The sequence below is a fragment of the Sus scrofa genome, chromosome 4 (genome assembly GCF_000003025.6).
Source record: "Sus scrofa isolate TJ Tabasco breed Duroc chromosome 4, Sscrofa11.1, whole genome shotgun sequence".
NCBI lineage: Eukaryota > Metazoa > Chordata > Mammalia > Artiodactyla > Suidae > Sus > Sus scrofa.
Genome location: NC_010446.5, coordinates 103746541 through 103890719, shown reverse-complemented (window position 1 = coordinate 103890719; position 144179 = coordinate 103746541). Strand labels below are relative to the sequence as shown.

At 46.0% G+C, this 144179-nt stretch overlaps 1 protein-coding gene and 1 long non-coding RNA gene across 2 annotated transcripts; one reads left to right on the top strand and one right to left on the bottom strand.

The window, feature by feature from the left end:
• Positions 26578-28368, bottom strand: LOC110260470. Its single transcript, XR_002343779.1, has 3 exons — positions 28268-28368; positions 27974-28112; positions 26578-26849 (listed from the first exon to the last, which is right to left on the bottom strand). It is a non-coding gene; the product is annotated as an uncharacterized LOC110260470 (long non-coding RNA).
• Positions 55528-143713, top strand: PTGFRN (prostaglandin F2 receptor inhibitor). The gene is made up of 9 exons (XM_013997237.2): positions 55528-55837; positions 97721-98089; positions 101129-101542; positions 108023-108403; positions 121873-122298; positions 125502-125921; positions 135229-135336; positions 140156-140461; positions 142006-143713. Exons 1-9 carry the CDS (start codon positions 55789-55791, stop codon positions 142170-142172), a joined length of 2640 nt encoding a protein of 879 aa, XP_013852691.2. The 5' UTR covers positions 55528-55788; the 3' UTR covers positions 142173-143713.

The window sequence follows — 144179 nt, the reverse complement described above, 5'->3', positions numbered from 1 at the left end:
AACAGCACTACAAACAATGACGCTGCCTTCAAAATGGAAAATTTCAGTCCTGGGATTCCAACAGGGACTTCTGAAGTTTGTGAAAGGCACCTCCCTCCTCGGGAGCTGAATTAAAGGGTAACCTTTCAGAATTGCAGTAAAAAGTGAGTCTCAAATGTCCTGAAAATAGCATATACGTAACTACTAAGAATTGCGTGGGTGTAGAGTGTTGGACCTCTAATGCCTTGTTTGGGTTTAATGAATCACACAGGACATCAGTTAGGAGAACAGTGCAGTATTTATGCCAAATACAGAGTAGAGGATTACTATAATAGCAGCAGTTCACAATGAACTGACTAATGGTTCCCTTAAAATTTAGTTAAATGAGAGTATAGGTGTATATCTTAACTCTGGACAAAGGTTTAAATACTTTTAAATACTCCTAAAGTCATAAACATCCGTTGAGTACTATGAGGTGCCAAGAAAACAGCAAACACTCCTTTTCCTCTAATGCATGAGTTATGTAATTCCAGGCAAGCGTCACATTCAAAACTTTGCAGGCATTGTCTTTTCACCTGTACATCTCTGCAAAAGTCACTGTGTAGATATCTGAAGATATCCAAGTATCAAATCAAAATCAGGGAAAAACTTGAGACTCGATTCAGCTGGTTAGGAGTTGTTATTAGCCCCCAACTATATTGTTGGAGTGGTGATTTTTAATCGTTTTTCAAGTAAAAATGCCAGTGAATTAGGAGGACATAAACTCAGGAGTAAAATCCATTTCCACTCATCCCCAGTCTCACTTCCCAGAGGTCACCCTGATAACAGATTTTTGCATACACTTCCACGGAATCTGTACCCATACCCAAGTATTGTATACAACCCAAATGCTGGCTGTCTACCTCATGGGTATGGCTTGATTCTCTTTTGGTCCCATGTCATGCTTGTCACAAAATTCAGCCCCTGGCCAAGGGACAGTTATAAGAAACCCAATCATACCAAATACATTCTGATGCGTAAAGTATTATTAAAGACTGATGGGGTTGGGGAGGCAGGTCACAATGCCTGGGATCAGCACCTCTCTCTTAAAGAAAACAAAACCATGTTCAACTTATCTCTCCTCCCTAGCCTTGCCTGCCAACACACACACACACACACACACACACACACACACAGAGTCTCAGTAACTCTGGCCATACCTATTCCAGGGCTTCTGCCTACCCATCCCACTTCTGAGCTTCTCCCAACCACCTAGTTGAGTTTGAAGGATGCACTATATTTTTTATTTAGCCAGTGCCTTTTTTTTGGGGGGGGAGTCTTTTTAGGGAGACACCTATGGCATAGGGATGTTTCCAGGCTAGGGGTTGAATCAGAGCTGTAGCCACTGGCCTATACAACAGCCACAGCAACACCAGATCTGAGCCATGTCTGCAACCTACACCACAGCTCATAGCAACAGGGGATTTTTCACCCACCAAGTGAGGCCAGGGATGGAACCCGTGTCCTCATAGATACTAGTCAGATTCTTCTCTGCTGAACCACAACAGGAACTCCTAGCCAGTGCCTTTTTGATGAACATTTAGGTTGCTTCTAGTTTTCTCCTACTGTGTTAAACAATGTGATAATTAATATCACTGAAGATAAATCTTTGGATACCTGTGAGTTTGTTGTAAACTCTCAGAAGTGCAAGGCCTAGGTCAAGAGCATGTGCCTGCACAATTTAGATATGTTTTGACAAACTGCTCTTTAAAATATGACATGCAGAAATTGATAGATTATAAATCAACTATAATAAAAAACTTTTAAAAATGTTTAAAAAATTAAAAAAATAAATTGGCAAAAAAAACTGTGACATAAATGTACGTTCCCATTTTGCCTGGGAGCATCTGTTTCCCATACATTGGCCAACACTGGGTATTACTTAAGCTTCACCATCTTTCCCAATCTAATGGCAGAAAGTAAAATCTTGTTATCATTTTAATTTGTACTTCTGTAGCGGGATTAAGAATCTCTTCATATATTTATTTGCCATTACATTTTTTTTTTTTTTTCATTTTTGTCTGCCCCACATGGAGTTTCCCGGGCTAGGGATCAGATCTGAGCTGCGAGTCACAACCTAGGCTGCAACCGCAGCAATGCCAGATCCTTAACCCACTGTGCAGGGCCGGGGATTGAACCTGTGACCCAGCATTCTCAAGATGCTGCTGATCCCAATCCCATTTTGCCACAGCAGGACCTCCGCTATTGTATTTTTTTTTCCTGTGGATGTCATCTAGGTATTGATACCGGCAAATCTATCTTTTTGTTTTTGTTTTTGGCCGTACCCCCAGTATATGGAAGTTCCCTGGCCAGGGATTGAACCTGTGCCACTGTTGTGACTTGTGCCTCAGCTGTGGCTATGCTGGATCCTTAACCTGCTATGTCACAGGGGAACTTCCATCCATCTCCTTTTTGAAAGGATCTTTTTCCTTTGCTTCCAGGATCCTTCCGTCTTTCGATTCCTTGGCACCTCCTTCTTGTCCCTTTGCTGGCTTCTACTTCTTTACCTATCTCTGGAGTGTTGCTGTCCTCCAGGGTTCCAGCCTCATCCTGCTTCCTTTTCATTGTACACACTCTCCCTCTGTGATTTTATTTACTCATCCAAGAGTTGTTACCTTTTATTGACCACTTATTATGTTCCAGACAAGCTACTAGGGACTCTAAATGCTTGTTAACGCTGTGAGGTCAGCATGAGCATCCCCAAGTTTACACATGAGAAAACGGAGGTCACAGATTAACTTACGGTCATGCCACCCATAAATAATGAAGGCGTGATTTAATGCTGGGCTATTCCTCTCTAGTGCACAAGCTCTCTCTCTCCCTCTTTTTTTTTTTTTTTAATCCTTCCATAAAATGATTCTATTTTTATTTTTTTAAATTATGGTATAGTTGATTTACAATGTTGTGCCAATTTCTGCTATACAGCAAAGTGACCCAGTCATGCATATATGTATGTATATATATATACACACACATTCTTTTTCTCAAGTTATCTTCCATCATGTTCTATCCTAAGAGACTGGCTATAGTTCCCTGTCAAAAGCTATTTTTATTGCTCACCCTACCATGTCCTCATTTACCATCTAATGGAGAGAGCATCCCCAAACTATATTCCCATTCTAGGCCTCTTGGTCTCCAGATATTTTTTTAAAAATGATTTTTCAAATCATTTTAAATATCTGAATTTTATTTAAATGGTTTAAAAATATTTAAATAAACAATCATTCTAGCTGGTTTACAGTGTCCTGTCAATTTTCTACTGTGCAGCAAGGTGACCCAGTCACACATACACATTCCTTTTTCTCACATTCTCATGCTCCATCATAAGTGACTAGACATAGTTCCCAGTGCTATACAGTAGGATCTCATTGCTTCTCCATGCCAAAGGCAATAATTTGCATCTATTAACCCCAGATTCCCTGGTCTCCAGCTCTATCTATATACCCAATTCCTCAACCCAACTCTCTATCCGGACATCTGCAGGAACCTCAGGTGCAATGGTTCCCTGTGAACCTGCCTTTCCAGTGACCCCTTCCATGGGTTAATGGAGACTTCCCATCTCCCAGTCTCAGCTAATCAGTCACCAAGTCCCACAGAAATGGCTCAGACATCTGAAATTTTCTCTCCTTCCCTCTGCTGCCCCTTAGCTTGGAGCTTACCATTCTTTTTTTTTTTTTTTTTTTTTTGTCTTTTTAGCTATTTCTTGGGCCGCTCCCACGGCATATGGAGGTTCCCAGGCTAGGGGTCCAATCGGAGCTGTAGCCGCCGGCCTATGCCAGAGCCACAGAAACACAGGATCCGAGCCATGTCTGCAATCTACACCACAGCTCACGGCAATGCCGGATCATTAACCCACTGAGCAAGGGGCAGGGACTGAACCCGCAACCTCATGGTTCCTAGTCGGATTCGGTAACCACTGCGCCACGACGGGAACTCCAGGGGCTCACCATTCTTTACCCAGACTCTCACACACTCCCTAAACTATTCTCCCTGCCATCAGGCTCTGTGCATTCTAGTTTATCCCCCACTCTGCTGCCAGCAGTAGCTTTTCCAATAAGCACAATAATCCATAAACAATGATAATGCTCTTTATCTTATAAGGCTCTTACAAGGAATAAGTGAAGTAATCTACATAAAATATGTAGCTCATGCTAATTCCTCAATAAATCTTAGGACCCCCTACCTTCTCCCCACAAAAGTAAATTCTGGTTAATTAGGTCCATTTGGTCTGCATAATAAGATCTAAAGGCCCAGTGGGTTCCAAGGGCTTGACCTACCATCCCCCACTTCTGACCCCAATTGCTCACTTTTCATGACTCTGTGCCTTTGCATAGACTGTTCTCTCTGCTTGGAATTATTTTCTTTGCATTTACTCCACTGGTGAGCCCTTTTGATTCTTTAAGTTTTAGCTCAAATGGCACTTTCCCCAGCCCTGAATTCCTCCAATCAGTTTCCTGGGCCCCTTTGTGTACTTGCAATATTACATTGCCAATGCTATCTTACCTGCCTATGTCCATGATGAAGCTGAGAACAAGGGCTGTTTCTTATTCATCTTCATGTGTTCAGTGTGTGGGACACAGGAGGTACTTGAAAAATGTGTATGGAATTAACGTTTTCTGTGTGTTAAGTACTAGTCACACCGACAAGGGATTAATCTCCAGATTTATAAACACCTCCTGCAGCTCAATACCAAAAAAACGAACAACCCCATCAAAAAATGGGCAGAAGACCTAAACAGACAATTCTCCAAAGGAGACATACAGATGGCCAAAAAATACATGAAAATATATTCAGTATCACTAATTGTCAGAGAAATGCAAATCAAAACCACTGTGAGGCACCACTTTACACTGGCCAGAATGGCCATCATTAAAAAGTCTACAAACAATAAGTGCTGGAGAGGGTGTGGAGAAAAAGGAACCTAGTACACTGTTGGTGGGATTGCAAATTGGTGCAACCACTGTGGAAAACAGTATGGAGACTCCGCAGAAAACTAAAAATAGAATTACCATTTGATCCAGCAATCCCACTCCTGGGTATCTATCCAGAGAAAACCATGACTCAAAAAGACACATGTACTCTGATGCTCATTGCAGCACTATTTGCAATAGCCAAGACATGGAAACAACCTAAATGTCCATCAACAGAGGAGTGGATCAAGAAGATGTGGTACATATACGCAATGGAATATTACTCAGCCATTCAAAGGAAAAAAATAGCATTTGCAGCAACATGGATGGACCTAGAAATGATCATGTTAGTGAAGTCAGTTAGACAGTGAGACATCAACATCAAATGCAGGAGTTCCCGTCGAGGCGCAGTGGTTAACGAATCCGACTAGGAACCATGAGGTTGCGGGTGCCGTCCCTGCCCTTGCTCGGTGGGTTAACGATCCGGCGTTGCCGTGAGCTGTGGTATAGGCTGCAGATGCGGCGCGGATCCCGTGTAGCTGTGGCTCTGGTGTAGGCCGGTGGCTACAGCTCTGATTCCACCCCTAGCCTGGGAACATCCATATGCCGCAGGAGCGGCCCAAAGAAATAGCAAAAAGACAAAAAAATAAAATAAAATAATAATAAAAAAAAAACAAACATCAAATGCTATCACTTACATATGGAATCTAAAAAAATGACACAGGGAGTTCCCGTCGTGGCGCAATGGTTAACGAATCCGACTAGGAACCATGAGGTTGCGGGTTCGGTCCCTGCCGTTGCTCAGTGGGTTAACGATCCGGCGTTGCCGTGAGCTGTGGTGTAGGTTGCAGAGGCGGCTCGGATCCCGCGTTGCTGTGGCTCTGGCGTAGGCCGGTGGCTACAGCTCCGATTAGACCCCTAGCCTGGGAACTTCCATATGCCGCGGGAGCGGCCCAAGAAATAGCAACAACAACAACAACAAAAAAAAAGACAAAAAAAGACAAAAATAAATAAATAAATAAATAAATAAATGACACAATGAACTTCTTTGCAGAAACTTATGGTTTCCAAATGAGACAGGTTGGGGGGCTGGGGGGGATGCACTGAGGGTTTGGGATGGAAATTCTATAAAATTGGGTTGTGAAGCTCATGGTGCAACTATAAATGTAATAAAATCCACCGAGTAACTACAAAAAAAAAAAAAAAGTAGTACCAGTCGGCCTCCAGTCTTCCAGAGCTAGTACGCTGCAGGCAAAGCCCAGGCCCAGCCTCCAAGTCCCCACCCAGGGTGTGAAGCTAGATGAGTCACTTAAACCCTCTGAAACCTCCTGTATGGCCAGCCTCAGCAGTCTCCCCAACAATTAAAGTCAAAGGTCGTACATGAGAAAAGCCAGAATGCAGTCAAGATAGGAGATGTTAGAACTTCCAGCTGAAGCCTGTGGGGAATGATTGTTTTGGGAAATGGAATGATACCTGGAAAGAATGCAGGCATTGGAGGCAGATAAATTAACTCACTGTGTTATTCTGTACTCACCTATCGACCCTGAAATATCATCTGCTTAACCCGCCAAAGGTTCAGTCTCAGGCACAGTGCTCGTCCGCCACGGGGAGGGGCTCCCGCTCTGCTCAGTCCGCATCCTGATGGCATGTGGCAGTTTGGGGTGTCCACAAAGCAGACTTGGAAAGGAAATTAACACGCGGGGGGTTGTTAGGCAGTGCCCTTGGGGTCAACGCCCGTAAAAAAGAGCAGAAGGAAGCGGGATGGTGCAGAGGGAGAAGCTGAGTCACGGTGCAACACCCTAGCTTAACGCACCAGGTCTCTGCAGCTTGAGTAGCTCTGAGGAGATGTCCCGGGTTGGACCACGGGCAAGGTGGCTCTCTGCAGCTGAGGGCCTGATGGCAGAAGGCAAGTCTTTTCTGGAAGGGGACGTGAACACTGCACGACGGAGGGCTACGTAGAGGATGCACAGCGCAGAGCAGCTGCATGCTCGGAACACACACCCAGGTACTCCGCCTGGCTCCTCTTGCAGAGGTCGATTCTCAGCCCGGGCTGTGAGCGCAAGTAGCTTATTTAGGTGTAAGAAAGCGAGACCGGGAAGGAAAGGAAATGATTGTAGGGGGCTTTAAGGAACAGGATGCCGCCGGAGGAGCCTGTGAGACGGAATAGAACGTGCCCAGGGTTGTCCCACTCCGGGGCTAAAGAAGGGTGGAATTTATCCACCAAATCCTATTGTGTCATTATTATGCAAAGCCACTCCTGGAGGCTAGTCACTCCCTGGCAGTTCCAACTTGCCAGGCCCACTAGAGCTCAGAGTTGCGGGTGAGGGAGGGAAGAAGCACTGGTGTGAATGGGGGACAGTGAGCACCAGGGGGATATGGGTAGAGAGCTGACAGAACCTGCCACACTGGGAGGAGAGGGCCTGGACCATCTCTCAGGAATATTGTGTTGCCTCAGCCTGGAAGGGACACATTCACGTGCCTAAAGGCAGAGTGAGTGGCCTGGTGCACCTGTGGTGGGGCTGGGAGAAGGAGGCTGCCTTGCCCCCAGAGAGGGAGGGAGAAGCGGATATTGCTGAACCCTGACAACAGCACTCCTACCTACCTGCTCTGTGTGACTGAGAAGGTGCTGTATCTTTCTGAGCCTCAGTTTACTGATCTGTAAAGTGGGGCAAATAACCTCTATGTCCTAAGAGTGCAGTAGATGGAAATAATTCACATAATCCATCACAATGTAGCAGTTCTGGTGATGTTCTGCTGCCCATCCTGAGTCTTGTGATAGGTTCATTTTATTGTTACGTGTAATAACACACATTTCAGTACCTATACTCTTTTTATGTATCAAATATAACATTAAAATAATGAACATTCGCATGACATTATGTTTGTTGAAATTTTAAGATGAATTTCATATATGCAATTATTTGAATATATAAATATTTTCTCTTCTTTTCTTTTGCTTTGTAGGGCCGCACCCTCAGCATATGGAGGTTCCCAGGCTAGGGGGTCTAATCAGAGCCACAGCAAGTTGCGTCTGCGACCTATACCATAGCTCATGGCAACACTGGAACTTTAACCCACTGAGTAGGCCAGGGATGGAACCTGCAACCTCATGGTTACTAGTCAGATTCATTTCCACTGCGTCACAATGGGAACTCCTATTTTCTTTCTTTTTACAGCACCTGCAGCATATGGAAGTTCCCAGGCAAGGGGTCAAATGGAAGCTGCAGATGCCAGCCTACACCACTGCCACAGCAATGCCAAATCTGAGCTGTTGTTATCTACACTGCAACTTGTGGCAATGCCAGATCCTTAACCCACGGAGTGAGTCCAGGGATTGAGCCCACATCCTCATGGAGACTATATCAGGTTCTTAACCCATTGAGCCACAATGGGATCTCCTATAAATATTTAAATATTCATTTACGTGTTTCTAAAGTCTATCACAGTTTCTAGTACATAGCAAGCTCTCAGTTCACAGCAACAATTATTACTTGGGCAGGCCTGACAATCTTATTAATCACAGGCCAACAGTCTGGATCTGGAATGTGAGTTAACCAGATAAATAATCAGCTCAAGGGTCTGCATGCAGAGGAGAGCTGACCTGGCCTGTTGACTCACCGTGTAAACACAAGTCATGGTAATTTACTAACAGCAAGACCTATTTCCTGCTGAGCGCTTCCAGCCCAGGCTCCAGAACTAGACACAGGGGAAGAGGTCAAAAATACTTGCATGGAACCTGTTTCCCTTTCCACTAACTTCTGAATGATGAGACGCTTGCTTGTTGCAAAGTCATCAGAATGAGACATGGAAATTTCTCACCTGGCATAAACTAGACGGAGCTTTTGAGATGCAAACCATATCCATTCTCAGAGGGGAGCAGTGAAATGGAAGAGAGAAGTCACTTTCAAAGAACCATCCCCCTGCTTTCCCCCTCTATACACATGCTAAGCACACAGGGCTTTTGCAATCTGCTACGAAAACAGAATTTTAAAATAAACCCTTGTCTGAGCTCTCAAATCAGAATTTAGAGGAAAATGGATTTTTGTAGGGTGAATTTGTCCTCCCAAATTAGTTTCATTCACACATACGCTTGTGCACACACACACACACACACACACACACACACACACAATGAGGCATTCATTAATAGACCAAATAATGGAACAAGCAAATTCACCCTCAACAAGAAAGACATTTGGTAATTGTGAGGACAGGCTTGAAGCTGCATAAAAATAAAACTCACAGAAGCCAGCAGATGGCACTTAATCATAATTTTTCCTATGATTTCTATTAATTGTTAAATATTCTTCATTCTGTCTTCCCGGTATGATGAATGATATGCTAATATGGCATCGTAAGTAATGTTTTCCCTTTGAGATACGAAATAGGCTTGTTACATAAAATTCCCCCACCTACGTAACTAGCCCAAGACCCATTTTTCTCATGCATATATTTATCATATCCCAGTATGCATATGCATGCCCGTATATCTGTGTGCTTCCAAGCATGGAGCGCGTCTGATAAATGTCTGAGGTAAAAGCTAACACCTTCATTTATCTCCAGAAGCAAATCCAAATCAAGGAACTCTTGTTCCTGAAACAGGCACATAAAACCATCTCAGCCACACTGGCTGCCAGAAATAGGAATGGAGAAATACCTCAGGAAGGCCACTCGGCAATTTCCTTCAAGGCTCCTATTACCGCATTAACAAGGTGAATGACCCCTTCCAGGCTGCTCCACCTCACCTGCCAATTCTTTCACTTTCTCTCCCGCCCACCCCCCATTTTCCTCTCCTCCATGAGGCTCCTCTCTCTCCTTGGCCTCGTGCTCCTATAGGGCCCCAGCCTTTCCTACTGCCCCACTCTCGTTCTTTCTTCTGATTCTCCTGGTTTGGGGGTTTGGGTTTTGTTTTTTTTTTTACATCTCTCCTTTCTCTCTTATTAGTGCTGGTGGCAGTTTCCTCCATCTTGGGGGGCGGGGGGTGGGAGGGGCTGGGGAACAGATGCTCTACCAGTCAGGGTTCTTGGTTTCTGACACCAGAAATTGACTCTGTTAAGTAGGAAAAAAATGTATTGGAAAGCCCTCAAGCAGTTAACAGAATCGACAGGAAGCCTGGAGAATCTGGCCCGGCCCACAGGCAAGAACCCAAGGAGACTGGCACCGGAGAAGACTGCCAAGGTCACACCCCTGAAAAATCACTCAGTTGGGACAGTGCCATTGGCACCGCAGCCACTCTGCTGCTAACGGCCACTGCTGCCCCTTGACTCTACCGTAAAAGCACGCGCTCGTGCCAAGGGCTGGTTTCATTCCCTCCAGATTCCTGGTCCAGGCAGGAGGACCCAATGCCAAGGCTGGGAGGACAGGCTTCATGAGCTGCTCTCCACCAGCAGAGCTGCAGTTCTGGCGCCCACTAGAGTGAGGTGGGGGTGCAGAGTCGAGGTGCTGGTAGCCTGTCAAGGAAGCAGGAGAAAGCAGATCTCAAGAAGCACTTGAGCTGAGGAGCTACCAGGTGCCACAGACACCGCTCATTTAAAAGCCTCCCTACTCCTGGTGCACAGACGGGAAGGTCTGTACTCCCAAGCTGAGTGGGAATACGTTGGGGAGAAGGAAAGCCATCGGGGAGTTTACAAAGCAATTATGCCAGTTCTGGAAGGACACACTCTAGAGTGAAACTCAGCTGATGCTGTAACCCTGCACAGTCAACTCGGTTCTTTCATACATGCTGTGTCCTGGAAAAACTGAGCGGCTGCCAGAGCGAATGCAAGCACCCTTTGCGTTCAGGCTCTATTTAACGGGCTTCAGTTCCAGCTCCCAAGTACTATTCCTTTGACCTCCCACGTCTTAACCCTTCATGGAACCAGACGAGCTCCTTTCTAGGGATGAAATTTGTAACGTGATTCCTGGCTGGGTGCAGGGGCCTCTTCTCTCCTCTGCCAGCTGGTCCCAATTATGAGCTGGTTTGGGTAATTTGAGAGTTTGGAGGGTGTCTGTGCTGGAGAAGGAGGGTTTTCTAAGCACTTAGCTTCCCTGTGGATCCCAAGGCCAACTCAAACTAATGGATCCCTTAATATTCTGAATTATGAGGTGATTTTCACTGGTTTTCCTAAAAAAAAGAGGAAATAAAATATATACATAAAGTCACTTGGTGGTGTGCCTGATAACCACTGCCAACGCAGAGTGAAAAATGAAGGCAGCTGTCTATATCATTTCAGTAGAGCTCCAGCGTCGCCCACAGAATTTGGGTAATTGCCTCAATTTTCCTGTGTTTTAACAGAGCGGGCCTGTGTTGTCTCAAGTTTCCTTTGGGATAGGTGACACCCAGGCCAGTCTTTGGGGGATCTCCAGCCCAGTTTTAAAGGGCCACATATATATATCTGAGTTCAAGTTTACATTTTTAAAACATTTTTTCAATGTAATGTGGTATTGAGCATCTATTATACGAAGGTGCTGTAAAGTCTCGGAAATCAAAGATAAATCTGACTGTGGAGTGAGAGGAATCTCATCCAGTGGCATTCCAAAGTGGTGGAGGGTGGAGGAGCCAGCCCTTGGCTAAGAGGAACATTTTGTCAATGACCTTATTTAGACTCGCCATGGTGCATGGCGATAATACAGACCAGATGGCTTTTCGTTGGTTTTATTATTTTTAAACTCTCTGCAGACTGATACACTCCTTAGTGCCTGCACCTGGACTGACGTCTCCCGCTGGCCCCCTCACTGGACTCTTATACTTCCAACCACTCCCCCAGTTTGGGTCCCCATAGTCACTTTAAGTAGGGGTAGGAGAAACAACGTACATAAAAAGATGCAAATGTCACTGGAAATCAAGTTCACATAGCTGAGTGGGCATGAGTTCCATTGGCAAGTCAATGCCAATCGTAGTTGCTTAAACTTGACCTTTGCGGGCCTGCCTGAGGCCTGTCCTTCATTCCCACTCCTTGGGTCACATTATTAATCTTCAGAAGCCAGCTCCTTTTGCTGATGGAGTTATTATTTCATGTCTTTGGGACCAAGTGTCCTCATGGTATAGCACATGCATGAGAAGGGTCCTCCCTGGAAGGGTTGGTATAAGGATTACATGAGAGAACACGTGTGAAGTAAATGTTAGCTCTTATTTATCATTGCTCTCTTAAAACCTTTCCGTAAAATTTACTTCAAGCTTGTATGAATATAGAAAGATCAAGAGAAATAAGGAACGAGACAGAGCCCAGGACACAGAGAGAGGTATGCACCCAGGTCAGCCATGCAGATACAATTCTGCCACCCACACTGATCCAGGAATGCCCAGGAGATGGGGGCAAAGCTTGGGCCCTTTCCTCACCTCACCTGTTACCCATATTCACCACCACCCCTTGATGTTTGTTTTCGAAATTATTACACTGATGATTGCCAAATGGTGCCTTTCTGATACCATTATTTCTTCTGCTTTTTTTTTTTTTTTTGGTTGACTTTCTACTGTAAGAAATAATTTCTTCACATATATTTATTCATTTATATGACTATATCAATAGGAACTCATAGGCATCTTTTTTTTTTTTTTTTGCTTTTAAGGACCACACCTGCAGCATATGGAAGTTCCTGGGCTACAGGTTGAATCAGAGCTGCAGCTGCCAGCCTGTGCTACAGCCACAGCAACAAGGGATCTGAGCTGCATCTGTGACCTACACCACAGCTCACGGCAAAGCTGGATCCCCTACTCACTGAGTGAGGCCAGGGATTGAACTGCATCCTCATGAATACTAGTCAGTTTCTTAACCCGCTTAACCACAACGGGAACTCCGAGTTGAGTTACCTTTTGCTTTGCAGGATTTTTTTTTGTTTTTTTTTGTCTTTTGAGGGCTGCACCCATGGCATATGGAGGTTCCCAGGTTAGGGGTCTAATCAGAGCTGCGGGCATACACCAGAGCCACAGCAACGCCGGATCTGAGCTGTGTCTGCAACCTACACCACAGCTCACGGCGGCAATACTGGATCCCCTACCCACTGAGCAAGGCCAGGGATTGAACCCGCAACCTTATGGTTCCTAGTCGGATTCATTTCCGCTGTGCCATGATGGGAACTCCTGATTTGCAGTTTTAAAAGAGGAGTTCTCTTGTGGCATAGTGGTTTAAGGAATCCAGCATTGTCAGTGCAATGACTTGGGTCACTGCTGTGGCACGGGTTTGATCCCTGCTCTGGGAATTTTGCATGCTGTGGGCATGGCCAAAAAAGAAAAAGAGGGAGCTCGGGAGACTGGAGGCTTCCCCAGAGGGATATACTAGGTATTAAACCTGTGGTTTTCTTTTCTGCAGGGGGATTTATTTCTCTCTACAGGCAAGGATGGAAAATCGCATTGACGTGTGTCTTCCTTGTTCTGCGAAGAACTTCTTAAGTGGCTTCCTGCAGCCACCTACCTAAATGGGGCGTGTTAGACCCCTGTCTTGTAGAAGAATCAGCCTGAAGCAGATACTCCTTGCTCAGTGGCACATTGCTCATAATCTCTTTTAGTTGTGTTAAGTGCAGGCCTTTGTCCTGGAAGAAATTGTAGCAAGGTGGGTTTTTTTGGTTTTGGTTTTGTTTTATCTTTCTCTCGCTCCTCCTTCCAAGTTAAAACCTTCCCCATTCTTTCATATGCAGATTTGGACTTTCTGCAAGTGGAAGACCTGTTTGCCCAAGAGTTCAGAGCCTGCCGGGAGGGAAAGGATTAAAGTTCAATTCCTGACTCCTGAGGTTCAAAAGTCTGGAGTGTATGCAATTGCTAACAATCAGGGGCTGGGCAATAAAATTCCCATGAGGCAAGAGAGCAGCTGGCCTCTTAACCCTTGGTACAGAGCTTTACCAGAGCCTCATCAAGTCTGATGGGTCCACCAGGTGACAAATGCTGGCACCAGTCCTGAATTCACTGTATTTGGGGAGAAGTGGTTCTGTGTGTGTGTGTGTGTGTGTGTGTGTGTGTGTGTGTACAAAAGAGTTGGCTGGCAAGAGCTGTAAACCAGTGGTGTTCTGGAGCTGACTCATAATGGCTTGCAAGAATTGATTGCTAATTTTTCAGAAATTTTTGCCAGCCAGTTAAATATAGCCATTATTAAATATTAAATTATGTAAATTCGATTAAATACTTACATGAAAACAAACATTAGTAAATACTCAAAACTCATCACTTACTAATTATTTTCTCCCATTTCACTATTATCTATGCGCCTGTGGTTGTTTACAGCTCTTGTAGCTGGATGGTGGAGATTTTGTACACAACGGTGGGCTATTGTGCATTCCCAACTCCACATTCAGTGAGGTCACATTGGTAGCTTAAAATCAGTCACGGCAAATGTATTTATACCATGGGAATTGGCAAATCTATGAAGCAATGCTTCCCTCCACCCCCACCCCCTGGGGGATCCGGATGTTTAACAGTTAGCAGCCCACCCTGACTATAACCCTTGAGACAGATTCATTCATATTCTGTTTTACTGGCTGAAACGAGCTAGGGTGTGAGGTCCTCTTGACTGCACCTACTCAGAGAGCACATACTGGAGGACCTGGAGCAGAGGGCTCAGGTACTATCACTATTGTCCAGGCTCCAATGATTCTGGAATTGCTTCAACTTCTTGAAATTTTTACCTTCCACCAGAGAGACTCAACCACTGATCCAACTTCTCTTCTACCAAGTTTCTAAGTCACCTTGTGGCAATATCGCTCCTTAGTCTAATTCTCTGCTTTCGTGTGTCCACAAGAGGCCTTGGGGAAGCAGCAGAACGAAGTGTCATAGTCTGTGCACGGGGTCAGAAGAATTTCCGTGCTCATATCGGGGTGAAAAGACAGAAGAGTTTATTGCGCATGGAGAGTAAAAGTAGAGTTGATTGAGATAAAAGACACTGCAAGCCACTGGGACCTCTTCCTGACAATCAGGGAAAACCAGACAATGAGCGCGTGCTCATGTCTGTTTTTATAACCCAGGGAGAACAGAGGTCTCGCGATACACATGCTGACCTGCTGATTGGTTGAGGAAAGAAGGGGTCTTACAATACACTTGCTGGTTGGTTGGGGGCATGTAAGGTCCCTATAGGGGCTGGGTGAGGAATGGGCCACATACCTTTCCTAGTAGGGGGCAGGAAGGAGTAGGCCAGGTTGCTCTAGACAGGGGAAGGGGCGATGAAAAGGGTCTGGTAATTCTTGTCTTGGCCGGAGGCTTTGAGTTCTGTCTCCTTAAAGGGGACTTGAAGTCTAACATGAGGGACCCCAGGATCCTTCTTCTGAGCAGTCTTGGCAGTTTGGTTGAAAGTATCCATCACTGAGCATGGCTCTGGGGAGTGGGCTAACCCTCAGAAAGGTGCTTTGCAAGACACAGGAGGTCACCCAAGAACCAGTGGGTGATATAAGAGGACTGGACTTTGCACAGCTTCCTGGCTTGAATATGACATCTGTTGGCTAAGCGCTACTCAGCAGTGAGCATCTCTATGCCCAGAGAGCATACTAAGAGAGGCCCAAACTGGACTGGACACTTGTTTACATTCTGGGATCCCTAGACATAAAAAGTAGCCACAGATTTAGAGGGAGAAAGACTGGGTTGTCCCTTTGGACTGCCTGCTATTACCAGTATCTGAAGTGAGGTGCTCTGGGACTGAATGGGCATATTAATTGCATCTTAATCTAGAAACATCCCACTTCAATGGGAAGGAATACGGAAAGAGGGAAGGAAGGGCATACATTAGGAAATTAATAAAGAGCACCAAGAGTTCTCCCTCAGACGGCAGCTTCCACACTACCCTCCATCGCAGCGAATAGTATCTTCATTTTCCAGGGGCTCAGACCTTGGTGTCACACTTGATTCCTCTCTTTCTCTCCCAAGACAAATCCAGTCCATCATCACCTACACTTTCAAAATAACCCAGAATTGGGAGTTCCCGTGGTGGCGCAGTGGTTAACGAATCCGACTAGGAACCATGAGGTTGCGGGTTCAGTCCCTGCCCTTGCTCAGTGGGTTAACGATCCGGCGTTGCCGTGAGCTGTGGTGTAGGTTGCAGACATGGCTCGGATCCCGCGTTGCTGTGGCTCTGGTGTAGGCTGGTGGCTACAGCTCCGATTCAACCCCTAGCCTGGGAACCTCCATATGCCGCAGGAGCGGCCCAAAGAAATAGCAAAAAAGACAAACAAAACAAAACAAAAAAACCCAGAATTCAACCTCTTCCTCATCACTTGGCAGGGCCACCATCTGGATTCAAGCAGCCATCAGGTCTCCCCTGCAGTGCTGTGCCCCTCACCCTCTCTGACTTCATCGCCCGCCACTCTGCTCTGCTTCACTCTGCCCAGCTATCCTTGCCTCTGTGGTTCTTGACGCTCTCAGATGCGTTCCCACTTCAGGGCCTTTGCAGTGACTGTTGGTGCCCTAGGATACTCTTACCTGGGTAGCCAGCCCATGGCTACTCCCTGCTGCTCTTAGTCCATGACTCAGAGGTCATCTCAGTGAGCCTTCCCTGGCAACCCTAATTAGGCCTTCCCTATTCCCCTTTCTCCTCTATTTTCTCTTTTTGGCTTTTATTATTATTTGTTTATTCATCATTTTCACTGCCCATCTCTCCCACTAGTTTTTTCATTGCCTATCTCCCCCACTAGTATGATGTGTCCTCCTCCAGATTCTAGAACAGTAACTGACTCATAATTAAATACTCATTTCAATTATCTATTGATGTGTCATAAACCATCCTTAAACATAGTGATTTAGAACAATGCTTTGTTAGAAGCACCATCCCATGGGTTGACTGGGCTCAGCTGGGTGGTTCTTCAGTGGGAATCTTTCACGTTTGTAGTCAATTGTGGTGGAGACATCTGAACAGCATGACTGACACATGACACTGGCTGCTGGCTTTGAGCTCAGCAGGGTCCCTGGTCTGGAGTGCCTGCACGTGACCTCTCTGTTTGTTGCAGAAACATCTTTGAAGATGAGCTGCCACAGAATTCAAAAAGTATTTGTGGGTGGAAGGAAGGCAGGAAGGAAGGGGACATGGTGGGAAGGAAGAAATTAGAAACTTTAGAACCAAGGAAATGAAGAAAGGAAGGAGAGGAGAAGCAAAGGAGGGAGAGCGGAAAAAAAATGGAACTTAGCTTCCATTTCTGATGTTATGGTAGCATGATACCCCAGGAGTACAACCCGTCTTTCTCCTGCCTGACTCTCCCTTCCTACTGCTCTCAAGCTGCACAATGACCTGGCTCAGAAGCAGAAATTCATCTAACACTGCGTATCAGAACTGGAGTTCTCTTGGCAGAATCTTTCACAACGTACACCCCAAGTTCAAATTTGAGCCCGGGCATATTTCCAAGGGAAGAACACACAGCACTTTATCTTGATGTAGCTCTTTCCCCTTGGTAATTTCAAAGTAGTTTTATAAACAAGCCCTATCATTGTACAAGAGAGGAAATGAAAGGGAACTAGTAATATTTAGGTAACCAATAGCAAAATCATTGAATCAGTGTTATACCGAAGTGATTAAATAATGATGTGGCATCGGAGGCAGGCTGTAACTGCATCATATTAATAAAATATAATTTGCGAGAAATCGAATATTAAATTTTCCACATAAAAACTGAAGTCAATGGGGATATTAGGAGTTAAGAAGTAAAAATAGATTTATACCAAACTATATGGAACAAAATTTAAATGGTTGTTGGGATATTAAGAATGGATTTACTTTTAAAACAGTTTGGAATGGTTGAGTCATTTTCCAGAGCCCAGATATTCTGTGCCTGTTGGGCAATTTTTCTGAAACCAACCTGGAAGACAGTTGCCTAATAAGGGGACTTTGCAGATGAGCTCCCTGGCTAAAGCCCAGAAAAGTAAATGAATTTGGGGTTCTGAAGCTCCAGTGTCTCAATGAAGAGGGATAGGTACAGATTTCTCTCACTATCCAAAAGTAGGGAGTTCCTAAAGACTTTTCCTAAGCCAAATGGTGTAAAGCAAAAATCAATTACTTTATGATACATCTTGTTAACGGATGCACAGAATAGAGATAAGGCACAGATGCTCACAGCACAGTTCACAGCTATGGCAGCTTGATGCTGAATTGCTGAGTGTGGTTCCGGGGAAGGAACTTGGCAGTGCCACTCTCACTGCTCAGGTGTGTGCTGCCTCTAAAACAGCTCACTGCAAAATAATTTTTCGGAGTTCTTACTGTTGTGCAGTGGGTTAAGGATCCGGCATTGCCATAGATGTGGCTTGGATTCAGTCTCTGGCCCGTGAACTTCCATATGCTGTGGGTGCAGCTGAAAAAGACAAATGGTAATAACAATTTTTCATAAAAACCAAAATCTTCATTGGATTTCCTTTGTTTAATGAAAACAGGTACTGGTGTAGGTCTTTCTTAAAAGCAAAATGTCGTAAAGCAAATTTTTGAGCATGAGGAATACCTGTATTAGTGTCACCTAGAGATACTGATGATGATAGAAGTTGTTTATAATAAATAAGATGTGAACCCCCTGAGCATGGGACTCTCCTTTGACTTATGTATCATAGGACAAAGTGACATCAGGTTTGCTTCAATTCATGGCCCCTCTGAACCACTTTTGGTCTTTAGCCTCCAAAATATGCTCATTTTAGGGAAATTAGGATAACTTAAGGAAGTAATTTCTCATGTATTAAAAGCAGGAGGTTGAACTATGCTTATCCTTCTCCCCTGCCACCCCCCCTCAAATGAAAACCAAGAACAAAACAATGGTTTAAACAACATAGTTTACTTCCCTTTCATATAAACCTGGATAAGTTGTTCACAGATAATAGTGTTCCACAGTACCAGGGTCTCAGATTCATTTTCTTTACTTTTCTGTCTTGCATGATCTCCAGTTCCAAAAGCACCTTGTGGTCCAAAATGGCAGCTTTAGCTCCAGCCCTTACATCCTCACTTTGGCCAGGAGAAAGAAAGAGGAAAAAGACAAAGAGAAGAGAACATCTCTTCCCTTTATGAATACTTGCTAAAAGTTGCTCATCCTGCTAGTTACATTCAATTGACCAGATTGACCAGATAAGATCACATAATCTTATCTGACCAGAAACTGAATCAGGAAGAGTGAGAAATGGAATCTTTCCAGCAACATATGCCTGGCTAAACATTAAGGATTCTAGGAGTTCCTGTCATGGCTCAGTGGTTAACAAATCCGCCTAGGAACCATGACATTGCAGGTTTGATCCCTGGCCTCGCTCAGTGGGTTAAGGATCCGGCATTGCAGTGAGCTGTGGTGTAGGTCGCAGAGGCAGCTCAGATCTGCCTTTGCTGTGGCTCTGGTGTAGGCCGGCAGCTACAGCTCCAATTAGACCCCTAGCCTGGGAACCTCTGTATGCCGCGGGTGCAGCCCCAAAAGGACAAAAAGATTAAAAAAAAAAATTAATGATTCCAATAATATAGAATTGAAGAAAACTAACATTTTAGGGGAGTTCCTGGAGTGGCTCAGTGATTAACGAACCCAACTAGTATCCATGAGGACCAGGGTTCGATCCCTGGCCTTGCTCAGTGGGTTAAGGATCCAGCATTGCTGTGAGCCTATGGTATAGGTCACAGATGAGGCTTGGATCCTGAGTTGCTATGGCTGTGGTATAGGCTGACAGCTACAGCTCTGATTGGACCCCTGGCCTGGGAACTTCCATATGCTGCAGGTGCAGCCCTAAAAAGGCAAAAAAAAAAAAAAAAAAAAAAAAAAAAAGAAAGAAAGAAACTACTGTTTTAGGATAATTAAGCAATCTCTGACATTTACCTTTGTCCTCCTAAAATATATGTACATCCTTCTTTTTCCCCACAGGGCACACTATCTCCCCAAAAGAAAAAATACCTAAATCATATCAAGGGACTGCCTGCAGCTCAAAGTCAAGATTTTAAGGGATACATAGTATCCCTGTATGAGTCCGCATGTGGTTATAGGATATTGCAAACCATAAACTAAAAGCCTAGTTATCTGCCCCCTACTGCACTACATGTATGGTAATGAAGTAGGAACAGGAAAATCATCATTAAAACTGCCATTCAGAAGATGGGAAATTCCCAGAAGTCACAGTTTAAAATAATGATCAAATCCTGCTGTGCAAGAATTGAGGAGATGGTCCTCAGAAAAAGAGCGGTTAACCAACTGTGCTCTGGGGGGTCCTTCTGGGTCCATTACCCTCCTTGGCCATAGCTGGGGCCGAAAGCCTTGAGTGTGCCTTTGGAGAGCTGCACGGCTCTTAGAGCCTATTTCTTATGGATGCAGAGTTGGAAGCACAAGCGTTGCTTGGAATGGTCACAGGCTTCTGCAGGCCAGGCTTATGGTGTCTTTGGCAATACAATTCCCTCAGAAACTCAGTAGGCATCGCTCCCACATGCCTTCTACTGGTTCCATGCACAAGTAACAACAGCTGAAAGATTTGGGTCTCTGGATGGTAGACCTTTGTCCTCTGTCCGCCCTTTCCCCCAGTGTAACAACAGTTAGTTGAGGCTACTCTGAAGTAGTGGCTTTTGGAAGGAAAGTAACATTTTTATTATTTTTTTTTTTTTTTTTTTTTTTTTTTTTTTTTTTTTTTTTTTTTTTTTTTTTTTAATTGGATATTCACAGCTAAGCCATCACCCATTGTCTGGCACAGAGCTTTTAATGGCACTTACCTGCGTGAAACTTCAGCTTTAGAGTCACTGCCTATAAATGGATCTTTGCGAGGCATCAGGCCATTTGCCTTTTTCACTTTTAAGTTCCCAAACCACCAGACTGCTAATCAATTTAGACAGCAGGTCCAAGGCAGAAAGCCCATTCCTTACCACTTTCCTTACATCTTTAAAGTTGGATAGATTTAGTTCATTTCCTACTCTTCTTGCTACCTAAAGATTTTAGGATTTTGTAATGACTTTATAACCCTACCCTCCCCAACCCCCCACACACCCAAAGCCAAATCCTGGTACCAATTTTTTTTTTAGCCGAGATAGGCAAAATTGCTACCAAAGATTAACCTAACAATGTAGTCATGCCAATACAAAAGAAACAAACTTTCTTTGCATGCAACTGTCCAGGATAGGTGCCCCAGAGGTCCAGAGCCCCCAGACCACCTGAATCTGTCTTCACAGACAAGGCAGCCATTGGAGTGAATAGGCTGGGGCTACTGTCTTAGACCTTATCCTGTGAACAGGGGTTGATGGAGTCTACCTACAATCTACACAGCAGGAAAATTAATTTTGCTAGGTTGTTGAAACTCAGAGTTTTCCACAAATATAGTTTTGTGTGTGTGACAATAGAGCATCTGCATTAGACAATGTCCATTCCCTAATGGAGATACTGGCTTCCCTCAATCCCCCAGTATGACCCCACAGCCCCAGGGAGCTACTATGAGCTTTGCACAAACCTGGGTTCAGATATCCCTTGCTTCCATTATTTACTAACTCTGTGACTTTGGGAAAATCATTTCACCTTTCTGAATTTCAGTTTTCTGAACTAGAGAATACAGGTTAAAAAACCAAAACTACCTACAGCTCAGATTCGACCCCTAGCCTGGGAACCTCCATATGCTGCGGGAGCGGCCCAAGAAATGGCAAAAAGACAGAAAAAAAAAAAAAAAAAAAGAAATAGCTTTATATGGAGTTCCCATCGTGGCGCAGTGGTTAACAAATCCGACTAGGAACCATGAGGTTGCAGGTTCGGTCCCTGCCCTTGCTCAGTGGGTTAAGGATCCGGCGTTGCCGTGAGCTGCTTAGAGGAGTCCCATTAAAATTTATTGTGAAGCAGGGTGGTGTCCCTGAACTCTTTCAGCTTTTGCTTGTTTGTAAAATTCTTTATCTTGACTTCAAATCTGAAGAGCACTTTGACTGTAGGTTTTCTTTTCTTTCAGCACTTTGAGTATATCATTCCGCTCCTGTCTAGGCTGCAAAGATTCTGCAGAAAAGTTAGTTGGTCACGTTATAGGAGTTCCTTTGTATGGAACTAGCTGCTTTTCCCTTGGTGCTTTGAAGATTCTCTGTCTTCCCTTTTTGCCATTTTAATTCCAGGGTGCCTTGCTGTGGACCTCTTTGTGGTCATCTTATTTGGGACTTTTCTCCATTCCTTGTACTTGGATATGTTTCCTTTCACAAATGAGGGAAGGTTTCAGCTACTATTTCTTCAAATAATTTCTCTCTCTCTCCTCTTCTCTCTCTCTCCTCCTTCTAGGACCCTTATAATGTGAATGTTAGTTGTCCTAGAGGTCTCTTAAATCATCCTCATTTTTATTATTATTATTATTATTTTTTGGCCATATCCACAGCATGTGGACATTCCTGGGCCAGGGATTGAATCTGCACCACAGCTGCAACCACACTGGATCCTTAACCTGCTGTACCACATGGAAACCTCCCATCCTTATTTTTTAAAATTCCTTTTTCTGTTTAGTTTGAGTGATTTCCACTACTCTGTCTTCCAGTTTGCTGATTCTTTCCTGTGTTTCATCTAATCTACGGTTGATTCCTCCTATCATATTTTCAATTTCACTTACTGCATTCTTCAGCTTTATTTAGTTCTTCTTTCTATTTTCTAACTCTTTGTTAAACTTCTCACTCTGTTCATCCATTCTTCTCCCCAGAGCGTCTTTATGATCATTACCTGAAACTCTCTATCAGACAGACTGTTAAATCCACTTCACTTAGTTCTTCTGGGGTTTTATCTTGTTCATTTGCAACATATCCCTTTTTCACCTCATTTTGCCTAATACTCTGAGTATTAGGAGAAGTGGTCTAATGTAGATATTCCATGGGGGCCAGCAGCACTCTCCCCTCTGGTCACAGGAGCTATGTGCTCTGGGGTCCTCCCATGTGGGCTGTGTGTGCCTTTCCATTGTGTCAGGGCTGACTCCTGTGGGTGCACTGGTAGGTAGGGCTGGCCCCTGACCCTTTTGCCAGCCGGGTCCCACCTGTTGCAACAGCTGCTGGCCCACTAGTGGGCAGGACTGGGCCCTGGCATAGCTGGCTATGCAACCTGGGGGTGATGGGGCTGGTGCCTGCCTGTGTTTATCATTTTTGTTTTATTTTTTTTATTGCTTTCTGATTAACAAGGCAATGATGCCCAACTAAGTTTAGGAGACACAAAAAGTTAGGAAGGAGAAAATTAAAATCAACTGAACTCCCACTAGTTGGAATGGTACAGTCAGTGTTCGATCACAATGACTTCCTTGCAATGTTTCTTTTTCTGTCAGGCTATTATTTTCTAAGGCTGTGGACCACGGGGTACCTTTTGATTCTACACACAGGCAGTTCCCCACTCTATGCGATGAAAAGGAAGCCTGTGAAAAAGGGCTCCCCCATTAGAAACAAAGGGGCTCATTTAATACATACTGAGTTTGGAGGGAAGAGAGGGTAATCCTTCCTAAATTAGCCTAGATTGGTTGTCGTGGTATAAAGAACCCAACCTAGGAAATAGGAGACACTGGGATGATCCAGGGGAATGGATGGTTGTAGGGCTACTGGAAATTCTGAGCCAATTCACAGCCTTGCCTCAGGCTAGTTCTGCTGGGGAATGTCTGTGCTTATTCCAGTCAATAGGGTATTCTAGTCGCAGAGGGGTTGTGGGATTTGGCAAAGAGCACAAAGCAAGAAATGCAGACCGAAACACTTAAAAATTACAACTTCCATGGGGCAGAAATAAAACCCCAAACTCTGTATTCTGACAAACCCAGTCAAACCGGAACAAAGATTTGATTTAAATTGGACAGCTACCAGTCAGGACTTATTTCTTCCCCAATGGGCTGCATAGAATTGGCACTCAAAGACTATTTTTTTAAATAATAATCAGTGATAATCTGATAACAGAATAACAGACCAGTTTGTCATTTTTAATTTCTATTCCTCCTCTTACCATTATCACTGCCTCGACATTTTGCATTAGTCTTTAAAATGTAAATTTACTTACAGCTATTCATTTTGCCTATTCTAATGCCTGTCAAACAGAGATGAAAGAAAACTGTACCAAGGCAAAGTCTGAGATCTTCGTCTCAATCAGTAAAATCTTCCGTGGAACCTTGCACTACTCAAGCGAGACAGATCTGAGCTCTTGATATGGTTAGAAAATGTGACCTACTTTGAAACCCAGCAGTATGTGTGTGATGAAACGAAAGTGAATTGTTTTGCTGAAATCTGACACTAAAAATAGGGCACCGGATCCTTCCCCTGCTGGAAAAAAAAAAAAAAAGGCATTAAAATGAGTGTGTGTCTGTATGTCTGGGAATATGTCTCCATAGCAACCATTGTCCCACCTCCCCTATCAACAGCATTACCCCTCTCTACAGAAAGAGGTCATATGAATGCCTTTCCCAGCACCCCTCCCAATCCCTTATTCATGAAATCTAATTAAAGAGCGAAATGAATTTTAGTGATGGTTCTAGAGGCTGGGAGAAGTCCAAGGTGGGGGGGGGGGCAATGAGGGAGGATCGCTGAGGGGAGAACAGGAAGACCTGCCCTTCCACACTGGAGCCGCCGCTCGCAACTCTGTTCTCATTTTTAAAGAGAGCCGCGGCTCCCACGCTGAGGAGCTGCAAGGGAGTGATAAACCTGCCATGCAACGATGTTATTACTTTAATGGATACAGAACTGGTTGTGCACTTTATTTCCACCAGGGCTTTTTACATTGTCTCTTCTTCCCTTTTCACAACATCCAGCTTTCCTCAGACATCCTCCCTCCCCTTTATTAGGGAAACGTGTCCCCATTTCTAATCCCACGCTGGTGAAGGGGAAAGAAAGCATGCCTTGAGATAATAGGTCGATCTCTAGAACGAGGGATGTGAGACAATGACACTTGTGAAAAGCCCCCCCCCCCGACTCTTTTTTGGTAAAGATTAGAAGCTAGAAAAGAATAGCGGGTGCGAGTGGTAAGGGTTGAGGAAGGTACTCTGGGGAGTTTGAAACTGATGTGTGCAAATGAGCCTGAGGTTTTTTTAGCATCTGCTGGGGACCTCCTGTCTTCCTTCTCAGCAGCTGCCCTCCTCCTCCCTCCTCTCCTCACCTTCAGTGTCCAGTAAGCAGCAGCCTCGGGCACCCCCCTCCACGCTGGCTGTCCCTTCCCTCGGCTGTCTGGGCATCTGCTTCTCGTTCCTGCATCCAAATGTTTTCTCCAGGTTGGATGTCAGTCTGGCTTTGTGTTGCGTGGGGTCCCAGATGGAACAGAATTTTCCTCCCGTGAGGATACAGTCAGGGCTGGGGTGGGCTGGCTGGTCAGTGGGAGGCGGGTGACAAGAAGACAGGTGGGGCCTTCTGAGAAAGTGGGGGACAGGTGTGTGGGGGGGAGTCTGTTGCCCACTGTCTTCAGCCCGTGCACTGACTCAGAGATGGAAGGAGAGGCAGCGTGAAGAGCAGCATGGTGGTGTCACTCAGACATGTCCCTGTCCCAGTGGACTGTGAGTGGGCTGCATATACATGAAAAGTGAAAGCCATGCTCTTCCCAGGACAGGGTGGCAGGGCCCAGAGGAGACTAACAGGGGGCAGCCGGCATGAGACTCTGGGCATCCATAGGAGACGCCACCAGCTGTGGCATCTGCAGTAGCTGCCACCTCGACTGCCAGTCCTACAGCTTCAGCAGCAGGTACCTCTCTGCCTTAGAGGGAACAAGCAACGTCTCCACGGTGGGCAGTGGGCCTCCAGCTAGCACCATGGGTGGGCAGGGGGCTTCCCTTTTGCCAGCCAGCTGAGGCAGCGAGGACCCCTCATTTGCCAAATACCTTTGAAACATCCTAGAAAAAATCAGAGAAGACCCAGGAGCAGGAGTCACGATCAAGCCAGAGAAATTCCTATGACGTGAGCATTTTGTCCAGGCTGGTGTGGCTTATGGCAGATGGCAGAGCCACGATTCATCACAAGAGCTAATATTTACTGAGTGCTCACTCCAGGCCAGGAATTTTTCTAAGCACTATACATACTCCAACTCATGGAGACTTACAGTTGCCTATGTAATAGACGCCATTCTTATCTCCATGTGACAGGTGAGGTCAGAACATGCTCAAGGTCATATAGCTAGAAAGTGGCAAAATCAAGTCCCAACCCAGACAGTTAGAAGCCAGAGCCCACCCTCTAGCCTGTCAGAGTGGGATCTGCACATTCACTGAATGACACACATCTCCAGTCTTCATCAGATCATCCTGATTTTTTTCAGAGTGCTTAGGAATTTTTCGAATGCCAACATCATTTTATAAATAACATGTTTTTTATTAAAAAAAAAAGCATGTTTAAATGAGAAAAAAAGAAGTCAGGATAAACTCACCACCCCAATGCAAACAATTTTATGCATGCATGTTTCTTCTGTCCATGCCCTTACATATTTTGCATAGTAAACATGTAATTCTGTTTTGTTTTTTATTTTGGGGGGGTTTTGTTTGTTTGTTTTTCAGGGTTGCACCTGTGGCATGTGGAAGTTCCAAGGTTAGAGGGCAAATCAGGGCTGCAGCTGCCAGTCGAATCCGGGCTGCAGCCACAGCAATGCAGGATCCGAGCTGTGTCTCCGACCTACACCACAGCTCACAGTAGTGCCAGATCCTTAACCCACTGAGTGAGGCCAGCGATTGAACCCACATCCTCATGGTTACTTACTGGGTTCCTTGCCGCTGAGCCATGATGGGAATGCCTATATTCTGTTTTTTTTTTAAATGTAATATTATATTATAAAGATATTTTCGTAGTTATATTCTTATTTTAATTTTAATTGCTGTATAGCGTTCCTTCAAGTTGCCTTACCATAATTGACTCTGCCAGTTTTATTTTGGACAATTAGATCGTTTTCAGCTTGTCACCATTTCAGAAGAAAGAAACAAAACAATCTTTCTTCCACTTTTTCCTTTTATTGAATGCTTTGACTGTGTCCAGACAGAGGAGAGCTGCTGAATCTGTGCATTTGGAGCCATTTTGATACCCTTTGGCCTACACTCAAGGTTTACTCAAAAGTTAGAAGGGTGTGAACTGGAAGCATTTCTTTAGGTGCTATTCTTTACTGAAGGACCTGGAAGGAATGAACAAGTGAATGGAATTACACTCAAACGATTGCTGCCAATGTGCTAGAAGCCAAGCCGGCAGAGCAGCCAACATGCAGAAGTGACATTTTTAACTTGGTAACAGATGGCCACTGGTCAGAGCTCAAAAGGGCAGGGCTCCTGAAACCAATGGGACGCAGGCCTATGATTCTAATGCTCCCCACGCGCAGAGGCAGTGCCACCGTCCACTTACCAAGGGCCCCATGACAGTGTGCATGTGCCAGAAATGTGAATGATTTCTCCTTTCCTGAGCTCTGCGATTGCATTTTCCTAGCCTCTGATAGAGACTTTGAAAGCTCTGAATCACCACAGGCTACATGCCCAACCCCATCCCGGCTCAGCCCCTCTGGACTAATGGGAAAACCTCAGACTCTGATATATGCCTAGACCAGATGGGATTCAGCTTAAACCCAAAAGTTAGTCCTGGGCACTAAGTCAGTCAAGAGAGGAGATGGGTCCCTACAACAAGGCAGTTTGAGGAGGCACCCGTCTCAGGCGCTAGCCTTGCGTGTAGGTGATGCTGAGACTGACTCCTCCTTAAGCTTTGTGCTCTGGTACCCCCCTGGCCTCATCTAGTCTGGCCCTAGAATCCCAGCAAGGCTCTGGCTTGATCACTGCTGCCCAGCTCAAGCCCGCCTCTCCCCTGGACTCTGAAAAACTAGGTTCAACCTGAATTTCCAACATTGGCCAGTATTTAAATGAGTGAAAGGCCACACCCACCGAAAGGGAGCAGTCATGGAAAGGGATAGGCTGACAAGCTTTCTATGACCGAGTGGGAAGGGTAGGTCGGCCCGTGGATTCCAATCGACTGCCAGCCCAGGGTTATTGACAAACAAGAGGACGAGGTGACCGGTGGATACTTGTGATGTAAAGCCCGCCGAGAGAATTAACATTCGACAGCTGTGCACATTCACACTGCTGAACACATATTACACAATATTATCAGACATCCTCCTACACTGAGCCGTCGCGTTGGTCCCCATGAGGTGATTCACCAGGTTCCAACGCGAGCCGCCAGAGAAAGGGAGCTATCAAGACTGCGGTGATGAGAGAAAGTGTAGCACTTGGTGACAGAGGAAGACAGACTGGATACCTTTTCAGGCTGGATCAAGGAAAAGCTTTGACAGAATGAGACGTGATTTTCCTTTACTTGAAATGTTGCAGGTCTACAGATCCCTGTGCAATTTGTTCAGTGGATGGAACAGTGCGACGAATATTCCAACCCTGAAGAGCTGGGAAAGAAGAGAGGTGGGAAAAGTGAGGAGGGAGCCAGGTGAGTTCACTCTTGAATAAGAGATGCTCTTGGTAACTAAACCAACAAGAGGACTAGGGTCCGCTCGGGTCTAGCGATGACAAGCACCTCCTGCTTGAGATGCCACCAGCTTACCTTTCCTGGTGTGCCACCTTGACTGTGCCTCTGCCAGGAGCAAGGCCCTTCAAAGCTCTCCCGTTGTCTGAGCCAGTGGCCTCCAACACGAGATGAATATATTGATCCGTTGGGATAAAAAAAAAAAAATCAGAATTATCTTTAGTGATTATCTGACCTCTGCCTTAAATCTACTCATGATCAATGAACCTCATCTATCAGTATAGCTGTGATGAGTATTCATTTCAACAAGGAGGGCTCAAAAATTCGTACAAATGGACTGTATGATCAAAAAATGGGAGCGACTTGTCTAAGATGAAACCCTTAGCCTGATGTTCAAGGTCCCCTGCAATTTACCTTCTGAGCTCCTGTCCCACTATTTAATTTCTGACCACCCACTGCAATAAAACATATCCAGTCATCTAGAGAGTCCAAGGAGTTTTGTTTTGTTTTTTTAATACACTTTCTTGCTTCTGTGTCTTGGTGGCTAAACGGCAGCAAACGATGTCCTATTTACCTGGATACACTGAGCTTCCAACCCACTTTACTAACAGAAATTCCAATCCTTTCCAGGATACTCCTTCCTAAATAGGGTCTCCAAATGTAGCTACTATGTTTGTAATTCTCAGTGAAACACAGCCTGCTGGGGAGAGGTAGTGACCTCGGTGTAATCAACTCTCATGGACAAATACTACAACGACTGCCCCCGCCACCTCCCAGCTGCCCCTGCTTGCAGCTTCCCCATGGGTTGCTACACTGGAGACCATCACATCATTGGAATTATTACCATCTGTGCACCCAGCCACGCCTTGGGAATAAGACCATGGCAATGCAAGGTAAATATATTTTTTAAAAATGATACATCTAAAACTTGGGTATTATTGTTTTTTTTTTTTTTTTTTGTCTTTTTGCTATTTCTTGGGCCGCTCCCACAGCATATGGAGGTTCCCAGGCTAGGGGTCGAATCGGAGCTGTAGCCACCGGCCTACACCAGAGCCACAGCTACACAGGATCCGAGCTGCATCTGCAGCCTACACCACAGCTCACGGCAACGCCGGATCGTTAACCTATTGAGCAAGGGCAGGGATCGAACCCGCAACCTCATGTTTCCTAGTCAGATTCATTAACCACTGTGCCATGACGGGAACTCCCCTGTATCAAATATTAAATTTTTAAAAGAAAGCCCTTAAATAAAAAATCTCTTTAATAAAAAAAAATTATTCCAGGTGGTTCAGCATGGAGAGCCAGAAAATACTCCCTCGCTTTGTAATTTACTCAGTCCAGGGGCTCCCAAAGCAAAACTGATGTACACTGATGGTCGCATGTGTCTCTGCAGTTTGTGCACTGGGTGATGGGCCCAGCCACACAGTGGGTCAAGCCTTCAATCTATTAACCTTTCCCCAAGGTATGCCAGGCAGATTGCATTTTCCAAACATGGCAGCCACAATCTCTTCCATCGCTCATGCTCTCCTGACAATGTGACATTGACTCTTTTCCCATCCACTGGTGAGGTCAAGGTCTCCTCTTCTTACTTTGGAGGATCTTTGGGGCTCCTTTGACCAATAGAGTAGGGCAGAAAAGATGGGGGAGGTCATTAAAAAATGCCATGCCCTTTTACAAAAATCTCCCCAGATATTTCTTAATTATCTGTGGCACCTGCCATGATATGGGCCAAACAAGCTGTGTGGCTGTAGGCAAACTGCCTAAGTTCTTGGAACCTCAATTTTCTCATCCAGAGAATGGGGGTAATATTGATGCCTATATCATGAGAATTATACAAGGCAATCCTCGCAAGCGCTTCGTGTCATGCCTGGCATGTAGTAAGCACTCGTGGTTAGCAATTAATATTATCAGCATCTGGCATTTGGTAGGTGGCCAATTAACACTTGTCTGCTGATTAATCAGAATGTGCTGTGCCTAGGTTGAAAAGAAGATGAAGATGCAATTTATATCCAAAGGCACTGAAAAGGCTCTCTGTGTCTTGGTTCTGTTCATATCTCCAGACTCAAGCCTTCCTCGTACCAGCTGCCCTGGACACACCATCACACCGTCAACCCCTCCCCACCCACCCATCCCTTCACCCCTGCCATGACCCACCCACCAGTCTTCTCTGCATTTTCCCTTAAACCCCTTAGCGCATCTTGGCGTTTGCTTTTACAATGATCTCTCCTTAAAGGATGTCCTTCAACTCTTCATTCCTGCTTCAACTCATTTTTCCTGGCTGTTCAGTTCTCACCTGCAAGAGCATCCCTTTGGAAGGCTCAAGATCAGTTAAAGTCCTCCTCTTCCCTTGCCTTATCATGGTAGTATCACCATACAACTTAGTACTAATTTCTCTGTCACCCCCATCACCTGGAAGCTTTTGGAGGACAGGGTTTATGTACATTCACCATTGTATTCTCAGGGGCTTGGAGAGTCTAACAAATACTAGCTATGTACAAAACCCTTGTTGAACAAGTGGTTGCAAACGAATGGTAACTTAAAGGCTATAGCAATGCTCAGTACCATCACTCTAATAGAGAACTGTATAATACATCTTGAAAAAATTTCCATCAAAACAGATTCAAATAAATCCTTGGCACTTAATGGAGTAAGTAAGTTTCAGTTATCTGGAAAAATAATTTGCTCGCAATGCTTTAACAGGCGATGTTAAATAAATGAGAATATTTTCTCCTTTTATTCATCGGTTCCTCAAATAGAAAAGCTCTTGGGAGGATGGGGGATGGGAAGAAGACTTTCACAGTGCCAGGGATAGAGCCTTGAATACTTAGCTGCACAATGAATATTTCATAGCAAACTCATAGAAATTTAGAGTTGAAGGGGACCTTGATGATTGGCTGAAGGTTATTTGATTGACAGCTGAACAATTTAGACCCTGGGGAGTGGACCACAAAGCAGCTGCCAGTGGCCAGGAGAAAAAGGGAATACCTCTTTTGCTCCAAGGATCTGGTCCCAGGTGTCTGGCCTGAATGGCTTTCCAGGAACCCCAGCAGTCCCTGCCAAGATTGCTTTTTCTGGTTTAACTGCTGGGGCTTTCGGTATGGAACACGGAAATATCTGCAATACTTTTTGTCCAAATGTGATTAGCACAGCATTCTGTAGTATTCCTTCCCAAGGAAAGCATACCCTGCCTAACCTGGAAAAACACCCAAATTTTCCATCGTGATGAGATCCACCACAATGGAACGGCTAAGAGTGATTTCTAACATAACCAAAGCCATTTCAATTTCTCACAGAAGGGTTTCTGCCATTCAAGCCACCACCTTGGTGTGAGTGGCCAGAACCTGTTGGAGCACTGCATGCCGTAACCTGTGCTTCTCCGTATGTTGCCTATCATCAAAAAGCCCAAGACCATGACATAATGGCAATCTCTGCAGAATGTGGAGTGAGTCTCCTCCCTGCCTGGGAAAGTCCTCTTCCAGACAGGATATGACATGCTGGTCTGGGAGGTCTCAGGTTAAATTTTATTCTGCCATCACCCAAGATAATGAGACAGGAATGTCCACTTGGAGACTATGCCCAAGGTTTCTAACTCTCCCTTAGTTTCTTTCCCCCTAAAATGTACCCCCACTGACAGTCATGTACAGGTGATTCAAACACACAATCAAGTTTTAGTACAACGTGAAGAGACATAGGAGCCCAGAGAACCACAGCTCTGTGTCAAACAGCTTCAAGGAGCACTGTTGATACTCAGTATTTCAGCCACCAACCTGGAATTGGCTATCTCCTATCCTTTCTCTGTTCCCTTGGCAGAGAAATCTCTAACTCTGAGTTCCTAGGCACCACTCTCATCTTAGTCTACAGCCCCATCTCTTAGGCAGTGACTTTGGCGTTAACTTTCTTCTGGTTAATAATACCACCTTGCTTTTAGTGATAGTTAGCAGTTTCAAGACGTAATATCACATGAAACTCAATACTCTTGGGAAAGGGGTAGGCAGGGACTACTGTCCTTTTACAAAGGAGGAAACTGAGGATCAGAGAGGTCACTGAATTGCCAATGATCACCCACAGAGGGAAAAGCGAAAGTCTCGACTCCTAGTTGATTGTTTATTCCATCAGAACAGATGAGTATAGGATATAATTAGTTTTACCCTAACAGTGCTCTTTTTTTTTTTTTTTTTTTTTTTTCTATTTCTTGGGCTGCTTCCGCGGCATATGGAGATTCCCAGGCTAGGGGTCTAATAGGAGCCGTAGCCACCAGTCTACGCCAGAGCCACAGCAACGCGGGATCCGAGCCGCGTCTGCAACCTACACCACAGCTCACGGCAACGCCGGATCCTTAACCCACTGAGCAAGGGCAGCGACCGAACCCGCAACCTCATGGTTCCTAGTTGGATTCATTAACCACTGCGCCACGACGGGAACTCCACCCTAACAGTGCTCTTGTTGGCTCTCCGGGGTTACTTTGGGGATTCCAGGAGGACTCACCTGTGCTCATGAACGAGCCCTTCCAACTACCACATGACATCCTCCATCCTCCTCCTCTCCTTCTCTGGACCCCTGATGCTCTGCTGCTCGTGCCTGTAGTGAAGGACACTGAGCTTGCGCCCCCTCAGGGCCGGAGCTGCATTCTGGATCAGGCCCATTCACCCTTAAACAGTGGGAAGAGGAAGGTGGAGAAGGCAGGAAACATTCCAAATGCCCCTGCTGTTGTCGTGGGGCAAATACAGGTGTCACTAGAGAATGGAAGGTGTTGAGACAAGTTTGTGGATCTGATTCTTTAGGATGACTCATTTTCCAATAGTCCTTTCTTCCGCAACGCTCTTTGGACCTTCGTGCAAATAGTGTCCTGGCAGCCTGGCCCCTGAATCCTCTAGATATGCCTAGATGCATCTAAATTTCAGGCAGAGCTGGATTAATAAGAACCAGCCTAAGCGACAGCCCCGGCTAACATTTAAGTGGGGAGGATTGTGACTATTAATCTCTCTCTCCCCAAAACACACTGCACCCTTGAGTGGTCAATTTCAAAACCCTCTGCCAACCTGACCTATCTCTGTGGATTGTACATAGAAGTGTGACATACAGGTGCTTGATGCAGCCGTACCTGAAGTTAGAAGTCACAATGAATAATCTTATTAGTACGCAAGTAATTAATTCTTTTTATTTAAATTGTAAACCCTTTCATATTCCCATCACAAATTGTCTTGTTTAGAAAATTGGAAAAGAAAACAGAAGTGAGAATAAGAACATCTGAAAAGAGGGGAATATTTCCCCAACTTTTTTTTGGTACCCAGACTTTGGTACCCAAGGTTTTTTTAGCCAGTAGGTATAAATTAATAGGAGGATCTGTTTCTACATGCAATTTTTATTAATAGAAGATCAGTTGATCCCTGGAGTCCCATGTAAGTGTTGAACAAATATTTCAAAAATAACAATTTGAAGGAACACCAACTCATTAACTGCCAGGTGCTCCTAGTTTCCATCTAGCCCTGATCCTAGGGGCCAAATTAGCTCAAGCTCCTCCAGCCTCACTGGGCCTTTGGTTTGTGTTCCTGTGAAATGAAGGAATTAAAGTAGATGTCACAAATATGTGTTAACTAAGTATCTTTAAAAATCACATGAATCTTTGAAATTCTTCGTTGAGAGAAGTAGACAGTCAGCTGGAAAGCAGAAATCTTTACTATGCAAGGGATTTGGCCATGTCAGGTTTGCTGTGGTAATAAGATTGGATCTAAGGAAATCATAACTGTTTCATTGTGCTGAATGGAGCCCCAACTGGGCAGGCTGGAATCCTCCCTATTACAGTTCATTATCTTCTACGTCTTACTTAAGTCCAGTTCAGCCACTGTTTTGGAAGAAAGTTGTGGGTGAGATCAGATGCAGATCAAGCCATCAGAGGGAATGCTTCCAGAGGCTACCAATGAGGCTCGCCTTAGTGGGTGGTCAGACCCCATAAAAAGTGTGCGTGAACACACCCAAATGCATGCTCATCATCCACCTACATTAACCTCTAAACCCAGGCGTCTCAGATGGGAATGTGCACCCAGATCATCTGGGGATCCTACGGAAATGCAGATTCTGATGAAATAGATCTGGGGTGGGGTCTGAGGGGCTGCATGGCTAATAAGCATCCAGGTGATGCTGATGCAGCTGGTCCTCAAACCACATTTTGAGTAGCAAGGCTCTTCTTCCATTGTCTCCATCAGACACAAGAATACAGCATTTCTGGTGCTAGGATCTAGGGATAGGGGTGAATCAAAGAAAATAGCATCTAGAAGAAGAGATAGATACATAGGCCAGTAACTTCATTGTGATGCTAAAAGTGTTAATAAAGATACATACAGGTGTGTCTAAGTGCAGGAGAGAAAGAGACTGAGTAGAGGGGACCAATACTTGAAAAGAAAGAATAAAAGACAAAATCTGGCAGAAATAGATGGATTTCTATCTATGAATTCCCTTGCCAGGGTCTCAGAAAGAAATGAGGCTGGTTTGGCAAGACTGTATTTGGCATCTTGGAGGGTGACCTCCCTGGAGGCAGTAGTATTTTTTACTCTCTTTTGTATTCTGTCTAGTACAACTTTAGTATATAAGTTCATCATACCTGCTCATTGACTAAATGAATTACTTATTAATGCATTGAGTTTAATTTTTGTTGCAGTAAAAGATGCGTAAGTTTACCATCACAACCATTTTAGGGGAACGATTCAGTGACATTAAGCATACTCAGATTGTTGTGCAATGAGCACCAAGATCCATCTCCAGCACATCTTCATCATCACAGCTGACCCCGTACTTATTAGCTCTCCAGGCCCCACTTCCCCTGGCTACCACCATTCTTCCTTCTCTACCAACTTGACTCCTCTAGTATAAGTAGGACTTCATATAGGTAGGACCATAAGATATTTGTCCTTTTGCTATTGGCTTATTTTACAGAGCATAATATCTTCGAGGTCCTGCCATGTCATTCCCATATGTCAGAAGTTCTGTCCTTTTCAAGGCTGAATAATATTCCTTTGTCTGCAAGCACCATTTTCATTTCTCTATCCAGCTGTCAATGGACACCTGGGTTGTTTCTACTTTTTGCTGTTGTGAAGAATGCTGCTGTGAATGCAGGTGTACAAATATCTGTAAAAGTCCCTGCTTTTCAATTCTTTGGGGGTACGTAGCCAGAATGGAACTGCTGGGTGGTATGGTAATTTTTTATTTTATTTTTTGGCAGAAGCTCCATACCATTTCATTTAATTGAAAACATTTTTTTTTCCTTTTTTTAGGGCCACACCCATGGCATATGGAGCTTCCCAGGCCAGGGGTCTAATTGGAGCTACAGCTGCCAGCCTATGCCACAGCCACAGCAATGCCAGAACCGAGCCACTTCTGCGATCTACACCACAGCTCATGGTAGTGCCAGATCGTTAACCCACTGAGCGAGGCCAGGAATCGAACCCGCAACCTCATGGTTCCTAGTTGGATTCATTTCCGTTGTACCACGACAGGCGTTCCTAATCTAAGATTTTAAAAATTAAATTAAGTAATACAGGAGATAAGCAATTTGAGCATCTAGGTTCTCTTTCTGGGGAGAAAGGAAGGGAGGGAACTTCAAATCTGGTGATTTATAAAATGGTCAGCTTCCTGAGCACAGCCTTACAAGATGTCCTGAAGGCGGAGCTAGACAGGGGCTACATATCACATCGCCTTACCCAGGCTGGATGGCCACTTGGCAAGGGGACTGTCTCAGGCCTTCATCCTCCTTGACTGACCAGCCCAGGGCTTCCTGCAAGTCCTCCTGCCCCCTGCAGCTGCAGAGACTCCATCTCCCCCTCCCCCCATCAGTGCCCAGGGGCTCTCCCCTGCAGGAGGGCCTGGAAGGTGAAACCAGCAGGGGTCTGCACGCCAAAAGCTGGTTGCTTTCAGCATCTGATGACACCAGCAGTAACATTTTCCAGAGAGCCAGTCTCACTCTGAGACAGCCAAACCTCGGAAGCACACACTGCCCAAAAGCAGAGCACTCTGAGGGTGTGGCCAAGGCTAAGGCCTGGGAAGGGCTGGTCCGGCAGCTGGAGGCCATTAAAATGTGGCAAAGGCTCCCTTCTTTGTTCTCAGGATCAATTTAAAGTGCTACCAGCCCCTTGGGCAGGGAGTTGAATTCCAGGACAGGGACTGACTATCCAGACCAAATCCTGACTCTCACAAAGAGGATGTCATTTTTAAAAAGCTATTTATTGAAATAACAGACTTAAAAAAAAATCATCATACCATCCCACTCTCTCTCACCAGCAAATCCACTGTTTTCATTTTTCCATGTTCTCCTCCCTAGCTAATGCAATTTTTATTGCTCTTTTTATTCGGTCCGCCATGCCCACGTCTCCCATCTCCTCCCCACTTCTGAAGGCAGGTCCATCCAAATTGCTGTCAATTTCAGGTTTGGGGGCTTGGTGGGGAGAAGGGTGAATCTTCTTTCTTCTCTCCATCTCTTGGCTCACTCCTCCCAACACACACACACACACACACACACACACACACACGCTCCCTCCATCCCTCCAGGTGCCCTCCTTGCTGTTGGTGACGTCTTTTCACTGACTCACTGACTCACTCCAGTTTATTGCCCAACTTCTTTGGGAAAGGCACTAGTTAGGAAGAGGAATGTGCTTTTTTAGCCTCATGTCTGTTCTCCTCTTGATCCTGCCTAGAGTTGATGAGTTGATCATTTCAGAAGGATATGCAGTTGACCTACTGGAGCACAGCTCTGGGCTTACTGCCTTGCTTCAGTGCTGTGCAGCTTCCTGCCCTGCTCCAGAGTCTGTCTGTCTGTCTCTCTCTTCCTCTCTCTGCTGATAACAGGGCTCAGAAACTTCACTTACACTAAGTGACTCAGGGCAGAGTTTCCTAAAGGCTTTACTGTGTTTGTGTACCACCAGAATGCAATTCATTTTTTAAGTCTCTCAACATTTTAGAACTATGACTTGGGCATTCCTGGCACAGACAGGGTAAGATTGAAGGGTTGTGGCTCTTCCAGCCCCTCGAAACTAGCACCATGCTGGTTCCTCCTCAGTGCAGGATCATGACGTGGAACTTGGGGCTTTTCCCAGCTTCTGTTTCCCACCTCCTGTGTCTGTGACTCTGACCTGAAAACCATCCCACGGCTCAGGTGGTCCAGAGGATACTCCTGGTTGTTTCTTTCAACCCTGCTGCACATCTGGGTCTTCTGCTGGGACCCTAACTCTAATTCCCAGGTGTGCCCTTACTTCAGGGGTTCTTTCTTTACTCTGATCGGGCCAGCTGCCCTGACTTAGCAGAAAGCACTCAAACCTTTATCTTCAGAAATGAGCAGGCAAGGGAAGTAAGGCTGCAGGACTGGATTAGAACTTTCTTCCCTGACTGGGCTAACTTTGGGGTGTCCTGGATCCCTGTCTTGAAAGGTACTTTCTTTTATTAATTAATTTTCTCATTTCTTAATGAAAAAAAGCTATGATCTAGATTAAGTTCAGGGAACTGAAAACCAACATTAGGAAGGCTAAATAACATTGTGACATCGAAGTCAGAGACGCCTGTGATTGGATCCTGGCAGTGCCATGGATTAAATCTGTAAGCTTGAAAAACATGCTGTTCACTCAGCCTCATGTCTGCATCTGTAAAATGGGGTTCATACTCAATACTTGCTAGGTTGGTTATGACAGCGAGACTATATAGAAAACCCTCAGTACAAGACCTAGATAGTATATAGTGCTCTACAACTGTATTTTTAAAATTACAATTATTGAACATTTACTCTTTTATTACTATGCTAATTAGTATTAATTAGGATACTTTTAACATCAAATAACAAAAGCCCTAAACCCACACGCTTAAAAATTCTTTTTTTTTTTTTTGTCTTTTTGCTATTTCTTGGGCCGCTCCTGTGTCATATGGAGGTTCCCAGGCTAGGGGTCGAATTGGAGCTGTAGCCACCGGCCTACACCAGAGCCACAGCAACTCGGGATCCGAGCCGCGTCTGCAACCTACACCACAGCTCACGGCAACACCGGATCATTAACCCACTGAGCAAGGGCAGGGACCGAACCCGCAACCTCATGGTTCCTAGTCGGATTCGTTAACCACTGTGCCACGACGGGAACTCCAAAAATTCTTAACTTTAGGAACATTAAAGAAAAATTTAGGAAAAATTTTTTTTTCACATAGCAATAAGTTTTTAAGGCAGGTGGCTCCCAGGTTGATCCATTCAGTGGTTCAACAATATCACCAAAGACTCAGGTAATTTCTGTCTTTTTTTTTTTTTTTCTTTTTCAGCTGCACTCACAACATATGGAAGTTCCTGGGCCAGGGATCAAACCCAAGCTGGAACTGCACCCGTGCCACAGCAATGCAGTATATCCTTAACCAACTGCGCTGGGCCAGGGATTGAACCCGCATCTCCACAGAGATAAGCTGGATCATTAGCCCACTCTGCCACAGCAGGAACTGAAGTTCCCTACCATTATTATCATACTGGCTTTGTCTGCAAGCCAGTTTCTCTCATGTCTGTAACTTGGCTTACACAACCAACATTACAACAAAGCACAGTGGCATCCGAGAAAGAAGATACCATGTGTGTATGTGTGTGTGTGTGTTTTAAATAAGAAAAAAGATACTTTTCCATTTCTGGCCATGTAGCTGATATTGGAATTGCCTTCTGCCGTAAACAACTATAAAAATGGATAAAATACATGAAAAAAACCTGTTTTCCATCATTATACACAAGCAGAGCAGGGTGATTCCCAAGAGAAGGGAAAAAATTAGATGAACCCCACAATTACTTTGGTTTTCTTCCTGCAGACACTTCTGTATCACAGAGCAGGAAGGGGACCCAAGCAGAGCATGCAGGCCTCCAAGTTTGGGAGACATGATCAATATCATTATGATATTGTTTACATATTTTTTAACTGAAAGTTACCCTTAAAGGCTAAAGACATTGACAGAAAATCTACAAATCTTAACAAGTATTATTTCTGGATACTTATAGTCTGTGTTATTTTATTTTTTATATGTTGTGGACTTCCAACTTTTGGATAATAAGCATACAGTACTTCTAAGAATAGGAAAAAATTAGTTAAAAAAAATCAAGCTTATTGGCAGGCATATAACTGCCTGCCCATATAAAGACTCCTTGAAGGAAGGTGACAAAATCCAGATACTCAACAATATACAATGCTCACAATGCCTACCGTCCAATTGCTACTGAACATACAAAGGAGCAGAGGAATGTTCTGGTCTCTGAACCAGAAGATAAATCAGTCAATAAAAACAGATTAAAAATGACATCATGGTGGAATTTTCTAAAAAGGAATTTAAACGGCTATGATAATATGGCCAAGTATTCAAGGTAAAACATGAAGATAATGAAAACATAAATGGAATGATGGAAATAAACTTCTGAAGCTGAAAATACAATATCCGACATGAACAATTTGCTAGATTATACCAGCACAATCAGTACTGCAAAAGAAAAGAGCAATGAATTTGAAGACATAGCAAAAAAAAAAAAAAAAAAAAAAAAAAAAAAAAAAAAAGAAGCTATTCAAATTGGAGCACAGACAGAAACGTGTTTTTCAAACAATGGGCAGAGCCACAATGACCTATGGGATAATATCAAAGGCTAACATACACATAATTGGGGTTTGGAGAGACAAAAAGGGTCGCAGGGGCAAAAAATATGTTTGAAAAAATAGTGGCCAAACTTTTTTCAAAATTTGATGAAAACTCTAAGCCATAGAACTTAAAATTTTTGTAAACCCAAGAGAGGATCGATACAAAGAAAATCATAGCAAAACACATCATAATAAAATTGTTGAAAACCAATGGTAAAGAAGAAATCTTAAAAGCAGCCACAGAAAAAGATATTTTGTGTACAGGAAAACAAAGATAAGGCTAACAAGGCTGACTTCTTGTCAAAAACACTGCAAGCCAGAAGACAATGAATGACATCTTCAGAGTGCTGGAAAAAAAAAAATGAAAACTTACAATCTAGGATTCTATATCCTGGGAAATAGCATCTTTCAAAAAATGAAGACAAATAAAGACATCTTCAGGCAAACAAAAGCTGGAGAATTTATCACCTGCAGAAGTAGGCTTACAGGAAACGTTAAGGAAGTTTTTCAAGTGGGAGGAAAGCAATACCAGATAGAAACTGGGAACCACACAAGGAAAGGAAGAGCGTTGGAAACGTAAGCATGTGGATCAACATGAGACATTTTCCCTTATTTTTAAATGATTTTAAAAGGTGACGGACTGCCTAATGCAAAAATAGCAATAATGTAGTCTAGGATTATAGCAAACGTAGAGGAAAATTAATGAAAACAATAGCACAAGGGACGAGAAGGGGAAATGGAAGTAGGGTTGGCAGGCTCTTATATTTGCATGAGGTAGACTGTGACAAGTTAACAATGTCGTCTGCAAACATGGAAAAGCTGATCCTGCGTGTGGCTGTGGCTGTGGTGTAGGCCAGAAGCTACAGCTCCGATTCGACCCCTAGCCTGGGAATTTCTATATGCCGCAGGTGCTGCCCTAAAGAGAGAGGAAAAAAAAAAAAAAAGATAGAAAGAAAGAGGAGTTCCCATCGTGGCACAGTGGAAATGAACCTGACTCGGAACCATGAGGTTGTGGGTTTGATCCCTGGCCTTGCTCTGTGGGTTAAGGATCTGGCATTGCGGTGAGCTGTGGTGTAGGTCACAGACAAGGCTGGGATCTGGCATTGTGGCTGGGCTGTAGGCTGGCAGCTGCAGCTCTGATTCAACCCCTAGCCTGGGCACTTCCATATGTCATGGGTGCAGCCCTAAAAAGAAAAAAAGGAAAAAGGAAAGAAAGGAAGAAACCACTTTTTAAAAAATAGCAGAGGCATACCTAAAAGCCAAAAGAGAGAAAATGCAATACTGAAAAACAAAACTCAGTCCACATAAAGGCAGAAAAAGAAACTCCAGATGAGATGAATAGAAAATAAACAGCAGGATCATAGAATTAAACTCACCATTTGAAGCCGCATTAAATGTAAATCTTTCAAACAATTCAATTACAAGGCAGAGATCGTCAAAACAGATAAGAAAGCAAAACCTAACTAGAGACTATCTATCAAAATTGTACATTAAGTAAATAAAGTCACAGATGGATAAAGGTAAAAGGATAAAAATATATACCATGCAAACAAGAAGCTGGAAAAAATATCTGCAAAATATGCATCTGATAAAGGACTTGCTTTCAAAATATATAATGGACTTCTATAAGTTATCCATAAGAAGAGAAACAACCCAATTAAAAATGGGCAAACCATTTGAACTGAGACTTCAGCAAAGAAAGATATTCAGATGGTAAAATAAACAAGTGAAAAGATATTCCACATGATTAGTCACTAGAGACATGCAAATTAAAACCATATTGAAATTCTACTAAGGACCCTCAAGCATAGCTTAAATTAAAATGTCTGACAATACCAAGTGTCAACAAGGGTGTAGAGGAACTAAAATTCTTTTATGTTTTAGGTAAAAATGCTAAATAATATATTCCAAAATGTTATTTGGAAAACGGTTGGGCAGTGTCTTATAAATTTAAACATAAACTTAACATATGATCCAATAATATCACCCCCAGGCATTTTCCCAAGAGAAAAAAACAAAGGTATGTCCACACAAATACTTGTGCAAATGTTCATAGTATTTATACTCATAAAAGAACACGTGTGCATCAACTGATGATTAGATAACAAATTATATCTGTATAATAGAATGTTGCTCAGCAATAAAAGAGAATGAACTGGTGATACTGTGATAACAAGGATGACTCGAAAAAGCATCACTCTATGTGCAAGAATCTAGACATACAAAACGATGTCTGTACGATTCCATTTATATGGCATTTTAGAATAAACAAAACGGTAGGGATAGAAAGCATATCATGGTTGCCAGGGACAGGGTGTGGAGGACTGGCCTTCAAGGAGCATGGGGAACTTTGAGGGGAGATAGAAATATTATTTATTAAGGTTGTAGTGGTTGTGGCCACATTACTGCCTAGATTTGTAAAAACTCATCAAAATGTATATTAAATTGGTGAATTTTATAATATATGTGATACCTTAATAGAGCTTAAAAATAATCAAAAGAAAACAAAAACAAGGGGGAAAAGGCCCAGTAACATGAGAAAGCTAGAGGAGTTACGTGAATATAAGAAAATGAACATTTTAAGAACTTCTCTCAGAAGACCTGTGCTCACATCTCATTGGCCGGAATTTGCTCACGTGTTCATGCTTAAACCAATCACTGAAAGCGAATGGATTTTGTGCGTCCTAGTGGTTAAAGCTTTAAAGAGTTCCTGGTGCAGAGCAATCAGAATTCACCCTGGGCTTGGGATGGGGGGTAGCGGCGCGGGGGTGGGATGGTGGTGGAGGCCGTACTTCCTTAAGGTAGATGACTCAGCAAAAGTGGGTGGGCTACTCCGCAATGGCGAGGTTCTGGTAGAAAAGAGGAAGGCAGGTGTATTGCTTGGGGTAACTGTAGCAGCTGTAACAGGTAAGGCCCCACATTTCAGTGACTCACTACCTTCAAAGTTTCCCTCTCTCTAGTGGGACAGGACAGTGCAGGTGTTCCTGGTTGCAGGTGGCTTTCCTCCATGTAGAGATTCGGGGACTCTGCTTCTTCCCCATGTTGTGGCTCTGTCACTTTGGGCCTCTGCTTCCAGCTAGCAGATGCGAGAAAATATGAAGCCGCAGAACTACTTCTTAACCTACTCTTTTCGAAGTTACACGTGGAATTTCTGCTCGTTCTCGCTCAGCTCATCTAGTTGGAAAGGGAGCTAGAAATGCAGTCCCAGGCGGGAGAGCTGATTCCCAGCGACAACGCCACACTGTGGAATGGGACACACATCGAGGTAGGCAGCTGGCTCTCTGCCATGGCAGAGGTAGAAGTGGGGATACTCACTGTTGAGGGACAAACCAACAGGTTCTTCCATAGAAATGGGTTACTTACCTTTTATCAATTATCCCCCGAACAATGTTATTTTTGTCCTCACTATACAGACGTAGGAAAAGACCCAGAGAGGTTAACTAACTTGTGTCAGGTCAGAGAGCTTTTGGAAGTGGCAGAGCCTGAATGTTTAGCTACAAAGGTGTAACTGAAGTTTAGTTCTCTTAACATTTGTCCTACATCATCTGAAGAAAAACATCTTTCTTTCTTTCTTCATCATTTGACTTTTGGAGCTTCTGGCTTAGATGAATGTCAGAAGGAAAAAAAAATTTTTTTGTCTTTTATAGGGACGCACCTGTGGCACATGGAGGTTCCCAGGCTAGGGGTCAAATCAGAGCTGTAGCTGTGGGCCTAGGCCACAGCCACAACAATGCCAGATCCCAGCCTTGTCTGTGACCTACACCGCAGCTCATGGCAACGCTGGTTCCTTAACCCAGTGAGTGAGACTTGGGATCAAACCCAAGTCCTCATGGATACTAGTCATGCTGGTTACCGCTGAGCCACAATGAGAATGCCAAGAAAAAACTTTTTTTTTTTTTTTTGGTCTTTTTGCCATTTCTTGGGCCGTTCCCACAGCATGTGGAGGTTCCCAGGCTAGGGGTCGAATCGGAACTGTAGCTGCTGGCCTATACCAGAGCCACAACAACGCAGGATCCGAGCCATGTCTGTGACCTACACCACAGCTCACAGCAACACCGGATCCTTAATCCACCGAGCAAGGCCAGGGATCAAACCTGCAACCTCATGGTTCCTAGTCGGATTCGTCAGCCACTGATTCACAATGGGAACTCCCCAAGAAAACTTTTAAGAATAGGTGAGGAGTAAGTGTTTGCCTCGTACTCACTAAGTTTTCTTTCTTGTCACAGTGTCATGGATCATGAAAACATAAGCCCTTCTTTTCTAGAGTAATGTTGACCCATGTCTGGGCAAATAAGAAAAGTTTAGTATCAGTATGTCTGTTCAAATAAATCCTAACTCTCTCACTTGGCAGGAATGACTCGTTCTCATGGCTCACATGACAACCCCCCTTCCCCCTCTCCTCACAAAATAAAGTGTTTCGCTCTTCTTTTCTGTACTAGCATGCAGTAGGAATCGGTTAAATCTTTTTTTTTTTCTTGGTTTTATCATAATCTTTGACCACCACTGTCATTCTATGTATCATACATGTGTCTGAGATATTAGCAGAAGGATGGTCTAGAGGCAGGAAGGGAGCAGGGGAAAGGGAAGGGCTGGCAGAAAGCCCTTCCAATTCTTTAAAATGGTAGTACTACCCATACCTCTCTCTCTCTCTTTTTCTTTTCTTTTCTTTTCTTTTTTTTTTTTTTTGCTTTTTAAGGCCACACCTGTGGCATATGGAGGTTCCCAGGCTAGGGGTCCAATCGGAGCTACGGCTGCCGGTTTACACCACAGCCACAGCAGCATCAGATCGGAGCCGTGTCTGTGACCTACACTACAGCTCACGGCAACACCAGATCCTTAACCCCCTGAGCGAGGCCACGGTTCAAACCCGCAACCTCATGGTTCCTACTCGGATTCATTTCCACTGCGCCACAATGGGGACTCCCTCATTTTTTATTAAAAAAACAACTTGCAGCAACATGGATGGACTTAGAGATTGTCATACCAACTGAGGTAATTCAGACAGAGAAAGACACATAGAATAAATAATTAACAGGGACCTGCTGTATGGCACAGGGAACTCTGCTCAATATGCTGTAATAACCTAGATGGGAAAAGTTCCTGAAAAAGAATGGATATATATATGTGTGTGTGTGTATGTGTGTGTGTGTGTGTAACTGACTCATTTTGCTGTACACCTGAAACTAACACAATGGTGTACATCAACTACACTCTAATTAAAAATAAATGCATAAATAAAAATTAAAAAAACCAACTCCCCACTCTCCCTAAGGCTGCCCGTGTTGAGGAACAGGGCGGAGGAATAAAATGCTAAATGAATTGCTTTTGATTCCAGGTCCTTTGTACATGTACCTGAAACTGTGTTTGCAGAGGGTTAATTTCTTCTACAAGAGAGAGGCTCATTGGAGCCATTCACCTCTTTAATCAGAACTCGAGAACTTTCCACGTTATTTTAAACGATTTCCTCCTGGAAATCCGGCACACAGGTGGTCATAGCCTCCATTTGAAGTGCTAATAATTCACATCGTAACTCCAGTAGGCTCCCTTGTCTGCCTTTGGCATACTTCGTGAAATCAGGGTAATATTCCATAATCACTTTAATGGACTGTGTAATCTTGGACAAGTTACTTGGGCTCTCTGGGCCTCAGATGCCGCATCTGTAAAATGAAGGCACTAGAGTGGAGAAGTGGCTTGGCATTATTTTTTCCCTTCAAATAAAGTCTTACGTGATGCTCCAATAGACAAAAATGACAAAACTACCCTAGTTCTAGTTGAAACTGAAGCATTTACTAAGCAGACCTACTATGTGTCAAACACTGTGCTGGCTGGAGCACCATCTCCACTCCCATTCTGGTGGAGGAGTCGGACACATAAATACAGGACAGTTGTGCAACAGTAAGACACAGGCATTAAAGGCAGAGCTACAGATATGCACAGGGCAGGGGGCACGGCAGCTTGGGGAGACAAGGAGAGCTGGAGATGGAGCTGTAATTATGCCTTGAGTCCCAGCATTGTCCCCTCCTGTGGCTCCCATGCAGCCGTGGGGGACAGGTTGGTGCATGCTGCCAGTGGCCCAGCTCAAGCACACCTGTCTCCACACCTGCCTGCATCAGGATTCCAGGCTCGGAAGGTGCAGATCAGAGACATGGAGTGGACACCACTGGGGGCCAACCTCAATGGCTGGGACAAGAGAATCAGAGTAAAAGTCTGGGCCTTCTGTCCCCTGGGGGACAGTTCAGAGACCCACTGAACATAGATGGCCCACAGCAGTACCCCGTCGAGAACACACTATTCTCTCTCTCTCCTGCCTTGTCCTGCCCCCTGCCCCCTCAGTGCTGCTTTCTGAGATCAGTTCCCACATCAACCATTCGCATCCTTGTTAGTGCCTCAGGTTTTTTTTTTTTTTTTTAATAATTTTTTTTATTTTCCCACTGTACAGCAAGGGGGTCAGGTTATCCTTACATGTATACATTACAATTACATTTTTTCCCCCACCTTTTCTTCTATTGCAACATGAGTATCTAGACAAAGTTCTCAATGCTATTCAGCAGGATCTAAAAATATGGAACGCTTCACGAATTTGCGTGTCATCCTTGCACAGGGGCCATGCTAATCTTCTCTGTATCGTTCCAATTTTAGTATATGTGCTGCCGAAGCGAGCACAGTGCTTCAGGTTTTGCTTTCAAGGGAACCTCACCTAGTAGCCACGTGAAGTTGTGTGAGAGGATTTTCAGAGGAAGAACAGGATGACAGCAAGGGCTCAGAGGTGAGGAGCAGCCAAGTCGTTCAGGGCTGGCTGGACTGTCACATTTGAGCGGCTGCCTGCATAGAATCTGGGGTCAGTTTCCATCCATCGGCCCAGAACACTCTCAGACCGACCACTCCAACCCTTCAACCACTGTGTGTTGGGTGGAAGCAGGCATGGGGCGCAAGCTCGTTCTAATATTTGGTAACCAGTGCCGACAAATGAACGGCACACTTTTCTAGGGTCAGCAGAGGAGAGGCCGCTGCCTGCTGCTCTTGGAAACAGTGTCCTTTCTCAGTGTCCCTCAAGACTCTGATGGGTCACGGTGGCCTCACCCCAATCCTTGAGTTCAAGGGTGGCTGACACAGCCAAATCACCGCCAGCCTTTCCCTGGAAGCAGAGTTTTCGGTCATTGTGATTCTTATTACCTCATTGTATTTAATCTGCTAATGAGGAGGTGGAATTTAAACTGCCTCTCGAAGGGCAGGAGCTGTGGAAAAGAATTTGACAGTAGGGAGGATAGGAGACCGTTTCCTACATTGTGACACTGCCTGAACATAGTAAAAGAATTGAAAATGAGAAGAGGGAAAAGGAGGGAAAGGGAAAATACGAGTGGCAAGGGAAGGAGGAGCATGAAGATGAAGTTCAAGCATGAAGTTGAAGTTCAAGCATGAAGAGGAAGCATGAACATGCAATTCACAATTCATGCTCTAAGTCTGAAGTTCCCCTTGTGGCTCAGCAGTAATGAACCTGACTAGTATTCATAAGGTTGTGGGTTCGATCCCTGGCCTCGCTCAGTGGATTAAAGATCTGGCGCTGCTATGAGCTGTGGTGTAGGTCGCAGACGCAGCTCAGATCCCTCATTGCTGTGGCTGTGGCAGTGGCCAGCAGCTGCAGCTCCAATTCAACCCCTAGCCTGGGAACTTCCATGTGACTCAGGTGCAGCCCTAAAAATTTAGAAGAAAAAAAAAACAACAACAACCAAATTCATGCTCTAGATCCTATTCCTCTCCTCTGGCTGCAGATTTGAGCATCAGCTTTCTAACGATTACGGTGAAAAGGAAAACTGCCAGTAATAATATTTACAGAGTCCATAAGGTAAAAAGGAACCAGGTGCTAAAGAGAAGCACAGCTCCTTGTAACACTGAGACCAGAGTAAAATTTCTCCATGGGTTCTGAGAGACTGTTCCCTGACGTAATGAAGAGCATCTGTAAACCTGTCCTTAGGCCATCCCTCAATACAGACTGATGGCATCATGACAAAATGCAATTCAGTAAAAGCAACTTTATGGGGGTGCCGATAGGATAGAGCCAGAGATCATGCTCACTGATGGGCTCCTTAATTCATAATTCAGGGGTGGATCTCCGGGTATTTAAAGGAACATACACAGCCAGCATTGACGTCAGGTAGTCTTCCATAAATAGGGTTTCTTGCAGCTGAGCTTTTAAAAATATTGAACAGCAGAAAGTTAGAAATCATCATCTGCATGGTGGTTGTTCCAGGTGGCTGGTTAAGCACAAAACCACCTGCTTTAGCCATCCATCAGCCCACCTGGGGCAGGTCTGACATCCTCCTGTGAAGGGCTGGGGCCACAGCAGCATACCTGCCCCGCTCAGAAGCAGGCCTCCCGGGTTTTCAAGGCACGCCGCCAAGATCCTCCTCTGAAAGTAACTTTGCATCCTTTCTAACTCAGAGCCCAATGGGGGAATCAAGCACTAACCCACCCCCCGCCAAGCTATAGGTCCTCAAGTACAGATACAATTTTAGGCCGGAAAAAAATACTGGAGCAGGGGCTACAAAGTGGCTTCTGCCACAGGGAAAGAAAAGCACCCACGAAGTGGCTGGTTTGCAACCTGCTACTCCCCACACACCTTCCGAGGGAGCCAAAGATGCCAAAATATACCCCTCTGCTCAGTGACTTGCTGAGGGCTATTAGGAGCCACAGAGTGGATAAAAATGGGGAGACGGCTACCAAAGATGATGGCATGGTTTTAGAATAATTAATCATTCCTAAAGTAATAATTACTCTAGTAGAGAGTTGGTAGGTAGCAGAGAGCGCCATGCTGGTTTTCTGGAGAAAAGCTTCAGTATCCGCCTTGCTCTCCGATGTTGCAGGCGCCCGCACCAGCCCAGCCTAAAGGGGTGGAAGTTCAAGAAAAGAGAGCAGCGGGGACAAAGACTTCACTTTGGAAAAGGAACTAGCAAAGAGAGTTGGCTGGATTCAGAGAAATTACACAATCTGGAGGCTGGAAAGGACTTCCTTCGAAGGCAGTTTGTCCAGCGCCCCACCCAACACAGTCATTCCCCCGTGGCCCCCCTTACAGGTGGGCATGTAACCTTTGGCTGAATGCTTTGTAGAGAGGAGAGGATAACACCAAATAATGTAGCTCCCCTCACCACCGATGACTAACTCTGGTAAAGGCAAACCAGGCCAATTCTGTCTTTTGGCAATTTTTACCCAATGACTCAACATAACACCCGAAGCAAGTCTATTCCTCCTTTGAAATGCAAAACTTCAACATCTTCTGAAGATAACTACTCAGAACTCCCTGTTGTCTTCTCCAAATCTTCCAGAAGAATCTAGTTCCATATAAGGTAACTCAGCGCTGGATGAGGGTGGCCCAGACTTAGCAAATAAAAATGTAGGATGTCCAGCTGAATTTGTGTTTCAGATAAACAAGGAATACTTTTTCAGTACGCTTCATGTAGTATTTGGAACATATTTATTTTTGTATTGAAAAAGTATTTCTTGTTTATCTGAAACTCAAATTCAACTGGGCATCCTGCATTTCAGCGAGCAGCTCTACCCCAGATGCATTTTAGTTTGCAATTTTTTTCATTTTCTAAAGTTTTATTGAAGCATAATTGATTTACAATGTTGTTATAATTTCTGCTGTACAACAAAAGGATTCAGTTATACATGTACACACATCCATTCTTTTTCAAATTCTTTTTCCATATAGATCATCACAGACTATTGTGCTGTACAGCGGGTCCCTGTTGGCCAATTATTCCATATACTACAGCGTGCACATGCCAATCCCAAATGAAAATTTAAAAAAAAAAATTTTTTTTTTTTTTTTTTTGCTTTTTTTTAGGGCGGCACCCTACTCACTTCTCGTGGTTGGTCCTGGTCATCTCCTCACCTGTGGACACAGCACTGTCCCACTTCTCAGATGAGTCCTAACCAGACTCATCCTGTTCCTGATGTGAGAAGAACCTACACATTGATTATGTTGTATTTCTGGTCAGAGATGTGGCTCTTTTTTTTTTTTTTTTTTTTTTTTTTGGTCTTTTCTACGGCTGAATCCACGGCATATGGAGGATCCCAGGCTAGGGGCTGAATCAGAGCTACAGCTGCCAGCCTACACCACAGCCACAACAATGCAGGATCTGAGCCGAGTCTATGACCTACATAACAGCTCACAGCAACGCCAGATCCTTAACCCACTGAGCGAGGCCAGGGATTGAACCTGCATCCTCATGGATGACAGTCAGATTCGTTAACTGCTGAGCCATGATAGGAACTCCTTTTTAAAATTTCAATTTAATTTTTTTTGGCCACACCTGCAGCATGTGGAAGTTCACACCATAGCAGTGATCCAAGAGACAGCAGTGACAATGCCAGATCCTTATCTCTCTGAGCCACCAGGAAATTCCACAAATATTTTTATTTTCTTTCTTTCTTTCTTTATATATATATATATTTTTTTTCTTTTTTTTAGGGCCAGACTGCAGCATAAGGCTATTCGCTGGCTAGACGTTGAATTGGAGCTGTAGCATCCAGCCTACACCACAGCCATAACCACAGCAACATGGGATCCAGCCGCGTCTGTGACCTACACTACAGCTCATGGCAACACCAGATCCTTGACCCACTGAGTGAGACCGGGGATCGAACCCACATCCGCATGGATACTAGTCAGATTCGTTTCCACTGTACCACAACGGGAACTCCTACAAATGTTTTTAAAACGTAGTTCCTAGGAGTTCCTGTGGTGGCTCAGAGATAATGAACCCACTAGTATCCATGAGGACTCAGGTTGGATCCCTGGCCTCGCTCAGTGGGTTAAGGACCCCATGTCGGGACCTGTGATGTATGTCACAGACGCGGCTGGGATTCCAGGTTGCTGTGGCTGTGGCTGGCAGCTACAGCTTCTGTTCGACCCCTAGCCCGGGAACTTCCATATGCCTTGGGTGTGGCCCTAAACAAATAAATACATAAATAAGTAAATAAAATGTAGTTCCTAGAACTTAGGGCAGTGTTCAGTTGAGCACCCCAAGCAGAGCTCAAGTAGGGGCAGAAAGTCTGGTGGAGGAAGGGTAAGAAGAAGGAAGGGGGCAGCCCTATCCCTCAGCCCCCAGCCCCTTCCCTGCTTCCTCGTGAAGTCTAGGGTAAAGTGTGCCTTCCAGCGAGGGCATAAAGCCCCCTCCCTGGCACACCAGCTCTGGTCCCATCAGGGTCGGCAGCCCCAGCTCTAGGCAGAGAATCTCCTCTGGCATCCCGAAGCCCTTCCTAGCTGCTTCAAACTTCTGTGATGGGGCAGCATCTCCTCCTAGTAATGGACTCTGCTGTCTCTATTCACTGTCAGAGGTACTTTCAGCCTGGATGATGGCAAATTTGCAGAACACTGCACACAATAACTGGTGCCTCTCTTATCTACTTACGTCCCTTTCAATTTCCTTAGCTCTTCTGGCATCAATCTTCTCCCCCTTCCTTTGCAGCATTCCAGATCTTTGGATACATTAAACCAGATTATAAACTCCTCTAGGGCAAGGGTCATGCATACTCTTAATACAGGAATAATGCCTTACTTTTATAGCGAGCTTTTATTGCCAAAGCCTTGTCTCATTGCATTTTCTTATTTTTCTCCTCACCCTCTTTCAGCCCAGGGTTCCTGCAGGAGGAAAGCCTACAAGGAGTGGACTCGGGGGCAGTTCTGGGCATCAGAGGACACTTTCCCCACTATCTCCCCTTTCAGTCTTTGAGGCCAGAGGTCACAGAGCACAGCCCTCGGCAGGATGGCAGGGCAGGATGTGCTTAACCCATTCCAAACAGCTGAGGCCCCTTGCTGTTTTTGAAGCTTGTCAGATGGGCATTCCACAGCTTCCCTTATGGCCTCACCAGTGTTGAATGACTCTCACTCATCAGGAAATGAAGGCTTCCTCTCCCCATCCCTCCCTTTTTAATGCTTAATTCCATTCTCTAATAATATGATTAAATCTTAAATTTCTTTTTGATTAGTAATTCCCTGTTTAACTTCAATAGGGGAAATAGACACCTGGAAACAATACAAGGACAATTTAATGAAATTGATTAGTGGAATGAAATGTTGCCAGTGAACATATTCCTTTGCTGGCCATTCTGCTGTAGCGTCAAGGTCATCTGGAGTGTGTGTGTGTGTATGTGTATGTGTGCGCGCGTACGCACTGGTGGAGGTAGTAATGCTGAGACACCAAGTCTGGGTGAATCTTAGAACAATCGGTAAATTCATTCATTGGGACTTTTGAAACATTTCCCTGTTTAACTTTAAACAATAAGGTGATTTTATGGATCATGGCAGGACAACCTGTTAGCCGTGAGAGTGTGGGACCCTCGGGGTTTTCAGGGGCAATGCCCGCAGACAGACCCATGTAATTGAGAGATGACAAAGACTGGCTGTTGTGACCAGAGCTTCTGAGGGGCACTGTGATCTGGCAAAGGAAACCCATGGGGGTCTCAGCAACTTGGGCATGGGTCAGTTGCTGGAGAGGGAGCCTTCCTGCCCCAGGCAAGTGTAGGGACTAAGCAACAATTGTTTGGGGCAGAAGCCTTACCTGTATAGGGAGTTACTCCCACTGGAAAACAAGTATCTTTCATAATGAAAGCATCATCAGATTCCAGAATCATGACTTAAATTGTGCTGCTCTGCCTCAGGTGCTGTTCCTTTAGTTGGGAACATATTTTATCCTTTGGTAGTCAGGACTATGCAAAGGGTGTGGCGTTATGACCAAGCATCTGACTTAGGAATTTAGCCTTGTTTTCTGCTACACAATCGGCTGTCTTGGGCTGACGCTCATGACACCGTGGACTTCCCACCATCAACGGGCTACCCTCTTTAGTCCTCATTCTACTGGCCCTGCCCGGACAGTCTTATTTCTACTTTCCACTTCAACTCACCACTGCTGTTTCCATAATTGTAAGGTGCACCATTAATTTAATAACATCTGGGGGTAGAGAAGGGAGGGGAGAAGAATCCCCGTCACATGAAATATACATTTCTTGTAAGCCCATCCCTACCCTTGACAGCTAAAGACCTACTGATTGTGCAAGATGAGTTTCACAGTCATCTCCTCTGAGAAGCTTTTTTCACAAGCTTCCCAGGGACTGACTTCTCCCTTGTGTCACAATTGCACCTTGCAGGGCTGTCACACCTACTAAGTCAGGATACACAGGCTATAAGCACCTCAAGGGCAGGAACTGTTATATTTACCTCTGTATTCCCAGGTTGTAGCCCAGTGCCTGGCATTAATTCACTTTACAAATATTTATTAAAGACATACTGTGTGTCAGGCACACTCCCAGACTTGGATTTGTTTAACAAAAGAGTGTTTAGCTATCATTAACTCTGCAAGGGAGATATAAAATGGGCATGTGACAGTCTCTTCCGCCCTTCCATTATTAGACAGAGATGGGAGCAGTATGTATGTTGTCAGCTTGGGCTGATATAACAAATATCATAAACTGTGTGGCTTAAACAGCACATTTATCTCTCACAGTTTTGGAGGCTGTCAAGTTCAAGATGAAGGTGCTGGCCTATTCCGTTCCTGATGAGGGCCCTCTTCCTGGTTTGCAGACAGATGTCCTCTGGCTGTATCCTCCTGTGGCACAGACACAATCTTTCTCATGACTCTTCCACAGCATTTGGAAGTGCCAGACCAGAGATGGCATCTGCACCACACTAGTGACTAGAGCCACAGCAGTGACAATGCCAGATCCTTAACCTGCTGAGCCACCAGGGAACTCCTCATGACTCTTCTTATAAGGACATGAATCCCATGCATGAAGTCTCCATCCTCAGGCCCTAATTATCCCCCAAAGGCCCCATCTCCAAATACCTTTGGGGATTACGGCTTCAATACATCACTCTCACGGGAGGCGGGGGTGCATGTGTGTGTCACAAACATTCAGTCCATAGCATGTGCTAAACGGAACGTGATCAGGTGCCAGAATGTGTGCTTTAGACATGAAGCACTGTGGGTAATTAAGAAAGGGAAAGATCTGAGCTTCTGGAGGGGCCAGGCCTTCCTCTTCTCTGCAGCTCCAGCATCTCCTCAGGCTCAAGTTAGGCTTCACTGAAGGTTGATTGAATTACATTGAAAAATTTATCAGGGAAATGCTAGAGGATTCTATGGGATGGGAAGTGGAAATGAGTTTCAGGGTGGGTGAACAGCATGAAGAAAGGCTTGATGACAAAAATAAATTAAAAAAAAAATTTTTTTACTGTGTTAAAGTATATATCACATAGAATCTACATTTTAACTGCTTTTTTTTTTTGTCTTTTTGCCTTTTCTAGGGCTGTTCTGTGGCATATGGAGGTTCCCAGGCTAGGGACTGAATCGGAGCTGTAGCCACCGGCCTACACCAGAGCCAGAGCAACGCGGGATCTGAGCAGTGTCTGTGACCTACACCACAGCTCGTGGCAACGCTGGATCCTTAACCCATTGAGCAAGGCCAGGAATTGAACCTGCAACCTCATGGTTCCTAGTCTGATTCGTTAACCACTGCGCCACGACGGGAACTCCCATTTTAACTGTTCTTAAAGTGTACAGTTTGATGGCATTAAGTACATTCACATTATTGCCCCACCAGGGCTGACTTAGTCTCTCGCAGAAGGGTGCATACCTGGCTAATGGCACTTTTGTTAGTGGAAATAAGAAACACTCGTTAGTGGAAATAATGATGAATCAGAGTTAAAGCCCTGTTCCTTTCCCCAATTTGGGCAGTTTCCCATTAACATCTGTGATTTGTTTTGCATATATTAATAAAAGGCTGTGGTACTGCGGGGCGGGTACAGGGGGTACCGGCTGCTCCTTGTGTGTTTGAATCATCCTTGTGAAGTTTTGAACAATGAGCACTAATTCCCTGCCCCCTCCCCCATACTGGGCCTATTATTCAAATCAAAAGCACAAAAACCCCATTGTGTGTGGGGGGGAAAGAATCTTTATTGGCAACTAGTTGTGTCCACTTAAAGCAATAAAGGCTAAAGAGTACATTCCATATGGAGTACTGTAGCTATTAATACACTCGGGTTCCCCGTCGGCCCCTCTGCCTCGGGTCTATTTGTGGCAAGTGTTAAGCAGTGCCATGGGCACCCTGGAGAAGGAAGGAGGTGGGCGAGGGGATGCGAGGCCTACCCCACCCAGACACGGCAGTGAGCAGAGCTTGTGAGATCTGGATTCTGGTCTTGCCACTTTGCTGCAAATCCTCTGGCAAGGCGCCCAAACACTTACAGCCTCTGTACCTTGGAGGCTAGAATCCCCGGCCTTGAAAGTCCCTTCGTCTCTTTAAGCCCCATCCTAATAATTTGTAGCCAGGGCCAAGGGGCTTAGCTCAGGACGAGTGGGTGAACGTGCGGGGAGTTAGCTGAGGAATAGGAGCCACGCGTGGGTGACTCCAGAGTGGTTGAACGCGGGGTGGCTCGGAATGGAGCTCAAGCGATGAGCTTTCCAGACGAGTCTTTCCCAGGCCAACTTTTAAAGGTCGGAGGAAAGTTTGTCGCGGGGCGGGGGCCCCAAGGGGAGAGCTGGGTGGGCGCCGACGCCTCCTCCCCTTTAAGCGGGTGGTCCCGGCTCTGCCTCCGTTACCTGGAGCTGGGAGGGGCTTGGGAAAGTTTGTGTTTGTTGCTGGCAAAGCGCCGGATGGGAGGCGCGGGCGGGCGGGCGCTGCGGTTCTTCCCTCCTGCTTTCGGGAAGCGATCGGGGCTGCACACTCGGCTCGGCGGGGCGGCTCTGGCGCCCGGCTCCCGGTGCCCGGCCGGCCCGAGGAGGAGGGCGGAGGCGGGCGGGCGGGAGCGAAGCGAGGGGCGCACGTCCGCCCCAGCGCTGGGATTTCTCGGCTCGCGAGGAGAGCGGAGCAGGCGCGCGGCCCAGGCGGAGGAGCGCTGACTCTGGAGCAGCCGGAGCTGGAGGAGGAGGAGGAGGAGAGGCGGCGGGGAAGGAGGAGGAGGGGGAGAGTCGCTCCCGCCCGGCGAGCATGGGGCGCCTGGCGCCGAGGCCGCTGCTGCTGGCGCTCTTGTCGCTGGGTGAGTGCGCGCGGGGCCCGGCAGGGCGCGGGGGGCTCGGCCCGGCGCGGGGGGACCGGCGGGGCGCGGCTGCCGCGCGCGGCCTGGGGCGCCGACGGTGCCGGGGCCGCTCCCGGGAGACCCGGCCGGGGTCGGCGGGCGCCGCGGCCGGGCAGGGAGCGGGCGCGAATCCGGCCGGCCGGGCCGCGCGGGGTGCGAGTCGCGGTCCTCCAGGCCGAGCCTCGCCCCCACAGGTGCCGGGGGAGTGGCCCGCGGCCGGCTTCCCCCGGCCCTCCCTACCTGTTAGCCGCCGGCCGCCAGCTCACCTTGAACTCCCGGCCCGGTAGGCGCCTGCGGCCCCGGCCCGCGTTCCGAGCTCGGGAGCGGAAATGTGCGGCTTTGATCTGCCCCGCCATAGCCGAGACCGGCGGGACCGCGCTCGCACACCTTCCCCCGCCGAGCTGCCTTTCCAGGGAAGCCGGAGGAGGATCCGCCAACTTCCTTCTACGAAGGTCACCGGGCAGCCCTGAGCGCTACAGTGAAAATTGGTGTGCGAGTCCCTCCGTCACGTTAGTTGGGCTCTATCTTCGGCCTCAGTCTTCTCCTTCAGCTCCTCCTGAAGCTGCCTAGCTACACATTTAGACACAAAGACCCAGGAGCCTTGGCCTCTCCAACTTTTCCTACCTGTTACTTTTTCTCCCTTATTGTCCTTTCTCTTCCATCCTCTCTAAACCGTGGTACCTCTTGATTTTTGGCTCAGAGCCTTCCCCCACCCCAAGGCATTTTTGGCTTTTGGGTTTTTATTTGTTTTTCTCTCCATCTTCCATTCACCCATACACACAGACACCATCTTCACGTCGTATAATACGGTTATATTAACATAACCATGTGGTTTTCAGCCGCGGAAATACATGTGCTTGTTAAGTGCCCACCATGGATCTGGAAGGCTGACTCTTAAATGGGTTGCTATTCCTGAAGCGCTTTGATCGGTGCCAACCGGAACAGAAGGAATCCTGTGACCTGGGTAGGGATTCTCCTCCACACTCCTAGAGAAAGCAGATCTGAATCTTTTATAGAGCACGTGGTGTGTGGTGTCTGTCCCAGCCAGGCCCCAGCTGCGCACAGGGAAAGTGACTACTCTGCACTTATGGTCAGAAGGTCCCAGTGGAGGCCTTCCACAGCCACTCCCGTTTCCCTGGCATCAGGCCCCATGGTCCAGGCGTCCCAACCCCCATGACTCCTGTTGTCTGGCGGGGTGGGTGTGGGGGCAGCCTTTCTAGCTGCTACTGTGTTTTCCTCCTTTGCCTCTGAGCCCTGAGGGGTTTTCTGGAACTCACTCTCTAAAAGAGTGCACCCGGCCACATTGCTTTAGCTGCAACCACGTGCAGAAAGCTTCCAGATCATTCACTTAGTTTTGGAGCATCTCTGCTAGGGTCTAGTGCTTTTATTCTGTTGCTTTCACTCTGGGACCCTGGTAAGTTCTCTGTTTGTTGGACACTGCTGGCGGGAGTCCACACCCATTACATAACTGGCAGATGTGTCTGGGTCAAGCAGGGCCATGGCCACTGGTTGCACAGATCGTGCACCGAACAACTAGGAGCTAGGAGCTGCTGTTCACTCTGTAGTCTATATGAATGACTTTCCTTAGAGGTGTGCAGTTCACAACCCATGTACCGGTTAGGAGGGTGGGGCCAGGTAGGAAATTGAAAAGAATGCATGAGTAGCTATGGTAAGGGAGAAAAAGAGAGATAGGTAGCCAAGAGACCGGCAAAAGCAAAAATAGAAATGGGGAACGCACAGCTTGGGGAAGTCGGAGAAGGATACGGGAGTTGGTGTATCTTTCCCTGCCCCAACAGTCCCTGAACTTCGAGTTCACCTGATGACTCTGCTGCACGGTCTCTCACTTGGTGTGGCTTCAGCGTGACCTCCGGGAGGCCTTCCCATACGCACCCTGCACTGATTCCTGAAACCCAATATGTTGATGAGCTAGATCATCTTTCGTCTTGTATTGCAACCTGGGCGTAATCTTGCCGTCACTCTCTTTGACCTCTGCATTCACACTGTCACTCGACTCTTCTTTTCCCATGGTACAGACTCGAGTGTCTTCTGTCCTTTCTGTATCTAAAGCTGCTGTCTCAGCCCAGGTTCTGAAAGTTCCTCCCCACACAGGTCTGACATCTTCCCGTTTGGCTTTTTCCTCCAGGCTTCCTTGGAAGTTCATCATTTTCCTAAGAGATCATTTTGGGGAATTCCCTGGTGGCTCAGCACCTATTGTCACTGCTGTGGCTCAGGTTCCATCCCTAGCCTGGGTGGGACCCTCCACATGCCACAGGCGCAGCCAAAAAGAAAAAAAAAAGGATCACTTTTGGAGGTCCCACCTTTGCTTCTTGGTTCCTTAGGATTTTCTTCCAAGGATGTTCTTCCCTTTATGTTCTCTCCCCTCTAGTTTTTTTTTTCTTCTTCTTCCTTTTTGTCCTTTTTAGGGCCGTGCTTGCGGCATATGAAAGTTCCCGGGCCAGGGGTCAAATCAGAGCTGCAGCTGCAGGCCTGTGCCACAGCCACAGCAACATCAGATCCGAGCTGCATCTGCAACCTCCGCTGCAGCTTATGGCAATGCCGGATCCTTAACCCACTGAGCAAGGCCAGGGATGGAATCTGCATCCTCGTGGATACTAGTCGGTTCTTAATCCACTGTGCCACAACAGGAACCCCTCTCCCCTCTAGTCTTCTCTCTGATTAAGATGCTTCATTCTAAGGAACCCGTTTGCTATCCTTTACATAGAATGTATGTGAACCTTCCGGCCTTTCCACTTCCATGACCTGGGCATGCCCCTCCTGCTTTTCTCCTCTTACCTGTGTATTTCCTTCCCCCCAAAAAACTACTTCTTCCAAAAGCTTTTCTAATGGAGCCTACCTGTCACAACAGAACCCACTCGTCTTCAGAGAGCAGGTTTTCACTTCCATTGTCTATGTCTGACCCATCTTATCCATCGTTCGTACCGCACTTCTCGAAGGCCCACTGTGTCCATAAGAGATTCCCAGACAAATGACCAAAACAGCAGTGTCTCACTGCATGCTCGAGGGTGGGGGGGTGGACAGACAGTTAATAAAGCAGCCAGCTGCAAGCCAGAATGAGATACCTGACAGAGAAAGCAAGTGCTGGTAGGAAGCAAGGAAGAGGATGATTCATTTTGACTTGGGATTGGGGTTGATTTTGCGGAAGAGTTGACATTTGAGCTGAGCCTTGAGGATAATTAGTATTTTGAAAGAAAGGATGGAGAAGCCGTGCAGGCTCTGGGAATAGGCATCCAGGGTGGATGAGTGAAAGTACCTGGCTCATGCAGAAAGGGCATGTATGTTCCATGTAACCAGGGCTGGGAGGAGGGGGAGGGCAACCTGGAGAAGTGGGTTGGGGCTGAAGGCTCTTCTTGTTGTGGGAGTGGGAGTCTGCATGGTGAGGGTGGGCTTGCTGGCCTTGTGGGTGCAGCCTGTGCTTCTCCCATCACAGCACTTATGTATCTCACTGGATGGAATTGTTCCTGGTCTAAATCCCCACCCTGATGATATCCTGTGGGGCAGGGACCATGTTCGTATTGTTCGTTATAGTCTTCCTCTTACACAGAGGAGGTGTTTGATAAATATTGGCTGACTGCATGAGTGCATGTATACATCCTTTTATCTGCGGGTCATGGGTTGCCATTGAAAATCTGCCCCATAAGATTGGTACAATTTGGTGATGTGTGGGAGGAGGTCTGTCCTAGTGTGCAGGGTGAATTAGAGTGGCAGATGCGAAGGTGGTGGAGAGGGATTAAGGTATTGCTTAACGTGTGTCTTAAAAAGAAAAAAATTAGTGGAGTTCTGTGGTGGCTCAGCAGGTGAAGGATTGGCATTGCCATTGCTGTGGCTCAGGTCACTGCTGTGGGGCAGGTTAGATCCCTGGCCCGGGAACTTCTTCATGCCATGGGTATGGCCAAAAAAAAATTTTTTTTTTAAATTGCAAATCCATCAAAGTGGTTTTTAAATGCCAAAAACATTACATCTATATTTTAAAATCCAAATAACGTAGACAGATTTTGTATGAATTGGGTAGGCTAACTGCTGTAACAAATAGACTCAAAGCAGAGTGGTTCAAACGATAGAAGTGTCTTTCCTAACTGTCTCCACAGGAGGATGTTCCTGATGAAATGGTTGGGTGAGATCCTAGTTTCACATAGGCATCCTGGCTCCCCAGGCTGTTGGCGCCTCTGCCATCTTTGCCCTGCGGTTTCTGAGATCACGTGGGTTGTCATCATTGCCTTTCCATCCCCATCAAGGGGAAGGAGCATGGAGGAGAATATATGGGGGCTTCCTGGGCTAAGCTCGGAAGGGGCCCCCATCACTTCTGCACATGCTCTGTTGAAGATTTAGTCCAGGCCACACTAGCTGCAAGGGAAGCTGGGAAATGCAGAGCAGCCTGGTAGCCGTGTGCTGGCTGCTGTGAAAGAAGAGGAGGACAGACTGGGGGAACAGCTTGCAGTCCCCATGTCAGTTATAAAGGATTAAAGTAAAAGGATGAATACGCCCACTTTCCCACTGCCCAGCCCCCACCGCTTACATATAATGTACATGTGTCCGTATACTGAATGGTTTGTTTATTTTCTCATAGCTTCTGCACAGGGCTCTGTACTTCATAGGCAGAATACAATAGCTCTATTTATAGTGGGCGTACCAAACGTCAAGCTCTTACCTACACTCTCTTCCTGAATGCTCATGGCAACAGTTTGAGAAAGGTACTGGTATTTTCTCCAGATTACAGATCAGGAAAACTGATGCCCAGGAGAATTAAACAACTCATGAAGAATCATGCAGCTACTCCATGGCCAAGCCAGGATTTGATCTCAGGACTCAATTTGGTCTCTACTAAGAAGAGCTGACTGATGTTCACCATAATTTTATACTGTGTGTCACTTGAGGTTAGTTTGGGTGAAAAAGGATGATAATGGTTTGAAAGCAAACGTGCAGTTAAAAATAGGAAGGTCTGGGGTGAGTGGGGGTCCAGGTGCAATTCCTGAAGGGAGGGGCAGTGCCAGGATGCACCTTACAGATGTGGCAGCTGTGCCACCCCCAGCACGTCATCACTTCTGCTCCAGGAAAGGGACTGGACTGCAGCTTCCTCCAGAACGTGCTTGGGGCGGTGGGGGGGAGGCTGGCAGGAGGCACCCCAGTGAATCCGTCTAGCCCAACTGTCTTTGAAGTGTTCTGGCCTTCAGAGAGTCCTCAGCTCTCATTTTAGCCTTGTTAAGAGAATCCCTGTATCTGCCAAGCTGATTAATGCCTTCCCTGGCTATAATTATTCTTATTAGCCTGCCGAATTGGAACCCTAGTTGTCACTGATCATTCCCTACAAGGCAGTCGGGCTAGTCAGTGTGTATATGGCTATTTTGTTTCCATGCCTAGCTGCTGAGCTGATTCCTACCCCATAGACTGAGTGTACATTTTCATATTGGCGCTGCGTCTGGCAGTTAAATAAGGTGTGTGCTTGCCTGTCAGCGTGTGTCTGCGTCTCACTTTATCAAATGAAGTTGGGAGAAGCTGTCAGGGCAGTTCATAGCTATGCTGTTTCTTTGCCTGGGCTTCTTAGAGGCTGAGTAGCCAGGCCGTTTGACTCTCTGCTTTGGGAAAATAACTTGAACTGGCAAAAATTCTTCATAATTTATCTTCTGGAAAAGGCAAAGTGCTGCAGTTGGCACAGTCAGTGCTTTTTAGATCTTGGAATATTTTCCTCCCCACCAACTGTAGTCTTTGCAAAGCAGCAGAATTTAGACCCAGTAGTTAACGCTGTCGTGGACCAGCAATATGATTTCCAGGAGGCTAGAGGTAATGGCCCTGCAGGCACGTTTGTGTTCTTCGAAGGCTGGTTTCTCCACCACACTCCTCCCTCTGTGTCTGTGCTGGATTAGGGAGTCGCTCAGCAGCGGGAGTCAAGTTTAAATATGATGTTCTGGGACCTTCATTGCATCCTGCTTTGCACCTTTTTAAGCAGCCGAATGGGAAAGCATTTACATCACTCAGGATATTTCAGGGGAAGGAAGAAAGAGTGTCTGGCCGGTGTCGCTCTGTCTAGGATGAATTTGGCTTAGAACTGTGAAGAGCAGAGTTGTGCTCAAGGTTCAGGCACGTTTCAGAAGGGGCGCTACCTTGGAATCCTAATGAAACAGAGGCAGCACACAGACGGATGGGTGACTTCTCAGACCTTAAAAGTGACACCAAGCCAAGAACATCCTGGGAATGGCTCTTCCCTATTCTCACTTAGAACTTCCCAGCTCGTGGCCATGGTGAGGGACCCCCATGGGGTCCAGGTGGGTTGTGGGTGTGTCATGACACGGTCACCCTCCACCCCTAGAGCCCACAGGTTAGAGCTGCCTCCACACCAGAAGCCCTGTCTACTCTGAGGGCCATACAGGTGGTACCGGTTCCTGTGTGTGCTGGGGTTTGACTGGATATAGACGGTTCTCCCTCTGACCACAGTCCGAGAGCCCTAGCCTGGCCCTGGGATGAGCAGTTTGAAGGTGGACGGTAAGCAGCTCCTCTGTCTATTCAGTGCGTGTTGAGAGTGCCTCCTGCGCCAGGCCAAGCATTATTCTGAGTGCTGGGGATTCCGCAGTGGAGAGAGCCAACTCGGATCTGCCCTCCAAGGTGGGACAGGATGTGCTAAACGTGTGATCGGGGATGTCACCAGGAAGTGCAACCACCACCCGGGTGATGGAGGCAAGGGGCAAGGGCCAGTTCATGAGAAAGCTTGTCATTCGGGGACAGGAAATGTAACAGAGAATTCTAGAAGGAATAGTCACAAGCATGGCAGAAGAACCAGGAGTTCACATCGAGGCCACGGAGAGATGGGTGTGAGTAGATTTGTTAAGGAGGGATTGGCCCGGTGCTGCAGGAAGACCGGAGCCACGAAGAGAAGCCTGGGGTTCGGAGACCGTGTGGAGGGCGCGGGCAGGGCGCCGTGTGGTGTAGGCACCTGTTTCTGCAGTGCTCCAGCCTTTGTGGCCCTGAGAGTGGCCGCAAAGTCCCCTGACGTGTCAGCTAGAGGTCGTCTGTATGTTCCCTTTCATTGTCTGTGTAAATTAAAAGGTTCCCCCTTGCTGCTGTGTCCTCTTCCATGTTGATGGGTGGAGTTAACCTCTCTGACGGCTGCTTTGAGGCCTTTCTTGGTTGGAATCTTCAGCACAGGGACTTTGTGGCAGTTTTATAACCCATCTTTCTCCCATCTTCATCAGCTAAGATTTCACACAAACCATTACATGTGTGTTTCTACACTATTTCTGCTCTTCAGAATCACTTAGAGAAAAGATAGCATGCAGGCTTTGGAATCGGTCTGCCATTTGAACCCTGTCTTCCAGCAGTGTGAAGCCCGATGGGCTTCTTAACCTCTCTGAATCTCATTTTCCACACACGTGAAAAGAGACGAATACCTCTCTTGCAGGTTCATCATGAAGATTAAAAATCACATGTTTAGGAGTTCCTGTCTTGGCTCAGTGGTTAGCAAACCCAACTAGTATCCGTGAGGACGCAGGTTCGATCCCTGATTTTGCCCAGTGGGTTAAGGATCCGGCATTGCGGTGAGCTGTGGTATAGGTCACAAACAAGGCTTGGTTCTGGTGTTGCTGTGGCTGTGGTGTAGGCTGGCGGCTACAGCTCCGATTGGATCCCTAGCCCTCCATAGGCCGAGGGTGCAGCCCTCAAAAGACCAAAAAAAGAGTCTGGAAGAGTGTGCTCATTACACTTAATGTATGTAAATCCCTAGAACTTTGCTACTCAAAGTGGGGTCTGGGGGCCAGCAACATCACAGCACCCGGAAAAATCTCAGGGCCCAGAGCAGTGTGCTGAATCAGAGCCTGCATTTTAACCATATCCCTGGGGGGATTCGAGTGCTAGATTTTGAGAAACCCTTGTCTAAAAGAATGCGTGCCACATGGGCTCTTTGGTGGCCTGGGCTTCCTTGGTGAACTCTGAGGCAAAGGCCATGATCAGAGAGCCAGCGCTGGGGGAGAGTGGGATGGGGTGGGCTCCTTGGAAAGGCGGCAGGTGGTCAGTTAGCCACAGAGGATGGGGCCAGCTGAGGTCTGCCGTGGAGGCAGTCAGCCTGGCTTCCTGACCTTATCTCCCCAGGTTCCGCAGCCAGGGAGCAAGCTGGGGACATGATGTGACCCCTCCATGAGATGAGGGATGCGGGAATCTGTAAAAAGCTCTTCTGACAGCATCACAGAGACAGTTGGCCAAGGAGTTCAGGTGGGTCAGGCTGTCCTGGTGAATCACAGTTTTGAGGGACTGGAGGACAGGAGGAGAGTACAAAAGCAGCTTTGGAGGCACAAGACAGTGGGCTGGCCAGGAAGCGAGGAGGTGAAGGTCAAAAGAGGTGACTTCTGAGTCCAGGGTCTCGTACAAATCCGAGGGGTAGTGGGGCTTGGTGGGTAGTAGCCAAAGTTTTCACCCCTCAGCTCTTTTTTGGGCAGTTTACCTCTGACATCTGACTGGGTCGGGCCTGAATGGACTAGGAGACAAAGGTGTGACTTTTTAGGAGCGTTCGTCCCAGGTCGTAACCTGTGCCTAAGAGGGATGGGGGTTGGGAGCAGGTGTACCCGGGGAGGAACCAATGGAGGATTATTTCCGCTTTGAGAAATTCCTCCCAGAGTTCCCATTGTAGCTCAGCAGATGAAGAACCCAGCGTAGTCTCTGTGGGATCTGGGTTCGATCCCTGGTCTCGCTCAGTGGGTTAAGGATCTGGTGTTGCTGCAAGCTGTGGTGCAGGTCACAGATGAGGCTCGGATCTGGTCTTGCTGGTGCCGTGGTATAGGCCGGCAGCTGCAGCTCTGATTCGACCCCTGGTCCAGGAGCTTCTGTGCGGCCCTAACATTAAAAAAAAAAAGAGAGAGAGAAAAAGAAAAGAAATTCCTCCCTGCCTTTTCATATAGCATGTATTTTGTGCCAGGCACTGCATTTTCCATATGTTAACTCATTTAGTAGGCTTCCTTACGCTGTGAGGTAGGGACTGTTCTCCACTTGATAAAACCGAGTCACAGAGAGGTCAAGGAACTTGTTCAGGGTCACCCAGCAAGTGGCTGAGCTGCCAGGATTCAAGCCCAGACGGCCTGGCTCCAGAGTCTGGACTGGCAACCACAATACACTGTTCAGCCTCTCTGTCTTAGTCCAGATCTTCAGGGTCAAGCCCATGTTTGAAAACATGGAAAGGAGTTGATCCAGTTAGTTAAAAGGTGATAACATTTGTGTCCTCGTCTTTTAAAACAGGAGGCTGGGATTCTGGCCCTTGATCTTCCACTCCCGAGTTCTGTGACCTTGACCAAGTTGCTGAATAGCTCTTAGCCTCTGTAAAGGAAGGGGCTGGGCTAGCTGGTCCCAAGGCCCTCTTCCATCTCCAGAATTCTTTGAGTCCACGCCGACCCCCGCTGTTGGCCATCTGGGCTGCTCGGTCCAGCCTGGCTCCTCGCCCATCTTCCCCAGCACTCCCGTCTGCAGCCTTTCAGCTCTCACCTGCCTGGCAGCTCTCCGCACTGTGGCTGTGGGGCCTCAGAGGGCCCTGGGACCATTCATGGTTGTGTCATTGCAGCAGCAGTCACCTCCTCCTCCTCCCAGCCCATCCCGGGCACTGAAACTGGCCGCTTTCCTCATGGTACGCTGGCTTATCCCGGTGTCCCTGGATAAAATGCCAAGACATTTTTTTTAGACGGACCTCCGAGAAAAGTCGCTCAACAGTAAAACCAGTATAGCTAATGCGTTTCTGGATGACAGGCGGTTCCTCATACATGTTTTTGATTGTCTGGTCGTTTGTTTTTGTAAGTTGTGTTAAGGCTATCAATCCTGAGTAAGTTGCGGTCCAGTCTGGGCCTTCGGCAACGTGACTCGCGTTTTCTTCCCCCTTTAGTTCTCACATTGAACCGCTAATGGTTGTACACCACGCATTCTCCTTTTCCTGACCCCTCCAGACCCCAGCAAGAAGACACACATGGAGTTCCCGTCGTGGCGCAGTGGTTAACGAATCCAACTAGAAACCATGAGGTTGCAGGTTCGATCCCTGGCCTTGCTCAGGGGGTTAAGGATCTGGCGTTGCCGTGAGCTGTGGTGTAGGTTGCAGACGCGGCTCGATCCTGTGTTGCTGTGGCTCTGGCGTAGGCTGGTGGCTACAGCTCTGATTAGACCCCTAGCCTGGGAGCCTCCATATGCCATGGGTGCGGCCCCAGAAAAGGCAAAAAGACAGAAAAAAAAAAAAAAAAAAAAAAAGAAGAGACACAGACTCCTTTAGCTGGTCCAAGTGTTGACACGACTTTGGATCTTCCACCTTCCTACCAAGTAGGCGAGTTGAAAATCCGACATCTCCAATTTATAGCTTTAACTGGCTAAGCAATGAGTTCTAGTGTGTGGGGACTTTCTTCCTTTTCATTGTCTTAGCCTGGAGGGGAAAGGTGCAGATGATGCTCGCTGGACACAATGGCAGTGAATATTCTGGAAAACCTCCATGCCGGCGGGAGGACCCTGTGTTATGACCTCAGTCCTCACTGCCCGCTGGCCGCTGCTCCGCCCTCCCGGCTCCTTTGAGGTGCACCTCTGGATGCTGGTGTTGACCCACATCTTGGATGTGGATCTTTTGGAGGCTTATCAAGAACCCTCTGGGCGTGAATTGGCCACCGTGTTGGAAGTGGCTCCCTGTCGTATACTCTTTCCGGAGGTGAAGGGGTGGGTCAAATGCACGGCCCCTCTAGGACACCCTAGAACAGAATATTAGCTGGTTTGGTGTCTGCCCAGTGTGCTGCCGCTTTGCTTATGCTGCACGGAGGAGTTAAAAAAAGCAAAGCCAAACCGCTTTTGGCACAGCTATGCATTTTTCCATTTTCTGAAGGCTGGCTCATCCAAATGTTTTCTTATTTATTAGACAACATTAGAGTCCATCATCTTTGATTAGGAAATCCATGCAGTAAATTCTAGGCTGAGACTGTAGTGCCTAGCCCAGAGCCTGGCGTGTGTCAAGTGCTGGGTTATGTTGGTCGGAGTGAACAGTTGGAAATAATTTGTGCCCGACTATTAATACCTGACATTCCTGCTTTTCCTTGTGGTCTTATGTTCTAGTACTTCAGCAGCATTTCGGGACTATTTACCATGTTTCTGACACCGTGAAGGATTACAAAGGAACTCGGAAATGGAGTCCAAAATGGAAACCAAACCAGTTATAACTGAGCAGCAGGATGGATCATTAGTGCTTTTTAAACATCGGAGTGGATAAATTATTAGATAGCTGTGCATATGGGGCTGTCAGAATTATAGGGATAAAATTGAGGCTGAGAGGGCTTTATAGGAAGGTCCCGTGGAGCTGGAAAGCGCTTTGGGCCAAGAGCAGGAAAAGCATTTGAGGTATGAATTGACCAGCACAGTTTCTCGGGGGGCGGGGGGAGTAAATCAGGGTGGGATGGATGGTGTCCCACTTGGGGATGAGAGGACTGAAGCTGGAACCGTAGGAGAGACCTCAGGGGGTGTGGGTACTAAACTCTGGGGCAAGGAGGTTGGCAGAGAAGAGCAGGAGGAGAGTCACCCTGAAAAGTGTCAGCAGCACTGCCGGTGCCCAGAGAGCAGCTAAGAAGCCACATGCGTGTGGCTGGTGAGGTCTGCTGGGGCTCCCAGGAAGCGAGCCTGCTAAATTAAGGTGATAAGTCAGGCCATAATCCTATTTTGGGTTGTTTCTTACAAGGAAAATGGCTCACAAAACAATTACTGATGTTCCCCTTAGGTAGTTGATCCGAGCATTTCTTCAAAGGACTATCACCCAATAAGAGACGCAGATAAGTTTCAGAGGAAGGATGGGGAATTTCAGATGGTTTTTTATGGAAACAAGGCTTATTCAATCGTGTAGTCTATTCATCAGAGTCCCACTTTAATAACAGTTTATCCGGCAAACAAGTCTTATCCGAACATCAATATGAGTCCCAGAAAGCTTAGTGTGGAACCTGGCTTGTAAGTAGCTGGGGACGGTACCTCGGTTACCGCGCCTCTGGAGTGTCACAGAGGCAGCGAGGTGGTGTGTCCCGCCCAGCTGGACCCTCAGGACCCACAGGCCTAATGGGAGTCATCCAATGGCAGGTGTGTTCGGTCCTAAGAAAATGGCAATGGGAAGGCCAGCGCTGCGTTCTCTCTAGTATATTCGTTGATGGCATTTGGGTCTCAGAATAAAGAAGCACATAATCAAATTTGATGACTCCTCCTAGAATCTTCCCAGGCATTCCTCCCCTCACGCCCTTAGAAAGGACTGTATAATCTAGGTACACGTTGCTTCTCTTAGGTTTATATATTGGCTTGGAGTTTCCTCTGTGTGATTCTTTGGAGCCCAATTCAAGCGTCACTTCCGGGGACCCCAGGGGAGGCTGCCTGTAAAGAAAGCTCTGGCTGCAGCCCTTCCTTTGTCATGGGCTCTTGCTGGGCCCCATTCCTTCAGCTCATGGCCATCAATTTACAATGACCTTTGTTTACTAGGTTGGGTATCTCACCCCAGACTGTAAGCACCGTGAAAGCAGGGCTTCGGTTACCCCAGTGTCTTAAGACTTTGAGTCTTTGGTTGATTACATGAACTTGTGTTTAGAAAATGCCTACATAGTTCATATATACATGCATAGCATATGCCACGCATATATGAAATATATGTAAAATCCAACTTGTGGGCCTTCAGTCGTAAAGGGGCCAGAGGTTATCTGTGTGTCTTCACTATCTTTTGTTGGTGTGCCTCCTGGTTTTTGTCACTACCACAGCATTTCTGAAATACTTGCTCGTGACTTCATTTCTAGGATGGAGGCCTGTGGGATGGAGTGGGAAGGAGGAAACCGAGTCCGCCCTGGAAAAGGAGAGGGGGAGGGAGTCCTCCTTCTTCCTTGTGTGGTTTTCTCTGTTTTTTCCCTTGGCAGCTGGTGTGAAAGAGAGAGTCCTGGGTTCTCTCTCTTGTCTCTCCACTCCCTGCCCCTCTTCCTCCCTTGGTGGGGCTGGCACTGCCTCGCCCATCCCCACTGGCATCCGCTCCCTTCCTGGGCTTTATCTCAGTTGCTCGCAGTGTGGAGAAGCAGGCTCACTCGGTTCCACTGCAGGCTTCAAACCTGGTGGCTGGGTTCGTCCAAAGCGCACACAGTCGTCTGCCGTCAGTGGTCTCTTGAGCAGCCGGCTCTGGTCGAGTCTGCGGGAAGGGGCAGTGGGGGCTGCCTGCAGCCTATGCCTGTCTCATTGCCTGGCTCGTAACTCCTCCTTATTATCAGCCCTGTGCCAGGCATTATCTCGAGAGATCTGGGCTTATAAAGACATAGTCACTGTCCTTTGACTCCTGTAGCTGCCAGTGTCGATGTGGAGGCCTGAGCTAAACACAGGAAGAGAAGTGGCATCAAAGAAGTGTCTAAGGATTGTTAGGGGGAAAATGCTGAAAGTATAAAAAAAGGGAGGGCATTCTGGCTAGTTGAGACAGAGATGCTTTTGTAGAAAAGCTGGGGCAACTGACATAATCCTCCATACCTGGTCTTATCACTACCTGTATCTTCTCTACCTGTATATGTGTTTTTTTGCGGTGGGGGGGCACCCTGCCGCATATGGAGTTCCTGAGCTAAGGATCAGATACAAGCTGCCTCTGCCACCTGCACTGCAGCTGTGGCAATGCCAGATCCTTTAGCACACAGTGCTGGGGATCATACCAGCATCAAACCCATGTCTCAGTGCTCCAGAGATGCCACCCAGCCTTTGCACCACAGTGGGAACTCCTGCATATGCTTTTTTTTTTTTTTTTTTTGGCTTTAGTGCCATGTCTGGATTGGGAATCTTTTGTAAGACTCCAAAACACCCAGGCCATTGGGTTCTCTAGCTCCAAAGAAGAGTGATAACAAAACTGACATTCAGGTGACATTCGAGGCTCTTCACAATCTTAGGGCTTTCTCATAAGGCAAAATTTGGGGTTTGGAATATTGAGATGATATCACTTCCTGGAGCACTGAGACCTGGTCTTTCGACTGACGATTCTGTGGATTATTGGTCACCCAAACTGCATGCTCTTCACTGTCTGGTGTGATCTTAGGGAAGGACTTTTTGGCAGATTCATCAATGAGTGGTCATTTCTGATTTAAATGAGATGAAGTCACCCTTGTTAACCTTCCTAGATGATGGTCCAACGATCAGTTCTGGCTCTAAAATTGCCGTTTGCGGAAGCTCATTGAGATCCCAGGCATTCCATCAGCAGGAATGTTGCTAGACTGGGAATGTGGTGACAAGCAGGGAGCCCTCTGCTCCCCATGGCGCTCTCAGTCCAGCAAGGGCAGAGGACAAGCAAACGAGCCTGGGGTGATCGTGGTGGCCATGCCCAGTCAACCCGCGGCAGACACATTCGTAGCTCTGCCTGGGGCTGGGGGATGGAAGGTGGGTGCATGGGAGCTCATTAAGTCTGGACCATTGGTAGGCTTTTGTCTGGCAGAGAAGGGGTGGGCTGTTTGTTTCAGGCAGTGGGAGGAGCTTGAGTAAAGAAACACACCTGTTTATAAAAGCCTGCTAGTCTTGTGTGAAGAAACCTATTTGGTGGCCGAGTGGAGAGTTAAGTTGTAAGGGCTTCAGAGGGAAAGGGTTGAGTGGAGAGAGAGTCATAAGATTGTGAAGAGCCTTGAAGGTCACCTGAAGGAATTTAACCTGGTGTTGTGAATGAATGTCTTTTTTTTTCCCCCCCGTTCTGTCTTCCCTAAGTCCCTTATGTCCTTTATTTACTTGGTATTTAAAAAAAAATTTTTTTTGGTTGTGTTCACAGCATGTGGAAGTTCCCAGGCCAGGGATTGAACCAGTGCCACAGTAGTGACTTGAGTCGCTGCAGTGACCATGCCAGATCTTTAATCCTCTGTGCCACAAGGGAACTCCTCTTTACTTGATATTTTAAAAGATTCTCATGGTTGGAGGACTCATTGCCTCCTAGCTTTTCTTTCTTTTTTTTAAATTGAAGTTTAGTTAGTTTACAGTGTTGTGTAGTTTCTGATGTACAGCGAAGTGATTCAGATATACACATAGATATTTTTTGCAGATTCTTTTCTATTACAGGTGATTACGAGACATTGAATATAGTTCCTGTGGTTTACAGTAGGGCTTTGTTGTTTATCTGTTTTATATGTAGTAGTTTGTATCTGCTAATCCCAGACTCCTAATTTGTCTTGCACTCCCCCCCAACCCCAGCTTTTCTGGGAGGCTGCCACACTGTTGTATCGTCCTTGACTCTGACACTTGGCTAGGTGTTGGCTCATCCACTCACCTGATGATGTGTTCTGTACACAGCAGGTGTGCAGTAAAGAACTGCTGAATGAAGGAATGAAGTATCAGATTGATGGAGTCAAAGTCTTTTCCTTAAATAAAGGGCATGGGAACCCAGAGTCCTTTTCTGTTCAAGCCAAACTACCACACTACACCCCTTATTCGGCTTCACTGGGGGAACTGGCACGGACCTCCACCCCACCCCTGGCATCTGGCAGCGTATCTGTAAATATCAAGTCAGCCTGAAGAAGGCCGTGTTGGGGAGGCGGGATGGACAAGGCAAAGGAAGGCAGAAAATGGGCAGAGAAACATTAAAAATGGAGAGAGGGCAAAGCTGCTCATGTTAGGGGGGTGGGAGAGAATCTTACTAACACTTATCTCAGGTGCATTCATGCTCAGATGCAAGTTTAAACTCATGTGAATCCCTCATTCTCTTTAAACTAGAGACTAAAAGGAGGACCAGGTGTTCCCACAGAACTTGGCAGGCTCTGTTGGCCTGTTCGAACATGGGAAGGATTGAAAATGGCTGAATGATGAGGGGTGCTGGGCAGTGCTGGGGCCTCTAGCAGCTGTTAATTTTATAGAGCATTCTAAAATAATCCTTGTGGATAGATCTTGCCTCAGCTTTTTCTGTCTCTGGTCCTTGGACAGAGAATTGTTTGAATAATTTCATGTTATGTTGAGTTATTTTGGTTACCCATTGGTACCGATTGCCTCAAAGTGGCTTTTGTGTGTTTTTGTTTTTCTTTGGTCACTTAACTTCTCGGAACCTCAGTTTCCTTATTTAAGCCTCTCAAGGTTGAGTATTAAATCATGTGAACAGGATTTGCAAACTGTAAAGCCATGCTATAAATGTAAAGTGGTTTTTGTCAGTTATAAAGTCCTTGAGGGCACAGCTTTCTGCTCAATACTTGGCTAATGTATCAGGGTTCCATCAGAAGAGCAGAGCCACTGGGAAGATTATGGAATAAGGCATTTGGTAGAGGACTTAGACTACATAATTTTTGGGAGGAGCTGGGGAAATGGAGATCTGAAAAGGGGTCAGGGAAAAGCCACTAGCCAGCCCTCCTGAAGCACCTATTGGGGGGTGGGTGAGTTGGAGCTGGCACAGGAACTGGGGAGCCAGACAGAGTGGGATTACAAGGGGTGGGGGGGTGGCTGGTCTAAGAGTCTGTGTAAGGGTACTTGCCTCTTCACAGTTGCCATCCAGAGTTTGCAGCCAAGCCTTTGGTGGTCTTGGAGCCACCTTGGTCTGTAAAGATAGCATTTGGGGAGAAACCCAGAGCAGAAAGAAGAGCGAGGACAGATGGGTGTCCACTAGCACCTGTGCATCTGTCCAGTGCTGCCTTTAGCCCTGGTCACCACCAGATCCCAATGCATGCTGCCTCCTTTTGACCTCCCAAATCTCACAAGCACTTCTGTTTTGCCAACCCTAACCCGGAATTGCACAGAGAGGAGGATTCTGGGAAGTGTAGTTCCAGCTGGGCCACATTGACTCAGTACAAACCCACATAATTTCATAACGTAGAATTAAAGGTTTCGCATGGCTCTGGCCTCCCAGGATCTCTCAGAGGCCACAGAACTGGAGGCAAAGTCATGATAAGCGGATCTAGTGCTTCACTGGTAAGAAGTTCAGTTAGTTGATGATCCTCTCTTTTTTTTTTTTTTTTTTTTTTTTGTTTGGCCTTTTTAGGGCCTCACCTGTGGCATATGGAAGTTCTTGGGCTCAAATTGGAGATGCAGCTGCAGGCCTATACCATGCCACAGCCACTCCAGATCCAAGCCACATCAACAACCTGACCTGCAGCTTACAGCAATGCCAGATCCTTAACCTACTGAGCGAGGCCAGGGATTGAAATGCATCCTTATGAACTCTAGTCAGGTTCTTAACCCGCTGAGCCACAGCAGGAACTCCAGTTGACGATCCTCTTTTAAGAAGTGACTTGCAGTTGTGTCCCTCAGTTAGAGCTCCTTTCTTCCTTGCCTTTCCTGTCCGTAGGGGTTATCTCGGCAGCAGAAGCTGGGGAAAGGTGCATTGACTGAAGAGCCTGTCAATTCCAGTAGAGTATGAAGTCTTCTTTCTATCACCAAGCCCCTGTCTGACCTGGGGAAAGAGAGACTGACTCTTCCTCCCCACCTGGTTTGAAGGCTAAACGAAGGCTTGGACAGATGAATGACTACAGACTAGGGCCATAAACGGTCATTATGTGAGAAAAGACCTCCAAAACACCCTTTTTCACCCCTGTAGCCTATTAGTCACAGTTCTCTTTCCTCGAATTTCTGTAGCCAGCTCAGGTCAGCAAGGACTTGGAAGTGCCTTCTCCATAGAAGTCTTAGCCTCTGAGAAGATAACGCACTTGGCGGGATTGGATGCCCACACCGGGACCTTGTCATCACTCAGAATTCTTTCACCTTTTGATTGTCACCTCTGACGTTGCCCTCTGTCACCACAACTGCTTCTTCCTCTTCTTTCACATTCTCTCGCATCTGTTGAACCTAGTCTGCATCTTCATCTTCCCTGTGATCCCCCGATCTTGCAAGTTCTTCTTCCTCCGAGCCGCGTTGGCTTCCTGGACTCTCATCCTGGTGGTCAGCATGCTGGCAGTGAGCCTGTTATCATCCTGAAGCCTGTCTGTGTGTTTCTTTGCCAGTCCTCGTACTGCAGTTGAATAGTCCACTCCAACCATCGTCTCCAGGCTTCAGAACCTTGCTGGGGAAATATCTCGAAACCTGCCCACCTGAGTTTCCCACCAAGTAGGATATCTTTACTGTACCTCCATCAACCCTATATTCATTTTGTGATGGTTTTCCATTATATTCCTTCTAATTCTTATTCTAAACCTTGTCCACAGCCTCCAGGATCTAAACCCCTCTCTGCTACTTCCCTGAGACACTAGAGACCAACTTAAGGTTCCTCAAGCTTTTTGCCCCCAAACCTTGCTATGTTTTCACCCATCCTTTCCCCCTATATTCTGAACGAAAGTAAGGGCCCTGTTTTTGGCTCTTTCCCCCTCTGTATGTATCTACTCTGTCCCTGTGTGACCTCATGCAACCTGAGGCTTTGAATACCATCCACGTGCTGATGACTTTTCAATTCCTGCTTGGCGCCACCCCCCGAGTGCCACACATATATATGCACTGCCTGCTCCCCTGCATCCCCACTCACGTGCCACAGAGGCCCCTCACACTTGGAATGCCTGGAGAAGAACTCTAGCTTTGCCTGATATGAAGTCCTTCCTGCCAGCTACTTTCCCATCTCGGTGAATGGCTTCACCCTGCTCCCAGATGCTCAAGCCAGAGCACGCATCATCCCAGTTCCTCTCTTCGTCACTGTCCACATTCAAAATGGTATTGATCTTTTCATTTTATGTACAGAACATATCGTGAACCTGACCACTCCTCAGAATCACCACCACTGCAAGCTGAGGCCAAGTGTCCATCATCCTTTGCTTGGTCTACTGTAATTTCCTCTATTCCTTGCTTCCAGATTGGTCCTACTCTAGCCCATCTTTCCCATAGCAACCAGGGTGGACTTTCTACAAATAAAGCAGCTCTGTCATTCATTCCCTAGTTTATGCGCTTGCCATTTCACCCAGACTCCCAGGCCCCTGCCCCCTCCTTCATGATGATCCAGTCACTCTGATCTTTTTTCTGTCCCTTAAACAGCCCAGGCTTACTCCAGCTTAGTGCTTTTCTATTTGCTGATCTCTCTCTGCCTGGAGCAGTCTTACCCCAGAGTTCAGCCCCTGCCTCCTTCTCATTCTGGCCTGAACTCAGAGCTGACCTCAGAAGGGCCTTTCCTGACCACACTGGCTAAAAGCAGCCCTCCCCACTTCCCAGTCGTCAGCACATCAGCTTATTTTCTCTCTCTTTATTTTATTTTCTTTTATTTTGGCTTTTTAGGGCTGTACCTGCGGCCTATGGAAGTTCCCAGGCTAGGAGTCAAATCAGGGCTACACTGCCGGCCTACGACACAGCCAGTGTGGGATCTGGGGTGCATCTGTGACCCCCACCACAGCTAACAGCAGTACCAGATCCTCGACCCTCTGAGCAGGGCCAGGGATCAAACCTGCATCCTCATGGATACGAGTCGGATTCGTTTCCAGTGAGCCACAAGGATAACATTTCTGAGTGCTCTGGGGTTGTCTTCTCTCTCCTTAACTGGATCACCAGCTTCTCATGAGCAGGGACTCTTGGCTGAATGTCTGTAGTGCCTCGAATGTGCTTAGGGGGCCGACGGGCTGACTTTGCAGGATAAATGCCCACTTGTGCCATTCTTCGCCTTTTGCCTGCTTTTGGAGCCTTTTTCAGGCTGCACCCTCTCTTCCTTGCATCTTGATCGTCCCTTTCCCCTGGCTGTTAATCTCCAAGCCCCACGCACCCCATCACGGCAAATGCAGTTCTGTGGCGATTGCCCGTGGTTACTGGGTCATCAGTTCAGAAATCTTTTCTCATCACCCATCTACCTTGACTTTTCTGCAGGTTCGACATTATTGTTTATTCCCCCACCCCACCCCCCAAAACGGACACAGACTAGGAGTCTGTTCTAGATATTGTGCAGGATGCAGGTGGTATAGGAACCAGGTCCTGCTTCAGGAGCTGGCAGCCTTTCTGGAGCAAGTAGGTAGGTAGGTATGTGAGTAGTTGTCATTCCCAGCCTCTCTTGGAATTCTTGTATCCCTTGGCTGCTGGGACATAAACCTTTTCTGGTTTTCTTCCTACCTGGCTACTATTTCTTTTTCCTTTTTTTGGGGGGGGGGGTTCTTTTTCTTCTGCTTGTGTCTTAGGAGTTCACTATGGCTTTGTCCCTTTTCCTGTTCTCTGCACTCTGTCCCCCGGGGACCCCGTGGACTCCCACATCTCTCAGCTCTTCAGCAGATCTCCTGCCCATGCAGGTGACTCCACATTCATTTGGGGCTCAGATATCTTTGGGGGGAGGGGTCCGTTCCCACCACCTGGTGGATCTTGGAGCTTGACTGAGGACTCTTCTCCACTGCGTTTCTCCAGCAGCTCTCAGCCTCCTTGGGCCCTCTCAGCTCAGGTCTGTCAGCAGCTCCTTCTCAGAGGAGCATGAGGCTCTCCTCAGAGCTGCTGCTTGTCGCTCCCGCCCTTGCCCTTCTTGGAGGTGTGTACCTCCCTGTCACCTTGTAGAGGCTCCCGACTGCACTCCAGCCGGCTCTGCTGTACCGCTCCACTCCCCACGTGGCCACCTCAGCCCTTGCCTTCCAACTCAGCGTACTGTAAGTCCCTTAAAAGAAGATTCAGGAGTTCCCGTTGTGGCTCAACGGTAGTGGACCCAACTAGTATCCATGAGGACACGGGTTTGATCCCTGGCCTTGCTCAGTGAGTTTGGGATCCGGTGTTGGCATGAGCTGTGGCGTAGGTCGCAGATGTAGCTTGGATCCTGCGTTGGCATGAGCTGTGGTTGTAGGCTGGCAGCTGTAGCTCTGATTCAACCCCTCGCCTGGGAACTTCCATATGCTGCAGGTGCGGCCCTAGAAAGACCAAAAAAAAAGAAGGTTCTGAGGCCTATTTACCTTCCTCTATTTCTCCCTGTCTAGCATAGGGCTTCTTGCTCAATAGTGGTTTGTTAAATGAGTCCTGTTGTATTTGTCTGTTTATCTCTGTGAGGTCTTAGCTGAACCTTTTTTTTTTTTTTTTTTTTCTTTTCTGATGATCAGGCCTCCTCTAGTAGAACCTTATTTGCGTTTGGATGGGATTTTGAAGCACTGCCATATGTGACTTCATTACACATTCTCTGCTGGCTGTAACTTGTTTAATGTGTACATTGCTACATTTTCATCACTTAGGGACTGTCTAGATGAAAGCCGGCACCATCCCTTCCTGCCAGACCTCTCAGTAGCAGACGTGCAGAGACAAAGGTTTTGCATTTAGTCAGATACTCCAGTATAGGCTTCATGAGTGTTTATAGGCTTGACCTTCTTTGTAGTCACATCTAGCTCACACGTGGATGGGGAGCTTCATAGAGAAATCCTCAGGCCCCAGCCTCTCTTAAAGGCCTTGTCAGGACTCAGGAAGGGGGACAGAGGTGTCATTTACAATGCAAAGGGAAATACCACGAGCCCTGTAGTTTCAGTATGTCCAGTCTACCTATTCACTAACTTGGAATACTTGGATTCACTAACTTCCAATACTTATCTTACAAATGGCTCCGATTGGAAAGTCAGATTATTTGTGTCTAGGCAGCTCCGTGAGGTGATATTATTGAAACAATAATAGGAACAATTGCAAAAAGTCTTTGCAGATATGCTGTACTCTGGAGGTCTTGATTCAGAATAATGTTGGTGATAACCCAGGAAATAAAGTCTATTTCCCATGGATATCATGGGGTGTGTAGAAGAGGGTGGTTAAAGACAGTTTCGTCTTCATTAGCTTGTCTCGCTTAATGATTCCTCACGGTTGCCAGTGGTGCTTATTGAAATAAACATTGCAAGAATAATTGCATCGACACATTTGCCTGACTTTTCCTGCCTATCGTCATCCATTCTACATAACGGAAGCAAGTTGAAAGACAATTATTTTCTTGAGTACTTCTGAGGCAAGTTAATGGTAAATCTGGAAGCAATTGCTTCTTGCTTGTTAATTTTCTGTGCTGCTGAAAAGTCAGAGCAGTGGGCTCCCAAAATCCTTCCTATATGATTTTGACATAAAGTTCTCTTCACCTTCTTCTTTTTTTTTTTTTTTTTTTTCTTTTTTCTCAGCCATGCCTGTGCCCTGTGGAAGTTTCCGGGCCAGGGATTGAACCTGTACCACAGCAATGACAGCACCTTAACTCCCTGAGCCACCAGGGAACTCCTCTCTTCACCTTTTTTTGAATATGAAAGTGTGAGATGTTAGTTAGTATCACTTAAAATAATGAAGGCAGGCTGTCAGAAAAAAATTTGAAGACATTGGAAGTTATTTTTAACAATCCCGTGTCTCTCTTTTTCTCCTCCATACACTTTGTATTGAGAGTGTATCGTCTCTCAGTAACTCATTTTTCCGTTATTTGAGGCCTATCTGGTTCACGTTGCCCTTGGAGAATTTGAAATATTTTATATGGAATTTCAGGCTGTTTCTTCTTCCTACTCAGAGCAGAGACAAAATCAGCAGAAGGTGGTAATATAAACAGTGCGGCTGAAGACAAAACCAACCAGGCCCACTTTTGTCTTGACAGTGCAGTGCCCAGGCCAGATAAACCTGGGTTGAGTCCTTCATTTCATAGCTGTTGTGACTTTCAGCAGGTTGTTTTACTTCTCTGAGTCTCAGTTTCCCGGGTTCTGTGAAAGAGGTAGTCGGGTCCACCTTACGGGTCTGTGCTGTGGATTAATTCAGCCGAGTGGTGAATGGTGCCTAGCTCCGTGCTTGGCATAGGAGAGAGTCACAACATCTGATTTCTCCTCTTACTCTCTCCCAGCCTTGTTGAGAGAAATTGGATGCTAAATCAAAGTGAACACATTGCCAAGTAAATGCTTGAGAAATGCTTCTGTGATTTTAGCTGGAATTAGGGATTCTTGGATTAGTCAAGTATTTTTTTTTCTTATCCTCCTCCCATGAGTTTGTTATCCGTTCTTTCATTTTAATGGTTATTTTAGAGATTAGAACATACATTGTTGACTTTCTTAGTGTCTAGTGATGATCCTTTTATTACTTCCAGGATAATGCAGGACTTTAGAAAATATTCAAGCCTTGTTTCATTCTTGCCCTCACTCTTGGTGCAGCTGTTGTCATGCATTTTAATGCATGTATTTCATGCATATACTTTACCGGAAACACTTCTGATTTTGTATTACATAGTCACCATTCAGTAGATTTACCCACAGTTACCTTTTCTGTTGCTCTTTATGACTTTCTACATTTCCATGATTCCATCTGAGGTCATTTTCCTCTCATTTGAAGAGGTCCCTTTTCTATTTCTTTTTGGTGTATCTTTTTTTTTTTTTTTTTTTGAGTTAGTTGTATCCTTTTTATTTTTATTTATTTATTTATTTAATATAATGATTTTTATTTTTTTCTGTTATCCCTGGTTTACCTTTTTATTTTTTTACAGTCTGTAATCACATTCATGTAAGGATCTGCCATCTTTTTTCCCCTTTTTTAAAAAAATTAAACTAGGAGTTCCCGTCGTGGCGCAGTGGTTTAACGAATCCGACTAGGAACCATGAGGTTGCAGGCTCGATCCCTGGCCTTGCTCAGTGGGTTAACCATCCGGCGTTGCCGTGAGCTGTGGTGTAGGTTGCAGACGCGGCTCGGATCCCGCGTTGCTGTGGCTCTGGCGTAGGCCGGTGGCTACAGCTCTGATTCGACCCCTAGCCTGGGAACCTCCACATGCTGCAGGAGCGGCCCAAGAAATAGCAAAAAGACAAAAAAAAAAACAAACAAACAAACAAAAAAACTATACTTGACTTACAATATTGTGCCAATTTCTACTGTACAGTACATACATACATTCTTTTATTAATATTATTTTCCATCATGGTCTATCCCAGGAGATTGGATATAGTTCCCTGTGCTATACAGCAGGACCTTATTGCTTTTCCATTCTAAATGTAAGAGTCTGTATCGACTAACCCCAAACTCCCAGTCCATCCCACTCCCTCTCCCAACCCCCTTGGCAACCACAAGTCTATTCTCTTTGTCTGAGTCTGTTTCTGTTTTGTAGATAGGTTCATTTGTGCTGTATTTTAGATTCCAGTATGTAAGTGATATCATATGGTATTTGTCTATCTGTTTTTGACTTAACTTCAGTTAGCATGAGAATCTCTATTTTCAACCAAGTTGCTGCAAATGTCATTATTTCATTCTTTTTTATGACTGAGTAGTATTCCATTGTATATATGTACCACATCTTCTTGATCCATTCATCTCTTCATCAATGGACATTTAGGTTGCTTCCATGTTTGGTTATTGTGAATAGTGCTGCTATGAACATAAGGGTGCGTGTATCCTTTTGAGTTATAGTTTTGTCCAGATATATGCCCAGGAGTGGAATTGCTGGATCACTCAGTAGTTCTATATATAGCTTTCCAGGGAACTTTCATACTATTTTCCATAATGATTGTACCAATTTACATTTCCACCAACAATGTAGGAGGGTACCCTTTACTCCACACCCTCTCCAGCATTTGTTATTTGTAAAGTTATTAATTATGGCCATTCTGGTTGGTGTGAGGTGGCACCTCATTGTAGTTTTCATTTGTATATCTCTAATAATTAGCGATGTTGACTGTCTTTTCATATGCCTACTGGCCATCTGTATGTCCTCTTTGGAGAAATGTCTATTTAGGTCTTCTGCCTATTTTTAAATTGAATTTTCTGTTTGTTTGTTTCATTTTTTAAATTTTTTAGCTGCACCCTTAGCATGTGGAAGTTTCTGGGCCAGGGATTGAACCTGCACCTCTGCAGTGACCTGAGCCACTGCAGTTGGATTCTTAACCCACCACACCATGGTGGGAACTTCTGAGATATTCAGGTTTTTTGTTTGTTTGGTTGTTTGTTTTTTGTTTGTTTGTTTGTTTCTTTCTTTAATACTTTGCTGTGCAAAGCTTGTAAGTTTGATTAGGCCCATTTATTTATTTTTGTTTTTATTTCTATTGCCTTGGGAGACTGACCTAGGAAAACATTTGTATGGTTTATATCAGAGAATATCCTCTCCTAGGAGTTTTATGGTGTCCTATCTAGGTTTAAATCTTTAAGCCATTTTGAGTTTATATTTGCACATGGTGTGAGGGCATGTTCTAGTGTCATTGATTTATATGCAGCTGTCCAGTTGAAGAGATTTTTTCCAATTTTATCTTCTTGCCTCCTTTGTCAAAGATTAATTGACCATAGGTGTCTGGGTTTATTTCTGGGCTCTCTATTCTATTACAGTGATTTGTATGTCTGTTTTTTTGTATCATTACCACACTGTCTTGATAACTATAGCTTTGTTGTAATATTGTCTGAAGTCTGGGAGAGTTATGCCTTCTACTTTTTTTTTTCCCTTCAGGGTTGCATGGCAATTCTGGGTCTTTTATGGTTCCATATAAATTTCTGGGTTATTTGTCTAGTTCTGTGAAAATGCCACTTGCTGTAGATTGCTTTGGGTAGTATGGCCTTTTTTTATTAGAAGTTCCCAGGCTATGGGTCGAATTGAAGCTATTGTTGCTGGCCTACACCATGGCCATAGCAACTTGGCATCCTAGCTACGTCTGCTACCTACACTACAGCTCATGGCAACACCAGATCCTTAACCCACTGAGCAAGGCCAGGGATTGAACCTGCATCCTCATGGATACTAGTCAGATTCATTTCCACTGCACCACAATGGGAACTCCCTAGTATGGCCATTTTAGTAATATTAATTCTTCCAATCCAAGAGCATGGGATATCTTTCTGTTTCTTTGAATCCTATTTTATTTCCTTTATTTCTGTTTCATAGTTCTTCATTTGTAAGCCTTTCACTGTCTTGGTCAGGTTTATTCCTAGGTATTCTATTTTGGGAGGTTCTATTTGAAAAGGTATTGGATTTTTAATATTCCTTTTCTAATATTTCATTGTTAGTATACAGAAAGGCAACCAATTTCTGAATGTTAATGTTATATACTGCTGCTTTGCTGAATTCAGTTATCAGATTGAGTAGTTTTTATGTGGATCCATAGGGTTTTCTATATATGGTATTATATCATCTGCATATAGTGACAATTTTATCTCTTCTCATCCAATATGGATATCTTTTCTTTTCTTTTCTTTTTTGTCTGATTGCTGTGGCTAGGACTTCCAGTGATGAATAAAAGTCATGACAGTGGGCATCCTTGTCTTGTTCTGGATTTTAGCCAAAAGGCTTTCAGCTTTTCTCCATTGAGTACATTGGCTGTGGGTTTGTCATAAATGGCTTTTATTATGTTGAGATATGTTCCCTCTACATATTTTGGTAAGAGTTTTTATCATGAAGGATGTTGAATTTTGTCAAATCCTTTTTCTGCATCATACATGATCATGTGGTTTTTGAGTTTTCTTTTGTTAATGTGGTATGTTATGTTGATTGATTTGTGTATGTTGAACCATCCTTGTGAACTTGGGATGAATCCCACTTGGTCATGGTGTATGATCTTTGTAATGTGTGTTGGATTAAGTTTGCTAAAATTTTGTTGGAAATTTTTGTGTCTATATTCTCCAGAGATATTGGCCTATAATTTTTTTTTTTTTTTTGGTGGTATCTTTGTCTGATTTTGGTTATTAGGGTGTTGGTGGCCTCATAGAATGTCTTTGGGAGTTATCTTCAATCCTTTGGATGAATTTAAGAAGGATTGGTGTAAGTTCTTCTTTTTTTTTCTTTTTAGGGCCATACCTGTGGCATATGGAGGTTTCCCAGGCTAAAGGTCGAATTGGAGCTACAGCTGCTGGCCTATGCCACAGCCACATCAACACCAGATCCAAGCCGAGTCTGTGACCTACACCACTGCTCACGACAACACCTGATCCTTAACTCACTGAGCAAGGCCAGCGATCGAACCCACAACTTCGTGGTTCCTAGTCAGATTTGTTGCCACTGCGTCATGACAGGAACTCCATAAGTTCTTCTTTTATGGTTGGTAGAGTTCACCTATGAAGCCGTCTGATCCTGGACTTTTGTTGGGAATTTTTTTTGTGTGTGTGTATTTAATTTCACTTCTAGTGATCAGTCTGTTCGAATTATCTATTTCTTCTTTATTCAGTTTTGGTAGTCTGTATGTTTCTAGAAAGTTGTCTATTTCTTCTGGGTTGTCAAATTTCTTGGCATGTGATTGTTCATAGTGTTCTCTTATGGTATTTTGTATTTCTGCAATATCAGTTGAGATTTCTCCTTTTTCATTTCTTATTTTGTTTATTTGGGTTCTCTCTCTTTTCATCTTGGTGGGCCTGTCCAGAGGTTTGTGAATTTTGTTTACCTTTTCAAAGAACCTGCTCTTGGTTTCATTGATTTTTTAAAATTGTTTTTTAAATCTATGTTTTATTGATTTTCTCTCTGATCTTTATGATTTCCTTCCTGCTGCTGACTTTAGGTTTTGTTTGTTCTTCTTATTCTAATTCTTTTAGGTATTAGGTTAGGTTGTTGATTTGAGATTTTTCTTGTTTTTTTGAGGAAGGTCTGTGTCTCTGTGAAATTTCCCTCTAAGAACTGCTTTTGTGGCATCCCATAGATTTTTTTTTTAACAACCGTACATGTGGCATATGGAAGTTCCCAGGCTAGGGGTTGAATCAGAGCTGCAGCTGCTGGCCACAGCCACAGCAATGTGGGATCCAAGCAGCATCTGTGACCTACACCACAGCTTGCGGCCAGATCCTTAACCCACTGAATGGGGCTAGGATTGAATCCATATCCTCATGGATACTAGTTCATTACAGCTGAGCCACAACAGGAACTCCCATCCCATAGATTTTGAATGGTTATGTTTTCATTGTCATTTGTCTCAAGTTATTTTTCCATTTCCTTTTTGATTTCCTTGTTAACTCATTTTTTTTTTTTTTTTTTTGTAGCACATTGTTTAGCCTCCATGTCATTTTTTTTTCTCATTTCTTTTTCTGTTGTTGATTTCTAGTTTCTTTGTAGTCAGAGGAGATGCTTGGAATAATTTCTGTACTCTTAAATTGGTTGAGGTTAGTTTTGTGCCCCAGTATGTGGTCAGGTCTAGAGAACGTTCCATGTGCACTTGAAAAGAATGTGTATTTTTTTTTTTTTTTTTTTTTTTTTAGATATGATGTCCTAAAAACACCAATTAGGTCTGTTTTCTTGTGTCATTTAGGATCTCTGTTGCCCTACTGATTTTTCTGTCTAGAAGATCTATTCATTGATGTGAGTGGGGTGTTTCAAGACTCTAGTCTTCTACTATTACTATATTCCCATCAATTTCTCCTTTTAGGTCTGTTAGTATTTGTTGTATGTATTTGGGTGCTCCTATGTTAGGGGCATATATATTGGCAAGCATAATATCCTCTGTTGAATTGATCCTTTTATCATTAAGTAGTGTCCTTCTTTATCTTTCTTTATGGCATTTGTTTTATATGAGCATTGTGACTCCTGCTTTCTTGTGTCATTTCTATTTACATGACATGTCTTTTTCCATCTCATTTCCATCTCCTCACTTTCATTCTGTGTGTGTCCTTTGCCCTAAGGGGGGTCTCTCGTAGGCAGCATATTGTAGGCTTTTGGTTTTTTATCCAGTCTGCCTGTCTGTGTCTATTGATTGGAGCATATAGTCCATTGACATTTGAAGTAATTATTGATAGATATGTATTTACTGCCATTTTAAACCTTGTTTTCCATTTGAGTCCATGTCTCTCCTTTTTTCCTTTTTCCATTTGTGGGCTTGATGATTTTATTTTATGCTGGTCCTCTTCTTTTTAGTTTTTGTGAATATATTATTTTTTTTTGTTTGTGGTTACCCTGTTTTTCAAGTATTTAAACCCCTTCCTATATCTACTTGCTTTAGACAGATAGGCTCAAAGACATTTTTTTAAAAAGGGTCTAGATTTTCTTAACTCTCCTTCCCCCCATTTTATGATTTCGATGTCCATGAGGATGTACAGCTTCATGTTTATCCTTTTGCTGTTCCTTGTGTTTATCATCGCTTTAAAATAGTTTTTTTTTTTTTCTTTTTGATCTGTATACTGGCTTATTTAAGTGAGTACTTTCCAATTGTGACTTCCTCCATCCTATATCTTTTTACTTCTTCCCTATTTAGAGGAGACCTTTTAATATTTCTTTAAGGATAGGTTTAGTATTGCTATATTCTTTTAGGTTTTTTTTTTTGTCTGAGAAATTCTTTATTTTTCCTTCTATTTTAAATGATAATCTTGCTGAGTAGAGTATTCTAGTTAGCACTTTTTTTCCCTTTTAAAAGTCTGAATATCTCTTGCCACTCTATTCTGGCTGGTAATGTTTCTGTAGAGAAACCAACTGATAACCTTATGGGGGGGTTCTTTTGTAATTAATTTTTGTTTTTCTCTTGCTGCCTTTAGAATCCTCTCTTTAACATTTACCATTTTTCTTATAGTATGTCTTGGTGTAGGTCTGTTTGGGCTCATCTTGTTTGGGACCCTCTGTGCTTCCTGTGTGTGGGTATCTGTTTTTGGAAAGTTTTCAGCCATAATTTCTTCCAATACATTTTCAGTCACTTTTCTGGGATCCCTATTTTGTGTAGATTGGCAAGCTTTATATTATCCCATAGGTCTATTATACTGCTTTTTCTTTCTTTCTTTCTTTTTTTTTTTTTTTTTTAATTTGACTTTCTGTCTGCTGTCCTGATTGGGTGATATCCATTAGTCTATCTTCCAAGTCACTTTTCTATTCCTTTGTGATGTTCGTTCTGCTGTTCAATGCCTTAGCTCAGCTTTCGTCTCACCCAATTAATTATCCAATTTTTTCTTGGCTCCTCCGTATTGTTTCTCGATCCTTTTCAAAGTAATCTCCATTGGCATTCCTCTGTGGCTCAGCCGTTTAAGGATCTGGTATTGTCACTGCTGTGGCTTGGGTTGCTGTGTGGTACAGGTTCAGACCCTGGCCCAGGAATTTCCAGGTGCCTCAGGCTCGGACAAAAATTAAAAAAATGTAATCTTGCATTACTTTTGATAGTCATTCTTAATTCTTTCATTATTTTCATTAATTCCTCTTTGAACTTGGTATCTGTTAGACTGTAGAGGTCTGTCTCATTTTTGCTCCTTAAAGGGAATTCTCCTCTTCTTGTAACTGGATTCCTGTACTTTCATTTTCTTTATATTTTTCTTATTATGTGAGTTTAGGGAAAACTGTTATCTACTGTAGTCTTGGAGGACTATTTACATGTGAGAGTACCTCTGGGTAGTTTATGTGGGCTTACTATTGTTTTCGGTGTGAGGGCTGCTTTTGGTTTGGATGCTTGCTGTCTCTTTCCTGTGTGTGTGCAGGCATTATCCCCTTGATAGGAGGTGTGCAGGTGCAGGGCCTGCCTGTGCTTCCAGGCAGGTGGGGGCATGGGTAGCACCTGGTTGCCAGGCCCTCAACAGTGGCAGTGACCCCCAGGGAGGTGGAGGTGGTGCTCGGAGCCCTTGGCAGTGGCAACAGCAGGGCATGTGCATTCCCAGGAAGTGAGGGCAATGGGCAGTGCTTATTTTCAGGGCTCTCTGTGGCAGCAACCCTGGGGTGACTAGGGCAGCAGGTGGTGCCTGGTCATGGAACCGTTAGTGGTGGTGGGCTGTGCCCACCTCTGAAGTCTAAGATGTCCGTAGTGGTTTGCATTACCCTATAGCCCATGCAAGAGGCACCCTGCTACCGGAGAGCCTGCACATGTGCACCTGTGGCGGTCCTGCTCTCCCTCCTCTTGCACGTCCCAACAATGGTGCCTTGCTTCTCCTGCAGGCCCAGACTGCCTCCCACACTCCCTCAGCTGTGGCGCCTGCCTCCCTACCCCTTCAGGCTGTTTCCACACAACCAACCCTAGTCCTCTCCCAGGAACTGACCTCTGAAGCCCGAAGCCTGAGTCTCAGCTCCTAGCCCCTGCCTGAGTGTCTGCTGCATCTCATCTGAGATCAAATCCATTTATTGATTGCCTTAGGCTGTGATGCACTGGGTGGTGGTACCGATCATCTGTGTGGCTCTCTCTCTGCTTTGCCCTCCACGATCTGCCTGCTGCACTTTTCTTCGAGGCTTTAAGGCTCCCCAGCCGACATCCTGGCTGATCTCCCTGCCAGTTAGGTGGCCTCCCGGTGTGCAGATTCCTTTCCTCTTTCACAGCTCCCTCTCAGGAGTGCTGGTCTGTCCTGATTCCTTTTTTCTCTCTCTCTTTTTTCCCCTTTTGTTTTACCCAGTTATGTGGAGGTTTTCTTGCCCTTTTTGGAAGCCTGAGGTCTTCTAGTGTTCAGTTGATGTTCTGTGAGAGTCATTCTACATGTAGATTTTTTTTTTTAATGTGTTTGTGGGAGAAGGTGAACTCCATGTCCTACTCCTCCACCATCTTGATCCCAGCTCCCTTTTTTGGTGTTTCTTTAGCATTTCTTTTTTATCAAGTTTTTTCCCCTTGTTGAGGTTTGGTTGAAAGAATATTTATTTTGCCTTCCTTTTTAATGATATTTTTTTCTCTGGAGAATTCTAGGTCAGTAGTTAACTTTTATCACTTTAAAGATGTCATTTCACTGTTTTTAGGGTTTTTTTGTTTTTGTTTTTTTGGCTCAGATGCCTGTGGCATGTGGAAGTTCCTGGGCCAGGAATTGAACCTGAGCCACAGTAGTGACAATGCCAGATCCTTAATCCATTGAGCCACAAGGGAACTCCTCATTGTCTTATGAGCATCATTTCCATCGAAAGTCAGCTACCATTGCGTTGTTGCTCCCTTCTCTGCCTTGTAGCAGTTTTACTATGATATACCTAGGTGTGGTTTTCTTTGTATTTGTACTGCTTATGATACATAGTACTTCTTAATCTGTGGTGTGATGTTTTTAAGAAACCCTTTAGCCATTATTTCTCCTGAAATTCTGCCCAGTTCTATCACAGTCTTTCTCTCATCCTGGGACTCTGACACATATGGTTGACCTTTTTACTGTCTCTCTTGTGTCTCTTAGACTCCTTTCTGCATTTTTCATCTTTTTCTACACCCTTGGCTTCACTTTGGATATCTTATACTGACTTCTGCTGCATGTAATCGAATATCAAACCCATTTATTGAGCTTTTAATTTCAGGTCTTTTTTTAAATTCTAGAATTTTAATCTGATTATTTTAATAGATTTCAGTTAAGAAGGGAAATCCTGTTGTCTATTTCTTTTAGGAAATAACCATAGTTACTTTAAAGTCCCCATCTAATAACACCAGCATGTGGATCCATGGGCATCTGTTTCTGTTGTCTGTGTTTTTTTGTCTTTTGTTTTCAGTCATTTGATGCCATCATATGGAATGCCTGGTAGATTTTGATTGAATACTGAAAAATTGTCGAGGCTCTGTATGACTTTTTCTTCTTTGCAAGGGGATTTACTTTATGTATTTATTTATTTCCAGCAGGCCAATAGAGTAAGAGAAGCTCACCATAACCCAATGAGGAATGTTGAGATGTTTTGAGACTAGATTGCAGTATTCATGAAAGCTGGTAGTTTTTTTCATCTTTGCTCTTACTCCAAGGGCCTGGCTCTTCCAGGGCTAAATGCAAAGTCCGGAGTGTTTACTATAGCCTACCTTCCTTTGTGAATTCAGAATTCCAGTTTTGTTTCCCCAGTACTGTGAGATGGTCGAAAACTTTGCTTAACCTTTTAGCCTCGTAGTATTTATTTTCTGCTTAGCTTCTCAGCCACTTACCAATCCCCTTCCCTCCTCTCCAACCCCCAAGCAACTGTCATTTGCCTTGAGGAGAAAAGCAGTGTGATATGTGGGGCTTGCTTCTCTGCCCTTTATCTTTTTTCCAAGGATCTAGGTCCCTCAGACTATGACTTTTTTTTGTGGGGGTGGGGCTGCAGCTGCAACATATGGAGGTTCCTAGGCTAGGAGTCAAATCGGAGCTGCAAATGCTGGCCTACACCACAGCCACAGCAATGCCAGATCGGAGCTGTGTCTGCAAACTATGCCACAGCTCACAGTAACACCGGATCCTTAACCCACTGAGCGAGGCCAGGGATCAAACCTGCATCCTCATGGATACTAGTTGGGTTCCTTTCTATGAGCCACAACAAGAACTTCCAGACCATGACTTTTTTAATGGCCCTGAACTTAAGTTCTCTTTTTTTTTGGTCCCATGAGACATTGGCAGTTCTGAGATACTAACTTTTACTGCACAACTTAAAATTGGCAAGTGTTTCTTGAGAAAAAACAGTGGACATTGTCAGGCCCATCTTGGGTTGTTTTTGTGATCTTGGCCCTTAATCCTGGATTCCCGAATTGGTCACTGAAGCATTCATTTATCTGTTTCTCGTGTTTTATCCTTTTGCAGTTGTTCTGTTGGGGCGGGGGCGGGGGGGGGTGGAGGAGGAATGAGGGTGGAAGGAGTAACTTCTGTTCAGTTACTCCAGAGCAGAAAGTGAGACTCCCCTGAAGGTAGATAGCTCCATTATTGGTCTTTTGAAATTTATACCTCCTTACCTTCCCTCCTTCTCGAAATGTATTTGAGGCCACTAACAGTGAACTATGCACATACCTGCAATAAACCTTAAAATAAGTGTAAAAAAAATCAAAAGTACCAGAGTAGCAGAGATGGCAGAGGAAGGAAGGTGTGGCGACAGAGGAAAGAGATGATTATTAGAAAGGTGAACTGTGGATGGTTTCCGTAGCCCACCGTCATGTTTGGTATTGGACTTCCTTGAAGCTAAGGTACAAAAGGCTACGTGAACTTTGTGTATGTTGGGGAAAACAGCACTTGGAAGATGGTATATAGAGATGATGAAGTTGGCAGGACCAGTTGTGTTCAGGGTTATTTTAGGAGTTGTGTTTGTTTTGTATTTGGTAGATTTAAGCAGGATTTTTAAAAACAGGAATTAGGAAGCAGTGCAGGGTTCTGAGACTGTTAAAGTGTCCTAATTTTGTGTTTAGTATCAAAGATACTTGTGCTGTGGTTACTGGCCTGAGTGGTGAGAGATGCTTATGTAGTTCTTATTTTCTGGGAAAAATGTACTCTGGTCCATCAATAGGTATTTTCTTCTGGTACTAAACTTTAAAAGAACTTTATCACATAGATTCTTTTTTTTTTATTTAAAAAAATTTATTGAAGTATAGTTGATTTACAAGGTTGTGATAATTTCTGCTGTACAACAAGAGATTCATTTATACATGTACACACATCCATTCTCCTTCACATTCTTTTCCCACATAGATTATCACAGAATATTTTTTTTTTACAGAATAAAATACATATATTTAAACACATTACATTCAAACAGATTATTATATCATGGATCTTAAGAAACAGATTAAGTGTCTCCCTCTGGAGAAATGGAATGGAAAATATACTGAGGCAAATAGGAAAATTATTCTATGCTTTATCCCATTTTGTATGGCTTTCATCTTTACTATTTAGTATTATTTATTACATTTCAATTTTTCTTTAAAAATTAGCATTATATTAAAATTGTGTATGTTATGCAACTAAAATTTATAAAGAAGAAAGCCTTATATACCATTAAATATTGTATATAGCATAATAAAAAGAATAACTTAACTGGTAAGAATAACAAAAATAATACACTCTCTGAAAATAAGTAAAATATAAAATGCATAAATTGGTTAAAAAACAGTGTAACTATATAAATATGTCCTCACCATTTGTTACATCTTATTGATTCTTCAATATAGGCATTACACCATTCTAAGTGATGTGATAAACAAGACATTATAGACCTTACATTGTACCATGGGGAGAAATGGTTATTAATAATACAATTGTAGAATTGCATTATTTAATTGTACAGTTGCATTATTTAATTATCATAAATCTTGATGAGAGGAAATCAGAATCAGATCTAAGAAGACTTCAGCATTCCAAGAATGATGTCAAATGACCCCCTTCATGGTGGATTATGCACTTATTTACTATGAGATATATTTCTTCTCCAGAGATTCCTTGTTGTGTATCAGTTGTAGATTTTTGGTTTGATGTAAGGGTCTATATGTATATGAGATTGTTTTAGGCTGTTCTCTTAATTACAAGTTCATCTCCAGTGTTCTGCATTTGTACCCACCTCTTCTCATGATTTCTGATTTTGGTGGTATAATTGGGCATGGATGATTTTGTATCTTTACTGTATATATACCTTTACTATATATGGTGAGCCTTATCATTTGTGGAATTTTTGTTTCTTGTTGCTGTCTTTTCTTTTCTGCCTAGAGAAGTTCCTTTAGTATTTGTTGTAAGGCTGGTTTAGTATTGCTGAATTCTCTCAACTTTTGCTTATATGTGAAGGTTTTGATTTCTCCTTCAAATCTGAATGAGAGCCTTGCTGGGTAAAGTAATCTTGGTTGGAGGTGTTTTCCTTTCATCACATTAAGTATATCATGCCACTCCCTTCTGGCCTGCAGAGTTTCTGTTGGAAAAAAATCTGTTGATAACCTTATCGGGATTCCCTTGTATGTTACTTGTTTCTTTTCCCTAGATGCTTTCAAGATTTTCTCTTTGTCTTTAATTTTCGTTAGTTTGATTAATATGTGTCTCAGTGTATTCCTCCTTGGGTTTATTTTATATGGTACTCGTTGTGCTTCCTGGATTTGAGTGAGTGGTTCCTTTCCCATGTTAGGGTAGTTTTCGGCTATTATCTCTTGGAATATTTTTTCTGTCCCCTTCTCTCTCTCTTCTTCTGGCACCCCTATAATATGGATGTTGGTGCGTTTCACGTGTCCCAGAGTTCTCTGAGATGCTCTTCATTTGTTTTCAATCTTTTTTCTCTTTTCTGTTCTGCATCCGTAATTTCTACTAATCTGTCCTCCACCTTGCTTATTTGTTCTTCTGCCTCCTGTATTCTGCTGTTGGCTGCTTCTAGTGAATTTTTTATTTCAGTTATTGTATTTTGCATCTCTTCTTGTTTAAGTTTTATATGTTGTATCTCTTTGGTCAGTGTTTCCTGTAAGTTATCCACCTCTGCCTCCAGTTTATTTCCAATGTCTCACATCATCTTCAGCATCAACAATCAAAAGTCTTTTTCCTAGAGGCTAAGAATCTCCTCATTGCTTAGCTGTTTTTCTGGGGTTTTTCCTTTCTCCCTCATCTGAGTTATAGTTCTCTGTTTTTTATTTTTTTATTTTTTTGTCTTTTTGCTATTTCTTTGGGCCACTCCCACGGCATATGGAGGTTCCCAGGCTAGGGGTCAAATCGGAGCTGTAGCCACTGGCCTACGCCAGAGCCATAGCAACGCAGGATCGAGCCGTGCCTGCAACCTACACCACAGCTCACGGCAACACCGGATCGTTAACCCACTGAGCAAGGGCAGGGATCGAACCCGAAACCTCATGGTTCCTAGTCGGATTTGTTAACCACTGCGCCATGACAGGAACTCCTGTCTTTTCATTTTTATAGGTTTTTGGTGTGGTGACTCTTTTACAGATAATTGAGTTGTAGCCTCTCTTACTTCCGGTGTCTGCTCCCCTTGTGGCTTGCTGAAGGCTTCCTGATGGGAGGGGCTGATGCCTGCCCACTGGTAGGTGGAGCTGATTCTAATCCCTCTGGTGGGTGGGGCTTAGTCTCTGGATGGGATTAGAGGCATCTGTGTGCCTGAGGGGTCTTTAGGTAGCCTGTTTACTGAGGGGCAGGTCTGTGATCCCACCTGGGTTGTTGTTTGCCCTGGGGCTTCTCAGCAGCTGGCTGACGGGTGGGGCCAGATTTTCGCAAAACGGCCACCTCCTGAGAAAGGCAGCTGCTGAATATTCCCAAGAGCTTTGCTTCCAATGTCCTTCCCTCACAACAAGCCACATTCACCCCTGTTTTCCCAGGATGTCCTCCAAGAACTGCGGTCAGGTTTGACCCAGATTCCCACAGAGACCTCGCTCTGCCCTGGGATCCAGTGCACGTGAACGTCTGTGTGTGCCTTTTAAGAATGGGGTCTCCATTTCCCCCAGTCCTGTGGAGCTCCTGTGCACAAGCCCCACTGGCCTTCAATGCCAGGTGCTCCAGGGGCTCTTTCTCCCAGTGCCAGATCCCAGCACGTGAGGGTTTGATGTGGGGCTCAGAACTCTCACTCCTGTAGGTGAGTCTCTGTGAACCAGTTAGTTTTCAGTCTGTGGAGCTTCCCACCTGGGAGGTATGGGGTTGTTTATATCACGAAATCTCCCCTCCTACCTCTTGATGTGGCCTCCTCTTTTTCTTCTGGAGTAGGGTGTCTTTTTTAAGGTTTCCGGTCCATTTGAGTGGAGATTGCTCAGCTTTTAGTTGTGAATTTTGTTGTTTTTAGGAGAGAAGTTGAGCTCCAGTCCTTCTCTTCCTCACATAGATTCTTATGTCATTGAACAACACGATAGTGTCCTTAATAGTACTTTTAAAGCTAATAAACAAATGTTTTTCATGTGAAGATTTCTTATATTGACCCCTGAAAACAAATGAAGCTACAGTTTTAAAAGGTTTCTTAGTGAAGACATTAAAATTCTCTTTCTAATCTTTTTTTTCCTTTGGAGCTGCACCTGTGACACACAGCAGTTCCTAGGCCAGGGATTGAACCCACACCCCAACAGTGATCAAATTCACTAGGCCACCAGGGAACTCCAGTAAAGACATTTTTATAAAAAGCTAAACGAATACAGTTCAGGCGCCAACATGTTTAGGACGCTTCACTTGAAATACCAGTAGAATTTGGAAAACCAGAGGAAAATTTTGTTCTTTTTCCCTTAGTTATCAACTGTCACAAGGGGTTTTTAACAAAAATTGGCAATATGTAGCTTTGCAGATATTCTTTTTGATTTGGAGAGAGCCATATGCTCTGTGTTTTACAAGTTGTATTTATTTTTAAACATTATTAACTGCTATTTAACAATATTAAAGGAAATCTGTGCTAAATACCAGATTGCTGGTAGCAAGTTGAAATTCCATTAACCAAAATTCAGAATCTTGCTTGGCACAGAGAAGAAAACATCCCAGTTCTGCATGTATGACACTGCTTGGATTTACCCTTTTTAGATTAGAATTTGATCTTTCAAGCATCCATTCATATCTGCTTGGCCTTTCCCAGTGACACTGTAAGAGTCAACGTCAAAGGTATTTCTGCGGCTTGACTTCGAACCTGGAGCTGGGAGCACCTAAGTGACTCCAGGGCAGAAGGGGAGGGCTTCACAGAGGAGGTGCCACTGGAGAGGGTTCTTGCGAGAGGCTGAGGTGATTGCTGGGAGGACATTCCCCATGAAGCAGGCACAGAAGCAGAGGCCATGGGGCACGAGACAGCACAATATTTCCTGAAAATGAAGGGTCCTTTGTTTTGTTGGAGTATGAGTATTATGGGATAGGAAAATGGTAGCTGATGAAGTTGGAATGGTAGCCATGGGCCAGACGATGAAGGATCTCGTGTGTCTTTTATTCATTCACTCATTGAGCAAGTGTTTATTGAACAGCTACTACATACCAGGCCCAGTTCTCGGCACTTGGCACTCAGCAGTGAACAGAACAGAGAAAAATCACTGCACATATAGACCTTACGTTCTAGTGGGAGGAGACAGATAATAAATAATAGTAAAACATACATATGTAAATGAACAAAGAATATTAGTGATAAATAATAGGAAGAAAATTTGGCAGGGGCAAGAATGAGGGTGGGTGTGTGCACGTTAAGGTGGTCATTAAGAAAGCTGTCATTAAGAAGGTGGTCATTAAGAAGGCGGCATTGGAGTTCCCATCGTGGCGCAGTGGTTAACGAATCCGACTAGGAACCATGCGGTTGCGGGTTCGATCCCTGCCCTTGCTCTGTGGGTTAAGGATCTGGCATTGCCGTGAGCTGTGGTGTAGGTTGCAGACATGGCTCAGATCCCACATTGCTGTGACTCTAGTGTAGGCCAGTGGCTACAGCTCCGATTAGACCCCTAGCCTGGGAACCTCCATATGCTGCGGGAGCGGCCCTAGAAAAGGCAAAAAGACAAAAAGGGGGGGGGCAGCATTGACGTTCCATTATGGCTGAGCGTAAGGAACCTGACTAGTATCCTTAAGGACGTGGGTTCGATCCCTGGCCTCGCACAGTGGGTTAAGGATCCAGTGTTGCCGTGAGCGGTGGTATAGGTCACAGATGTGGCTCGGATCTGGCATTGCTGTGGCTATGGTGTAGGCCGGTAGCTGCAGCTCCTATTCGACCCCTAGCTTGGGAACTTTCACATGCTGCAGGTTCGGCCCTAACAAGAAAAAGAAGATTTGAACAGTTCTGTGGAAGCCAAATTGGAGAGCTGAGACAAGGAGCCGGCCCAGTTTCCCAAGCTCCCATCCCTAAGAATAAAGACAGAGACCTCATAAGGAATGTAGCCCTGTGGCTAAGGGCCGTGTTGAGCCGGTAGGTCGGGTCGTTATCCCTGCTCAACTTCTTGACAAGGGATAGGAATTGCAAAGATTTACACATTAGGAAATTCCTTTGTAAACCTGCCAAGGAAGCAAAAGTAAACGATTGTGATCTGGCTTATTTCAGAGGCAGCCTGCAAAGCAGGTAACTGCCGATCCCTACCTTGTGCAGGGCACTGTCTGGAGGGCTGTGTGGCCGAGTTAATCTCTATACGGCCCTAAGGGGTTGTGTCTCCAATTCACAGATGCGGAAACAGCACGGAGAGGTTGAGCATTGGGCTGGGCCCCCTCTTGAGAGTCTCCACCATGATCCTTCCCTCTGAAGGCTCTCCCTGGGAGATTCAGAATTTTCCGGTCATCTCTAAACGTAAAGGTCAAAAAGGTCACCTATTTCCCTTGTGAACCCTTGTGCTGATGACCTCACTGCTGGGTAGGTGTGCATTATTTCAATGCCTGACTTGCCAGAGATAGAAATTCGTCTAAGGAACTTACGTAGGTGTGAGTGGAATTGCAGGGAATTGAAATGTGCAGGGGAAGAAGTGAGTGTGTGTGTCTGTATTTGTGCATGTGTGCAGTGCATGTGTGTATGTGTATGTGTGTAGGTACATGTTTGTGTGTGTGTGTGTGTACACGCATGTGTGCACATGCAGAATGATTTAGAAGGAGTGGCCAGACCTGTTGGCTCAGATGACGCCATCTGCTCACGAGGGCCACCCGCTCTGTACCTCCCTCATCCTGGCATTGGCCTGGGTCTCTGCTGCTGTAGGTGGCTTCTTTGCCCAGCCAGGAGGGCTGCCCACAAGCAGCTTCAGAGCCAACCGTCTCTGTAGTACCCTGACTCCAAAGGAGGTAGAAGTGTCTTCCTGAGCAGCCGCAGCAGAAATGAGCCAGGAGGACTCTGATGGTTTCAGCCCCAGGGCCCATCCCTGGGTCTGGGGGTGCAGGGCAGTCCTTGGCTCTGGGGTGTTTCTCCCCGGTCTCTGCCATTATCTTCACATGACACTCGCCCTGCACGTCGGTATCCAGGTTTCCCCTTTGAAGGATCCCAGTCTTTGGATCAAGCGCCCATCCGACTGCAGTATGACCTCATCGTGACCTCCTCATGCATCTGCAACAAACCTGTTCCCAAATAAGGTCACATTCTGAGGTGCTAGGGGCTAGGACTTCAATATATGAATGGTGGCAAGGGTGGCGGTGATTGGGAGACACAGGTCAACCCATGACAAGTGACAACAACACACAATTGAAAATAGATAATAGGGAGTTCCCGTCGTGGCTCAGTGGTTACTGAATCCAACTAGGAACCATGAGGTTGTGGGTTCGATCCCTGGCCTCACTCAGTGGGTTAAGGATCCAGGGTTGCCATGAGCTGTGGTGTAGGTCACACGGCTCAGATCCCAGCATTGCTGTGGCTCTGGCATAGACCCGGCAGCTACAGCTCAGATTCGACCCCTAGCCTGGAAACCTCCAAATGCCACAGGTGCTGTCCTAGAAAAGACAGGAAAAAAAAAAAAAAAAAAGACAATAGAAGTTCCATTTTATTGAGCTCTTCCCTACATGACAGATTCTCAGCTCGGCATTTTGTTTTATTAACTCATTGAATCCTTTTTGCCCCATTTTTTAAGTTGAGGAAGCCAAAGCTAAGAGAGGGTTCTCAGATTTAAACTGAAGTCTGCTTGCTTTCAGAGCCCATGCTTTCTCCTGTATACATCAGTGCTCTGTTTTGGGGGGGGGTAGGGGGACATCAGGAAGGAGCCATACAAGTTCACTTCCTCCAAATTGAAATGCTAACATAGGTAATAGACGCATTACAAAGTTGTGCTGAAGTTCCTTGCAAAGAAGCCTCCTTTAAAGGACCCGCAGATGACAGTCCCTGAGGGTGCCCCCCCCCAGAGGCGTGTGAGGTCTGTGCCTCTGGGGCAGGGAATGCCAGGGAACTCTTGGCTTTGTCCACCCAGCTCATCCCCGGAAGCCCACTGCACCCCTACCAACACCCAGCAACTGGCCAGTGAGGCAGTCTCTCCCTTTGTGCTTCCCACTTTTCATTCTGAATTTAGATCAGGGTGAAGTGTAGAGAGAACGAAATGAGCCAGAAAATAGAAAATTAATACTTGGTAGAGTCGTCATATTTTAAAATTAATTTATAGGCAATGTCAGATAACCAGAGTTAAATCATTTTATCAGCAGGCTGCTCGTGGATTTAAAAATTGGCATCCATCATTGTAAATCAGGTCTCAGGAGGCCCAGGCAATGGTCTCTAGGGAAGAGGGTTGACACAGGGTGAGCAGAAATGTAAATACTTGATTAGCTGTGTCCTTTCCTTTCACACAAAACCTAAAATATTTCTACATCCTGTCGAGTGGTCACAGTAGGTTAAATAGTAACAGGAGGGAAAGAGCTCTTCCAGCTTGTGCTTAGCCTACTTTTAATAGTCCTCTAACTCCCCATCCATCGTCCCAGGAGGCTGTCACATGAGAGGGGGCGTTCCTGGCTCAGGGTCCTAGGGGTGGGCTCAACCTTCTGCACAGACACCGGCAGCCTGTTGGTCAGGGTCGATTGCCCCAGCCGGTTGATGTCACATTTCTGACACGTGCCTGGGCACCGGGGCACCCACGGTCTTCCCACGTTTATCCCGAGAAGCCCTCCCTGGATTCAAGCCCCGCCTCTCACCTCTTATCGTTGCAGCTCTTTGTCGAGGGCGCGTGGTGAGGGTCCCCAAGGGGAGCCTGGTGCGGGTGGAGGGCACCGAGCTGGTCATCCCCTGCAACGTCAGTGACTACGACGGCCCCAGCGAGCAAAACTTCGACTGGAGCTTCTCGGCCCTGGGGGGCAGCTTCGTGGAGCTCGCCAGCACCTGGGAGGCGGGCTTCCCCGCCCAGCTGTACCGAGAGCGCCTGCAGAGAGGTGACATCGTGCTGCGGCGCACGGCCAACGACGCCGTGGAGCTGCATATAAAGAATATCCAGCCCTCCGACCAAGGCCACTACAAGTGTTCCACCCCCAGCACGGACGCCACCGTCCAGGGCAACTATGAGGATACAGTGCAGGTTAAAGGTACGTCGGCGTGGGGGATTGCTGGGCCGGGGCACCAGACCTTGCCCCTTGCCTGTGGGTGACTGTGTCGGGAAACTTAGCTTCTCTCGGGCTCTGTCCCCTCCTCTGCCCAATGGAGTAACGGTATCTCACCTGATTAAAGGCAGAGGATGGTCCAGCTGGCCTCTGAGGGCCTGTCTTCTTCACTGCATTGCTATTCTGAGCCATCGTGTGGCTGGGAGTGGGAGGCAGTGTGGTGACGCCTCTGGCTCTGAGCTGGGTCACCTGCACTCAGTCCCATGGCCAGCTCTAACTTGTCAGCTCTGGGGCAGTGGGCATGTCCCAGGCCTCAGCTTCCTCCTCTGGAAAACGATACCTCGCATAAAGGTCACGAGGACAAGGTAAGTTAGCGCGTAAGGCCTCGGAGCAGTGCCGTAGTCAGCAGTCGGCAAGGTTAGGGACGAGAAGGGAACGGTCACGGTGATGCGGTTCGGGTTTATGGGGACAACAGACACGTCAAAGCTCAAGTCTTTCTTCCTTCACGATTTAAGCACGCGTTTGTTCTAGAAGTGGTATCGGTCACCTGTAGTGAAAGAATGATACGGTTAGTGCAAGCTTGTTGGCCTGGCTGTGCAACGAATCACACTTTTTATATATCTGGAATGTTTAGCTATGTTTTGTTTTTTCATTTTCCAAGTTCTGTTCGATTTACTCACCCATTCAATTCTCAACCCAATGAAGATGAGAAGGCAGGGTATTTCCCTAATTTACACGCAAGGAAATAAAGAACATAGGTTAATTGCTTGCCTAAAATCACACAGCTAATTAGTAAATGGGCAAGAACAAACAATTTTAATTTGGAGCTAGAAAATTAGAAACATTATTAGCGTTGTTATTATTATTCCTTAATTATGCATTTATTTGTATCCTGCCTTGTTCCAAAAAGAATTATGCCAGGGTAGTAGAATATTTAACGATCAAACAAGTAGAAGATGTACATGAGGATATAAAAAGAGGGAGTTGGTGTTCCTTTGTGGCTCAGCAGTGTAAGGATCTGGTGCCACTGCTGTGGCTCTGGTTGCTACTGTGGCACAGGTTTGATCCTGACCTGAGACCTTCCACATGCCGCAGGTGCAGCCAAAAAAAAATAAAAGAAAAAAATAAGCGTAGAAAGTGGGGGTTGATTTAGGCATTCATTCCATCTGTAATGACACGAACCACGTTACTCTTCTCTCATTGGACTCACAAGGGGATAAAATAGCCATGTCCGTTATGCAGGTTTTGAAACATCAACTCTGCCTCTTCCATCACCTCTTCTCTTTCCTATAGAAAATTCAAATACATTTTTTGGAAAAACGTCCTATAAGACATTCTTGCCCTGGAGGTAAAAATGCATGGCTTTTAGCATCCCCTCCCTCACACATGCACACATGCTGCACCTCTGTTAGGTCAGACGCACCTTTGTCTCCCTGTGCCATTCTCATCTTGAGGAGTGGATGCAGCAGGAGGAACCCCCCACCCCTCAAGTATCTTTCTGTTTCTTCTCAAGTCTTTGGAAGGTGGGAGCAGAAGGCAGGAGCAAGGAGAAGCTTTCCTTGGGTCAGGAAAGCAGATGGATGGCCATGAAAGAGACTGGCCACCTGCCCAGGTGGAGCCTCTAGTGGCTGCCATGCATGTCCGGGTCTCTCTGGCTTTCAGCTTCATGGTTCTTGGAACTGTCTCTTCAGGCCCTGAGAGGTAACTGGTCTTGGGAACTGAGTCATGTTAGCTGGACTCAGACTTTTGTATATACTAGAAGATCATAATATTCATTTGCAGTAAAGATGGGTCTTTGGGGAGTTCCCGTCGTGGCTCAGTGGTTAACAAACCTGACTGGTGTCCATGAAGATGCGGGTTCGATCCATAGCCTTGCTCAGTGGGTTAAGGATCCAGTGTTGTCGTGAGCTGTGGTGTAGGTCCCAGACACAGCTCGGCTCTGGCGTTGCTGTGGCTGCAGTGTAGGCCAGGAGTTACAGCTCACATTAGACCCCTAACCTGGGAATCTCCATGTGCCTTAGGTACAGCCCTAAAGAGAAAAAGACAAAAAAAAAAAAAAAAAAAAATGGATCTTTGGCTTATGTCTCTCTAAAGGAATAGCAGTTTTTTTCTGTTACCTAGAGCTGGTCCCTTCTCAAGGACACTGAGCTTGTTTCTGAGTGTAGAGTGGTAGGAAAAACCAAGACAATGATAAATGACGATCTCTGGGGATTCCCTTGTCCAGCCCCTAGGCAAGCCTAAGCCATTGTCCCTGCCCTTTGGTAGTGGCCTCCTGGTTGGTTTTATCATGTTCGCTTCACTTCCTCGGCTGTGGTCACCTACACTTCCCTGACCTCCGGCCCCCTTTTTCTAGAGGAGAGAAAAGCCCCAGCCTTTTCCCAGTAGGTCCCAGTAGTTAAATAGCCGAGGCTTCAGTTTTCCTTGATAGGTTCCTAACTTGCAGGTAGATACCTACCCCCCCCCCCGTCATTCTTAGGCATTTCCCAGGCCTCAAGGCACAGGAGGCTGCCCTGTGCTTTTATGCTCTATGGATTATGCTGCTCTAATTCCTAGAAGATTCCCCAGACTCCCTACTCCAGCCGGTGTCCTAACACAGGAATGTAGGACAGTGATAGCTGGTTATCTGATTATGATTGCTCAGTGCCAGGCACTGCCCTGAACATCTTCCCTCATCATTGGCTGATCTCTCAGGCAGCTCCCTGACATAGGTCCAGGTGACATCCCTTTTTAGAGATGAGGAGACTGAGGCAGGGAGGAGTCAAGTGACTCGTTTCTGAGTGGTGGAAGTGCGACTCCAAGGCACAGCTGCCCCAAGAGTTTCCACCACCCAGATGGAGCAGGGGATGTTATCCGTGCCGCCTCTCTTTGCAAGTCAGGAAGTCCGTGGAGATCATAGATGGAGCACGGTGGGCATTAGAACGCAGAGGGGAGGAGGACCTCATCCCGCCGGCCCCGGAGCGGGGCGGGCCCTTGCTCGGTGGTCGGGGGTGGCGGTGTGCTGATGGCTCTGCTTTCTCCCCGCAGTGCTGCCGGATGCCCTGCGCGTGGCCGCCGGCCCGCAGCCCTCCCCGGGCCCCAGCCTGCGCGAGGGCGAGCCCTTCGAGCTGCGCTGCTCTGCCTCCACCGCCTCGCCGCTGCACACGCACCTGGCGCTGCTGTGGGAGGTGCGGCGCGGCCCCGCGCGGCGGAGCATCCTCTCCCTGACCCACGAGGGCAGGTTCCGGCCCGGCCCCGGCTATGAGCAGCGCTACCGCATTGGGGACGTGCGCCTGGACACCGTGGGGAGCGACGGGTACCGCCTCTCCGTGTCCCAGGCTCTGTCCTCCGACCAGGGCTCCTACCGCTGCATCGTCAGCGAGTGGATTGGAGAGCAGGGTAACTGGCAAGAAATTCAAGAAAAAGCCGTGGACGTGGCCACCGTGGTGATCCAGCCAACAGGTGAGCTCCTGGAAATGATGTTTTAGACGGTGTCTTATTTTCTGACCAATGCGGTGTAAAGAACTAGGCGGGAGCCTCATCATTTTCTGACAAGATTTCTGTTCCTCTGGGAGGCCTCCTGCGAAGGGGTGAGGGAGTTGGGGGGTGTTGATGGTTTGGGGAGGAAGCATTTGTTTTGTGCCAAATGTGATAGTTTTGCCTTGCAGCTGCTTTTTATCTGGATTCATAGCCACGGGAAGCTGCAGGTTACATGAAATACTAAGACAATTTTGTGACTGAAAAATAAAGTCCTCTTATGTGCCAGGACGAGGTCCAGCCTGGTGCTTAGAGGGGCTTTGGGCTGGTGCTCCGCTGGCTTCATTTTGTTTGGTGTTTCCTACATCTCTGGATCTGCCCTTTCCCGCAGCTGTTGGGAACGTCTCACCCATTCCATAAACCTATCATCTGACTTGGGTCCTCTAGGCCTGCCTTTCAGGTCCCCCTCAGAAGTGACATCCCCTTGTATGTGAAGCCTTCCCTAGGGCTGGGCCTCTTCTTATCTCCTGTACCCCAGAAGCATCTGGGATCTGCAGAAAGCTGTTATCTGTGAACCAGCCTTTTAAAAAAACAACAAGCAAAAACCTTACCCCTACTAGAGGAATAATTAAGAAAACACAGAATGCATTTTATTATTTTTTAAAATTTTGAATATTTTTTTGGCTTTTTAGGGCCACACCTGCAGGAAATGGAAGTTTCCAGGCTCGGGGTCAAATCAGAGCTACAGCTGCTGGCCTGCACCACAGCCACAGCAACGCCAGATCTGTGTCATGTCAGCAACCTATACCACAGCTCATGGCAACACCGGATCCTTAACCCACTGAGGGAGGCCAGGGATTGAACCTGCATCCTTATGGCTACTAGTTGGGTTCATTACCACTGAGCCACACTGGGAACTCCCAGAATACATTTTAGAAAACCCACGAAGGTAAAAGAAAAACAGGTAAGAAAGAAAAGCAGGCCGTCGTTGATCCAGTGTCCTGTAAGCATCGGTAAAGACTCTACTGTGTGCTCAGTTCTCCCCTGGGCTCTGGGGTCAGAGATGCTTGAGGATCATTCCCAGGCCTCATGAAGCCTCCGGCTCAACAGACAAAGTGGAAAGAGACCATCTCAGGACAACGTCACTGCGTGGATGGATGGGCAGACATGGTTTTCTGGGGGTCTGACAGCTTCAGGTCTCAGAGCACTCTGCTGCCGTTGCTGCTGCCTCCTGTCCTGTAAACTGGGAAGATCTTGGCTAGACTCATTTCCTGAGCGTAGACGAGAGTGCATGGCCACTCTGTTGCTCAGACTGGAAGGAAAGCAGGAAACACTACACACGGGGAGTGTTCTTCCTCTGCAAGCTTCGTTGTCCTGAGCACTTTCCCCCGCATTTACACCACAGCACAAAGCTGGATCTGGTAAAAGCAGGACTGACATTCTTGAGTGATCGTGGCTGTCAGTGAGGTCGGCAGTGCACTTTCCAGCAAGAGGGGCTGCCAGTCACACTCAGTCTTGGTTCTCCTGGCTGCAGAAATCACTTTCCAGATGGACTCAGGTCACTTGCCATTTCAGAAGCGATCTGCCTAGAATCTGACTGAAGGCACCTCCAATCAGCCTGCATCAAACCACTTTTAAAGGGGTGGAGTTTGAGATTGGCAGCAAATTATCTTTTGATGCAAGAATTTCTATTGTAAAGGTATTTTTTAGTTTAAACAAGCCACAAAACCCATAGTGTAGATTTTTTTGTTTGTTTTTTTTCTGTTGTTTTTTGGACTTTTTGCCATTTCTAGGGCCACTCCTGCGACATATGGAGGTTCCCAGGCTAGGGGTCAAATCGGAGCTGTAGCCACTGGCCTACGCCAGAATCACAGCAACACGGATCTGAGCCGCATCTGCAACCTACACCACAGCTCACGGCAATGCTAGGTCCTTAACCCACTGGGCAAGGGCAGTGACCGAACCTGCAACCGCATGGTTCCTAGTTGTATTCGTTAACCACTGCGCCACGACGGGAACTCCCATAGTGTAGTTTTAACACTTGAATACTTGGAGTTCTTGGTATGGCTTAGTGGATTAAGAACCTGACATTGTGTTCGTGAGGATGTCGTTTTGATCCTTGGACTCACTCAGTAGGTTAAGGATCTGTTGTTGCCACAGCCGTGGTGTTAAGTCATAGATGGGGCTCGGATCCCATGTTGGCTGTGGCTCCAATTCAACCCCTAGCCTGGGAACTTCCGTATGCCACATGTGTGGCCATAAAAAGAAAAAAAAGACTTGAACACTTGGAGTTTCTTAGGCTGGCAGTATCATTTGGCTCTCACCTGAGCCTGAAGGCTCATAGCCTTTTGTGCCATGGGCTTCTTTGACGGTCCTTTGAAGACAGACCCTTTCTCAGAGTTAATATGTTTTAATTCATAAAATACATATGGAGGATGACAAAGGAAATCATTTTCAAAATATTTTAAGATAGGTTTGTTATATAGTAATAATATATTTTATAAATGCATTAAATAAGATGGAGTGACAAGCCTAAGAACTCCTGTAATTTCTGACTAGCGATGAATATAAATGATATTTTAAGGTCTCTGCAACAATTGTAATGTGATATGAAAATAGCTGTGATTTCTACTGGGAGCATGGTCCCAGGGGCAGATAATACCACACTGGTTTGTTGATAAGTTTTGCAACAAGAGGAGATGCTATATTTCACGTAGACGTTAGTACAATAAAGACAATTTGGTTTCCCCATCCATGTCACAGGCTTGTTAAATTCCCTTTCATGGACCTCAGGTTAAGAACTGCCACACTGGAGTAATGGTCTCTCTCGTTGTCCACACCTGCACTATCCACAGCTGGCTTCTTTCTTTAAAAGAAAAATTAAAGGAGAGTGGACTTACAGTATTATATTAGTGTTAGATGTACAACATAGTGACAGTATTTTTGTAGATTTTATGCCATTTGAAGTTATTATAAAATATTGGCTATATTTCCTGTGCTCTGTGTTACACCCTTGTATCTGATTTATTTTATTCTTAGCATTTGTACCCCTTAATTCCCTTCCCTTACCATGTCCCCCCTTCTCCTTCTCCCCACTGGTAACCACTAATTTGTTCTCTATACTGAGAGTCTATTTATGTTTTATTATATGGATTCATCGGTTTTATTTTTTAGATTCCACATAGAAGTGAAAACATACAACATTTGTCTTTCTCTGTCTGATTTATTTCCCTAAGCACAATACCCTCCAGGGCCATTCGTGTTGTTGCAAATGGCTAAATTTCATTCTTCTTTATGGTTGAGTAATAATCCATTGTATATACACACCACATCTTCTTTATCCATTCTTCTGTGGATGGACACTTAGGTTGTTTCCATATCTTGGCTATTGTAAATAATGCCACTATGAACATTGTCCATCGTTAGCTTCTTAAGAACGCTTTTTTTTTTTAACCAATGGCCGCACCCACAGCATCTGGAAGTTCCCAGGCCAGGGATTGAAGCTGAACTGCAGCTGTGGCAGTGCCAAATCCTTCAACCCACTGCTCTAGGCTGGGGATTGAACCTGCACATCCACAGGGACCCGAGCCACTGCAGTTGGATTCTTAACCCACTGTGCCACAGTGGGAACTCCCTTAAGTCTTCTTATCATATTATTATGTTAAATGGCACAAAAGCTACTTTAATGATAGGGCTGTGTCACTCAGGGGGCAGTATTTCTCCCCCCCTCCCGTGTTAGGAGTGGTCTGCTTGATGCAGATCTTGGTATCTCATTTATGGCTTCAGTTATACCTGGTAGGAGAAAGCCTGCATGCACCACCGCAGGTTTGTCTAAGAACTGGTTCTTTGTTTTTCCTTCAGTGCTTCATTTCTATCCCATCAGTGAACCCCTAAATCCCATAGAACATGTGGGAACTATGCTTAGTGATGTGACAAGATATTTAGTCATTTGCAGAGAGAAAACAAGTGAATTATACTGGTAGGAGTTCCCATCGTGGCTCAGTGGAAACAAATTCGACTAGGAAACATGAGGTTACGGGTTCGATCCCTGGCCTTGCTCAGTGGGTTAAGGATCCAGCGTTTCCATGAGTTGTGGTGTATAGGTCGCAGACGCGGCTCGGATCTGGCATTGCTGTGGCTCTGGTATAGGCCAGCAGCTACAGCTCTGATTAGACTCTAGCCTGGGAACCTCCACATGCCATGGGTGCGGCCCTAAAAGGACAAAAGACAAAAAAAAAAAAAAAAAAGTGTTTCTGGCAGTATTTCTAAATCTAAGAGTCTGTTTTCTCCATGCATACTGCCACAGCAGCACACTGCCCACTCCTTCTTTCCTTAACTGGCTCCCTCCTGAGCTTTTTGTACCCCCAGTGGTGGTGGCTGGCGTAGAGCAACCCCAGCAGTATTCCAGAGTCTCTGACCATGGCTTTTATGTCAGGTGGTTCATACAACAGCACAGGCTCAAGGCAGCAGTTTCCATACTGACTCCTCTTGAAAAACAGCCTCGTATTACTTTTGCCCCTTTAAAGGGATGGAGGAGGGAGAGAATTTGGAAGAAGGCGGGTGGAGGTGAGAAATTAGTTTCAATTTCTTTTTCTAATACTGTGCCCACCTCATTTTCTGTCTTCACCAAGGTGGATCTTGAACTTGGCCTGAACACTTGTTTGAAATGTCATCAGGCTTTGGAAAGATTCATGTGAAAGTCATTTACTCCGAGGAGCCTGGGCTCAGGGGTTGGGTCTTTTCTGAACTGGGTGCCAGCCTTTGTTGCTGAGCTGACCCAGGACCACAGTTGATGCAGGGTGACTCCTGCTGGATGATCAGGACCTTGCGTCCCTTGAATCCCCTGGGAGGTGCCGGCTATTTGTCATCTAAGCAGTTGTTCCCAGAGCATTGCCACGTGTTGAATGTTTTTCTACTCTGATTACAGATGTTCAACTTCTCTTCAAAAGTCCCCTGAATAAAGTAAAATATTTCCATGTGAAGCGCTCTGACGGGGAACTGCTGAAACTGGCTCTCCCTCAAGATAGTGACACCAAATCCTTCAGTGTCTCTTCTAAATATAGTCTACTTTACATTATCCACGCTAATGAGAGAGGGCAGTGGCGTGGCTTATCCAGAAATCATTGTTTGGTTTTATTTTTTTTAAATAAAAAAACTTTTTATTGAGGTATATAGCTGATTTACAATGTCGTGTTAATTTCTGCTGCACAGCAAACCAATTCCGTTATACGTATGTATTCTTTTCCATTATGGTTCATCATAGGACATTGAACATTTTTGTGTTTTGGTTTTAGAATACGTGCCTTATGCTAGATTTTAAGGTGGGTATGTGGAACGGAATGAATGATACTGTAAGGGCACTGCATTTTGAAGACTTGACTCTTTGGGCACATTGTCTGGTTTCACTTTCCCAGTCATTCTCTTTAGGATTCCCTCCTTCCCCTTTCCCCCAGAAGATGGCTTCACCCGCACTTCCTACCCTCCAGCTTCTGGCCCCCAACCGACTATATATACGCACCAGAGCTGAGCTGTCTTTTCTCTGAAAATCTCCCAAGTCCTATCATGCATATGGAGAAAGTATAATGTTAGCTTTGTGATGTTCAGCAGGCTTGTTTTCAAATGGTAGCATATGGGATAATAGCATTACACTGAGGAGCAGAGTCTCTGCAGGCAGGCAGCCCAGATTTGAATCCTAGCTCTGCCACATACTAGCTGTGTGACCTTGACAAGTTACTTAACTTCTCTGTGCTTCCATTGCCTCAGCAGTAAAGTGGAGATGATACTAGTACTACCTCGTGGGGTTGTTTTGAAGGCGTAATTTATAAAGCACTCAGAACAGTATATAGGAAGCATATATCTAAGTGCTGGCTGCTGTTAGTGTTAATGAAATAAAAAGAAATATGGTATGCTTCATTAATTTATTCCATATGTTTCTCAAGCACTTAAAACCGTACAGAGCAACCTAAATGTCCATCGACAGAGGAGTAGATAAAGACGATGTGGTACATATACACAATGGAATACTACTCAGTCATTAAAAGGAAAGAAGTAATGGCATTTGCAGTTACAGGGATGGACCTGGAAATTACCATGCTAAGTGAAGTCAGTCAGACCATGAGACAGCAACATCAAATGCTATCACTTACACATGGAATCTAAAAACAGGACACAATGAACTTCTTTGCAGAACAGATACTGACTCACAGACTTTGAAAAACTTCTGGTTTCCAAAGGAGACAGGTTGGGGGGTGGGGGGATGGGCTGGGGGTTTGGGATGGAAATGCTACAAAATTGGGTTGTGACGCTCCTTGTACAGCTATAAATGTAATAAAATTCATTGAGGAATTAAAAAAAAACTGTACAAAGCCTTCTAACTTGTAAATAGGAGATGATCGGGGTGGGGGAGGGTGGAGGGGGGCAAACATAATGGAGCGTCTCTAAAAGCCTTTGCTTTTCATCTTCCAGTTCTCCAGGTAACTGTGGCCAGGAATGTGTCTGTGGCCGAAGGAAAGTTGCTGGACCTGAGCTGCAACATCACAACAGACCGAGTGGATGACGTGCGGCCCGAGGTGACATGGTACTTCAGCAGGACGCCGGACAGCACCTTACCCGGCCCCCATGTGCTAGCACGGCTGGACCGTGATTCCCTGGTACACAGCTCTCCCCACGTGGCCCTGAGTCACATGGATGCACGCTCCTACCATTTACTGGTTCGAGATGTTAGCAGAGAAAATGCTGGCTACTACTTCTGCCATGTGGCGCTCTGGACACCCGGGCACAACAGGACCTGGCACAAGGTGGCTGAGGCTATGTCGGCCCCAGCTGGAGTGGCTGTGACCTGGCTAGGTGAGTGGTTTGGAGGATGGCTCTTCACCTCTTGGGCTTAATCCTCTCTCTGGGATATGGAGAGGAGCCAGAGAGCGGTGTGCTTTGCATTACTTGGGGGTTCTTGATATCAGGACAAGTATACTTTCGCCTGGCTAGATCCCAAGCTGGGGGCGAAGGCAAAACTGGCTGAAATCGAACCTGGCAGGCAAGGGAAATGTTTAGATAAGGTGCCCTCAGTGGTCTCAATATGCTCATGGGAGAGGACATGGTTTCCTTTCGTGGTCGAGATTTGTAGGGTCGGGGGCCCAGCTCCGTGGCTCATTGAAATGGATCTTTGTTGGAGGCAGAAAACTGCCAGTCCTCCTTTCCTCTTCCTAGACTCCTAGGTTCTCTCTGGCAGGAGCTGGTGCTTTTCTAAAGGCTGCAGAAGAAAAAGAATTCCTTCAGTTAATGGAACACATTTTTTTTTTTTTTTCCACTGAATGCCCTGGAATCCCAAAGTGATGGATGTTTTTCTCCCAGATATCAATTATGTTAGGAGCCTTCCTGTTTCCCCTTTTCTGGTGAGCTCTCTCCCCACATCTGGTTCCCGTGGAGGTGCAGAGTGGCCCTCAACCGTTGCCCACCTTGCCACCCATGTTAGGGCTACTTGTCATATACGTGAAGGTCATTGTCATATCCTCTTCTTTTTTTCCAGTCTCATCTTCCCCATCTCCTGTTTACCTGAATGCTTGCCTTCCAGGGCTGACTTTCCCTAATTTTCTTGCTGTCTTATAATGAACTGCAAGTGAGCTTCAGCAGGATGGGGCTGAGTGGAGTGTGGACAGCTTCGCTTCCCACACCCATTACTGCAAAGATGGTGACAGCCTGCTGTTTTGAGCTTGATCTCTCTGCTGTCCCCTGACTGTTCCCAGCCCACGTGAAGGCATTTGGCATGGCTCTGTTAGGAGATTAGGCTAGGAAGTCATGTCCCCCTTTGTCTAACGCTAAACATCCTCCTGCCGGGAGCCCCAGCTCGTTCTCAGCGCGTCCTTGCCCCTGCATTGAAATCTTCACTCAGGTTAGTGGCACACTCACAGTCTGTGTCTTCCTAAGAAGCCGTTCTTTGGCAAAGAGGAGGGGTTGGCAAGTAGGGACAGAGGGGGCAGGGAGAAGAAGAGTCATAAGCAGACAGTGTGTCCTGTGCAGAACGGGGCGAGGCGGGGTGCTGGTCCTCCCTGCTCCCGGAGGGGTGCTTTGATATCTGCAAAGTGAAAGGCGCGGGGTTTATCTGGAGAGCTTTTATTCCTGCCGTCTGAACCCTGGGCGCGAGCCTCGCTGTGAAGTACTGAACTGGAACAATGGTAGCCCGGCTAGAACTCTCCTTAGCAGCCTTCAAAATAACACAGACGTTGTCAGCAGCAAAAGGAGAGTTTTCATCTCTGGAGCTGAATGTGTCTCGGGGCCCTGATCCTCGGCACATTGTGCGTGACTGTCACATCCCAGCGCGGACTCGGTGCCCCGCCCCCGCCGACAAGGAATCACAGCTCAAGCAGGGCTCTTTCTCTCTCTCTCTTTCTTTTTTTTTTTTTTAAAGAAAGTGCTGCCTGCACTCCAATTTGAGGGCCTCTTTGAAGTCCTCCTGCATTGATCCCCGCATTCCCTGGGGGAGATGCGGGGACTGGCAGGAAACAGGAGGGGGCTCTGGCAGGGAAGGGGCTCTTTTAGCTGGAAGGGATTTGTTGGTGGCTGTGTTCTCCAGAGAGTGGGAAGAAATAAAGAGACTAAATTGTGGGAAAAGGTTCAGTTATTATCCCAGGGATCCAACACTGTTCTTCTGAAAGCCGTCAGTGTGCATTTCCCGGGCTGACCTAAGGCCCCAGACCCCGCACCTCTCTCGGTTCTTTGCACCTAATGAGCACTCACTAAACCTTGGCGGGATGGGTGGATGAACTGGCACTGACACAGATAGTGTTCAAATAGGTGCATAGGCAAAGAAGAATTGCAGAGAAAGCAATAACGTTCAGCTCAGAATACTCAGATATTTGCCCATGGGATAAACCTGCCAGGAGTGTGAGTGGTATTTTTCTGTCCTCCCCTTAAATCTCTCCACCTTCCCTGAGCCTGTGACTCACACCATTACAGCTCCCTGGACACTTGTCAGCAGGCGAACCAGGCACGAGGACAGAAGGAGACCTTTCTCATTCTCTGCCCGGGCAACCATCAGGTCTGACTTGACACTGTGTGGTTCTGTCTAGATCTGCAACATGTGTGCGTGTGCATGTGGCTGCCAGTCCTCATGCAGCTCGGGGCCTGTTGGCGAAAACTGAGAAGTGGCAGGACGACAGGTGACCTGCCCAGTCCTCTATTTCTGTTGATCGTCTTATGTCGTGTGACTATGGAATGTTGTTCCAAAAGAGCTCTTGAGGAAGCTGGTTCCCCATGCAGGTGTTACACAAAGCGCTTGGTTTTGCTACTTGGCACATTAAAAATAATAACCACCATGTACTGAATACCTACTGCGTGCCAGGGACTGGGCCAAGGGCTTTACATGCCTTAAATATTTGATGCCCGCAATAACGTTGTGAGTGAGAAACCCATTTCTATTTTTCTACAGTTTTGAGGGTCAGGATTTAGGGAAGGATTCAATGGGTTCATCTCTGATGCACATGGTGACATCCGGGACAGCTAGGGCTGAGGCCCCTTCCAGGTGGGTTTCTCATGCACGTGTCACCATGTGCCGGGACACCTCTCTCTGTCCCCACATGGCATCTCATCCAGGCCCTTTCCATGTGTCTTGGGCTTCCCATGGCACCGTCTTCTCAGGACAGTCCCATTTCTTACCTGGCGGCTGGCTGCCAAGGCCCACGAAGTGCAAGTGCCTGGCCAGTTAAAAGCAATTCCTGGGACTGGCACAGTGCATTTCCACTGTTTTCTATTGGTCAGAACCATCACAGAGTCTGTGCAAGTTCAAGGGGGTAAAGGAAGAGACCTCGCCTCTTAGTGGGAGAGTAGTGGGGTTACATTGGACAAAGGCCATGTGAGGTGGGACATGTTAGTGCAGTCATCTTTGGACAGTGGAGTCTATGCAGTGTTTATTGTTTTGGTTTTTTTTTTTTCTTTTTCTTTTTCTTTTTTGGCGGGGGTGAGGGGGGCACACCCTCGGCCTGTGGAAGCTCCCAGGCTAGGGGCTGAATTGGAGCTACAGCTGTTGGCCTACACCACAGCTCACAGCAATGCCAGATCCCAGTCCGCCAAGCAAGGCCGGGGATGGACCCCTGCATCCTCATGGATACTAGTCAGATTTGTTTCTGCTGAGCCATGATGGGAACTCCCTATGCAGTAGTTAATGCTTGTTTCTTTTATTTCAAAAGAAATGTTCAGAATGGCTCAGGCAGAAGTATAGCCCATGGTCAAGTCTATCTCAAGTATTTTCATCTTAAGTGAAGTCTGTCCCAGGTATTGTCATCCTATGTGAAAACAGTTTTGACTTTGGGAATCAGTTCACTCCTGAAACTCAAGAGCAGAGAGTCCTAAAAGCTAGGGGCATTCTTGTCCTTAGTTGCTTGGGGTTGGTGCCCTGAGTCCATGAGAGGTTGAAGCTGATTGAGGTCTTCTCAAGTTCCTTTGTGTTGACTAGACAGATCAGGCAGTGATATGAATGGGTCTGTCAAGTCCAAGAGCACTTGTAGCCACTGGGAGGGCTATGATTTTTTAGAGGGTAAGAAAAAGCCTCTTTACTTAGGATGTATGCCCTACTTTTGAAGGGAAAAAGATTTAAGTTGGCTTGCAAAACAAAGTCCAATTTAAAGCAAGAGACATAAAAATAAAATCAAGATCAAAAGGGGTAAAAAAAAATCAAAGAATAGATATTGCAAGATGGTTGGGATGAATCAGTTACTGCATTTGAGTACTGCATTTGCCTCTGAAGTTTTGGAGAGTTGAGGCAAAAAGCGATGTGATTATACAGTTCTCTGATGAAGGAAGACAAAAGAGAGACAAACTTTTTCTTGGCACTGAATTTATCATGTGCTTTTTTATTTAAGGGGCATTGGATAACATAATGGACAGTGCTTTTAACTGTTCTCTTACAAAAGGCTCTAAGTGATTGTTTAAATGGATGTTTCTTATATCCACTCCCTATAAAAGCTGAGGGTATAAATCTTAAGTGTGTGAAGAAGTTTCTGCAAGAAGCTGAGTTACTGTGGGGGACAAATGTTGCTTTGTGTTGATCCAATTTAGTATATGGCTAAAACTATAGAGAATCTGGAGGAATGGCTGGTTCATCTGCATATTAAGCCATCTTTCCCTGCTATCAGATGTCTTAAATGAGCCCTTGGCAAGAGTTGGATACTAATCAGTTCATGGTTGAGCGGTCTGCCCGAAGTCCCAGACTTCCGTGGTGTTAATTGGAGAGGGTTCCACGGGCTTCAGATGCGAGAGCCAGAGGAGGCAGAGCTGAGTTCTGCTGTTCAGGCTTAAGCACCTGATTTGCATTCTTCCCCACTCTGGGACCATCCCCTCTTCCAGCAGTGTGCCAGCGAGGAAGGTAATTATTTTTCTTTAAAAGGAGCTGTTAATCTGCTAAGTGTTTGGTAGAGACTTCACAATTCCTTGCCGCCTCTAGAAGACAGGATTTAGAGCTGCAGAGTTTTACAGGCAGCTACAATCAGCTGTCAGTCCGGGATTATCTCTGAAGGCAGAAGAGCTTTGGAGTCCAGCTCCACTACCTTCTAGGCGTGTTATCGCAGGTGTGTTGCTCAAGATGTCTGAACGTGGGTTTTCCCGGCTTCCTGGGATACTGCATCTAAGTGTTTAGCACAGTGCCTGGCACTTCAGTGTTCTGTACGTTTTCGTGGTGGCGGTGGTGACTGATTGGTGTTTTGGAGGCAGAGTCAAAATAGAACATGCCCTTCTTCACCAAGTTCTTAACCAGATAAGGCATAAAGGGTATGTTAGGGCTTAGAAAGCTAGGAATATGTGTGTCCAAAAAGGGGCTGAACTCACCACCCCTCGCCCCTTTCTTGCCTCCACCCCTAAGTCTGGTAATTCTCTCTTCCTTCTCTGGAGGGAGGGAGTGGGGATGATGGAAAAAAAAAGTGGAACGAATGTGTCACTTTGGACATTCGGGAAAAAAAAAAAAAAAAAGGCCTGCCCAGGCAAGATAATAAAACAGACATTATGTGGGGGCACAAGTATACCATTCAAATATGTTACCTTGATTGCTCTGAAATCACTAATGCTGAAGGCAACCTCATAATAATGGTTCTACTAAGTGTGACTCCCCCCCCCCGTAACAGTTCCTTATTTATAGCCTGTTCTGTGTAAATGTTAAAGAATATTTAATTGTTATATACACATGAGATTGTGGCAGCTCTCTGACAATTAATCGAGTCACCTAGCTGCCGCTAAAGTACCGCCCAGGAATTTTGTTGTGGCACCGTAGGTTAAGGATCCAGTGTTGTCGCTACAGTGGCCCAGGTCACTGCCATGGTGTGGATTCTTCCCAGGAACCTCCACAAGCCATGGTCAAGGCCAAAAAAACCAGTCCTGCCCAGTTCAAGAAAATAAAACCGGCATCGACAGACACAAGGGCCTGCCTTCTTTTTCTTCTAACTCCTGTGTGCAGCCTGTTCATCTAATTAACTCTACCCAGTTACCTAAATTTCAAAGAGGGTATTAGAACCTGACCCTCTTATGCACGTTCAGGATTAGGGCCTCAGCTGAATCATCACTCTTGTCTTCCGGGACGTGGCAGGCTTTGAGGAGGCATTGATAGCAGGGTGTGTAATGCAGTTGTGCAATTTGGCCCTGGTGGGAGCCAGGCCATGGAGCCAAAGCCTCTCTTGTGATTCTGCTCCCACACCCCATGCTGTCCTCAGTCTTTGAACTTACCTTCTTTGAGCTTTGATTTGATTTGATTTCTTTCATGTAGGAAATGTACGTGAAAATAGTACCTGTCCCATAAGGTCGTTCTGAGGATTAAATGAGGATGCAAGGAGAGTGGATACAGTGGTTCCTGTCATAAATGCCGGTTATGCAGATTGTTGTGCCTGCCTTATGGAACTGTTGTGAGAGTAAAAAGGGGTGATCTGTGAAAACCCTTAGGTCAGATCCCAGTCCACAGGAGGCACAAAATATCTGCTATTACAAATTAGCCAATAGTTCTGAAAAATTTTCATTGTTTTGAAAGTTGAGACAAAGGAGTCAAACGACCCATCATCACAAAACAAAGTCTTTCTGAGCGGGGATGGGAGTGGGTTTGCTTTGCAGCAGGCCGAAGCTTTAGGAGGAAGTGTGTATACGAGCAGGCTGTCCTGGGAGCCAGATTAGGGAGCAGATCCTTGGTTGGTTGGTTGATTGGTTTTTGGAGTTCCTGTCGTGGCACAGCAGAAACAAATTCAACTAGGAACCATGAGGTTGCAGGTTTGATTCCTGGCCTCACTCGGAGGGTTAAGGATCCGGTGTTGCTGTGAGCTGTGGTGTAGGTCACAGACTCAGCTCGGATCTGGCATGGCTGAGGCTGTGGCTGGCGACAACAGCTCCAATAGGACCCCTAGCCTGGGAACCTCCATATGCCATGGGTACGGCCCTAAAAAGGACAAAAGACAAAAAAAATTTTTTTTTCAAAGTATAATTGATTTACAACATCATGTTAGTTTCAGGTATACAGCACAGCAATTCAGTTAGACACACACATATAACATATACACACACAGATAAAATGTATTTTTTTTCAGATTCACTTCACTTACAGATTATTACAAAATACTGAGTAGAATTCCCTGTGCTATGCAGTAGGTCCTTGTTGGTTATCTATTTTATGTAGTAGTGTGTCTATGTTAATCCCAACCTTCAGATTAATCCCTTCCTCGCCCTCATTTCCCCTTTGGTAACCATAATCTTGTTTTCTCTGTTTTTGAGTCTGTTTCTATTTTGGAAATAAGCTAATTTGTATCTCTTTGCAGGGAGAGTCCACACATAAGTGGTATCATGATATCTGTCTTTCTCTGTCTGGCTTATTTTGTATGATACTCTCTAAGTCCATCTACAAATTGCTGCAAATTATTTCGTTCTTTTTTATGGCTGAGTAGTATTCCATTATATATACATACCACATCTTCTTTATCATTACTGTCTACAGATATTTAGGTTGCTTCCATAGTTTGGCTATTGTAAATAGTGCTGTTTGAACATTGAGGTGCATGTATCTTTTCAGGTTATAGTTTTGTCTAGATATGTGCCCAGGAGTGGGATTGCAGGATCATATGGTAGCCCTGTTTTTAGGTTTTGAAGGAGCCTCTGTGTTGTTCTCCACAGTGACTGTACCAATTTACATTCCCACCAGCAGTGTAGGGAGGTTCCCTTTTCTCCATAGCCTCTCTAGCATTTATTACTTGTAGACATTTTAATGATGGCTATGTAACCGATATGAGATGATACCTTATTATAGTTTTGATTTGCATTTCTCTACTAATTAACGATGTCAAGCATCTTTTTATATGCCTTTAAGGCACTTATATGTCTTCTTTGGAGAAATATCTATTTAGATTTTCTGCCTATTTTTTGATTGTGGTCTTTGTTTCTTTTGATATTGAGTTGTATGAGCTGTTTGTGTATTTTGGAGATTAATCCCCCGTTGTTTGCATCATTTGCAAATATTTTCTCACATTCTGTAGAATGTCTTTATTTATGGTTTCCTGTGCTGTGCAAAAGATTTTAAATTTAATTAGGTCCCATTTGTTTATTTTTGCTTTTATTTCCATTACTCTAGGAGGTGGATCTGAAAAGATATTGCTGTGGTTTATGTCGGAGAGTATTCTGCCTGTATTTTCCTCTAAGAGTTTCATAGTATCCAGTCTTACATTTAGGTCTTTAATCCATTTTGAGTTTATTTTTGTGTATGGTGTTAGAGAGTGTTCTAATTTCGTCTTTTACATGTAGCTGTCCAGTTTTCCCAGCACCACTTATTGAAGAGACTGTCTTTTCTCCGTTGTATATTCTTGCCTCCTTTGTCATAGGTTAATTGACTATAGATGTGTGGATGTATTTCTGGGCTTTCTATCCTATTCCATTGATCTGTATTTCTGTGTTTGTGCCAGTACTATACTCTTTTGATGACTGTAGCTTTATAGTATAGTTTGAAGGCAGGGAGCCTGATTCCTCCAGCTCTGTTTTTCTTGCTCAGGATTGCTTTGGCTATTTGGGGTCTTTCCTGTTCCCATAGAAATTAAATAATTTTTTGTTTGAGTTCTGTGAAAAATGCCACTGGTAATTTGATAGGCGTTGCATTGAATCTGTAGATTGTCTTAGATAGTATACTCATTTTGACAATAATGATTCTCCAGTTCAAGAACACGGTATATCTTTTCATCATTTGTGTCATCTTTGATTTCTTTTATCAGTGTCTTATAGTTTTTGAAGTACTGGTCTTTTGCCTCCTTAGGTAGGTTTATTCCTAGGAATTTTATTCTTTGCGGTGTGATGGTAAATGGGATTTCTTCCTTAATTTCTGTTCTGATATTTCATTCTTAGCTATAGAAATGCAACAGATTTGTATGTATTAATTTTGTATCCTGCAGCTTTACAGAACTCATTGATGAGCTCTAGTAGCTTTCTGGATGTGCTTTAGGATTTTCTATGTATAGTATCATGTCATATGCAAAGAGTGACAGTTTTACTTCTTCTTTTCCAATTTGGGTCCCTTTTATTTCTTTTTCTTCTCTGATTGCTGTGGCTAGGACTTCCGAAACCATGTTGAATGAAAATGGTGAGAGTGAACAAACTTATCTTGTTCCTGATCTAAGTCCTGGCCTCAGTAGTCTGTGAAAGGGCTTACAATGTAGGTGGGTTGTTTGTTTAATTTACGCAGAGGTAGAAACCACCACCAACTTCAATGTTTCGCCAATCTTACTTCATCCCTCTTCCCTCCCCTCTACACATAACACACACACACTCACACCCACACCCACACACCAGCTCTCCTTTTCTCTCCCTCACCCTCTTTTTTTTCTTGCTGGAAGAATTTAAAACACATCCCAGACATCATGTCATTTTGCCATTAAATACTTTAGTTTGCATCTTTAACTGATAAGCATTTTTAAAACACAACCACCATTACGTTCTTAGATGATTTCCTGATGAGATCAAGCAGAATATAGCAGTAATCAGTAGTGGAATGCTTATGCCGTAAATGAGCATTTTTATGCAAAATATTAAATTTAGTTCAATTCAGCAAGCATACAAGTCTTTTATGTGCAAGGCACTGCATGCATAGCTCATACAGATGAATAAAATAGGAGGTCCCAGACCCTGCAAAGATCCCTATAGAAGTTCCTGAGACAGACAGACATGTAAGTGAAGTTCAAGGCAATGTTCAGGTAAAACCCTTAGGGAGCAGGGAGCCTGGTGAGTGGTAGGTTCTCTGTGAATGTTTGCTGAATAAGAAGTAGAGAGAGGTGGGGCAGGCTAGTGAGTTTAAGGAAGCCTTCTTTGTAAGGTTGGAGGGGTGACCTGGGAGACTCTGTGCGTCATGGACCTTGAGGAACAGGCCCAATCTCTGCCAACAGTTTTTTAAATTGTGCAACAGCCATAAAGGAAGATTTCCACACAGGCACCAAAACAAAGAAACAAGAACCCACGCACACTCCTACCATTCTGACGTGGTGGAATCATGTCTTTTCTAGGAGTATAGATCTGAAGGCAACCTCCAAGGCTGGTGGATGGTTCAAATGACCTTGGCACATCCTTTAAATCATTAGGACTTTCGCTTGTACATTCACAAGAATCCACTTTGTTTGTGTTTGCCTTATGGCCCTCCTCTTGGGGGCCCGAGATTTAGTTTTAACAGAGAACAAGGAGACCAACCAGTCAATGAAGAGATTTTTCTCTTCTGCGAAGCTGGAAGTCCTATGACTAGGTGCACATGTGCTGCAACCCCTGTACTCTCCTTTCTCCACGTTTGGACACGCAGATGTAAAGAGATCCATCTGGAGGCAGGGGAGAGAGTAGGATGGGAGGACCTGTTCAGTCATTGGCTCAGTGCCTTTCTGAGCAGGCGTCCTGGGTGCTAAGGCAGAGGACGTGATGAACGAATGGCGACAGGTGCCACCAGAGTAGAGTCTAGAGTGCATACATAAGGGCAGGGGGTGGCAGGGCTGGACGGAGGGGTTAGACTCATACCGTACAGGGCTGGCAGGGTCAGGCTGAGGAGCGTGTTCTTAACTCAGGAGATGAGAGGAAAAGCACAGGAGGTTTCCTGAACGGGTGACCTGCTGGTGGACTGAGCTGGAGGTGGGTTGGCAGGTTATTCGAATAGTCTGAGCTGGAGGCAGGGGCCAGGATGAGTCAGTGGTCGTGAGGTTTTCCTATTAATGCAAAAATATTTACAGAGCACCTACTGTGTGTGAGGCCTGGAATGGGGGAAACGGAAGCGACCCCGAGGAGGTGGAATTGTGAGACTTAGGCACCATCTGACTGGATCGTGGGAGATGCCACAGTTTCCAGAGTGGGGACAGGAGAGTGGACAGTGGGAGTGTTGTACCAGGAAGAGCAGTGGTGGGAAAGTGAGGAGGACAAGCCGGCTGTGTTTGGCGTGAGGTTTTAGCTGTGCGTGTGTGTGTGTGTGTGTGTGTGTGTTTGCGTGCATGTGTGCGTGAGTGGTGTGTCTGTGTCCGTCTCTCTGCTCCCCTGCTCTGGCCCCAGCTCTTTTTTAGACTCCAAGTAAACGCTGGCACAGAGCTGTGGCCTTGGCATCTTGACTTGGTGTCTCCGTGGCATCTCAAGAACATATTTGCAGCCCTGTTCACCTCACTACCCCACCCACCTCTGCCAACACACGCCCCCTCCCCAACACACACACACACACACACACACACAGATATGCATGCATACACACACACACACACACACACACACACACACACACACACACTCACAAACCGGGCATCGATCTGAGCACTTGAACATATAGTTTAACTATTAACCCTCACAATAACTACGCTTTGCGGTAGTTAGTGTTATTCTTCCCATTACACAAATGAGACAGCAGAGAGGTAAAGCAACCTGCCCAGGGTCACACAGCAAACCATGGCAGAGCCAGCATTCAGACACAGTCTGGCTTTCAGACCCCTGGCTCCTCACCGCTGCCCTTTACTGCCTCACGGTTTGTTGTTCAGGGTAATGTGGTGACACACACGAAGGGTCCTTGGAATGGAGTCAGGGCTCCCCTAGTGACAGCGACTGCTGCTGCTCCGTGAAGACACTTGATGACATGCTGTTCCCAGTTGGTCCTGACAGGAGTGGTAAGGACGGTTTGACTGTCCGCACAGCCAGTTCAAGTCTGTCCCTTCCACATCAAATGAACTTAATGGTCCTTGACTGTCCCCAGCTGTTATGCCAGAGTCCGACCTGAGGAAAGGGTCTGAACCCCTGGGCGTGGGGGAGGTTGGGACTACCTTCTGCACGTGATGGTGTAGACGCATTTCAGGGTCTGCTCCACAGCCAGCAGTTGCTGGAGAGGCATTGTGTGTCAGCGCTTTGCCCAGGGGCAGCTGGCCCCCCAGCTGTGCATCAGCACATTCATTCACCTGTGAAAGCAGGTGGCAGAGGACGTCCCTGCATCCTCTGGCCCTTCTACAGCCCTGCAGCACTGAGGGCTCGCTCACTGGCGGGCAGAGCCGTGCTCGTTCAGCGTTATGGCCCAGGGTCCAGCCTCGCTTGCCCTTAAATGCTTGTGCAGATGACATTTGAGGGAATTAGGATTTTGCGTTCTTTCCATTTCCTGGCCACTGAATCATTCTCGGGGAAATCATGATGTTATACATTTCATCAGAGGTGTAAATCACAAAAGAACAGTTCCTTGACCTCAGCAGTTTATAATTTGTATGAGTCATGAACAGAAGCAATGTTGAATAAAACTAAACTGTTTGATGGAGGTGACGTGTATATGGTGTTAGCAACTGGAAAGTTCCATTTAGGTACAATTATTTGTCTCTTGGCAGGCATAGTGCTACAGAAGAAAAGTGTAGCCTTTTCTAAAAGTCTTAGCACTGAGGCAGCAAACATTTACTGAGTGACTGCTGCATACAAGGTGTGTATTTGGAGCTTGAGGACAAGACCTTCAAGCAAGGAGTGCTAGCAGAGTGGGATAACTGCTGTATAAAAGTGTGATATACATGGCTTATGGGAGCACAGAGAAAGGGTGTCACACTTTGGGGACGCAGGAGGTGGCACTGGAGAATGAGAGCAAGTTTGCAGGGCAGTCAAGAAGAAGCCCACTGGAGTTCCCGTCGTGGCTCAGCGGTTAACGAATCCGACTAGGAACCATGAGGTTGCGGTTCGATCCCTGGCCTTGCTCAGTGGGTTAAGGATCTGGCGTTGCCGTGAGCCATGGTATAGGTCACAGACTTGGCTCAGATCCCACGTTGCTGTGGCTGTGGTGTCGGCCGACGGCTACAGCTCCAATTAGACCCCTAGCCTGGGAACATCCATATGCCGTGGGAGTGGCCCCAGAAAAGGCAAAAAGACAAAAAAAGAAGAAGAAAGGGCACTGCAAAAGGTCACCCCGTGGTGCAAGACTGCTGAGCGGAGAACTTCAGATTATTAGGTGTGACGTGCAGAGAGGGTGACCGTAGAGGAAAGGAAGCAGTGAAGGGGCTCCAATACCAGTTCCTGGGAGGCCTTGAGATGGGGAGTTGCAGAAATGGATTAAATCAAAGCAGTGAACCTCACAGGAGGAGGGGTCTTTATATAAGTGCAAGATAACAAGACTGTGACAGTGGCAATGGGGACCCTGGGAGAGCGCTGGCTTCCCTCCCTCCCTCCCTCATCAGAACGTGTGCCTGGCAGGAAGCGGGGTGGTCAGAGGGAGTGGATTTCACTAGAGCCTGGATCACAGTGAGCTGGCTTCAAGGCCGGCAGAATCAACTGGTAGAGTTACACGTATCAGTGAAAAAAACATTGTTTGAGGAATTTGAGGATGACAGTACACAGGGGAAAGATGACCTAAAGGCCTTGCATTTGGGACAAAGCCAGGGATGCCCAGAACCTGAGCCTTGGTGGGTTGACTGGTATGGGTTTCCCAGTGCTGCTCCACTGGGGGTTTTGAAGCCCTCTGTACGTTGCTTGGCACACCAGTGAAGACCTTGCTAGAATGTGGACCCTTAGCTTCTCAAGAGAGTCTTCTCAGAAGACTGCAACCTCCTGGAGAAACTAACAGCTGACCCCAACCCTCTGGAAAGATCAAGGCTTTAGGTAGGGACTTTGGCTTCCAGGCCTAGGAGGTTTTCTTGGGGGGCATGTGTTGAGAATTGTTTTGCAAAACCAGACTCTTACAGGATCCTTCCCGTGCAATGCAGAGACTCATTCCCACTGCTGCAGTCAATACTATGGGCATTTCATTGTCAGGACAAGAGTAGTGCTTGTGTTGTTCTTTTTGCTAAGTTCTGGTAAGTTTCTCTGTCTAATTTTTTTTTTTTTTTTTAAATCCTGGCCCCTCTCTTGTTCAGAACCAGACTATCAGGTGTACCTGAATGCCTCTAAGGTCCCTGAGTTCTCAGACGACCTCACCGAGCTGGAATGCCGGATAGTGGACATGAAGAGCACAGAGGCGGGCATCCGTTTCACGGTGTCCTGGTACTACAGGTTGAACCGGCGCAGCGATGACGTGGTGGCCAGCGAGCTCCTTGCAGTCATGAATGGGGACTGGACGCTGAAGTATGGAGAGAGGAGCAAGCAGCGGGCCCAAGACGGAGACTTCATTTTTTCTAAGGAGCATGCGGACACATTCAATTTCCGAATCCAAAGGACTACAGAGGAGGACAGAGGCAATTATTACTGCGTTGTGTCTGCCTGGACCAGACAGCGTAACGACAGCTGGGTGAAGAGCAAGGATGTCTTCTCCAAACCTGTCAACATATTTTGGGCATCAGAAGGTAGGCGCTTTTTTCTTATTCATATACATCTTGGTTTAGTTTGCCTTAAGTCATCCCACTGTGCCTTTTCAGAAGCACAGTCATCTTGCAGGTTTCCATTTACATTGGGAGTGCAAAAAACACATGCTCAAGTGACTGTCCCTCCCATCCTCAGCATGAACCCATTTACAATGATGATGCTGAGAATGGTACGTCCTAACGAGGGGGCTGGGGCTTGGTGGGTGATAGAGGATCATCGGGGGGGAGCTCTCAGTGTGCCTAGTGTAAGCCGTCGACACTAATGGGTGGTCTTAGACCAAGCTTCACACGGGCCTCCATGAGTTCCCGCTGGATGCAGGCACCTTTGAGAGGCCCCAGAGTGAGTGGGGAGCCCCACGCTGCTGCAGCTGCCCCTGAGCGGCCAGTCATCCCTTCAGAGACATTGTTCCTAGGGAGAGCTGACGGGAACTGAAGGCCAGCAGTGTCTTTGATGCGTGTCCTCCCGCATACTCAGAGCACTGGCTGCCTGGGGACATCAAACTTGTCAAGCCTTTGATCCTTGATGTGGTCTGTCACCACAGCACGGCCGGGCCTCCTAGGTCCTCCTTCATGCTCTGGATGTAAAGCACCCCACGGCCCTCTGCACGCTTCTGTTGTCTCATTGCCTCGCCTTGGATACCCCCAGACGGAGCCCTCTAGAACTTGGCAAAACCTTCTGTTTCCTGACCATTTCTGAACATTCCTTTCTCTTTCTCACACTAAACCTAACCCACCTCGATCTCCCCGAGGACACTGTTTCCTTTGGAGCCTTCCCGGGTGGTGCTGGTTTCTTGCCACCCTCCTCGTGTAGCTGAGTCTGATGGAGCGGGTGCCCTCCTTGTCCCTCACTGCAGCCTCCAGGCCCTTTGGCTCCTCCCAAGAACATCCAGCTCATTCCACCTCCTGTCATTGCCGTCACCTGTTGACTCCTGGGTCCTCCTCATTCATTCTTTGAAGGTGCTGACTTTTGTTTCGCAGCCACTTTCTCCAGCTCGCCTGTCTCACTAGCTTCACTATCCTTGTAGGCGCTGGGTCACGTGTGGCTGCATATTGGAATCACCGAAGGAGCTTTAAAAAAAGACTGATGCTTGAGTCCCACAAGAGATTCTGTTTTAATTGGCCTGAGGTTACATGCGATCTGGGCATGGGAATTTTTAGATGCCCCTGGACGGTTCTCCTGTGCACCTAAGGTTGAGAAGCCTTTCATTCTCAGCCAGGCGGAGGCCCTCCTCTCCAGTCATCATGACCTTTGTCCTATTTTGATGATTCACTCCCAGGCTCACACCCTGCACTAAGACGATTTACTTCTGATAGCTGAGAGCCCTCGTGTTCTCAGTGCCAAGCAGTTTATCCTCCAGACGCACCTCCTTATCTTTCTAGATCACTCCCATTGTTTCCTGTTGGCCTGTTGACATGCTGTTCATTCTCTTGTTTTTTTTTTTTTTTTTTTTTTAATTAAAGCTAAACTGATTTAGCTCTCACCGCCCCCTCCATCTTTCTGTTCCCCACCCCCCTTGCCCACCCCTGTGTCTCTTTCCTTTGGTAGCCAAAGGATGTGTCTATATTCAGTGTTCCCAATTTCTCTCCTCCTTTTCTCTGATCTGCTCTAGTCTGGCTTTTAGTCCAGCTGCTCATATTAAGATTACTAGTGATTCACATATTGCAAAATCCAACGGCTAGTCATTTTACTTGACTGAGCAGGATTTAACTAACACAGGTGGTCATTCTTTCATTTTAGAAATGCTTTGATTTTTCCTCAGCTTATGGGACACCACCCTCTCTGGCCTTTTCTCCAGCCTTTCTTCTCAACCTCTTTTGCTGGTTTCTCTTCATTCTCCTGACCCTCAAACATTAGATGCCTGAGGACCTAGGCTGTGGACCTTTTTTTTTTTTTTTTTTTCCCCCTATTTAACCTTTGGTGACCTCTTCTAATCTCACAAATTTAAATTCCAAGAAAGAATGTGAATGGCTCCGTGGAACCTCAGGAATCACTGATTCTGGAGAGACATGGCAACACACATGTCCTCCTATTGTTTCGGTGGAACAACTATTCCAAAACAAACCAAAAAACATAAAAATTTTGTTTTGTAACCAGATGGATTATAGAATTATCTCATTAAAGGATAAAAAGGATGTGTTTAATTAATTCATCCATCCGTTCAACAAATATTTAAGTATCCTCCAAGAGCCTGACATCAAGCTATTATGATATAGATGATTGCATGTATGCTTAGGGATTTTTTTTTTTTTTTTTTTTTTTGATGGAGAGGCAGGGAGGGAGTCACAACTTAAACCTTAAGTTAACATAGACGTGGGCACTGGCCCCAAAGGTTAAAATAGCATCTCTCTGGAAATGACCAGATCCACAAGTGTACGCTCCAGTCACTTTACTTCTATATTGTTATCAGCATATGATTAAACAGAGAGTGAGCCCATGTCTCCCTTGCTCTGCTCTTCCAAGCAGACTGGTTAAGCTAAGGGTCCTTTCCCTGCACCCACTGGAGCCTGGTGGGGAGAGGCAGTTGGCATCACCTAGAGCTGCATCCTTTCAGTTCACTAGAAGCAAGTTCTCTCTCACATCCTTGGGGGCACCAGTAGCTTCTCATTCTGGGTGAAACTTCTTAAGGAGTTGAAAATCCTTAAAACCACATTCTCAGAGTTCCCATTGTGGCTCTGTGTTGACAAACCCAAATAGTATCCATGAGGACTCAGGTTCAATCCTGGCCTTGCTCAGTGGCTTAAGGATCCGATGTTGTGAGCTGTGAGCTATGGTGTAGGTTGCGGACTAGGCTTGGATCCTGCATTGCTCTTGGCTGTGGTGTAGGCCAGCAGCTGCAGCTCCAATTTGACCCCTAGCCTGGGAACTTCCATAGGCTGCAGGTGCCGCCCTAAACAAACAAACAAACAAACAATAGAAATCACATTCTTGTCCATCAATCCCCTGTTCTCCCACAGCTTTTACATTGTTTCAGACTGCCCTGCCCTTCCAGTGGGGTAGCTTTCAGCCTGCTTACCAATACACATGATTTTCTCTCTGTGCTCCCAGACTGCCTCCCAGACTTTCTTAAATGCTATTGTGTGGCAATTTGCAAATAAAGTCTTATTTCCTGGACATTGTGCTCTCAGATGCATCTCCATTTAGCTAAGCCTGTTAGAAATCATGTCTTTCGGATACTTCGTTGCAGATTCCGTGCTTGTGGTGAAGGCCAGGCAGCCAAAGCCCTTCTTTGCTGCAGGAAATACATTTGAGATGACTTGCAAAGTGTCTTCCAAAAATATTAAGTCACCGCGCTACTCGGTTCTCATCACGGCTGAGAAGCCGGTCGGGGACCTCTCCAGTCCCAACGAAACCAAGTACATCATCTCCCTGGACCAGGATTCCGTGGTGAAGCTGGAGAACTGGACAGATGCATCGCGGGTGGATGGTGTCGTGTTAGAGAAAGTGCAGGAAGATGAATTTCGCTATCGGATGTACCAGACTCAGGTCTCGGATGCAGGGCTGTACCGCTGCGTGGTGACAGCCTGGTCTCCTATCAGGGGCAGCCTGTGGCGAGAAGCAGCAACCAGCCTCTCCAATCCTATTGAGATAGACTTCCAAACCTCAGGTGAGCGGGGAACCCTGTTGAATCAGAAATGGAGCTGGAAGAGACCCCAGGGTGTGATCCAGTGGCTTCATTCTTCTTAGCAGCTTTCTTGAGATATACTTCACACGCTATGCAGTTTACCCGTTTATATAGATCCGTGGCTCTCAATATATTCACAGGGCTGGGCCGCTGTCACCACAGTCGATTGTCAAACATTTTCATTTCACCCAAAAGAAACTCGCACCCTTAGCTGACAGCCTTTGATCTCCTCTGCTCCCCACCTTCCTCTCCCCTGGCAACTGCTCCTCTCCTCTCTGTCTCTATAAACTGGCCTGTTCTGGATGTTTCCCATAAATAGAATATGGTATATACCCTTTGTGTCTGGCCTTTTTCGCTTTCGCATAATATTTTTAAGAGTCAGCCACGTTGCAACATATACCAATACTTCTTTCTTTTTTTTCTTTTTTAAATGTTACAGAATTGCAGCCTTTTTATTTAGTACCCAGCGAATGCCAGTAACTTAACATGATATTTTGATAAATGTTGCTCCCAGAGTTTGAGCAAGACCAAAAATAAATACAATTTCTGTGTCATCTTTGGCGTGTTGTAAATTCAGAACTGAGAGCAGTTTCTTTAACCAGCGCTGGGAGGGAGAAAACACTGTGAGATGCACTGCCGAATGCGTGGTAGTGAAATGAGAAACGTGGTGCGGTGAAAACTTGAATGTCAAAGGGGACCGTGCTTTAAAGAAAACATTTCTCAAATAAGTGAGATAGAATTCCATCATGTCATCAGAAAAAGGAAATATGGTTATCTGAATATTAGGGACCTTTTCTTTCAGTTCTAGCTTTTTAAATCTGTGAATCAGATTTACACACAACTTCTACTTAATGCCATTTTTATCTTGAGAAGTGCAAAAAAGAATGCCAGTAAATATCATATTTTCTATATCAGAAAACATGTTTAGGAATCTCAAAAGTGCTTGGGAAGTGTTGACAAGACAATTTTTTTTTTGGTGGCTGTAGCAAACTGCTCTCCTTTATTGTGACTCAAAATTCTCAAAATTACAAATATAACTTACTGGGTTTTTTTTAAATCAAAGAGAAGCCATATTTTCCCTTTTATTGTCCTGTGACATTTGTGGAAAAGAAATTCTCATTAGCACTGCATTTTTATGACTGAATAATATTCCATCGTGTGGGCGCACCACAGTTTGTTTATTCATTCATCAGCTAACAGACATTTCAGTGTTTCCAGGTCTTGACTCGCATGAATGATGCTGCTGTGAACATTTGTGTACATGTTTTTGTGTGAGCATACTCCCCTCATTATAACCCTCACTTTTTTTTTTTTTTTTTTTTTTTTGTCTTTTTGCCTTTCCTAGGGCTGCACCCATGGCATGTGGAGGTTCCCAGCCTAGGGGTCGAATCAGAGCTGTAGCCGCTGGCTTACGCCACAGCCACAGCAACGCGCGGGATCCGAGCCGAGTCTACAGCCTACACCACAGCTCATGGCAACGCCGGACCCTTAACCCACTGAGCAAGGCCAGGAATTGAACCCGCAACCTCACGGTTCCTAGTCAGATTCATTAACCACTGCGCCAGGACGGGAACTCACTTTTTAAAATGGATAAACTGAAACACACCTCTATCAGGTCCTTTGGGGAACATGATGGAGTATAAACAAAGAGAAGAGGCAGCAGAGCCTCCAGAGGGGTTAAATGACTTGCCAAGAATGGAAGATTCAGAGCTCAAACCCAAATCTTATCCAGCCTGTGGCTTTCCCTCTTAGAGGTCCCTAGGACTGAAGGTGACAGGTACTCTTCCTCTCCTAACTTAATCAGAACAGTATTTCCATAAAGGGGATGGGTCTCCCAACCTTATGTCTCACCTTGTTTTTGGACTGGAAAAAAATTTCCAGTTGTCAAGTCTCAGAGATGTGGTGGTGTGAGTGAATAGATCTGTCAGCCTGGTTTGTTGAGGTAATAATTTTTCGAGGTGTTTATCTGTGGGAAGTTAATGAAAACAAGAGCATTCTGATGTCTATTCTGAATGATTTTATCTTTGAAAAGTAAAATGTTTTTATATAACTTTAGGGCAGAAAGGTTCATTTTCTAAAAATAGCATAGATACATCTTCTCAAATGGAAATATTGCTCATTCGTTTGTGTAATTCATTAAGCTCTTCTGGCAAATCGGTGTATGTGTGTGGGTTTTGACAGGTAGACGATTTTAAAGTTATTGATCCCCAGTCTTGCTTAGCATATCAAAATGAAAGATCTTCACCTTTGAGTTTTGTTTCTTGGTGTTTTTTTGTTTTCGTTTTTGTTTTTTGCTTTTTGCTTTTTAGGGCCACACCTGCAGCATATGGAGGTTCCCAGGCTAGGGGTCAAATTGGAGCTACAGCTGCCAGCCGATGCCATAGCCACAACAACACAAGATCTGAGCCACATCTCTGACCTACACAATGGCTCACAGCAATGCTGGATCCTTAACCCACTGAGCGAGGCCAGGGATCAAACCCGCAACCTCATGGATACTAGGCAGATTTGTTTCCGCTGCGCCACAGATGGAAACTCCAAATAATACTATTCTTAATAAAGAATAAATACCAGGAATTTCTGTTGTGGCTCAGTGGGTTAAGAATCCAATGTCGTCTCTGTGAGGATGCAGGCTTGATCTCTGACCTTGCTCAGTGGGTTAAGGATCCGGCATTGCCGCAAGCCGCAGCATAGGTCGGAGACATGGCTTGGATCTGGTGTGGCCGTGGCTGTGGCATTCGCTGCAGCTGCAACTCTAATTCAGCACCTAGCCCAGGAACTTCCATAGGCTGCAGAAGTAGCTGTAAAAAGAAACAAAAAATACTGACTTAAACCCTAAGATTTAGAAAGAGCAGAAAAAACACAAGCCTCTTTTATTGTGTATCTGCTTATTGTTTTAAATAATAGATTTATTGAGATAAGGTTAATATACCGTAAAATTCATCCATTTAGGTGTTAATTCAGTGGTTTTTAGTATATCCACAGATAGAGATTGTACAGCCGTCACTAGCATCTAATGCTAGAACTTTTTAATCACTCCACAAAGCAGACTCTGCCCATTAATAGTGACTCCCATCTCTGTACACCTAGCCCCTGGCCACCACTCATCTACTTTCTTCCTCTAAAGATTTGCCTCTTCTGGACAGTCCATGAGATTTGAATCCTGGATGTGGGCTCTTGTGCCTGGCTTCTTTAACTTAGCATGTTTTCGAGGGCCATCATGTTATATCATATATCAGTACTTCATTCCTTTTTATGGCTGAATAATATTCCAGTATGAGGATAGAGCACATTTTGTTGACCTCTTCATCCGTTGATGGATCTTTAGATTATTTCTACCTTTTGGTGATCATGACTCATAATACATTGACCTAAACATTAGTATCCAAGTTTTTGTGTGGACAGAAGTTTTCATTTCTCACCTAGGAATGATGCTGGATCTTCTGATAACTCTCTTTAATTCTTTGAGGAACAACCAAATTTTTTCCAAAGCAGTGGCCCCATTTTACATTTCTTCCAGCAGTGTGTAAGGGTTCCCGTTTCTCCATATTCTCCCTATAACCCTGTTATTCTATATCTTTTTTATTACAGCCAAGCTAGTGGATGTGAAGAAGTATTTCGTTGTAGTTTTAATTTGCCTTTCCTTAATAACTATTGATGTTGATCATCTTTTCATATAGTTATTGGTCATATTTGCATCTTCTCTGGAGAAATGTCTATTCAAACCATTTGCCCCTTCCCTCTCCCCCCCCCCGCCCTTTTTTTTTTTTTTTTTTTTTTGCTTTTTAGGACCACACTTGCAGCATGTGGAGGTTCCCAGGCTGGGGGTCACATCAGAGCTGTAGCTGCAGGCCTGCCCCACAGCCACAGCAATGTCTGTGACCTACACCACAGCTCATGGCCACGCCAGATCCTTAACCCACTGAGCAAGTCCAGGGATCGAACCCACACCCTCACTGAGACTATGTCAGGGTTTTAACCTGCTGAACCACAACAGGGTCTCCAGTCTTATCATTTTCTTAATTGTGTCCTTTGACGCACCCAAGTTTTAAATTTTGACAAAGTCCAATTTATATATTTTTTTCTTTTTGTTGCTTGTGCTTTTGGTGTCGTATCTAAGAAACCATTGCCTCATCCAGAATTTTAAAGATTTACACCTTTGGCTTCCTCTAAGAGTTTTACAGTTTTACCTCTTACATTTAGGGCTGTGATCCATTTTGAGTTAACTTTTGCGTGTGGTGTGAAGAAGGGATTCGGTTTTATTCTTTTGCATGGGAATACCTAGCTGTCCTGGCACTATGTGTTGAAAAGTCTATTCTTTCCCCTATTGACTTGTCTTGGCACACTTGTCAAGAATCATTTAACCATAAATGTAAGGGCTTATTTCTGGACTCTCTGTCCTATTCTATCGATCCTAATGTCTGTTCCTAGCCCAGAATCTCATGTTTGATTGCTGTAGCTTTCTAGTAAGTTTTGAAATCAGGAAATGTGAGCCTTCCAACCTTGCTCTTTTTCAAGGTTATTTTGGCTGTTTGCAGTCCCTTGCATTTCCATATGAATTTTAGGATCAGTCCATTAATTTCTGCAGAAAAGGCAGCTGGAGCTTTGATAAGGATTGTGTTGAATCTGTAGATCAATTTGGAGAGTATTACCACTTAACAGCATTGTTTTTTAACCCACGAGATGTCTTTCCACTTATTTGGGTCTTTTAAAATTTCTGTCAATGGTGATTTATAGTTTTGAGCATACAAATATTGAACTTCTTTCATTAAATTTATCACAAGTATTTTATTCTTTTTGATGCTATCTATTATAAATGAAGTGCTTTCTTTGTCTTTTTTTTTTTTTTTTTTGGTCTTTTTAGGGCTGCACCTGCGGCATATGAAGGTTCCCAGGCTGGGGGTCAAATCGGAGCTGGATCCTTAACGCATTGATCAAGGCCAGGGATTGAACCCGCGTCCTCATGGATGCTAGTCAGGTTCGCTAACCTGTAAGCCACGACAGGAACTCCTGAAATGCTTTCTTAATTTCCTTTTTAGTTTATCCATTGCAAGTGCTTAGAAACACAGCTGATTTCTGTACATTGATGTTGTATCCTGCAATCTTACTGACTTGTTTATTAGTTCCAAAAGTTTTTTTGTTGATTACTTGAGATTTTTTAAGTACAAGTTCGTGTCATCTATGAATATCGTTTCATTTCTTCTTTTCACTTTTACTAAATGCTTTCTAATTGTTTTTCTTGCCTAATTGCCCTGCTGGAACCTCTAGGGCAGCGTTGGAATAAGAGTGGTGCAAGTGGAGGACTTTATCTTGTTCCTGATCTTAGGGGGGAGTTTCCCCCATTAAGTATCTTTCACCATTAGGTATCCTGGTAGTTCTGTGCTTTTCATAGCTGACTAATATGGGTTGAGGAAGTTTTCTTTCATTCCTAATTTATTGAGTGATTTTATCACGAATAGGTGTTGGGTGTTGTCAAATGCTTTTTCTGTGACTCTTGAGATTCAGACAATTATGGGTGTGTTTTTTTTTTTTTTTTGTGCATCTGTTTTTTATCTATAGGATTTTATTTGATTTTTTTTACATTTATCATTTGATGTTTCTTTAAACTGTTATGAGAAAGAGGAGAGACATAAAATCTTTTGTATGTATTTCTAGGTGAGGAATGGGTATTGAATCTATTTCTCGGCATAACAGGTTAAGTCACTGTAGCTTGCAGGTTGAATAGACTGATTGCCTAAGGTTTTTATTTTATTTAATCTATGGAGTTGTCACGGCCAGTTCACAGTTTAATTAAGAGGAGTTGCCATCAATCCAGCATGCGGCACCTGAATAGCTCCAAGAAAACACTTACTGGATACTGAAGAGGCTTTACCTCCTAAAAATCAGCAGCACCATGTAAAACACATGAACAAAGAGGTCCTTCCTGAGGTCCACCTTACTGTCCCCTTCAGGACACTTGTCTCTTGTGTTTCCTAAGGGGCCCTACTGAGTTGTGACTTCTACTGACTCAAAGTATCAGAGGGAATCATATGGTTTAAATGAAAGATTTGGCCTTTAAATAGAATAATAATGAAGTTCTTTCCTTATTAGAGAAAATTTGAAAATACAGTAAAATGGGAAGGAACATATAAAAATAAGGAAGAGCGGATCACCCACAATCTTACTGTTAATTGTTGGTGGTGTCCGTCGTCTTAGAATTTTTCCTTTGCAGAGTTCCCCTTGTGGCTCAGCAGAAAGGAATCTGACTGGCATCCATGAGGATGGAGGTTCGATTCCTGGCCTTGCTCAGTGGGTTAAGGATCCAGCGTTGCCATGAGCTGTGGTGCAGGTGGCAGATGTGGCTTGGCTCTCGCATTGTACCACCATGGCTGTGGTGCAGGCCAGCGGTTACAGCTCTGATTCGACCCCTGGCCTGGGGACCTCCATGTGCCATGGGTGCAGCCCTAAAAAGACAAAAAAAAAAAAAAAAAAGAATTTTTTCCTTTGCATGTTTTCTTCATGACTTTGAAATCAGGCTGTCTATGCCTCCCCACCCCCCTTTAACATTGTAAGGTAAGCATTTTCCATGTTCTAAAAAATTCTAGAGAAGTACCAACTTTGCGGACGACCCTGGCTAACCATGACCCTCCTGATGGACGGGCACATGGTCTGCAGTTGGGGCTTTCACAAAAATCCTGTCGTTCACAGCCCTTTATTTTCAGGGGCTAGAGTAGGAGCATGGTTTGTGTCAATGTGTGGGTTTAAAAGCGAAGTGGGCCGTGTCTTCTCTGCAGACTAGGAACCTGGGCGTGTCTAGTGACTCTGGTTGTTCCCTTCAATTATCTGGACTGCGGTCTGTCATCTGTGAAGTTAACCAGACCAGTCCCCTCCCCAAAACAGCATTACCCCAGAAACTGACCATAATAAAAATATATCGAAGCCTGGGATAATGACCCATATTAACAGCGAGTTGTGGATTTCGTTAGAGGAAATCCACTGCCGTGAACCGTTCACAATAAAGGCCTTTTGCCTGGCCCTTGTTTGCCTGGTGAGCAGGGGACAAGGGCCCGTTGTTCCCACGGCCACGGCCACGGCCACGAGGGGAACGGAGGACTGTAACTTGTGACCCAGAAGGCATGTGGGGTTTTCTCTGGAAATATACAGAAAAGAAAATGAAATTTGTCCAAATAAGGTAAAGGAAATTTGTCCACATTTCTTGGCTGTTTCCAATTAAGTAAATAGAAACCTAAACCCATGACAAGGCGCTCCTTGGGTTTTATCATTCTGTGTTCGCTCAGAAGGGGCCCGGGCCCTCGAAGAAAGCCCCGTGGTAGAGTTCTGTTTAAAACCATGAACTGTCTAGCCAGAGACAAAAAAAATGTAGTCCCCATTGCTCACCAGGGTTGCTGCTAACCTGGCCTCCCAGAGGGCCGTATATGGCATGAGGTCCCCCCGTCATCCCCACGAGCCAGCCCAGAGCAACGCCCTTAATCCTTTCCCACCTCACTGCTAGCAACAGAGCAGATCCAGGGGGCTACAGCCCGAGGGAACCGTGGCTGAGGGCCGAGTTCATTGGCGGACGTGAAGTCCAGAAGGAGGGAAAGGTGCCTGTCGCTTCTGCTTTCATCCTGTTCTCCATGTCCGGGGACTGCTGTTCTGTTACAGTCACCGTCTCCTGGAGCGAAGGACCCTCCCCCTGCTCTCTGGCTAATCTGAGCTTCCGGAGCAGTGTGCCCAGGTTTCCGTGGACTACCATCCTTCCCCCTTCTCCCAGCAAAGCCCAGATTCCTCGGGGCCTCAGTGTTAGGACAGCGATCTGATGAATTCACCGTACTGCTCATGCTGAAAGGAAAATAGAGCCTCTTCAATTCTTTGCCTCATTGGTTCACCTGGCCTTTTAGTCTCTTTCCTCACGGTCACTTCTTTTGGATGTTAACACCAAAAGTACTTTCTCCTTTCTGATAATCTGATTTAAAAGGTAGCAACATCTCTATTCATGGCTTCTAATGAGTTTCAGAATCACTGTCCAGGGCCATCTATCTTTGCATTCCAGGAAACTCAGGGGAAATCCATAGTGGTGGTATTCTGGAAGCTTCTTCAGATTTGCCTATACCAAGATATTAGAAATTGGGATCATCTTAGGATCAGGTTGACTTAAAGCTATATAATAGTCTTCCCTAAAAGTGAGCTGTAAAGGGGTTAAGAACAAAAATGTGGTACCTAGCCCCTCTCTTTGCCTAAGGAAGGGGTAGGAGCTGCAGATTTCTCCCATACAAGGCATACCTTTTTTTTTTTTTTTAATTTAAGAAGTTGTTTATTTGTACCTAGTAATGAAATAGCATAATAATAACGTCTATACAGTCAAATGCATCCAACTGACTATGGCAGATATTTCCAACTTCTGGTCCTTCATACTGTACCCTTCATATTTTCTTGCTCATTTGTATGCTCATTACCTGACAACTTACACATTTAGAAGGAGCTCCTCTGCCTTGTGGTGAGTGGGTGGTGCTCTGAGGAGTCAGCATGGTTTATGTAGAAAACCATGGCTTTAGGAAGAAAGACAGGGGTCTTTTATAAACGTAAACTAGCTACTGAGGGAGCCTTCCAGGACGATATGCACGATAAATCCTGTCTGGGTGGTTTGTTTTGCTTTGTTTCTTGGCTGCATTCCTTGTTCCCAGGCCAGGGATTGAACCCTCAACACAGCAGCCACCTGAGCCATGGCAGTGACAACACTAGATCCTTAACCTGCTAGACCACCAAGGAACTCCATGTCTGCATAGTTTTTAAAAGGGATTTCCCTGCGGCCTCAGTTTCCCCCAGCGGATTGGAATCCTTTAGTGCTCCCACTGCACTTCAGAGAAATGTCTCTGTGGGCATGCCCACCTCCTTACTGGATTTCGGCCTCTGCACAGCAGGGCCCATCGCCAGCACCCAGTCCAATGAGGCTTCTCACTCTCTCAGGACCAAAAGCATCTCTGATTTAGTCCTGAGCCCTCTGATCTCTGAGCCACTCTGGTCTGGAATAAGCCACTCGGAGGTGAGAACAGCCCAGGCTCTACCAGGATGGGAGGGTGGAGTGGCCTTTGATGAGACCATGGTTGTGATCCTCAGATGAAGCCCCTCTGGATGTCCTTAATGCACGCATCTCCCTGAATGGAAGAAAAACAACCCGAGCACACCTATTTTGTGCATTTCTAGCCCAGGTCCAAGGAAAGGGAGCCCATGTGCAGCCCCATTCGCATACCCAGAGTGGCATTGAAACAAGCGTGAACCAGGAGCATGAAGTGGCATTGCTTTCTTCCAGGTCCTGTGTTCAATGCCTCTGTGCACTCAGACACGCCATCGGTCATCCGGGGAGATCTCATCAAACTGTTTTGTATCATCACTGTCGAAGGAGCGGCCCTGGATCCAGGTACTTCTCTCGCGCCTTTCCCCTTCCCCGTGTTGCTTTTTGTAAGTGTTCCTTCTGGCATCCCCCCTGTGTGACACAGATACGGAGGTCAGGGCTTGGATCAGCTGTTATCCCAAACCACCGAGCTCAGTACCTGGTCCTCAGGAGGTGTTTAGTAAGTACTTGCTGGATGGAGGCCACAGTCCATTAGATGATTGGGAGACATAGCCAGACCTTGGAATGTGAGTTGTCAAGGGGATCTAGTGGCCACTTCCGGGGCTGATTCAAGCTGGTTTGCAATCCACAGGCAGAGTCCAGCGCCCTCCCTGTTTTTCTTTCATTCCTTCATTCACATAGTTATTGGATTCCTTCTCTCTGCGGTACTGTTAGATGCGGGGGATGGAAGAGTGATCAGCTGAAGAACCTGACATAGCGTCCATGAGGATGCGGGTTCCCTCCCTGGCCTCACTCAGTTAAGGATCTGGCGTTGCCACAATCTGTGGCTCAGGTCCTGGGTTGCTGTGGCTGTGGTGTAGGCCTCAGCTGCAGCTCCATCCAACAGCTTGATTAAGGAGATACAGAAGAAAGAAACTGCCCTGTGATATAATATCAGATAACAATGCTCTGAGGAAATCCAGAGCAGAGTAAATAAGTGGCAGGTAACTGGGCCTGCTCTTGTAGTTGAAGTTCTTAGGAAATCTTTGGAAATGTTTTCTTTGCAGAAAATATCAGCACTGCCAGCAGGATGCCTGGCTGTGGGCCAGCAGCATTATGCCTTTTCCGCTTGGCCCCCTCAGGCCCGGTGCTGTTCCCCTCTCCCTCTTAGACCCTCAGGAGGTGTCTCTGTTGCTGAGCAGGACCGTACCCACCTGTGCCTTCTCCTGAGGAGCCGGCGGAGACCCTGACTCCCTGCCTGGGGGCTGCCCTTGCTCTGACCCTGGGCGCCTCTGTCCTGCCCACTCCACCCAAGCAGAGCCTTGGCCTCCCACACATTTGCACGAGGAAAAGGCCCAAGTGTGCAGGGTTCACTAAGTTCCGTGGGGAGACCACGGGCCACCTGGCCCTGGGGTGGAAACTGGAAGCAGGCGTGCAATCCCTGTTTAAAGGTCAGACTGTTAGGAAGGGAGGGTGGGCTGTAGGGTGCCCCGTGTGACCACCAGGGACAGGACCTGGGCCTCCGCCCCCTGAGCTCGGCTCCCGCAGGGCCTCCAGTTGAAGGTTCAGGTGGCAGTGAGTTCGGGGCTGGCCAACCTTCTGTGTAAAGGGCCCAGGCAGGAAGCGTTTTGACTCCAAGGGCCAGATGGCTTTGCAGCACTGCTCTGCTTGGCTGTAGAGCCAGGGCAGCCGAGGAGACTGATGTGAACAAATGGCCCAGCTGTGTTCTGGTGAAACTTTATTTACAGAAACAGGTGGGGCTGGGCTGGACCTGCAGGCTGTAGGTTACCGACCCCTGGGTGAGTGGATGGATGCCAAAATTGATTCTCACGGGGATCCCGCATGTGGTTGAGCTTTAGAGGTAGGAAAAAGGAGAAGGGTTTGTGGAAGATGTAATCAAAGGAAAGGAACGAAACCCATCCTAACCAACAGAGAGGTCCACTGTCCTCGGAGGCTGGGACGGGGGAGCTGGGTCTTGAGTGCACTGCCACGGCTGGGGAGACTGCCAGCCAAGGGGAAGCAGAGAGATCCTTTTCAGAAGTTGGGGTAATGGGGAGTGTCTATCATGGCTCAGTAGTTAACAAACCCAACTATGATCCATGAGGACGCGGGTTTGATCCCTGGCCTTGCTCAGTGGGTTAAGGATCCGGCATTGCCATGAGCTATGGTGTAGGTTGCAGACACAGCTCAGATTGTATGTTGCTATGGCTGTGGCTGTGGTGTAGGCTGGCAGCTGTAGCTCTGATTAGACCCCTAGCCTGGGAACTTCCATATGCCGCCAGTGCAGCCCTAAAAAGACAAAAGACAAAAAAAAAAAAAAAAAAAAAAAAAGTCGGAGTAATTTACCCTTAAAGCTCACTTATTTAAAAAAATTTTCTTTAATTTTAGAGCTCATTTATAGATATATACAAAAACAAATCATTTAAATGCTTTTCTCAGTAAATTAATGGGTCACCAATTGTGCCCTTAATATCAGAATCTTTTCCTCCAGTGTAATTGCAAAAGCTACAGGTAGCTGTTATCTTGCAGATCATAATTTTCCAGAACTTTGCACTCTCGGACTGCATGGGTAGAAGATTCTGAATAATTAAACACCAGCCGTAATTTCACTTTTCCCCATGCAGCCTGTGCGCTCTGAAGGAATTCTCTTCTGGTAAGGACACAGGACCCAGCTGGGCCAAGCGCCAAGGGGCTCCTACGCCCAGGCAGGGGGAGGGCCGGGGTGGATCACGCCCTTTAGAGGAGGCGTCTGAGGTCAGGCTCCCTAGAAGCAGCGCTTGAGACAAGCATGTGAGTGATTAATTGAAGACGTTCTCTCAGGAGGAAACCATGAGGGAGTGAGGGATCAGGGAAGGGAGCCAGACAAAATGTGAATTCAGAACAGATCTACCTCCCTGGGGGCGCTCCGCGCACCGGCTGCACCACAGTGCCAGACCTCCTCGAGCTGATGGACTGGGCTTTTGTATCCTCCCCACCCCCCAATTAGTCAGTCATTGTCACAATGGATGGCTGGGGAGGGGTAGTGTTTCTTCACCCCTTTGTGGGGGGGGGCAGGGGTGCCCTCCGGGTGGTGGCTTCTGCCAGCTAAGGCCAGGCCTTTGCAGAAGGATACAGGTGTGAGAGCTTAGCAGCCACACCTACAGCAGCTGGGGGCCCAGTGCTCCAGCTGCTCAGGCGGGGCGCCAGGAGCACCTGCGACAGGTAGAAATGCCCTTCCTGGCCCATCATCTCCTAGTGCAGAGCTTAGAGGCTGAACTGTGGGGATAAGGATGTTCACAGCGCCAGCTTTTACGGAGTGCTTATTGTATTCCAGGTGTGGTTCTAAGCACACAAAAAATTTTTTTTTGTGGCAGCACCCATGACATATGAAAGTTCCCAGGCTAGGGGTCAAATCGGAGCTACAGCTGCCAGTCTGTGCTACAGCCACAGCAATGCAAGATCCGAGCCAAGTCTGCAACCTACACAGCAGCTCACGGCATCACTGGATCCTTAATCCACTGAGCGGAGCCAGGGATCAAACCTGCATCCTCATGGATACCAGTCAGGTTCATTATCGCTGAGCCACAACGGGAACTCCCTAAGCATTTTATAAAGTTAGCTAACTGTGGGTACTGTTGTAATTTCTTTTTTCAGGACACTAAGTCACAGTGAGCTTAAGGGACTCCCCCAGGTCACGTGGCTAACAAGAGCTGGTGCTAGGATTCTAGCCTGGGTAGCTGACCTTGCAGCCTGGCCACTGCATTATGAAGCATGGCAGGGCTGGGTTTAGAGTCTGAGCATCAATAACAGGGACAGGTGTGACTTCTCGGTTTCAGTAACCACCCAGTGCCTACCGGTGACAGCCGCTCTGAGCTGGTGTGCGCGGAGTACCTGGGAGTGACATGGGTGCCTGGTGAGCACTGTGAGCATGTGAGGACGTCTGTGCCACTCCTTCTGCCCCTGGGGAATTGGTCTTCTTGGTGAGAGATGACCTACACACTGGGAACAATCGGTGTTATGCTCAAGTGCCACAGTGGGTCGACGGGGAGAGAAAAAGATGCCGGGGCATCAGAGCAGAAGGCTGCTGTTGCCTGCAGTCGAGTTGAGATTTGCCTGTGGCTCGTCACATTTTGAGAGTAAATTGAAAGGGAATGATCATTTGGATAATTTTATAGAAGTTTTTGCTTTTTAGTTTTGCTTACATTCTTCCTTAATATATAAACATCTGAATGTAATGTATCTGCCTTATAAGGTGCCTTTTAAGGTGATGAGTGTATTTTTACTAAATGAATAAATGCTGCTTTTTGTTTCACAAAAAGTGTGTTATTTTACAAGTGTATGGGAAGCCTTGCGAAGTGAGTTCAAGGTAAAGCAGTGTTTGTGGCCTCCCAGTCCTTGCTTGCTGGGTGCCTCTCAGACCTGACACAGCGGGTGTCACTTGGTTACAGCCAAAGGAAGAGGTCAAGGGCTTATGCTGTGCGCTCTGTTGCCACGTTCCGTGAGAATTACCACTTGAGCCAAAGTCATCTTCCTCTTATGCCCACATTAATTTATTCGAGGCTGTTAGAACCTTAATTTTGCAGAGTACTTTACGATGCTGCAGCCTTACTCTCTGGGACTGTGAAACGGTTCAATTTTCTCAGCTTGACAGTTTTTCCTCTTGTTTTGAACTTAAGCTCTTCAGGGGGAAACTATCACAGCAAAGAATAACACTAAACTGTTTACAACGCTCCATTTTGTATGATCCAGTTTCTGTGCAGGCTGTTCCTTAGGATTTTAGTGCCCTTCCAGTCTTGGGTTCTGCTGCCTGAAGTGGCAAAGGACCCTGCTTTGTCTAGGAGACAGAACAAGCAATGTCACCACATACCACTCTCTGTCCTATGTTCCCTGGGGGAGACAGGTTTGGGCTCTGCCCCCTTAAGCTGGATGGTGGCAGTGGCCTAGTTAAGAGGGTGGATTCTGGAGCTAGACTTCTGGGTTAAGCCACGCGCTCTGCCACCTCCTGGCTGTGACCTCAAACAAGGTATTTGGTCCCACCATAGGGTGAGGAGTGTGGTGGTACCTTCTTTATGGGCTCATGGAGAAGATTCGGGAGACCTAAGGCTTGTGGGCTCTGCTGGCCCGCTGTCGGGTTGAGGTGTGGCAGCCGTACTTGGTACTTCTGCCCGTGGCACTGACCCCAGGGTTTTGGCTTGCTAATCCACAGATGACATGGCCTTTGACGTGTCCTGGTTTGCGGTGCACTCCTTCGGCCTGGACAAGGCTCCGGTCCTCCTGTCATCCCTGGATCGGAAGGGGATTGTGAACACAGCCGAGAGGGACTGGAAGAGTGGCCTCAGCCTGGAGCGCGTGAGCGTGCTGGAATTCTTGCTGCAAGTGCATGGCTCCGAGGACCAGGACTTTGGCAACTACTACTGCTCCGTGACTCCGTGGGTGAAGTCACCCACAGGTTCCTGGCAGAAGGAGGCAGAGATCCAGTCCAAGCCCATCTTTATAACTGTGAAGATGGATGGTAAGAATGACACACAGATCACTGTCTCAGTGTTTGGGGAATGTCTTCTCTCTGTGCTCTGCTGCCACTGACGGGATCCAGGTCCCCACCCTTTGAGGAATGTGCCTGCTTTCTCTCTAGACCTGGCCCGGGCCTGGACCCAGAAGGAGCACATGCAGCCCTTGCTGTTTTCCCAGCTCTGATATAGCCTGTGTGCTGGAGGCACCATTGGGAAATGATTTTTAAGACTCACTGGAAAGATTTTCGATACTTTCTATAAATTCTGTGCCCTCCCACTTTGCCGTGTCCTAGGGTTGGCACAGGGTCTGCTGGGCAAGGGCAGAGAATAGCATCGAGAGAGCAGGTCCAGGCCTCCAGGAGGGGCTGCGGGGTGGGTTCCTGCCCCTCTTGCCGTCCTACTGGTTCTGCTTCTTGGAAAATGGGGGCTCCCCCTGGTGTCACTAGCACAGAGGGGGTTCTTCATGGAACCCTGAGATGGGAGGGGGAGCTTCCCACCTTGTTGGTCCACACTGACCACCACAGTCAGCCTAACTAGGTGGTCAGAGGCCCCCCCCCACCCCTCTGCTCCCTGAGCATCCCAGAGTTGGGGGCAGGGGTATTCCTGGGTGTGTAAGAGACATGTCTTCCCCGCAGAAAGCATCAAAGGAAACAGTAATTGAAAAAACTCATGGAAAGAATTCAAGTCCATGTCCCTCTGAGGAGGCTTTGAGTGTGTTTCCCTGATGATTTGTCCATTTGGGGGAGGCTGGAATTGGAGCCCCAGCTCTTCCCCCGATGACTTAGCCTTTCTAATTCTTCATTTCCTCTTTTGTAAAAGGGATGATAATCTCTCGGAGGGCTGTTGTGCTAAATGTCAGGCAACAAGCACAGTGCTAGCACCCACCCAGGGCGTGCTGGTCCTTTGGGGGAAGGGATTGTGGGCTTTGGGGGGTGTGGGATCTGAACAGTGTTTGTGCATTCCTGAAACTTAGTCGTTTATACTTATTTGCATCCTAGAGATTTCTTGCTGGAAGTTACTCCCTATGAAAACGCAGATTTACCAAACAAGTAGGGAGTGATTATTCACTTTGCTAGATAATTTACTACAGTGTTACTTAAAATAGCTCCCTAGTACACTTCAGTTATTTGATGCATGGAATTGATTTACGTATGATTTTTTTAAAGGATGCATCTGCTGCTGAATGTGTGGTGCCCTTATACTGACTTTTAAAAATCAATCTCCTGCCAAAACCCTAAAAAGAAGCAAGTTGACATTCAAAGACATCGAAGGAAATCTTTTTTTCTGGTTTTTTCTTTTTTCTTTTTTTTTTTTTTTTTTGGTCCCTCCAGAGAACTGGGTGGGGAGACATTTGCTCATTTCTTGGCAGCTGCGGCTGAGCCGCTTCTGCCTCAAGCACTGTGCTAGGTGGGTGCTGAGTACAGGATGCATGAGGTCCGATTCCCCGGGGGAGACCCTGCCCCAGTGGAGCGGGGCAGCGGTGCTCTTCCTGGAAGCCCCCTCGCATCTCTAACCGGTCACTTTGCCTTTGCTCTCTCCCTCCCAGTGCTGAACGCCTTCAAGTACCCGCTGCTGATCGGCGTCGGCCTGTCCACGGTCATCGGGCTCCTGTCCTGCCTCATCGGGTACTGCAGCTCCCACTGGTGCTGTAAGAAGGAGGTCCAGGAGACCAGGCGGGAGCGCCGCCGGCTCATGTCCATGGAGATGGACTAGGCGGGGCCGGGAGGACCGGGGCAGCCGGACGGCCGAGGAGCAATTTGGGCGAGAAGAGGACAGTGAGCTTTTAACGCGAAGCGTGTTACTCTAAAAACCAGTCCTCTCTAATCTCAGGTGGGACCTGGCGCTCTCTCTTTTCTGCATGTCAAGTTCTGAGCGCGGAGATGTTTACCAGCACACGGCTCTTCTTCCCACGGCACTTTCTGAGCGAACAATCGAGTGTGTGTTCTCCCAACGGCGGCTTTTTAATGGTTAACCTTCGTCTAATTTGTTTCTCCTACTGGCGTAGAGATCTCTGACTCGTGTGTGTGTATAGCTTTTGTTCCGAGGGGTTGCGGGGAGGAAGGGGTGACGGCGTTCAGAGTCCTTTGTCTCGGATGAGGACGGAACTGCCGCTTGCGAGCCGGCGTCCGCGAGGGAGGCCCGTGGCGAGAGCTGCTAGGGGCGACGCGCTACCCCGGCCGAGGGGACAGCACAGACCAGGGCCGAAGGCTCATTTGTGGCTTTGACTCCCCGCCCCCACCCCCTATTTTCAGGGGTTGAGACTACATTTGAAATCTAAACTTGCAGTACGTAACTTCCTATTGAGCCCAGATACATTTTGTTTGGGTTTGGGTTTTTTTTTTTTTTTTTGCCTCTCCGCCCCCCTCTCCATTTCTTCCGTATTTGCTTTATGTGCGAGTGCCGAAGTGGCCCTGGAATCGAGAATTTGGCTCTCCACCAAGCACCTTATCTTGCCACCTTAGCCTTAAGAATGAGTATGAAGAAAACTACCCAGCCACCTCTATCCAGGGCAGTGAGAAGGACTGCAAGGAGGAGGCCATCGGGGAACAAGGAAAGGAACAGTCACTCCTGTAGCTCTGAGGCCACCGTGCCTGGGAGGAGGTGGGGGGCGGGGAGTTAGATTTCTGCAGCTCATGCCGGGAGGGTCAGTGGTGCCAGAGGTATGACAGGCGGAAGAGGCCACCTACATTCCCCACCCTGCCCTTTGCAGGGGACCCAGAGACACCTCACATCTTTCACGGGCTGTTTGGGCTACTTAACGTGGCACCAACTTGCCACTTGCAAGACTGCCTTCACGGAATCAGAAATCACCAAGAAGAACCACGCGTTTCCTATGACCTTTTAAGTCCTTGGAGTCTTTTTACGATCCCCGGCAGGGGTTGGTGAGGAAGGGTATACTTTGTGGTCGGTTTGCTTTCCCATTAGAAACACAAAGGAAACCCAGCAATTTATTGCCACGTGAACAGCCTACAGAGTAGATCTGAGAGCAGCCCGTTTTGCCTGATCCCTTGTACGGGGCGTGGGACAAGGACCCAAGGGACCCTCCGCTCCCTGAAGTGTCCCCCCCGCCCAGTGTTGGCCTTTCGGAAGCATCCCAGCGGGGCTTTCTGAGGCCCACCGGTCCTCGTGCTCTGCATTGCAGTCCTCTGTGCTTTTATCCCGGCTCTGAAGGATCGAACACTGCTCTGTCTTCCAAAGGGGAAAAAAAGAGATTCATTTGTTTTGAGCAATAAAGTAATACAAAATGATGGCCATTCATGTGTGGCTCTTTGTCACAATGGGCCGGACGAGCCGGACTCCTGGCCCACCCTCTTCCTTCCGCTTCCCTCACTCTGCTGCCCAAGATTCCTTCTGCACTTGTCACCAGCTCGCCCTCCAACCCCCCCCGCCGTCCCCCCCCAGGCAGTTTCCACCAAGTTTTTCGTCTGAGTTTTGCCCACTGATGGGACCACTCATGTGATAGAAACTGGATTCTGCACTAACAGCAGCAGCGCAGACAAATTCCAGCCCTAACATCTGTGGCAGGAAGACAGGCAGCGGGTACGCGCCCCCAGAGCCTGGGTGACAAGAGGATCTGGGGAGGAGGCCTCGGAAGCACTAGATTTGGGTGTTTCTGATGTCGCCTCTCCTCACTGTGCTGTTTCAGAGGAGGTGGGCCACAGGTGCTTGTGTAAATAGGGATTCAAGAGTGAACACACAGAAGCAGGTGGTGTGTTAGGA

Coding starts and splice junctions, on each gene's coding strand:
- PTGFRN (XM_013997237.2), top strand. CDS start 55,789: ATGGGGCGCCTGGCGCCGAGGCCGCTGCTGCTGGCGCTCTTGTCGCTG. Junction 98,090..101,128: donor GGATACAGTGCAGGTTAAAG/GTACGTCGGCGT, acceptor TTCTCCCCGCAG/TGCTGCCGGATGCCCTGCGC. Junction 140,462..142,005: donor TATAACTGTGAAGATGGATG/GTAAGAATGACA, acceptor TCTCCCTCCCAG/TGCTGAACGCCTTCAAGTAC.